At 33.4% G+C, this 102,500-nt stretch overlaps 2 protein-coding genes and 1 pseudogene across 4 annotated transcripts in view; 1 reads left to right on the top strand and 2 right to left on the bottom strand.

The window, feature by feature from the left end:
- Nucleotides 1-6,389: 6,389 nt before the first annotated feature.
- LOC145296119 (uncharacterized) lies at nt 6,390-67,598 on the top strand. Its single transcript, XM_080142266.1, has 13 exons — nt 6,390-6,527; nt 25,947-26,062; nt 29,624-29,771; nt 32,428-32,531; nt 34,019-34,125; nt 35,774-37,288; nt 50,875-50,981; nt 54,332-54,460; nt 57,741-57,832; nt 60,557-60,615; nt 64,446-64,506; nt 65,402-65,514; nt 67,397-67,598. The coding sequence occupies exons 1-13, from the start codon at nt 6,444-6,446 to the stop codon at nt 67,450-67,452; spliced, it is 2,691 nt and encodes an 896-aa protein (XP_079998392.1). The 5' UTR covers nt 6,390-6,443; the 3' UTR covers nt 67,453-67,598.
- A 2,611-nt stretch (nt 67,599-70,209) lies between these two features.
- Nucleotides 70,210-70,367, bottom strand: LOC145296434 (U2 spliceosomal RNA; annotated as a pseudogene).
- Nucleotides 70,368-88,511: 18,144 nt separating this feature from the next.
- Nucleotides 88,512-102,500, bottom strand: part of LOC145296120 (sorting nexin-30-like) — a 93,376-nt gene continuing 79,387 nt past the window's right edge. For 2 of the 3 annotated variants that reach the window (XM_080142267.1, XM_080142268.1), the window contains 5 exons: nt 100,066-100,134; nt 95,639-95,725; nt 91,992-92,096; nt 89,865-90,017; nt 88,512-89,012 (listed from right to left, as the gene is read on the bottom strand). In XM_080142267.1, the coding sequence (XP_079998393.1) occupies nt 88,635-89,012; nt 89,865-90,017; nt 91,992-92,096; nt 95,639-95,725; nt 100,066-100,134 (792 nt within the window). In that variant the 3' untranslated portion in view covers nt 88,512-88,634. The remainder of the gene's footprint in view (nt 89,013-89,864; nt 90,018-91,991; nt 92,097-95,638; nt 95,726-100,065; nt 100,135-102,500) is intronic. The other variant, XM_080142269.1, reaches the window with a different exon arrangement.

Here is a 102,500-nt window from a genome sequence, read left to right as displayed (position 1 = left end):
GATTTACCCTTGTATATGTTACCTACTTTTGATTACTATTTACCTTTTTATCTAATTCCTTCATTCTCAGTTTTTCTATATTTGCATTTTGTATAATTCTGGTCCTTCTCCTCTTCTGGTGAGAAGCATTTAGCCTTGAAATATTATGGCCTAAAGACCATTTTTAAAATATACCGCTCGATTGTCTCTCGACCACCCTCTCTATTCCACGTCGTCGCTAAGTTTTCTCATTGCTACACACGAACAATTGATTTTAGTAGTTGCAGCATTTTGAAAAAAAAAGGAATAAAGACATTATTTTTCTACAAGTTGTTTCGCGTCTGTTTTTGGCCAGAGAGCGTTGGGCAACGCATCACATTTAGCTTTGAAATATTATGGCCTAAAGAGGCTTTTTTTCTTAGATTTCCCCTTAACTTTTAAAATATACCGCTCGATTGTCTCTCGACCACCCTCTCTATTCAACGTCGTCGCTAAGTTTTCTCATTGCTACACGCGAACAATTGATTTTAGTAGTTGCAGCATTTTGAAAAAAAAAGGAATAAAGACATTATTTTTCTACAAGTTGTTTCGCGTCTGTTTTTGGCCAGAGAGCGTTGGGCAACGCATCACATTTAGCTTTGAAATATTATGGCCTAAAGAGGCTTTTTTTCTTAGATTTCTGCTTAACTTTTAAAATACACCGCTCGATTGTCTCTCGACCATCGTCAACCGCCACCCTCTCTATTCCATGTCGTCGCTAAGTTTTCTCATTGCTACATGCGAACAATTGATTTTAGTAGTTGCAGCATTTTGAAAAAAAAGGAATAAAGACATTTATTTTTCTACAAGTTGTTTCGCGTCTGTTTTTGGCCAGAGAGCGTTGGGCAACGCATCACATTTAGCTTTGAAATATTATGGCCTAAAGAGGCTTTTTTCTTAGATTTCTGCTTAACTTTTAAAATACACCGCTCGATTGTCTCTCGACCATCGTCAACCGCCACCCTCTCTCTTCCACGTCGTCGCTAAGTTTTCTCATTGCTACATGCGAACAATTGATTTTAGTAGTTGCAGCATTTTGAAAAAAAAGGAATAAAGACATTTATTTTTCTACAAGTTGTTTCGCATCTGTTTTTGGCCAGAGAGCGTTGGGCAACGCATCACATTTAGCTTTGAAATATTATGGCCTAAAGAGGCTTTTTTTCTTAGATTTCTGCTTAACTTTTAAAATACACCGCTCGATTGTCTCTCGACCATCGTCAACCGCCACCCTCTCTATTCCACGTCGTCGCTAAGTTTTCTCATTGCTACATGCGAACAATTGATTTTAGTAGTTGCAGCATTTTGAAAAAAAAGGAATAAAGACATTTATTTTTCTACAAGTTGTTTCGCGTCTGTTTTTGGCCAGAGAGCGTTGGGCAACGCATCACATTTAGCTTTGAAATATTATGGCCTAAAGAGGCTTTTTTTCTTAGATTTCTGCTTAACTTTTAAAATATGCTTAAATATTATATTTTAATTTGTCCAGATTTCGTATATATATCATTATAAAGAGTCGTGATTTCAAAAATAAAAACAAACAGTATTTGGGTGCCGTCAGCTAGAATCAAAACTGTAGCATTCAAAGCTGGTGACGTTACCACTGTACCAATATGACACGCATGTGAACTGATTTAAAATTAAAAATAAACTAAGATTAATGTACAAAATATTTAACGATTTTTTTTCAATTTTTACCCCTTAAAAGAACGGTCCATAAAAAATCCAATCATTTGAGGCCCCTAATGCCAATCTGTGATTTTTAGTTATGGCGAAAATAGAGTTTGTAAACATATATATATATTTATATGTATATTATAATTATAAGTCCACTCATGTTAGCCCACATGGTAAACAAGCACCCCCAAAATGCCCAGGTTTAGGGCAAGGGAATGAGTCGGATGTGGAAGGTGGTATTCATTGGTCATTTCTCATGAGTCCCTGTGATCGCACCTCTGTTCTTGGCTAATAGGCAAAGAAGGAATATAGACGAGCCTATCTACTCACTGAGCAGTTTAGATTTGCGAACTGATGATTTGATCGAGTAACCAGCTCTAGGGAGGTTGTCGACCAGGACTGAGGAGGCCTCCCTCCCCGTTTGGTGTCAAGACATGTGAGGTCAGGGGCACAGGTTTACATAATCTCTGAGATGGGTATATTTGCTGGCGAGGCACAAAGGGTAAAATGAATGAACACATGTCCAAGGCAATGGTGGAAACTCTAGAGGAAGACCTCCAGTCTGTAGTGAAATGGGGTCAAAAATGGATGGTAATGTTCAATGCTGCCAAGACTAAGCTCATTTTCTTTAATAATTACAAGAAACCTTCTCAACCACCAATAGCTATGGCTAAAGATATATTACCTGAAAATACTTCATTCAAATGCTTCAGCTTAACGTTCACAGGGAACATGAGTTGGAACAGATACATCGAGAGTATTGCAAAGCCTGCTGCTAAGAAAGTGGAGTCTCTTTACTGTGCTAGAAAGCTACTTATGCCTGAACGTATCCTGTCTCTACAAGGCCACCATTCGCCCATCTGTGCAGTATTGTTGTCACATTTAGGTTGGTGCATCTGCTACTAGTCTCTCACTCCTGGACATGGTTCAAATGAGAGTTGCTAACCTGATAGGTCCTGCTCTGTCATCTAAGCTTCAACCTCTGTCCCATCGACGAAAAGTTGCATACCTCTGGCTGTTCTACAAGTATGTTAATGGTGTATGCTCTGACGAACTACAAGCCCTTGTACCCCCTTTACATAAATACCTCCGAAAAATCCAACAAGCAGCAAAATCCCACCCCTACACAGTAGAGATCCTTAGATGTAAGAAAGCCTTCTACTCTAATAGTTTCTTCCCTAGAACTGCTAGATTTTAGAATTCCCTTATGGGTTCCTGCTTCCCCAACTGTACTGATATGCAGAAGTTCAAGTTTAATAGTGAACAGACATCTTGCTGCTCAACTCCCTACATAGTATCCCTGCAACTTAAGTCCCTGATAGAAGCCCCCTACATCAAAGTGGCACTGTGCCTTGTTTGGGTGAAAATGTAATAAAAAAAAAATTTTTTAATTATAAATTATATAGAATTATTTTAATACCTACAGACACCAATGTTTCATGCTTACGCAATCATCAGTGCAGGAGATGACAATCAACGTAGGTTGAGGCCACCTTTGACTTCATTAGCAAGAAACATACCCAAGAGCCACCGTTTACCGCCACAAAATTAAGGGAAATTTTAACATTAGTGAAGCTTAACATTTTGATAGACAATCTCAGAGTGATTAAACAACGGGAAGTTACAATCTGCGCGAGCCTTTCCTAGTCTCACACAAAAACACGCGTTCACATTTCAAGCTATATTACTTGCCGCATACATATGCGCACACAAACATACGCGCACACGTCCACACACGTACATATATTCACGTTCGCGTACATACACTCACATTCACATGTATATACACACACGCTAATGTACACACATGTACTCACATACACGCGCATAGGTACGCACACAAGTACGACGTCACTTCCCCTTTCAAAGGAAATCCACACATGCGCAAAAGACCACCGGAAACAAGTATAAAAGAAAGAGCAATAAGCGGCTTCTCCCTTTTCGGCCCAGCTTTCGAGCTGGTCGGTCTATGGACTGACCGCGTGCCTCACACCACTTGCTACTATGTAGGGCAAAAAGCTAACAGGCCGTACGTACACATTCTCACTCTTTCTCTCTCTACATATACAACTTTTCCCTGAGAATACCTTCGTGTAGCTGACTGCTAACATGGCGTACAACTTAACCACTATCTTTATCTTGGTCTACACGCTGGACTATCATCCCAATTTTCACTACGTTACTCACTTCTCTTCCCATGTGCGAACAAGCGATAGTGAGATGAACACACATTTCCTTTTCTTTCTACACCCCCAGTCCAGCAACAAACGATGGTTACACCCGCGCGGACATAAACACGTTATATCTAAAACATTCATTCTTTCAACAGTAAATAAACGACGTTTATCTTATCCATCAATTGAGTTTTTGTTTCCTTCAATTCCATTCGTTTCATTATTTTCTTGTAGCGAATTAGGCTACGATTATATCCTGGTTCGCAACAAATCTCACACACAAGGTCAGCTGACTGACTTTTTCAATTTGCTAAACAGTGCTCAACTCTAAGTATTTTTATTTTTTTAAAAGGGACAAAGGGACGCCAATAATTTCCCGTTATATAAAAGGAACTTTGTCTGTGTGTGTGTGTGTGTGTGTGTGTGTGTGTGTGTGTGTGTGTGTGTGTGTGTCCATATGTGTGTGTGTCCGTATGTGTGTGTGAGTTCACTCCCTATTAACTCGAAAACAGCCGGGCCAATTTTTATGAAATTTCACACGAAGGTACTTTATGTGCCTGGCAGTGTTCTTAGATAGGTTTTGTATCAGAATGTCTTCGATAAGTATCGATAACCGAAATAATTTGCTGGAAGAAAGAATAGGCAATTTTAACCAAAGTTAACACCTTACACAGCCTCACATCACAAATACATTTAAGAAGTTTTTGACTACTTTACACTCTATAACCCTTATCCTTGAGTGGCCGATCGGCCTTGATAAGTGGTGACGCCTATGTAAAAAAAAAAAAGAAAAAAAGTTTTATTACCACATAAGCTGTAAGGCCTGACATATAAAATCAACGATAGGTTCTTTGATATGACAGGGGCGCGTTCGAAATTAATGCTTCTATTTAATGCACAATTGCACCATAATACTTGACGTTTTCATTTTAAACTTAAATTCAAGCCATTATCACCACACAGGCAGTAAGGCCAGGGATTTAAAACCAACAATAGGTTCTTTGATATGACAGGGGCACGTCCGAAATGAATGTTTCTGTTTAGAGCACAATTGAAGCATGATACTTGACTTTTGCATTTTAAACTTTAATTCAAGCCATTATATATAAAAATAATTTTATAAAATCAGCAGTAGGTTCTCTACAGTGCAATGTAGACAACAATGTATTGTGGACTAATTTAATGTGGAGAGGCATGTGAAGCTTCTTCCAGGTGCATTGCGATGGGTCTCCATAGAGCAGGCAATCAATCAATTTGATTGAAAAATTGGCTATTTCATCGATTATCAGTGGTAATAACAATATGGGAGTGTGACACATCATTTGATCCCAGGCAACATCAGGTCTCCGTGAGATATATATATATATATATATATATATATAGCACTGTTTCGCTGTATCACAGCTCATCAATGCGGCTAGACAAGCACCTTTTCCTAGCCAGGGAACCTACAACCATCGAGTTGATAGTCGGCAGTTCTAACCTCTGGCCTATGGGATCGGTGCTCGCAAAATACCTCATTTAAATAGACACTCACCCACCGCTTTTACAGTGGTCAAGCTGCCTGTTTATTTTACAAATAACCAAACAGCGAGCCTAGCCTTGCATTAATGCCAATTAAGGAGCAGGTAAGGGGGTGAGATACATTTATGATAGTACTCTACTCAAGGAGGGAGGGAGCTTAAAATATAGTCAGCCACATACAGTAATGTTTCACTGTATCACAGCTCATCAGTGCAGCTAGACCAGCACTTTTCCCTAGCCAGGGATTGAACCTTCAACCATATGCAAGAGTTTAAAACGGATAGCCTTATTATACTCTCACAGATTTATTTATCAACAATGCTTCAAGCGGTCCTGGATATGACCTTAAACTATATCCAGTGGTGAGGCCCCAGCTTGCGGGCTTTGGAGAGTGTGAAGCCACCCATTAATTACCATTGCCCCCAGGTCCACTCTGACCCGGAGTGGTAGTACCTGTTAGGGTCCCAACTATGCGTTAAATAGAAACCGACTTGAAAACAACAAATATATTCTATTAAAAAAAATTTTCTTCAAAATCTTTGGATTCGGTATTAAATAACCCGAAAAGGGTTGATATGCCGTAAAACAAAACCAACCAATGCTTCAAGCAAATTACCTTTTCTTTTTCTATGCATATGTGTGTGTGTGTGTGTGTGTGTGTGTGTATAGCACGCCAGTCGAGGTTTCAGTCCGAGAACTGGACCATTTCAGTGCCCTGGAGGTTGCGGGGGGGGGGGTCCACCAACATCTCCCAGGCCTTGCCTCCCAGCTTTCGGATGGAGCAAGCCGCTTGAGGCGCCCTCACCGGGGAATGTCAACGGGGCTACTCAGGCTTATTTTTACAGGGCCAGAGTGTTCCCCCCCTCCTCTAAGGGCGCTGGCTCATTCATCTGACCTTGTGTCACATCTCCCCTCGCAGAGGGAAAGGGGTAAATACCGAGTGCGTGTGTGTTAGTTTTGCAACCAGCATGGTGTTCATAAGGGTAGCCAATACTGCTGCTGCTGCTTAACGCGCGCGTGTCCCTCTCGCGAGGAGCGACATCTGGCGGTCACATGATCAAACATTCAAAGCAAATGGCGGCTTTGTACAGTCGAATAAACGGCGGGAATATTGTCTCTAAACTCTTGTTCAGGGAGGTAAGAAGAGAGCATTTCTTTTTTGCTAATTATCGTTTCGATTCCTCCCTTCCTTCAGTTGGACGTGGATTATTGCCTTTCAAAAAACAAATGTCTCGTCGAAAAAAGTCGTTTGAAAAGATTTAAAAAAAAAAAACAACAACAAAAAAATGGCCAGACAGGAATTGACAAGAAGGAGTGAGAATATAGGAAAAGAAGAAAGATTGAAAAAAATGTGGCCGGCCGGGCCGACTTGAGTTATTTATTTATTTGTTTTATCATTTCGATTCCTTTCTGCTTTATTTTCTTAACCATTTTTTTAACTTGAATGACTTATTAAGAAAAAAATAAAGCTTATAACGTAGCTTGTATATTCGTGTAGATTTTAAATTAATCACTTGATTTGTGAAATAAAAATGTTATAACTTGACAGCTCGTATAAAAAATGCCTTTCTTTTAAAACAAAAATTATAATAATAAAAAAAAGAAACATCTACATACGTAAATGTTATCTTTACTTTTTATTATTAAATTATTCGTGTTTTTTTTTTATTAGAAAATCGTATAAAACCAACCGTAAGTCAGAATAACTTTGTTTTTAAATGACTTTTTTTCTTTTTTTTTTTTTTTGCAAATAAAAACAAATGTATATTATAAATAAATATGTATACGTATTCTATTTTGTATATTTAGTGTTTATAATTTTTTCTTTTAAAATAAACGAATTTAAAATTAAAAAAAGACACTTTAAAAATCTAAACTATCAAAATAAAAATGTCTTATTTTGCTTTTCTTTCTTCGTTTAAAACCATTTTTTTCTTTCGTAAATTTACATTTAAATTCGAATTAAACTCCATTAATTAATCTCTTGAAATATGTTTCCTTTTTTTGTTTTAATATTTCGCTAATTTGACACAAGTCTTCCAAAAATACTGAAAAAAATGTTTATTATTTTTCCTTTGTCGTTCAAGAATTTCCTGTAAAAAAAAAATGAAAACTCGAAATATTTTTATTTACAATTCAAATTTTAAACGTTTGTTTTGTTTTTGTTTTTTTTTTTTCAATATTTTTGTTTTTCTTTTCTAAAACAATTTTTTATTAAAAAGAAAATTAAAAGTCGTTTTAATTCTATCAAAAATAATGAAGGTCATTTATTTTCTGTTTACAAGTTTGTCTACTTTTTCCCTAAAAAAGAGTTTTTTTTTAAAAATATAGAAATTCTTGTAAAAAATATTTTGAATTAAATTTAAAAAAAAAAAAAAACTTGGATGAAAATATTTTTGATTTAAAAATTATTTAAAAAAAAAAAAAAAAAAAAAAATGGTGCTAATGCACGTATGTTACCGTGCTCTTTTCTTTTTATATAGTATTGTCAAGTTAAAATCTTTTTATTATATTGTTAGGTGAAAGTACAGTTACAAAACACCTTTATGTTAAGAACGGCTTTCCAAGTATTATTTCAGCATGGTAACATAAGTGCATAAGTACCATTTTTGTTGTTGTTGTTACTTGTTTTGTTTTTGTTAAAATGTATTTTGTAAACATTTTCATATTTAAACTAATGGGTTTTATATATATATATATATATATATATATATATATAATTTAACAAAATGAAAATATTTTTAGATAGTTAAATATTTTTGTTCATTTTGTTTTCTAAATAAAAAGTATTTATCTTATAAAAGACGAAAGTAAAAAAAACAAAAACATCTTCCATTTTTATCTTCCTATATTCGTTATTACAATTTTATCCAAATCTAAAAATCTGGTTTTTTTTTTTAATTTTTGATAAAAGTATTAAAATATTTCAATAAAAATTGTTCAGTTTTGATCAAATTTATTTTCTCAATCATTTTTTGTCCATTTTTTTCCTTGTTTTTCGCTAAAATTCCATCTTTGTGTCTTTTCTGCTCATAAAAATCGTTCACTTTTCAAATCAATTTGTCATCCGTGAAAATTAATTTTTTTTTTTTTTTTCATACAAAAATTTCCAATTTCAAAATATTTTCGTAATTTTTTATTCAAGTTCAGATTTTTAACTCTAGAAGTGAATAATTTTAATAAATATATTTTTCTAATAACTTTTATCAAAACCATATTAAAGAAATACAAGGAAATGCTTTTTTTCGATGGCGATATGTTCATTTTCAATAGTTCTGTAATATTTTAGTAATTTTAGAAATATATACAGATTAAAAAGTAGGTATTTATGCAGAATACGGACCGTACTGAAATAATAGCGTTATTATTTAGAAACCTATTCTTAACATGAGAAGGGAAGGCGTTTTGCAGCTATTTTGTACTTTCACCTAACAATTTAATAAACAAAGATACAGTAAAAATTTAATTTAAATTGAAAATCATATATCTAAAAAAAATATTTTTTTTAATAGCACGATCTTTAAACTGCATACAAGTTAAATTTAAAATCTAATTTCTGTGATTTTTATTTATTTTTTAAAAATATCTTAAGACGATGTCTGAAATTTTGTAAAAAAAAAACAAAAACAAAAAAACAAACAAAAAAAACTGCTTCTCCAAAATGAAAGTCGAAAAAATAAAATGTTTACTTAAAAATGAATTTTCAAATCTGCTAACTGAAAAACTAAAAAAAAAAACATTTTAAATTTATTCAATAACCTTAATAAAAAATATATTTTATTCTTATTCTAATTCAAATGTTATTTTGTTTTAAAAAATGTTTTTTTTTTCTAAATTGCACAACCGACATTCACATGTGTTGCCTTCTTTGTAATAAATTTGACATTAAAAATGTAGAGAAAAAAAAGGCGATCGTTAAGACGTGTTAAAAATACATTTTAAAATGTTTTTATATCTTTTTAAGTTTAGATTATATATATTTATTACTTAAAAATGTCGACTATCTTGAACTTTTCAGCTTTAAAATGGCTGCCATCTTTAAAAACCAAATTATAAGCAATCAATTCAATTACTTTAATGGCAAAACAATATCGTAAGAATTAAATTAACTTTCAAAAATTATCGCAGTATTGTTTGCTTAACATTGTTATAAAAAAAAAATAATTTCGTATAAATGTTTCGATGGCAGCCATCTTAAAGCTGAAAAGTTCAACATAACGAAAATGATTAATTTATTTATTTTGTTATATTTTTCTTGACTTCCTCATAAATGTCAAAATTATTTCAGGAAAAAAAGGGAATCTCTTTTGTAGTTTTTTTACTTCAATTTTTACTCCTACGATATTTTAGTAATTTCCCACTTTCCGACGACTACAATTCCTTTTCAATGGAATAAAAAAAAAAAAAAACTCATTCTATTTATTTATATATATATATATATATATATATATATATATATATATATATATATATATATATATATGTATGTATGTATATATATAATCTTATGTACGTTTTTAGAGTCACAAATTTTCTTTTTCTAAAAGAATCTCTTTATTTTCCCCCCTATACGATTTGTATTTTTTATTTACATTTTTTTCAATTTAAGATTTGACAAAAATATTCGTAAAAATTTAATCCAATATTAAAATGCTTTTAAGAGGATTTAATATTTTAACTTTTTTATCAGAAAATAAAAATGGACTCTTCAGTAACAACAGGGGAAGATGATAAAAAAAAATAAACTTAAGGCGTGTGTGTGTGATTTCGTGTTATAGGAGAAAAAACAGTGCTCGATTGTGCTAAATCATATTTCAATTGAGATTGTACATTGGTATGGTCTTCCATCGATACCTTCGGTTTGTCACAGAAAAAAGTGGAAAGCCCGCAGGTAGCTTTTGTTGTACCGGCGCGGCTGAGTGTCTAGTGTTTCTGAAATATATATATATATATATATATATATATATATATATATATATATATATATATATCGATAATAAATTTAATCTGGCACTTGTGCATTCTAGCTTTCTCGTTCAAATATAGAAAGCCATTCGTAGCATCTGGAGGGAGGTGGCCTTTGTTAATTATTCCCTTGATGCGGACGGAACTCTCGTAAAATGAACCCAAAACATGTTAAAATGCACAAGTGCCTTTAATTTTTATGCATAATCATTTGTATATTGCAGTGTATTTTTTTAAGCTACCAATCGATTGATTAATGTAGACACAGGGAGAAATGATGGAATCCTTCTAGACTGAGGCAATGTTAAATTTTTGGTCCCAATAGAGCTTCCTTTTATTTTTTTATTTTTTTTTTTATTTTTTTTTTAAGGGATTTTTATTTTGCCCGTATTAAAAACCAACCGGGGTGGGGTGGGGTGGGGGCTTAATTAGGGAAAACTATGTCTTTTTTGAAATGAGAATATAGGACGTTAAAAACGTACACAACAAACACGTTTTTTTTTTTTTTTTTTTTTTTTTTTTTGAAGACGTAATCCCATATTTTTTAGGAATCGAAAACAAGAAATCCTTATTTTTTTTTATTTATTTTATTTAATTTTCCTCCATCTCTGGAAGTTGCTCCATTTTATGGGGACGAAGGTGTTCTTTTCTAGCATCCCCTCTCCCGGGAATGGTTAAAATAGATGCCAACTTCCTCCTTTTTCTCTATCTACCGATAATTGCAAACTTTATATTGTTCGACACCCTCCCCCCTCCCTTATTTTTTGGCCCCTGTCCCCCAAATACTTACTCCCCCACCCCCACCCCCACCCTTCTTGTTGTTATTTTTTTTTCTCCCAGAGAGAAAGAAATTCTTCTAAGCACGCGTGTTGTTCGACATTTTTAACACATAATAAAAAAAAAACTTAGCATCGTTTTTTGTTAATACAATAACTAAAATTGAATCCGAAATATATTTTTTAAAAATATTTTCATTTCGTGTTTAAAATAAATTTTAAACAAAAATGAAGAGATTTTTTTTAAAAATGTCTTTTTTTTTTTTTACGAAAAATATTTTATCTCTGATAAAAATCGTCATAATGAAAAACAAAAACAAGATTAAAAACAAAAACATTTGAAGTTGGCATTTTTCAGCATCATCAATTTTGTCTATGAAATTTTCGTCAAAATAAATTAGTGACTTAATTTTATTAATTTTTTTAATTTTCATTTATTTCGATTACCTTTTCCACTAACGTTTTGTTTGTTTTTTTTTTCAACCATATTTTCAACTACATTGTCAAATTCTTTGAGATTATTAATAAAACTCCCCCATATTTTACTTAATTCCATTTCCTTCCTTAAATTCATCACACACGCACGCACACACTTATAAATTGTTTCATTCATAAATCGATCCGATTAAATAAAATTTTCATATTAAAATGAATTAAAAAAAAAATAAAACGCCTCATTTTTTTTTTTCTGGCAGTTTGAATTTTTATTGTGCAAATGTTTAAGAATTTATTTAAAAAAAAAAAAATCTAACTTATGAATTTTTACCCATTTCCTTTCCATCTGATTTTTTTCTATTTGCCTTTTCGATTTTAACACTTCCTCTTTTTTTTATTGCAGGCCACAAACCAAATCTGGGTCTCTCTCTCTCCCATTTAAAAATGTCCCCTAATCTCATCCAGTTTTGTTTTTGTTTTTTTTCTTGTCTCCATTTCAGTAATGTCCGACTTATCTCCCCTTGGCATAAACACGGAAAAATCACTTTTTTTTTTCTTTTTTTTTTTCCTTGCATTTTGACTCTTTTGTTCTTTCGTATTAAAACCGATGACATTTTTGGACCAGCTTTTTTAGATCTTAATTTTTATGCTTAATTTCCCATTTCAAGCTTTTTTTGTTTTAAATAATTCTTTTTGTTTTCTGTGTTGCGATTTTAGTAGGTCAAAAGAAAAAAAAAAACGTGCATGACAATCTTATATCTTGTGCTTTCAAGGGTAATTTTGAATGTGTGTGTGTGTTTTAAATCACTGTAATACTGGTACCAACCTATAATCTAGCACAGGGTCTGCTGGTCATTGGTAATTAAACCGTAACTGTAACCTCTCCAATCTAGTGTTGGGGTCTTACCTCAAGCTTGATTAGTGGAGAGGCTAGTTATCCATTTGTAGGATTTAAAAAAAGGGACTGTAAAAGAGTAAATGAAATTTCCTTCAGTCAACAACCAGCTATCATGTGTGCATATATATATATATATGTGTGTGTGTGTATGCATATATGTGTATGTGTGTGGTAGGGTGCCGTAAAATTACCGAGGGAGATATCCTTTACAGCCTTCATTAAGACAAGCATCTAGAAGAAATATTGATACCACACTTATGTTGACTGTTGCTTCCAATGATGTAGACTTGTTTTAGGTCAGGGCCAGTCAGAGTGGGATTGATTTTATGCAAAAGCTTCACATGCAGGTATTGCTTGGAAATGTGGTTTCATGGCACGATGACAAATAGTAAAGCAACAGCAATGCTCAAACACGAGTTTACGGACATTATGTATATCATCATCATGTTAGGTTAAACATCCATTTTACATGTTGCCATATGTTTGACAGCTTTTAGGAATCCCAAACTATTTCTGGACAGTTCTTTATTGATCCCTTAAAGCCATTGTTACATCATTCTGTATTTGACAACCCCTGCAGGCTGACCCAGCTATCTCAACTCTTCTACATCTACTAAGCTGGGAATTCTGTATGTTCTTTTCACGTAGCCATACCATCAATGCATATATTCCTACACTGTCTAGATTTAATCTTTTTCTCAGCTCATCAGATCTAATCCTGTTTTTAACACTAACCTTACACATCCATTGTATCATTTCTTGCCATGCAACACATGTCCTCACCCCTCACTAACCAGGTTTTACTTCCACACATCATCACATCACACTGCATACACATGCCTAATAGGTTCTTCTCTTGGTCGACAGTGGTAACACTTTAATTGTTAATAATAGCAAAAATTCTATAACTTCATGCACTTCGATTCTTGCTAGCACCCACTCCACTCTGTTGTTCCATTTGTATCACCAAGGTTACAACAGTTCTGAACAACCCCAATATTTTTGCCATCCAAATGTTTTCTCTTAATGTCTTGCACCTCTCGCACGCAAGCTGGACATCCTCTCGCAGCCTACCAGTAATTCCACTACATTTTTTTGTGTTGGAGTTACTTGGCCTTCGGGACAAGATCAAAGTGTAGTATTTGTTCTTCAGATGCTGCACTTCTATTTCTTGTTCTCTTTCGGTGGAGGAGAGATCCTTCACGACTGAGACAATTTTTATTTTTGTACCTTTTCTCCACGTTAAAAAACGACCCTGGTGTCTAACTCTGTCCCATGGGGAGGCATAGTAAATAGGTACCACAACCTGAGCATGGAACTTTTCTCTTGTCCTCTCCTGTTGGCAACAATAAATGACCGTCCAAATCGGATTGAATATTGGCAAACAAGATCGATTCTCTCCAAGTATGCTGCATCATGTGTCTGGTATCAAAACCACCCTCCTCCCATTCTAAACTATTTGCACTGCCATAAAAAGGCTTTAGTCTACTCTACTAGTTGACCCTCAATTTTCTACTGTAAATATTTTAAATAGTTATCTCTGAACGCATATACAGTAGAAACCTGGGATACATTTTTGTTTTGTTTTTTCAATTTATGATGTGGAATATGTTTATTTTCCGGCTCCTGGTTACAGTATTTGCCCCACCTTATGGTGTTATTTATAATGTTATTGGATTATATACATGTGTATTATATACTGTACTGTATTTTGTTACTAATTTTTTAATATGTACTGTATAAAATTTTGCTTAGACCCTGTCATATAGCAATTTCACTTTACGATCCCAACCCCAGAATGGATTAATGCCATATCCCGGGGTTCTACTATACCATGCACTGGATAAGGCAGTGTAACCTAGGGCAGTTGCCCTTGATATATCCAAAGCTTTCGATAAGATTTAGCATGACGGGCTTCTTCTGAAGATTAAATCATATATTACTGGACGAATACTTAATATAATTAGATCCTTCTTAGATAAGAGAAAAATCCAGGTCATTCTTGATGGCCATACATAGAAACAGGAGGATAAGAAGTGTGCTTCAGGGGTTGATCCTAGGATCTTTATTATTCCTAATATAAACCCTGATAAAATTGTCTCAGAGATGGGTATATTTGCTGATGACACCATGTTCTATAACAAACAGGACAGAAAAACAAATGTATACATATTCAAGGGAATGACATAAACATTAGGAAATGACCTCCAGTCTGTAGTGGAAGCAGTATGAAAATGGATGGTAACATTTAATTCTACTAAAAACTAAGCTTCTTTACTTTATTTAACAATTGCAAGAAATTTTCTCAACCTCCAATTGTTATGACAAATAGCACTCTAAGAACTCCTCATTCAAGTTTCTTAGCTTAATGTTCACAGGCAATATGAATTGGCACAAATTGAAGACATTGTCAAGGCTGCTGCAAAGAAGGTGGGTCCTCTTACTACCATGCTAAAAATCACTTACACTTGACAGTATCGTGTACTTATACAAAATCACCACTCACGCATGGAGTATTGTTACCATGTCTGGGCTGGTGCACGTACCACTAGTCTCTCTCTTTCTCATTGACAGGGTCCTGAAAAGAGTCTTCAATCTAATAGGTCATACACTGTCAATTAATCTTCAACCCCTGTCCTATCACCGCACTGTGGCATCTTTGTGCTTGGAATGTGCTATGACAAACTTGTAACACGTCATCTTGACATAAATGACCTAGACTAATCCGACAAGCAGTAAAATCCCACCCCTGCACTGTAGAGATCTGTGGGTGCTGGAAAATCTACTTTAATAGTTTCTTCTATTGAACTGCTAGACTTGAAAATTCCCTCCCTGTTTCCTTCTTTCCTGACTGTACTAACATGCAGTAGTTTTATTATAATGTGATCCCCCCCCCCCTCAACCAACCTATTTTAAAAAAGAAATTTCTGATTCAGCTATGCTGCACATCACAACCTAGGGGAGGTTATCAGACTAATAGCTCAAGAACCACTCCAAGGTTGGCAAAGTTGCGCCAGATCTACAGTGTTTGACACTGATCCCAGGATCTTTGCTGCCATGGATCATCATGCATGGTCTACATTCATCCAGAATGCTGGATGTTCTACAGAAGGAGCCAGCTCAACCCATCCTGAGTGAATGTCGCTTCAAGCCAAATGTTTGAAGGTTAAAATGTCCTCAAGTATAGCTTTCAAATTATTGTCGTTGTCACAATTATCTTCAGAGATGAGTTAAACCAGTTCCTATCGATTTGATGAGCTTGTATCACTGCAAACTAGATTTGGTAATTTTTATTTTTGATTTCCTCTGCCAAAATTGTAATACTTGAGATTCTACGTGCAAAGGTTGTACGTTAAGGTCTAACATTTCGAGATCCACTTTAACTCTAACGATTCACATCTTCAGTTATTTGATCAGTTATCAGGTGGAATTTTATGGTAAAAGAGCATGGCCAAACCATTAAATTTTTTTTTTTATGTGGTCTTCTGTGCTCAAAGGAAGTTTGCTCTTTTTTCCTGAGGTGGTCGATTGGTTGAACTTGGAGAACTCATAATAAGCAACAGAAAAAAAAAAAGGATAAGAGTAGTCGCTAATGTGCTGGATTCAATCCTCGGTTGCGTCAAACCAAAGACTTCAAAAAACATGGTACTTGTTGCCACTTTGTTAAACACCTAGTATTATAAGGTAAGGATCAAGAGTAAGTGGTGTAATCCTGGAAAGGAATGACATCTTTCCCTACACCTCAGCTTAGTAGCTAGTGAGAGAAGGGAACCTTCTGGTCATCCTTGATCTTGGTCAACCAATTTACTCGACTTCATACAAATCATGATACCAAACTTCCAAGAACATTTGGTTAACTTAACCAGGTGAATCCTTGGGAGTAATTTTTGCCCTCTCTCATGAACATACTCAGATCTCTCAAAAACCAGGTGATAAGCACAACATTGTTCTGTGACTTGTTAATCTAATCACATGATTATCACTGTACACACTGTGTCAGTTAGGTAAAAAGAGAAAAAAAAACAGGTGTTTGAACAGCTCAGGTTTCATACAGATACATAATGGAAAACTTGATCAGTAATGCAAACTTTAGTTTATCAACAGATCTTTTTGATCATATGGGGGACGTTGATGACAATAAAACGCATTATGTTTCTTGTTGATATGGCTGCTTATGCTCTTCATTTTGTTGAGCAGTTGGGTCTGGGTTAACTTGACCAACTTTCACACAAGTTGATGAATGCAGCATTAATTCACAGCTTGTCACGTGCAAAAAATAAAGATATCTAAAACTGTTATTGTTCCGGACTTGTAATGAACTAGATGTTTGAGAGCGGTAAATTGAAATTTCGGTCTAATGTTTTATGTTTGTTTCAGAATCCCATTTTAATTTCAAATGCTGCCTTTCCTTATAAAACAAAAGACAACTTTATATTATTTTCCATGTGTGTTCCATTTAACTTCAGTCAAAGTCACCAGAAATCAGGGGGCCCCTTTCCTGGGGCTGACCCTTGATCTCTAAATGAGATACATGGATATTCGAATATTCCATTAAAGTTCTACTTTACTTCTCAAACACTGAGTTAATAAAAAAAAGTTGAGAACATAAGTTTCCTCTCCCCAATTAACCATTGAAGTATGTTGTAGTATATCTTGTGATCTCTTGGTCTTAATAGATTCCAGGACAAGAATTCATCTAGTCTGGTGGAGTATCCAGCTTCGTGTTGTTACTTGAATTAACATCACTTGGAGAAGGTGCACCATTCATCGTAAAAGCCAATGTAGGTAGGTTATAGCAAGATCTTATTTGGGCTGCAAATATGTGATTTTAGTCAGGGTTTACTTGTAGGGAAAAATATCCTCATGCCAAGTTGTTCTGACAAACTCCTTACAGACTCGAGGATAGTGTCTAGTAAGCATTAAAGTTCTCTTTAGTAAGCAGTGTGTATGTATGTATATATATATATCTCGCGTGTCAGGAGGCGATGAACCAATAAAGTGCTCGATCGTGGATGTGAGAGCTGAAGATACAATATTTATTACAACATTACATATACACTTAACGTTCTTTTCTCTGTTTACTTTGCATTGTTTCAGTTTTTCAAAGTCGCTGATGAATTTGTACAGACTCTCTCCAACCTCTTATGGTTGATTCAGTGCAATGAAACCACTGGTACAGCCTTGAAATATGTATATATAGTGTCGTAATAAATATTGTGTGTGTGTGTGTGTATATATATATATATATATATATACACACACATAATTTTCTCTTGTAAGCATGTTTCATTAAATAGGAAAGCTGTTTTCTTCTTGTGATCTGTTTATCGAATTGTTCTAATGATCTGATTAATGCTTTGATTGCAGGTTCAAATAAATTAAATATCGGCAAAATCAAAGGCCTGTTTTATACTAACAGTATCATTTCTCTCTGATAGGTTTATAAGAGCTAATTGGTTGATGGGCGGAAATCGGGTTACAGTGTCACCCCCACTCTTTCACCAGTCGATTGAGGACGATCGTCAACCTCGGAACCCTTCCACTGCCGGTGATAATTCTTGGCCATCTAAAGTTACTGGTATGGGGAAGTGACCGAATTATCGGTTGATCGTCTAGTTATATATCCTGGACCAATTCGTTGTGTACCCTCTTAACGACGAACGTCGTCGAAAGAGAGCCGTGGATTTTTGTGTAGTAAAAGAAAAAAAAACAGAATAAAACGATTCTGCACCAAATATATATTAACAACAAACAAAAAAAACAGTACAGTTCTTATAATTCTTTCAGAGTCCTGAAGGAAGCGATGTGTTATTATGCTAAGAATATGGTCGAAGGCATCAGCTTGTAACCTTGTGGAGTGTCGGTCTTTGGGTATCTGAAGAAATGTGTCAAGTCAAGAGCCAACTCTGCTTTGACTGTGTTCCTCTCTGCGCATCTCTTCTCCAAGAAATGCCTGCGCATTCTCTCTTTTGTCCATCTGACTTGTTGATATATATGTAAACAATTATATCGCCCTCTGAACATCACGCGGATATTATTTCTTTTTTGTTTAGAAATTCAATTCTCAGTCCATAATCTAAAATATCATTTACAAAAATAACACAATGGCTCGCTTCAAAGATCTGATCGAACTCAAATAAACAGTTAGTAAATACAGTTTTTGTTAACCTTTAACACACAGAGTTCTCAGGTTTCTTAAATAACTTGATACCAAGTGGTTTTGCCTTTCTTCCTAACGGGGGAGGGGGATCAACCTACCCACACCCTTACTTTGTTACAACAGTATTAACACTCGCGTCTCTCAGGGTTCCATCCTGGGCCCAACTCTCTTCCTGATATACATCACTGATCTCTCAAATCACAGCCTAAGATCGTTTGTGGACATGTATGCTGACGACACTACCATCTATGGCAAGACTTTAAAGGCAGCAAATGACTAAGATCTCTCTCCTCTGATCTTGAGCATGTGGTGCAATGAAGAAAAGGGTGACTGGTTAATTTTAATGCATCTAAAACCAAGCTTCTATCTTTCCACCATCAACACTCTGACCCCCCTCTGGCATCAATTGAAATGAATGGCTCTCGTCTTGGAGAGGTCCATGTTTTGACCAGCTTCTTGGTCCGACCTCTACTCCTTATATGAAATGGAACACATATCAAATCCGTAGCCAAGATCACTGAAAAAATGGTTTGATCATTCTACCACTCCAGTAGATCTCACTACCGATGCAATTCTCTAACTCTATAAGAGCCAATTATGTCTTAGGATGGAGTACTGTTGCCACATCTGGAGAGGAGCTGCTAGAAGCATCTTATCCTACCTTGATAGAGTTCAAAATAATCTTCTTAACCTTGTAGGGGATGCCCTTTTCTCCTTCCTGCAACCTCTTTCCCACAGAAGAAACGTTGCGAGCCTATCCCTGCTCTATCGTTATTTTCATGGCAAGTGCTCATCTGAGCTCCAATCTATGGTCTCCCCCCCCCCCCGGTCTGACTTTCATGAAAAACACTTGTCTATCTGAAACCACTATCAAAAATTTCCCCCACTCTTAACTGTGCCTAAACCTAAGCGTAGATTCCATGAACAAAGTTTCTTTCTTCCGTTTGTCTGTTTTCTAGCTGACTACAGTATGGTCATCTTCAGGAGAGAGTGTTTGTTTAGGAATATTTAGTTTAACGCATGTTGGTGAGTTTGAGATATATTACAGAGTGCAAACAGTATTTGTTCACAAGATTACAATGTAGAAAAAAATAAGTTTCAATTTTCAATATTTATTCATTAAACTTCATAACTTGTCAATTTCATTTGATGAATCTGCCTTTGGCTTTTCTAGCACCCTTGGAATCAGTCACACACCACCCTCACAGTCTCACAACTTAAGCCCTCAAATGTTCCAATAAACCTGGCTTTTAAGCCCGTCCTTCATGTTGCAACTGGATCTTTTGGTGTCTCGTTTCCCAGCGTCACACAAGTCGAGGGGTGTTTCAGTCTGGTAAACTAGGAGGCCAGAAATCCAGTGACGTATGATCAACAAAGTTCTGTGATAACCATACTTGCACCTTCCAACTGGTATTGCTGGGCACCAAATCTTACTGCCACACATGGCCTATCTGGTCAATATAGCTATTGGTGTTCAGCCTTAGGTCCTCTGGGAAAACGTTTTGACAACACTGATTGTCATTGGAAACTTGGGTTGTGTGCTTCTGGGTCACCTGTTTTGGGAGTTGATCTTTCTTTTTCAGCAGATTTTCTTATCCAAGAAAAAAAAAAACTTCTTTGCATGCTTCAGTTGGTTTTCTTGAATCACTTTTGACAGAATTTGTCCTTTCTTTATATATTAAATAAATGGCAATGGTCTGTGTGTTTGTAAAGTCCAAAACTACAAAACAAACACCCACAAAGTTGTTATTTTCTTGCTCAGTGTTGCCTTTTATGAATATTTAAAATTTAGAAAAATAATTCTTTGACCATAAACTAGCGTACATTTTGGGAGGGGAGAAAGGGCTGTTTTCCATTTATTTAATGTAATAACTAAAGGGATGTAACTGTTTTTTAGGAGTTCTTTCTTCTATGCCAACATATTCCTTAAGTAATCCATAAAAGTGCGTATGTGTATGCATCCAAAGAGAGAAAGTTGGTGGGATGGATGTTACACTTTTATCTTGGGCAATGCCGGTTAACCCTGCTAGTCTTGTATAAAATGTACCGTGTGTTCTCGTGCACTACCAGTCTAATAAAGGTGACTGGTTTGCAGTAGACAGTCCTCGAGTTGGAATCCACAGAGCAAAAGATTCTTCCCGTGTTGACACGAAGAAAACATATGCGAAATTGTTACAGAAAGGTTTAATATTTATGGAGCAATTCTGGTTTCTGATTGGTTGGTAGCAGAACGTGAATTAATTCGATTCGTCAGTTCCTAGCAGCATCGTTTATAAATAGAATCTCCCAACTGTGCGAGATCATACCCAATTATAACCCAAAATATTGTAACAGTTTTCTTATCTGGGCTTGTGCATTTACCACTAGTCTCTCCCTTTTAGACCGAGTTGAAAACATTCTCCACTCTAATAGGTCCCTTACTATCAGCCCAGCTCCAACCTTTGTCTCATCATCACAATGTGGAATCCTTGTGCCTTTTTTACAAGTACTTTAATGGAATGTGCTCTCTGAACTTGTGTCCCCTCGACATACATACTCTTGATTAATCCGATTAGCAGAAAAATCAGCGGATCTGAATGAGAATCATCTCATCCTATATATTAGTAATCAATAATAATCCACTTAAAAAATTGCAAAAAATGGAACGCCATTTTTAACATGGGGAGGTTTGGGGGGGGGGGTATTCCAAAAGCCATTCTTGGAGGGATGATTCTCGTTCAGGTCCGCCTCAAAATCCACCCCCACTATTGAGATCCGTAGATGCCAGAAGGGTTTCTACTCTAATAATTTCTTCCCTCGAACTGCTACACTTTCAAATTCCCTCCCTGTTTCTTATTTCCATGATTGTACTAAAATGAAAAAATTCAGACATCTCTCGACTCAACTCCCCACATAGTCCCCTGTAGACATGATCTCAAATAGTATCCCATTGTGTCTAATTGACAATGTGCCTTGTTTGAGGTGAAAGAGTTTTAAACAAAAAGAAGAAAAATGATATATGAAAGTCAATCTGGCCAGTGAAGGTTGAGGATATGCGTTGCATGGAGAGAAATTATATGAAAATGATACAATGAATGTGTAATGTGTTGTTCAAAATCTGATGATCTCAGAAGATTAAATCTGGACAGTATAGGAAGATATGTGTGCAGCACAAGAGACTTTGATATTTTGACAGAATGAATGAATGTGCTTGCATTAGTAAATGTAGAACAGTAGAGGTGATGAAAAGAAATCTGTAGGGAAGATGAATTTGAGAGAAAGAGGGGTAAATAAAGACCTGGTCAGGAATAGATTAGTTAGAAAGTCAAATTCAAAAAGTTGTCCAACACATGCTAACATGCAAAATGAGCAATAAACCAAATATTATGATTATGATTTAGCATAATAGTCTCTCAGCTGTAACATTTGATTTTTTATTTTTTATTTAAGTGATTGTTTATGAGAAACGGCCTCTATTAAACTACTCTAGTCAATTTTTGGTCTACTGACTTGAAACTTGATATATGGACTATTTGGACCTGTGGAACAGTTTGGAGTTGGTTTTTAGCTGGAAAAAAGGTTACTAAGATATCAACAAAACATTAACTAAGATATTATTTTTAAGACATTAATGGAAATCCGTAGTCATTTAATAACTAAGATCACTAAGATATCAACAAAAAATTAAATTAATGCACATGCACAAATATACATTTATGCATTCACATCAGTTGTAAAGTTTTGAAATGTTCAGATGTTAGCAAATAACGCTGGAGATCTAAATGTTTTGGTTTCGATTCTAGCTGCATTGTGTGACTGTTGGCAAACTGAGAAAAGGGAGCACCAACTTAATATCTTGGAAGAGTTAATCAGGAACCATCTTCAAGCCTCAACCAAAACACACACCCCTGGAATGAAAACGCCAGAGATGTTGGGACAACCAAAATGCCCGATGGTCGTGACAAAACATTAAACCAACAAATAACAGAAATCAACTTCTCAATAAAACAGTTATTCATATTTGATGCCAAATCAAGAACAAAGATTTTATATACCAGCCATTCTCAACCTTTTTCTAAACAGTTCATTTCTTGTAAGTAAATAAAACAAATAAAAATACTCGAGCTGAGATTGAAACCAAAACCTAAAGACAATGTCTCAAGTACAATAAGCCAGCTTGATACAATCTTTAAAAAATGTTTTCAAACCTACTTATTCTTAACATAAGGAATCTGTCGTGTAAACCATTCACGCATGCACATTCGTAAAACAGTTGACAAACAGATAAAAATCTGATGATCCCCACCCCTCCCCACGTACCAATTTTTTTATTTTTTTATCCCTTAGCAGCCCTTTTTTCCTGATGAAAACTACTTAAAATGTTTTGCCCGTGTCTGAATACCCTAGATACCAAATTTCAAGTTTAGATAAAAAAATTTAATATATAGGTTGGGACGTGTCCTCTCACACTTTTATAGATATATATATATATATATATATATATATATATATATATCTATATATAATAATCAATTTAGCTTATGTGAACAAATTTATTGTTGCTAAAAAGAGATTCTTGTCAAGAATTCCTCCTATATTAAAAAGCAAAAATAAAGGAAGATTTTTACGTAGCCATAACAAAGCGAAAAGATCATGTTCCAAAAATCATATATCAATCAAGTAGTTTTTTTTTTCTAAATAAGAAAATTAAATTTTAGAAATAGCCAGAATGACTGTCTCGTCTGCCATTGCGAAAACGCATCAAGAAACAAAAGTAGATAACTGGACAATAATTCAAACTTTAAAGGATTTATTTTCTGATGACTACGAATTCCCATTAATTTCTTAAACATGATTTCCTTTATAAAAATTAAACAACTTGATCAATTTATGTGATTTTTCGAATATAATTTCGATTCGTTACGTGTACGTACATCATAAAGATTTTTTTTTTGTTTCTTTTGTATAGGGGGAATTCTGAGCAAGAACTCAAGAGGGGTATTTAGTACCACAAAGAAAAAAACGAGTGCTATAAGACCAGATAACTGATCTTATGTACTAGAATGCCACTGATTTGTTTGTTTTTGTTTTACGCCATATCAACCCTTTTCAGGTTATTTAATGTCGAATCCAGTGATTTTAAAGAACAATGTTTTAATAGAGTATATTTGTTTTTTGTTTTTTTAAGTCGGTTTCTATTTAACCCATAGTTGGGACCCTAACAGGTACTACCACTCTGGGTCAGAGTGGACCTGGGAGCAATGGCAATTAAAGGGTGGCTCCACACTCACCAAAAGCCTGCAAGCTGGGGCCTCACTATCGGATATAGTTTTAGGTCATATCCAGGACCAAAATGCAACTGATGAGAGAAAATCAAAAGATGAACAATAAATTTGGGAAAAAAAAATCAAAACTGAAATGAACAAAGTGCAGTAGAGAGGATGAGGATAGAGTTGTTCTTATTGCTGTGCCAATAGTTAGGTAAAAAATGCGGTTGAGGGAGATCAAAGATCTGGGTAACCCAGGGCTCTACATTGCGAATGAAACAAAGTGACAACTAGAAATAATGAAACGCTTATCTTTTGGCTATTGCATTTCTTTCACTGACAATCTTCCAAAGCTCACTTGCTGAGTAAAAAATATCTTTTCAACTTTTTTGTTTAAATAAAACGAACAAAGTTTAAATTATTTAAACAATAAAAGTTTAGAACAATATACTCTTTTAAAACATCTGAAGAAATTAGAATGTTTATAGCTTCAAGTATCAACATAAAGTTTGTATATTTACAATTACACTTATTAAAACAATACATAAAAATATGATGTACATACTCATCACAGAACGAAAATGTCATATTCTAAAAATCATGTGGGTTTGGCTAGTAAACGAAAATATTTTAGTTTTATTAAAAGGTCAACAAAAGATAAATTTGTCCATAGAGCCGTGTAACCAGAAGATTCACAAAAGGGGGGAGAGGGTGTACATTTTATATATAGCTTTGATATTTCAAAGAATAAATAATGTATATTCTATCATTCTAAAAAGAAACATCTAAATGTATCGAAGTGCCCATATTTAAAAAAAAATGTTTATGATCTTTAGTAATGCATGGAACATATTACCATTGACTGATTCTTGGATTTCAGATGGTAACAAAATATTCTGGCCGGCATTCTGTAGTAATAAGCTGTTTTTTTTTGTTTTTTTTATTGTTGACAGAAGTAGTCAGCTCTTGTTGTAAGGGTAGTTATAGTAGTGATGTTGCAGCAGAAGTTTCTTTATCTTTCCATTGTTATTAACGATTGTGATTATCTTTTTCCTGATATATTTATGTAATAATGAAAGCAATTAAAAAGAATAACAATAACTCTATTAATTACTCTGGCCTGCATATTATTTTCTTGGTTTTTATTTTATTTTTTTGTTCTACTAACTAGCTGATTGCATATCTTCCTGGCCATCCCCTCTGGAGGTGATAGAATACCCGAAACAGACGTCTTGATTGAGCTGTAACTGCAAATATCCAAGAGACAGGAACTATTTGGCTTCTTTGCCACATTGAATTCCTGCAATGACATAACTTCCTGTGCATGTAGCTCTAATCTTTAACATTGAAAATTCCTTCTTTTTTTTTTAAGTTAACTTTGTTTTTAACCTTATTTTTACACACGCTTATCCCTCCATCTGATCATGTTTCGGATTCGCATTATCTTTTTTTTAAAACTTGTGATGATTGGGTTTTTAATACAATTCTTTTTATGGCTTTCATTATTGATTATTACGGGTCTCCAAATTACGGCCCGTGATCTAGATCTGACTTGCCAAGGTCTTTAATCTGTCCCACTGAGCTCTTATGTAAAAATATTGAGGCAAAATTTTTTAAATGAAAATGTGTGAAAATAATGTGTTGGTTTTTCTTTTTGCCCAGAAAATGATTAAAAGAAGTTTTAAAAACCAGTTTCACTAAAAAGCAAAATTAACAAAACGGTATAAAACATGTCCAGGTCATTTTTTAAATTTTGGCCTGCATATCTCTAAAAAGTCAGCAATATGGCTCCCTGTTCAAAAACTTTTGAGACTAATGGATGATAACATTGCTTCTGAGACATTCTTGGTTAAAATAAATTATGTATCAGGTACATTTGGAAGCCAAATAACAACGCAATATTATGAAATATTTTGTAATATTGCGTTATGATTTGGTTTTCGAACGTACCTGATACATAATTTATTTTATTCAAATTAAATCATTGCTTCTATAACGGAACTTGCACCCATGACATTCTTGGTTATTTATTTTAAGCAAATCCTTTATGACATTTTTTTTTTTTTTTTTTAACAGGTGCGTGGATCATTACAAGCACATAGACAGAGAAAAGAAAAAATCTTCAAAAAAATTCCTGCGCGGCTTTGTTTCAAATTGACATCTCTGGTTCCTCCCATTCTATTAGATGAAGGGTGAGCATGTTTCAAAATGTTTTAGATGAGATGCGACAATTTGGATTATTCCAATTTTCATCTTGGTTGTTATTTTCACAACATTTTACTTGATATGACCTCTGATCTTCTTCAGGTACATCTTTTTGAACTTGGGAATAGAGAATTTTGAGCAGACCCCTTTATTTAATTCAAGATCATTAATTAACAATGACATTCTTCTAGAGGTTGAAGTTTCAATCCTTACAATAACAACTAATAACAGAATAATTAACACCTCTAGGGGGGGGGGGTTTAATTCCATATCAAAATAATCCAGGATTTAAAATTCGTATCCTTAGATTTTATATCTTGCACATGATGGACATTATATCATGTGCAAAAATTCCCAAATCTGATGAAATCACATAGAAAGTTTAATTTCTGAGCAAACTTGATGCCATTTTTGGATTCCATGGGTCAAAAAACTTGAGTAAATTTTCAGGGTCATGATGCCTACTTGGGAGAGAACAAATGCCTACTTGATACTATCCTTGAGTGTCTAAGGTCTCTCTGTGCAGGAGTTTGTCAGAACAACCTGGCATGAGGCTACTTTTCCCTAAAAGTAAACCCTGGCCAAATATTCAAAATCACATAGTATTCGCAGTCCAAATAAGATATCCTTTCTACCGCTAACCCATATTAGCTTTTACGAGGAATGGTGCACCTTCTCGAAGTGATGTTACCTCAAGTAGAAACATGAAGCTGGATACTCCACCAGACTAGATAAATTCTTGTCCTGGAATCCAGTAAGACCAAGAGACCAAAATGAAAGATATACTACAACATGAAAATTGTTAATTGGGGAGAGGAAAATTATGTTCTCAATTTCTTTACTAACTCGGTATTTGAGAGATAAAGAACATACGAATATCTCTGTATCTCATATAGATAGAGTAGCCTCTTGATTTCTAAGAGCTTCAACTGAACTAAAATAAAACAAAGCTATACAGTTAACCAAGTGCAAGAGAGATTCAAACAGTTGTACTAAAAGGGACAGTTAGAATCTTAAAAAAAGATCTCTCTTAATAATATGAAATAGTGGGTGAATATCTGGCATCTGGTAGGCTGTCCCATCCATAAATTCAACAAAATGATAAAATGACAAGAAAATTAAAAAAAATAAATAAAATTTAAAAAAATGTAATTATTAAAATGTTTCCCGGGCAACGTTGTGCCTGATTTATGCAAAACAGAAAACACTCTAAAGCGGCAACCACTTGCAGTAACAAACTCAAATTTTCAGGATGTCTTCGTTTTTATGATGTTCATCTGTGGTGCAAGTTACAATAAAATCTAAGGGTAAAAGTTTCAAAATCTGAAATTTCTCAATGATTTGACATGGCTAACTGAACGAGAACTATCTACTCCTTTGGATTAAAAATGATTTGACATGGCTGACTGAACGAGAACTATCTACTCCTTTGGATTAAAAAGGGTTCAGTTTGAAATTCTGTATAGGTTCTTGAGTAAAATGATGTGGTTGAAGAAGGTCAGAAGTTACATTGTCCAACATATTCTGAAAATAATCACCAAGATAAGAATAGCAGTCCATATATGTGAAGAATACGTAGTGTTGCAGTTGCTTTTTTGCAATTGTTAACTATTTTTTGTTAATTTCTCAATGAAGCCTATCCATATTTTGATGGTTTATTTATTTTTTTTTTTTATAAATTTCATTATATCTTAATATATTCTGTTTGCTCTGTTCTTCATATTGAAACTATGCCCCTTTCTTCCTCTGGTGCAATAAAAATAAAAGCCCTGTTTTCTAAATTGAATCTTAATTATATTATGTATTATCTAAATCTCAAATGTCTGTTAGTATGTTTCGCAAAAACTTTCAACACGCGCGACCAACACTGACAAAATTGGTATCATTTGAAAGCTCAGTCTCTCAGCCAACAAATATCCAAAAATTGGCCAAAAACATTAATTCTTTTGCCGTCAACTGGGCCATTTTTTACAAGGAGGGGTCACTTTCTCCGTCAACATTTTTGCAAAGTCATCATACGCCTTGCAATGACTAAGCTTAATTTGAATGGCGGCAACGTCATATGTCATGGTGGGCATGGTAACTAAACTGTTTGCTTTTTTTTTTTTTTTTTTTTTTCCCCCCACTTCCTTTTCTTCTTAGTGTTACAGGTTTGAGCCTGACTGCTACTTTTTTTTTTTTTTTTTTTTTTTTTTTTTTTTTTTGCACTCGCACGGGTACTCGCTGCTGTTTACGTTTTTACATTTTTTTAGGGCTCCATTGATTTAATACCCTTACCATAAAATCTCTTCACACCCGGACAACATTGGGTATCCCCGCTAGTTCTATATAAAGGTAATTTATAGAGGTCCATACACTGCCGAGGTGAAACGGATCAACACAAAAAAAATGTTATGGTGGAATAAGCTATGCACCTTTCATTAATACAATATTTATGTACATTTTTGTACATGTTTTATACTTGCACTGTGTTCTTACTTGCATCAATATGTATGTTAGAATTAAAATTGAACACTTATCTGAGGAAGGGATTTTCTGGAACATCATACAGTACTGAACTTCCATCTAACCACACTGATGCAAGTATTAAATATATTCAAAAAATGAATACATACTGTTAATAAAAAGTGAATTTGCATAGTTAAATCAACCGTTATATATCTTAATTGGTCCACCGACTTAGTCGGATTTGGACCTTAGAATTCACCCTCGTCCGTTCATTCCCAAAATTCTCAATAACTACTTATTACATTTTTCTAAAATTTTGCATGAAGTTACAACTATCCAAGGGAGGAAATGTAACATTCTCAGATTTTTGATAAAAATTCTGGTTGCGTCACAAGGGAGGTCAAAATAGTCAAAAATAGCACTTTTCAGGACATAGAATCTTTTCCAATCATTAGATTTTACTGAAAATTACCCAAAAGCACGATCACATGGATATATGTCTGGAAACGTAATCTTTGACCCTTCGAAAATTCTGGGGTTTGAGCCCTAGGGTGTTTCAGGGGTGAAAAACACACCTTTTTGGAGCTAATTTTTATTTTTCTTCTAAAATTCAAGTCATTAGTCGGAGGATCATATAATTTTTGGCTTGTTTGCTTTAGTGTCTATCTGTTAGACCTCTAGATTGTATTGCCTTTTTGGAGCTAATTTTTATTTTTCTTCTAAAATTCAAGTCATTAGTCGGAGGATCATATAATTTTTGGCTTGTTTGCTTTAGTGTCTATCTGTTAGACCTCTAGATTGTATTGCCTTTAATAAATTACCTTTATACACAATAGACAATGCGGTACCTATGCACGTTTGTTACCGTGCTGAAATAATGTTATTTAGAAAGCCATTCTTAACATGGGGAGGGGGGTTGTAATCTTTACTTTCGCCAAACAATTTAATAAAAAAGATATCGTAAAACTTGAATTTAACTTGAAAATACTATTTTTAAAAAAATAGCACAGTAACGAAAGCGCGTAAGTACCGACAATGCTTCAAGCAAACTATGTTAACCTCTTCTCTCCTTGTCTGTCTTGTTTTTCTTTCCTCCACAGATATGTGTTTCTGGGATTTACAAAGGATGGTCAGTTTATCATCTCCTATTCCCTCCAGGTTGATACGGATGAAAACACTGGGTTTCTGCCAGTCTATGTTTATAATCTACAATGGTGGTGGTTCATACCATGCAAACCTTTAAAAAAGGTAAAAAAAAATTTCATTTTTGTTCAGAAATTATCACAAATATCAGTTGTCGCTGATGAGTGAAAAGTCTCGATTTAATTAACAATTTGCTTTGGTACTGACATTCCATCAGATTAGAAATTTGGGAGCTAGATTACAATCCAAGTGTAGTATCTGTTCTTCAGATGTAGCACTTTTATTTCTCGTTCTCTTTCAGTGAAGGAGAAATCCTTCGCGACTGAGACAATGTTTATTTTCGTACCTTTTCTCCACGTTAAAAAATGACCCTGGTGTCTAACTGTCCCGTGGGGAGGCATTGTAACTAGGTACAATAAAAATAAATCCTCTAGCTGAACATGTGGTACTACAGAGTGCACTCCCCCTACACCCTCATAACTAGGACGATGAGGAGAGATTAACGAGAAAATGAATGATACTAAAGATATTAAAAGCGACTACAGGTTTTTAATATCCAGGTTGTATATAGCAAAAAATGATTTTGACAAGAATGAGTGCACCTGGTGACGATATGCAAGAAAAAAATAATTATTGGATGTACCAAAAGATCGTTTGAATAAAAATAATGAACCCAACACCAGGCACCTGCATGAAGATGCAACAACAAACATAATCAAGTGTCAAAAGTTGGATGTTTGAAAGCTCGTTTTTGGGTCAGTCCAGCCAATTTCAGTGAGGGCTTGGAATTGATGTTCTCCAAATCTCCTGAAACTTTCAGATTCTTTTAGTACCATTGAAAGGAGTAAATCCTGAAAATTTCAGCTCAAGTCCTTTTTCCGTTCAAATTTTATGGCCTTTTGAAAATTTTCATATCGCTGAAATTTTTTTGACACTGACGATTTTCTCAATTTTGGAAGCCAATTTTCAGAAATTGTTATATTTAAAAAGGTCTCGATGAACTGCTTTCAATTATGTCCATAGAATACTATAAGAATCAGTTTAATTCATGGTTTCTAACCAAATTGGAAAAAATTTACGGAGCTAACAAAAATGACAAAATTTGAAAAAATCACCCCAAAAAAGTCAAATTTTTAATTTTTTTGAATTTGTAAAGAGTAAGTTCTTGCTAACAATCAACCCAAAATCCTTTTAATGCTTTAAACCTCATAGTATGCTATGAATACTTCCTCAAAAAATAAAATTTAGGTGTTGAAAACAAATAAATTTGAAATTATGGGGTACCAAATATGGCAAAAAGTCCGCAAAACTTAAATTTTACGGACTTTTTTCCATTTTAGAATGGTAATAACTCAGTAATGGTTGCTCAGAACCATATAAAACTATATATTTTCTTGAAGAACATCTTGAGCTCTATTCAAAAATGTAAAATAAGCCAGTTTATAAACATCCTACTAAAATCTATGGGACATCAAAAATCACAAAATTTTAAAAATTTTAACTTTCGATGAAGTTCAGAGGCCTGGAACTAGTGGCCAAGAAAAAAAAATACAAGAACTTGACAAACTTGCTGTATCATTTTACCGATTTCGATCTCCAAGCAGAATGGAACTTCTTTGCCACATCACACGGAAAGAATGCTTGTGATGGCGTAGGTTGCACAATCAAGAGATTAGCAGCAGATGCTCTTTTGTTAGTAGAGATAAAAGATAAACTGAAGACAAAGAAAAGGTGAAAGGAAAGTAAAAGATGGGGTGGGGGGTAGAAAAAGGAAGCAGTCAAACTGAGGTAGGGAGAACTGTGATATTGCTTGATGGAGGATCGTGGCAAGAGATGTCAGGATCGGATTTAGCTGAGATTTAGAAGACGAGTTGGCTGGATTATAGAGACACTGACGACGATGTAGTCGCAATATATGCCACGGATGGGAAGATCTTGAAAAAAAAAACTGTTCGCTGTTGGACATACATAGGAAGAAAAAAAAGTTCTTTGCCAGTGTGGTAATTGATTTCAGTTCAAAATAAAAAAAAATTCTTTGCATGAGAAAATTAAAATTTCAATGCAAAGAAATCACAGTTCATAGTCATGGAAAAATGAGAATAATTTGATTTAAATATGATGCAATACATTTGAGCATTAAACAAAAACGTTTATTTAATTTGCACAGTTAATGAAAATGCTCTTTTAGACTGACGCTTGACAGACCAAGAACGGGTGCTTGCATTATAAATAATAAAATGAAAAGGTGCCCAAAAACAGATATACAGCAAATAAATTTTACCGAAGGCAAGATAAGTTACTCTTCTACCTATATGGATAAGTTTTGTAATTTTAACTTATTTTAAAGTGTTTATTTAATTTGAAACACAAATAGTGTTAAGTCTGACATTAGAACAAGAAAAAAATGACTGACATGAGATGGTCATCTGGTGAGTCTCGATAATCATTTAAAAATCAAAAACAAAATACTGATAGAAACTCACATCTGACAGACCAACAAAAATGCTATTTTAAAACTTAAATATGAAAGCTCTACCCACTGAGAAGACCTCCGAGAGAAATGTAAAATAAGATGTGGTCATTCAGTCTCTTTACTTGTGATGAACTATTTCAAATTGATGGTCTCTTAAAAATGTGGGGGTACATTTAAAAACATCAAATCTCGAGAAAAGTCGATGTTAGGATTTTATTTAATCTTAACTGATTTGTCGTAAATATAAATTTAGACATGGCTGACGTTAGAATTTCTTTTAATTTTCAGATTTCCGAGGTGCGCCTTTTTGAAGATGGAATCGAACCAGATATTTTCATTGCAGTATGTGAATGGCCAACCGACAGATCAAAAATTCTTGTCTATGGTCACTGGTAAGCTCTTTTCTATCAACTCTAGCCTGATTTTGACAAAGAATAAGAATGTTAGAATATGTATATGAAGAAATTACTTGTACGAGAGTGGCCACCCTTTAAAAATGCGTGTTTTATACATTTTTTTAACTTTTTTCAATGATTATCATAGATCACAGACTTAGTAGCCATATTAGAAAAAAAAAATTTGAAAAAAAGAAATGACTTAAGAAGGGGGTTCACTTTCTCATTATAACGTTCTACTTCATTGATACCTGACTTACTGTCCATTTCTTCACAGACGTGTCGTGATTAGAACATTATAATGAGAAAGTGAACGCCCTTCTTAAAAGTTTTTTTTTTTTTTTTTTTCAGAATTTTTTCTGCTAATATGATACTTAAATCTGTAATCTATGACAGTCGACGGGGAAAAAACTTAAAACAAAAACAAATGTGAAAAACACGCATGGGGGTGGGGGACCACTCTCGTACAGGTTTGTAATATTTTAAAACAATTTACAAAAGATACATGAATGTTTATCTATTTTACTTTTCTTCATGAAGACTTGTATATTGCAGGATAACACCATAATGGACAGGGTGTTGCCTTGAATTAAAGTTTAGGTGATGTAGAACATCTCCGCTGTCTCTTGGGGGTTCGTTTCTTAAAGCAACTAGCAGGGAAACCTGGCATTGCCCGTGATTGAATGAAGATCAACGAATATTCCACACCATATTTTATTGTCATCAAAATCAATGAAATTACCCATTTTTTCAATCAAATCAATTGATTGCCTGCTCTAGTTGAGGATCTCACCCACAGTGCACTGGGAGGAAACTTTAATACATTGTAGTCCACATTGCACTGTAGAGAACTAATGTTGATTTTGTAAAATTATTTTTATACATAATGGCTTGAATTAAAGTTTTAAACGCAAAAGTCAAGTATTATGGTTCAATTGTCTTCTAAACAGAAACATTCATTTCAAATGTGCCCCTGTCTTATCAAAGAACCTACTGTCGATTTTATATTGCTGGGCACTTCTGTTCGTGCATTGAAAAACTTTTCAAATGCAATTGTGGTGTCGGGCTGTGTACAGGTGTTAACTTTGTTTAAAATCGGACTGTTTCAACTTTAATCGGATTTTTCGATTCATGATTTTCACTACTTATCAGGGGCATTCCGATACAAAACCTATCTAAGAACACTGCCAGGCACATAAAGTGTATTTATGAAATTTCATAAAAAAAATTGGTAATAATCAATAGAAAATTGGCTCTATAATGATAAATATGAAATCTGCATGAATCTAATAATATGCATATTTTCCAACCGGGCAACACCAAGTAGTCTGCTGGTATTATATAATAATGAGGTGCCTTTCAAACAAATTTTTTTACATGTTTTTATTTATTTTTTTAAATTTTTTCAAAAACTTAAGTTTTACCGAGTTTCAATACTGTGGGATACCTTTTCATTTTAATTTTTCCAACTTTCTTTTGAACAGTGTACCAAGAAGTAGAGAAGAAGGAACGCAATGCTTTATCACAATAACTGCAGTACCACCTCTCAGTTCTTGCAAGGATTGTTATATTGCTGAAACCAATTTTCCATGTAAGTTGTTTTTTGAGTGGGGATGGGGGGGGGGGGGCTTTATTTTAAGTGTAATTGAATTTATAGATGACCTGTCTTGTTCCCTACCTTTCTCTCCGTCCTCTTTAATTTTTCCCTTCTTCCTCCTTTATTTTTTTTCCTTTCTTCTTCGCCCCCCCCCCCAAAAAAAAAAACTCTAGTCCTCTAATCCAGAGTTTCCCAAATTTCAGGACACCATCGATTGATCGATGCCTCCGTTCACTCTTGAAAGACAAAGGATACCTCTATATGGGCAGTTTTGCGTGTAATTGTGAGGCAAAGGTTGCGCAATCTGCAACCACACCTCCTGAATCGGCACTATTTGGGTCCAGTGGCAAGGAGAAGACCAGGACGACTGGAAACAATGCCGAGATAAGCGGAGAGCACATACAGCACCTGAAAGTCCCAAATGGTCACCCATTTAGTACTGACCAGGTTCAACGTTGCTTAACTTCGGTGATCCAGCGGGAACCGGTGTGTCAACATGATTATGCCGTATGGGCACCATCGAGCCTCTGAGCAAGGCGAAGGTTTTTCACAGATAATTTCCAAAATAAATACGAAAAACATTTTCACATTAACTAATGAAAATGTTTACAACCCTTTTTTGTTTTTGATTGATCAAAAATTGTTGCGTTTTTTGTTTTTTTTTAATTATTTTATTTTTCATAAATCATTCTGAAACTCTTTACACCTGTAGTTATTTATCATTTCTCTTTCCAGTGAAAAAGATCAATAATTAAATGTCTGCAGCCATTTAATTTTTCCATTATAAAACATTTGGTCCATTTTAAGAAAGGGCTTCTGGAGCCCACTTTGGGAAACCTTGCTCTAATCTATCCATACAGTTATGAAAATCTATTCATCATTTATGACATTTTCACATGATTTAACGCATAAACTTTGTTAGATTTTAAAAGTTGCACTTAAATAGCAAGCACAACAGAAGACATAGACCACAAAGGAAATTAGACTTGTAAAAGAATGTTGATATAAAGCAACTCAAGAGGTCTTAGCCTGTCTGTCTATTCCACTTTTCTCAAAAACTACTGAGCCGATATGGCTGAATTTTTTTTGTATAGGTCATTGCTATAATAAGGTGCAGCAAATCAAACGTATCTGTTTGGTGCACAGTTAGCGATTAATATGCATTCACATTAGACCCACTGCATAATCACATCAGTGTTTGGTCAGAGATGTACCCTTTTGCACTGTGTTCTGTAGTCCTGAATGTGCTGCTTCAGAACGATGTTAATAAACATGTATCACTATCACATTTTCCAAGTTTTATATTGTATAACTATCGTGACGTTTCTAAGTTTTATGCATTCCCAAATTAGCTAATCTATGTCTATTACTAGCAGTTTTTATGGCCATAAAGAAAAAAAAAATAATAGGGGTTAGTTGCCACAGTACCACATGTACTTGAGAGGTTTGACATAAAGCACTAATTTGAAGTTGACGGGCTACAACTTTTTCCCATTTGTCTAGTATAACAGAATCCTGCAGTTATGCTAACGATTTCCAAACATCCTCTGTGTGTAAAATCACATAGAAAATTAAATTGCTAATTCTTTTTTATTTCTATTATATGCTTGACATTAACACTTATTGCTGTTTCCCTTTTCAGGTGTGAAACACAAGAACAAAGTTATGTGCTTGAAGCACAGTTTCTGCATTTACTGCAAGTATGAACTGGCGCCACCATTTCCTTCTTTCATTCCTCAAATTCAGCTCAAAATGGATGGCGTGGTTGTCCTCAACACGGGAGATTCTCTTGTGGCCCTGGACTTCCGCATCAACCAACCTACGACCACTTGTGGCCAGACAGGTAGCCCTGCAGATGAAACCAAAAGACTTTTCAGCTGTGGTAGTACAAACCCTGCCAACAACAATCTCAATGGATATTACAATTTTAGAGGATCACCAGCAGGGTCCGACTCTGCCACAGAATCGGATGATGAGGGTTGGGGTGGTCGCATGGATACAAGACCCACCTCTACCCCTGTGACAAGCACCTCATCATCTTCGTCTTGTACGACAACAACAACAACCAGTAGCTTAACTGCCATAAGTAATGGCAGCAGCGTTGGCGGCAGTGGCAGTACGACAAGCCTGACCAGCAGTGTGTCCAGGTGTTGTCAAAGGACTAAATTCCACCCTGTCAATCCCTCCAACACTGACCAAATAGAACCGCCCCCACAACAACAATACCTGTGCTGTTCGACGTGTTGCAGCGAGTCTAGCGCCACGGCCTGCTGTCGACACAGCAAGGCCACTGGTCACTGCCGGAATTGTAACTGTGAGAACTCTTGTCCGCTCTCCTTGAACAACGGCCCCACAAGTGGCAATGGAGATGAGGCTCTCGGCAATCTAAGTTTGAAGCAACCGTGCTGTACTGTCTGTGATAAAGCTCTGACCGCTGCCTCGGCGCCATCTTGTCTTCATCATCATCACCATCCACACCATCACCATCATCACAACCACCCACACCATCATCATCATCACAACCACAGCCACCACCATCATGTCGGTACCAACTTCTCTCCGACTCCACCACCATCTTCTCCTACCAGCTGCTGTGATAACAACCATGCTAACAGACTGACAGACAATAACAGTCGCCGATGTCGTGCTGCGGTCAAGCAGCGCAACGGTTGCACCGGCTCTTCATGTTGCTGTTGTTGTTGCACATGTGTAGTCGAGACTGCCAAAACGGATCAGCCATCCTCCCTGCCGTCATCTCTTCCTCCTTCTGCTGTCTTTCAGCATAACACTAAGCTGAATGTCTTGGAGGAATGTCGGTGTCCAAAGCGGAATAACGGCACTGCTTCCCCTGCAGTTGGTTCTACTCATCACTCCAGCAAATGTTTCTGCACTGCTGTTGGGGATCCCGACACAAAGGAGAACATGGTGGAGTCAACCAGCCAGCAGCAGCAGCATTTAAATAACAACAACAACGGTCTGTCCGATCCTTCTTTCTTTTCTCCCAGCAACAGTAGTAGCGGAAGTCCGACAACAAACAGCAACGAAAACTTACCTGATTCTTTACATCCAAACAAGTCTCGCTCCATGTCTTTTTCGTTGAAGAAATTTACATATCTGACTGAGGAGACGAACGTTGACTCCATTTTTCGCAATGAAGGTAAACAAATTTTCTTGCCTTTTTTAACACTCTTTATTGTGTACATTTTATTTTTAACTAAATGGAATATAATACAGGGTGACCCAAAAAAACAGGACATTCCATTGTTTTTCTGAGCATTTTACAGTCAACAGAGAAAAAAAAAGGCCAAAGACCCTTGTGTTTTGATGTGATGTTTTGAATATAATAAACTAGTTATGACCAAAGTTTCATTTCATTCGGACAAAACCCTAAGAAACGGGGCCTAATTAAAGTTGGGGCCCGTTTTTTTGAGGGGGGGGTCACCCTGTATTTACACATTGGATGTCAATGTCCTATAAATAGGATACCATCATCATTGTCATCGTCGTGTCAGGCTTGCCCAAACCAAATTGACTTTCCCTCAACAGGTCTCTATCTTCCATGGCCTTAAGTAAGATCTTCAAGTTATAAGCCAGTGTCTTCTGTCAATAATTTTGTGTACGTCTTAATAGGTCTTCCTACTTTAGCGGTTTCAGTGTTTAGAATCCCACAGTAACACATCACTGATGGCCTCATCTTTTCTTCTGTAGCAATATCCGGCACATCGTGTTCTTCTTTATCTTATTACTGAAAAGATCTGGGTTAACCGACCATACAGACAACTAATGGTTGGGTATGTTTTCCAGTTTAAATTTAACACTGCCTGGAGCATTCTAGTGTAAGTTCCATCTAACTTACTTTTAAGTTTTTTTTACTGAAAGTCCATGCTGGTGACCCATAAAGCAGCACCGTCTCACCGTCTCCACTATGATTCTGAAAACGTTTTTCTTGATCTGTTCCGAGAAGGCAGATTTCCATACAACTTTTGCTTTCTATAAAAATTTATCTATAAGAGTCTCAAATTTAATCAATCCCACACTATTAATCTGGGTTATCATCATGCACTCAGTCTGACCCTTGCCAAAATTTACACTAGCTGACTTAATCACTATCAGCGTAAGGTTCGTAATATCCAACACCACTGTACAGTAAACTTCAATGACATGAATTAGGCAGACAGGGCTAAGGTTAGCGAAGAGGTTGCAACAAGCGGAGCTACAAATGGAAAATGGAATTGTTTGCACACAAAAGTCAAGATGTTTCGTTTTACCTGAGAGTTCATCCTTCAAAATCCTCAGCTTAACATTTGCAGGTAACATGAATTGGAACAAATACATTGAGGACATTGCCAAGGTTGCTGCAAAATATACCATGCTAGAATATTTCTCACAACTAAAAAGTATCCAAAGCTATAATTAACTCATGCATGGAGTATTGTTGCCACATCTGGTGCATCTACCACTAGTCTCTCACTCTTAAACAGGGTCCAAAAAATGAGTTTCCAATGTAATAGGTCCAAGATTATCAGCCTTCAACCTGTGTCCCATCGCCACAATGCTGCATCCTTATGGCTGTTTTACAAGTACTTTAATGGAATGTGCTCTGATTAACTCATAGCACTTGTGCCCCTCTCAACGTAAGCAGCAAAATTCCACCCCTTCACTGTTGAGATCCGTAGATGCAAGATTTTAGTTTATATTACATTTTGGCACAATCAGAAGCTGGAATGGAATTCCAAAGGCTAGCAATTCAATTTCCACAATGAAGGGGTGGGATTTAGCTGATTGTTTGGAGTACCAGAGCAGCAAGTTCATCAGGGTACATTCCATTGAAAATCCAATTATAGGAGACCAAACCAGACCTATTCTTCCTAAGCGAAACTGGCATTAGACCGCCTGTTTCCCTAGATGAGTTCATAAAGGATATTCTAATTTAACATCCAAATCTGACCCCCAAGATCACCATGAGCATAGAACATGTACCTATATTAGAGATCGCTTTCCATGTGGTAGGGACATGAGAAGACCCTAAATTATCCTATATGTGCTTCTGGGTTGCATTTGCTCACACTACTGCGTTTATATTTGCCCTCTATCGTCCCCATAACAGCAAAGTTGCTATTTTTAAGAGTATATCTGAGAAAATTGACCACATTCTGTCTGCTCATTCTTCGACTAACATTCACGTCTATGGAGACTTCAATGTTCACAATGTGGAATGGTTAACCCACTCAAACAAGACAGGTGATGAGAAGAAGTTCTGTCATGATTTCTCCATTACTGATAACCTAACTGAGATTGTTCACAAACCTACCCGTGTGCCCAACACTGATGTTCAGTATGCCATTCTCCTAGACCTTTTTCTCACAACTTGCTCCATTCTGTCCCCACTAGGATCTTCCAACCGCTTGGTTGTCTCAGTTAAGATAATAAAAAAATGTAATAAGTCCCCTGACATACCTTGCCATCGTACAGTGTATTGATACGCTATGGTTGACTGGATAGCTTTCATACATTTATATCAGATTTACTTCTGCATTCCATGTTTAAAAAGAACATGTCCTCCATAGTATCAGACCTGACGGAATGGTTAATTGTAGTTATAGACTGCTTCATACCTTCAAAAAAAATTCCAGCAAAAACCTAACAGCCAGCCGTAGTTCTCTTCAGAATGTGCTGCTGCCATTGTGCACAGAAATCACTATTTCCATTGCTTCCAACGTAATAGATGTACTGAGATTAAAATCGCCTTCAGGACTAACCCTAACCCTGCCCCCCCCCCCCCTGCAGAGGGTAAAAGTCCCTCAATGGGGGGTCATGGATATGACCTTAAACTATATCCAGTGGTGAGGCCCCAGCTTGTGGGCTTTGGGGAGTGTGGAGCCACCCTTTAATTACCATTGCTCCCAGGTTCACTCTGACCCGGAGTGATAGTACCTGTTAGGGTCCCAACTATGGGTCAAATAGAAACCGACGTGAAAACAACAAATATATTCTATTAAAAAAATTTTTCTTCAAAATTTTTGGATTCTGCATTAAATAACCTGAAAAGGGTTGATATGCCGTAAAACAACCAACCAACCAATTTTGGCAAATAACAAACAGGGTCCCTAATAAAAGTGTGTGCTCTATCTCAACCATCATCAATGCACCTGAGGTAATCTCGTCAGCATTGGACAAAGCTAATCTCTTTGCCAAAAACTTTGCAGCTAATTCTATGCTATGTGATCAGGGCCACCAACTCCCCGTATTTCCTCCTGCGTCTGAAAACATGCAACATACAAATATGTGTGTGCTGTTGCCAATCAAAAACCTTGATTTCAGTAAAGCAACTAGCCCTGACGGCATTCCTATGAAATAGTGCTCAAAAAGCGTCAATCAGAACTAGCGCCCATACTTACAAAGCTGTTTAAGCATTGTCTTGAGGAGAATTGCTTCCCAACACCCTGGAAAACCTCATCAGTATGTCCTGTATTTAAAAATTGAGATGATCTGTCATCTCCCACTCAATACTCAATACAGACCAATCAGTCTTCTGTGGGTCATAAGTAAGTTGCTGGAATCTATGTTAAATAGAGAAGTAATCAACCACCTCAGCAAAAATAACCTCCTCAGTGGCATGCAATTTGGTTTCCATTCTGCTAGATCTACAGCAGATGTGCTAACAGTTATATCTTATAGGATTAGCGAATCTCTCGATGGAGGCTTCCTTTCTAGGACAATTGCTCTTGACATACCAAAGGTCTTTGATAGGGTATGGCATAAAATCTCTAGCTATGGTATAGCTGAAAATCTCTTTTCAGTTATTAAATCATTTCTTTTTGATAGATTCATAAGAGTAGTGGTTGATGGACAGAAATCAGAAGTTCACAGTATTAATGCTGGAGTCCCTCAGGTGTCCATCCTGGGCCCAACTCTCTTCCTGACCTACACCAATAATCTCCCAAATGACATCCTAAGATCATTCGTAGACATTTATGCTGATGACACTACCATCTATGCCAACATGTCAAAGGCCATAAATGACCAAGTTCTCTCTGATTCTCTCTCCTCTGATCTTGAGCATGTGGTGCAATAGGGAAAGAGGTGGTCGGTTAATTTTAATGCATCCAAAACTAAGCTTCTATCTTTCCATCATCAACGCTCTGACCCCCGTCTGGCATCAGTTAAAATGAATGGCTCTCATCTTGGGGAGGCTCCATGTTTTAACAAGCTCCTGGTCTGACCTTTACTCCTGATCTGAGGTAGAACACATACATCAAATCCATTGCCAAAGCTGCTGGGAAAATGACGGGATGGTTCTACCACTCCAGTAGATATCTCACTGCTGATGCAATTCTCTACCTATATAAGAGCCAAGTACATCCAAGAATCGAGTACTGTTGCCACCACTGGGCAGGAGCTGTTAGAAGCAGCTTATCTTGCCTTGATAGAGTTCAAAATAAACTTTGTAGCTGAGTGGGAAATGCCCCTTTCTCTTCCTTGCAACCTCTTTCTCACAGAAGAGACGTTGTGAGCCTGTCTGCTTTATTATTTTCATGGCAAGTGCTCATCTGAGTTCCAATCTATGGTCCCCCCTGACCTGACTTTTATAAAAAACACTCTAGCTGAAATCTCTATCAATAATTTCACCCACTCTTTATCTGTGCCTAAACCTAAACATAGATACCATGAACAAAGCTTCTTTCTTAAAACTGCACATCTGTGTAACTCTGTTCCATTTTCTTGCTTTCTAATTGACTACAACATGGGTGTCTTCACGTCTAATGTGAACAAGTTTTTGATAAGCCATCCATTACCAAATTTCCATCCATAAGCCATCCATTACCAAATTTCCATCCATAAGCCATCCATTACCAAATTTCCATCCATAAGCCATCCCATTACCAAATTTCCATCCATAAGCCATCCATTACCAAATTTCCATTCATAAGCCATCCATTACCAAATTTCCATCCATAAGCCATCCATTACCAAATTTCCATTCATAAGCCATCCATTACCAAATTTCCATTCATAAGCCATCCATTACCAAATTTCCATTCATAAGCCATCCATTACCAAATTTCCATTCATAAACCATCCATTACCAAATTTCATCCATAAGCCATCCATTACCAAATTTCCATTCATAAACCATCCATTACCAAATTTCCATTCATAAACCATCCATTACCAAATTTCATCCATAAGCCATCCATTACCAAATTTCAATCCATAAGGCATCCATTACCAAATTTCTATCCATAAGCCATCCAATTTACCAAATTTCCACTACTAACATTTACTACAATATTTTTCTATTGACTACTGTACATTCATTAACTCTCATCCTCGAATGGCCTTCGGGTCTTGATAGATGATGGCTTTGTAAAATAAATAAATAAAAGCGCAGCAATGCGACATTGCAGTGATAGGGCTGGATTTTAATAGTAGATGCTTGCAATGGCCATTGCCCTGTTGATTGTAATGTATTGCTGGTGCTGGTCCTTTGCAATTCTAGGAGGTCCATTCTCCAAGGCTTTTCCTTCTCTTTTTGAGAAGGGATTACTTTATTGCTAATTGCCTGAGGCATCTCTACCAGGGAATGTCAACAGGGTTACCCAGGCATATTGTGTAGGTCAGTGCTCCTTCTCTTTAGCGCTGACTTTTCAATCCTAATTTCTGGCCCTGATATCACATTTGCTGTGGGAGAGAGATAAATACTTAGTAGATGGAGGTGAACCTGAGTAAAAAACTAAGAACATCGCCACTTGGACGTACTATTTGGGAACATGCCTAGGAAAGATTAACAAGATGTTGGTTTACATTACATTTAAACTTCTGTATATCAGTACAGTCAGGGAAGCAGGAAGGGAATTCCAAGTCTAGATGGTCGAGGAAAGAAACTATTAGAATAAAAAGCTTTCTGGCATTTGGAGATCTCAACAGTGAAGGGGTATGATTTTGTTGCTAAGTGGGTTTGTCAGGGATTCTTGTTCATATTGCCCGTGAATGTTAAGCCAAGCAGTTTGAAGGAAGAATTTATTTATCATGGATATCCGTGGTTGGCGAGGCATCTTGTAATTATAGCAGCTTAGTCATCAGTATTAAATGTTGCCATCCATTTACCACCCGTTCCACTATGGTCTGGAAGTCATTTTCTAATGATTAGATTTGTGAACATCAGTTCTTCCCGCATGCATGTTATAGAGTGTTGTATCATCAGTATCCTGATATTATACAACTGATGATAGAGCAGCAGGTGTAAGCGTTACCGAAGAGTTAGAGCTCCTGTACTGTCAGTCGGAAACAGCAGCCAGACAAATTGTCAATTATGTAACCTCAACCTCTCCGGCAAGACCGGCCCAGACTAGCTGAGTGAGCACAAGTGGCATGCAAGCAAACCCAATTTGCTCTGTTTGTGAGAGAAAGAAAAAAATTGATAATAGGAGAACAGTGTTCAATGTCCTTGTCAGGAAACAAGGCCAAGCACAAGGTGGCTCTGACAAGTCCCTGGTAGTATACCTCTGTGCCTGGCTAATAGACAAAGGAACATGAAAGCCGATGATAGGCAGTGCTTATTTACTCCTTAATCAATTTAGGTTTGCAAACCAGAGAATTTGAGTCACCAGCTCTACGAAGGTTGTCGGCCATGACTGAGAAGGCCTCCCTCCCCCAGTTTTAATATCAAAGTTTTCCTTCTAGATGGATGACCTGACACAATCTACTGGTGTCCATCACACTAAAAGGGGTAATCATGCTCCTGGTTTCTACACCAGGTATTTCTACGCCCCCTCATAGATGAAAATATTGAGTATCTTAGTTTAAAGTTTTGCTCTATTCTAAATAAATAAGCATGGGATTGGAGATAGATTCCCCTCTTGACATTAAAAAATCGTGTTTAGAGACTCTTTATTGGATCCTGTCTGAGAAAGATAAACTAATTGATGATGAACCAACAAAGATGTGACAATGCTTTATGCATGAATAGATGGTTGCCTTGTAAAGATATAAGATACTAGCAGAAGTAATATTTTTTAGTATGATAGCGGGAGCCCACTTTCTTTGCAGCAGTCATGGCAGTATCTTCTATGTATTTGTTTCAATTCATGTTAGGCTGAAGGGTTTGAATGTTTAACTCTCGGGTGAGGCTGCTATTTGCTATTGCAATTGGTGATTGGAGAGGTTTCTTATAATTGCTAAAAGAGCTTTGTTTTAGTAGCTTTAAATGTTACCATCCATTTGTCCCCCATTCATCTAGACTGGAGGTTCTTTCCTAAGGATTCAGCCATTGACTTGGATATGTGCACATTTGTTTTGCCCACATGTTAAGACTAGAGCGTGGTCATCAACAAATATACTCATCTCAGACACAATTTCATCCAGGGGAGGTGGGGGGGGGTTAATTTTAAAAAATCAGAAACCAGTGTCCAAAAATCAATCAGTGCGCAACCTCTATCTCACAGAAGAGATGTTGCGAGTTTGTCTCTGATGTATCGTTATTTTCATGGAAAGTGTTCGACTGAGCTTCAGTCTATGGTCCCTCCTCGCCTAACTTTCACAAGAAACACTTGTCTAGCTGTAAACACTATCAATAATTCCCCCCACTCTTTATCTGTGCCTAAACCTAAACGTAGATTCCATGAACAAAGCTTCTTTCTTAGAACTGCACGCCTGTGGAATTGTCTTCCGTTTTCCTGCTTTCCGGCTGACTACAATATGGTTGTGTTCAAGTCTAACGTAAATAAGTTCTTGATGAGCCGTTCCATATAAGTTATCAAATTTACCAAATTTTCATTACTAATGATTACTATATTGTCCAATTTCTACTGTACACTCTTTAACCCTTATTCTTGAGTGGCCTCTTGGCCTTGATAATGTGGTGATACCTATGTAAAAAAAAAAAAAAAAAAAAAAAAAAAAAACCATACAGCCATCAGAAACAACTTAGATCTTTTTATCAAGAAACGGTCTAATTATATAAAATATTTGTCCAGAAATACTATACGAATTAATTTTCATGAAGACCTTTTCAAAGGCAGCAGATATGTCCAGTGCTGCTGTCCTAACTTCTCCTGCTTCATCAAGTGTGTGGTATATATATTCAGGGATAATCGTTGTGATATCCACAATAGTACAGGCTTACCTACGAGTTGGTGGATTATCTGCCAGATTGATTAAATATTTTAGCAAAGAGCGAAAGTAGTCTAATGGAGGCGATAATTTTGAGAATCAGTTCGTTCGCAGAATTCTTGAACACTGGTACCACATAGGCAATTTTCCAGCTATCAAAGAAGCAGGCCAGAGCCAACTCAGCAGAGCAATTTTTGATACTGGAATAAGATCAGTTCCACATGTCTTGGAGTAGTTAATGTTTTTTTAATGATATCCTGAAGTTTAGAAGGGTGATAATCAGGTATGAGTTCAAGATTCACCTGAAGATCGGAAGTTGCATCAACCAAAATGTTGTGAAAATAACACTCAGGATGAGAATAGTAGTTCGAAAAATCCAAATAATACGACTTATTCTCTTGTCAATTTCTCTACATGATGGTCCTCTAACTGTGATCCGCCTATGCCTTTTGGTTAAGAGCAAAATGTAACATCCAGGTAGTACGCTTCATCTTTTCTGTCCTCAGACAGTGAAGAAGAAAATCATTCTAGACGGAGACAATTTTTATTTTTGCCCCAATCCAGTATCTGTTTTATGAGGAAACTGGATTTTCTCCACATTAAAAACTGACCTTGTGTCTAACCCTGCTCTCATGGAGACTGGTGTTACCAGATCATGCTGTCTGAAGATATCGACTTCCTGAGACGAAATGCACCTAACATTGATGATTTTTGTTTTCCTACTTCCTTTTGTAAAATTTAATTGGGTTCTGCAAAACCAAAAACAATCCACCTTTTCTCCCTTTTCCTTCTTCTCATTCCCTCTTTCTTTTTTTATCCCTTCCACTTCCTGACTTGTTTCATAACTTAAAATGTACCAAACATTAACGCTGTAACCCTTTTCCCTCTCTCTTGCAAAACTCATTCATGTTCTGCAGGGCAGGAAACAAAAACCGATAAAATCCACTATAAAACAACCCAACCAAACACTACAAACTAGCGATTGAAGATACAAAGAACTTGAAGAATAAAAACTTATACAAAAATAACTGGATGCAACATGAATATATTTTCCAAAATTACTGGATTCGGCATTAAATAACTTGAAAGGGTTGATATGCCGTAAAACAAAACAACCAAACTAAACCTCATGGTAAGGCAGATAAATAGGGGCAATGCATTCCTTACAAATATCCAAAAGAATAAAAGAATTCAATCGTTATTTACCTTTTCTCAAAGCTTTGAAAAATGGATATATTTAATTCTTTTTTAATTTTCTTTTAGTCTGATAAATTCAAACTCTGATTCAGACATGCCAACTTTCAATTGCACCATTTTATTTTTTATAGACTAACGTATTTGATTACAATAAAAAAAAAAATAATATCATGGATGTGAGTTCTCTACTTTTTTAATACAGAAAAACATAGATTTCTGCTTAAATCGCTCAAGCCTATCATATATATCAGCTCTAAGTGTCACTGTGCCCTTGTTTGGTCTGAGGAAAAATAAAATTTTTAAAAAAAAAGCTCATATATGATAGGCTTGAACAAATGGTTTTTTTTTTTTAATCTTGGGATCATATCTCTAGGCAGTTGAGTAGTACGCATCTGCATGTCAGTACAGTCAGGTAAGCAGGAAAGAATTTCAAAGTCTAGCAGTTTAAGGGGAGAAACTATTAAAGTAGAAATGTTTTCGAATCTCCGGATCTCTACAGTAAAAAGGTGGGATTTTGCTGCTTTCCTGGGGTGTTTACATTGAGGGGATAGAAGTGCTACAAGTTCGTCAAAGCATTTTCCATTAAAGTATTTGTAAAACGGGCAAAGGGATGCAGCATTGCAATGATGGGTTGGAGCTTTCTTGATACAGCAGAACCTCTTAGATTGGAGACTCGGTGCTTGTACAGTTTAATCAAGACATTAAAATATGAAAATATTGAGAAAAAGTTTATATTGTACGTATCCATTATGGAATGAAATTCTCCAAAAAAAAATTCACTTAATTTGATTGAGTAGTTTTTTTGTTTTTTTACAACAGAAAAGCATGTTTTTATGACAGCACGTTGAAGGCAGATATCTTGGATTTAAAAAAAATTTTGTTTGAATTTTAGAAACGCCACGGGGAGATAACTCAGTTTAAAGCGCCGACACTCCCTCCCTCATCTTTAATACTAGCTTTTCTTCCTAAAAATCAAACCTTTTGCTCGATATCATAAATTGTTTTTTCGCTGTAAAACAAAAACTAATTGATGAAATTAAGTGAAATTTTTTTTCGGAGAACTTCATTCCATAATGGATACATACAATATAAACTTTTTTTGATATTTTCATTTTTTAATATCTTGATTAAACTGTACAAGTACCAGAAACTCTTTTCTGGACCCTGTCTAGTGGTGGATACACCAGCCTAGATGCGGCAAGAATACTCCATGCGTGGGTGAATGGTGGTTTTGTAAAGATAAAGAATACTCTTAGGTACGAGTAATTTTTCTTGCATTGTAGAAGAGAGACCATGTTTTTTTTTTGTTTTTTTTTTCAGCAACATTCAAACAAGTCATGAGGATAGAGAAAAATGACTTTTGTCTCATAAAAAAATTTATCTCTTCATCCTCCTCCTCCCTCTCAGTATCATTCTCTTAATTTTGACTTTGTTTGAAACTGATTGGAGCTGTTCAGAGTCAGGGTGAAAAAAAAGTTGACTATTTTGTGCTACCCTCTTTCCACACACAGGATCATAATATATTCCCCCCCCCTTCCCCTCAGGTTGATTTTTTTTTTTTTTTTTTTTTTTTTGCCTAATCATGTCCTTCGTGTAGAAATTCTTAAATAGTCAGCTTAAAAGAAAAATCAGCTGAAAGCGATAACTTCTATTCTATTAGTATTTTTTACTTGTTTTATTATTATTAGTAGTAGTAGTAGTAGTAGTAGGCTTTACTTTGTTCTTAAAAAGTCAAAACCTGGTTAACTTTTTGCTTAGATAATGAACAAAAATGTGTGGTGGAATATACAAATAAACAAAAAGAAAAATATTGAATATAATGAATGCCAGGTCGGTATATCTAATAAAAAAAATATTTAACTCTCCTATAAAAAAAAAATTTTTTTTTAATAAGAGTCACCATTTATCAAAGTTTGAAAATCACTTGAGGATAATTAGTGTCACTAAGACAACTGTATAGTAATCGTTAGTGGTTGAAATTAAGTAAAATTTGATTATTTAAGGGGGACACTCTGCAAGAACTTTACATTGGACTTGAAAATGACCATGTTATAGTCAGCTGGAAGGCAGGTAGCCCTAGAAAAGAAATTTTGTATTTTTTGTTTGTTCGGACCATTATTCTCATTTTGGGTGTTATTAGCACAACGTTTCGGTCGATAAAACCTTCGTCAGGTGTAATCTCCATGTTTTTTGGGGGGTTTTTCAGCTAAGGAAAAGGGGATTAGCTCTGTATTGCAAGAAATTTGAAGGTGTATTTGTAAATTATTTATAAAAAAAAATGATTTTTTTTTTTTTTTTTTTTTTTTTTTTGTACGAAACCGTGGTTAGAAAACACAGTGTAAGGGAGGCGACTCTAAGAAAAGGGGTTTTAAGGGGGATTATCTCCCTAGGGTTGAGGTATTTTGTGGTAGAGTTCATATGATAGCTGTTTGATTTCATAAAAAAAAAATTTTTTTTACTAATATTGAAAATTAACAAAATGATTCAGTTAAAAATTGAAGCCTAGGAAAGTCTTAAAAAAGTACCTAGTGACCCCTGAAAATTTACCTTTTTTTTTTTTAATTTACAGACACACCCTCAAACCCAATGTCCGATTTCGTGCAAAACAGAGCTAACTCCCTTTTCCTTAGTTGAAAAAAAAAACATGGAGTTTACACCTGACGAAGATCGGAGGTTTCATCGATCAAAACGTTGGGCCAATAACACCCAGGATGAGAATAATTATCCGAACAATCAAAAAAATATAAACATTCATAGCTCATCTCCAAAATTCTCAACTAAAAGAAACTTTGTTTATGGAATTTACGTTTAGATTCAGGCACAGATAGAGAGTGGGGAAACTGTTGATAGTGGTTGTAGTTAGACAAGTGCTTTTTGTGAAAGTTTGGCAAGGTGGACCATAGATTGAAGCTCAGACGAGCACTTGCCGTGAAAATAATGATAGATCAGAGACAGACTCGCAACGTGTTTTCTGTGGGAAAGAGGTTGATTAGAATTGTAAAACCGTCCTCTAAATATGTACAAACATGTGGAGAATTGTCACAAATTCTGTCCTGTTAGTTGGGTCAACTGTATTGGTATCTTAAGACGTTTTTGTGACAATCCTTTGCTTCTCTTTTGGTTTCATTTTACTTCAGTTGAAGTTCTCAGAAATCAAAGGGCCCCTTCCTAGGAGCTAACACTTGATTTCTGTATGAGATACATAGATATTTGAATATTCCATGAAAGTTCTACTTTACCTCTCAAACACCAAGTTAGTAAAGAAGTTTCTCTCTCCTCAATATTCTTCTGGATCTCGGGATAAGAATTTATCTAGTCTGGTGGAGTATCCAATTTTGTGCTATTACTTGAGGTAACATCACTTTAAGAAGTTGCAACATTCCTCTAAAAGCCAATATGGGTTAGCCATATCAAGGAAATCTTATTTATAAGGTGAAAGTCTATTTGCAATAAATATTACTTTTAAAAAAAAAAAAAAAATAGCTCTAATTTGCTGTCTTAGGGAAATGCAGAATAATTTTTTTTTTCTTTTTCTGCAGTAAAAGCTGGATACATATGATAATTCGATAGGTGCAATCCAGAATCCCCCTCTATTAAAAACAAAAAAAAAAAAAAAAATACAAAAAATCTTTGTGACAGAACAAAAGATCATATTCCAAAAATCACTAAAATTGATCAAGTAGTTTTATCTTTATAAAGAAAATCATTTTTAAAAGATTTAAAGTGGAATAATGGGAAACCGTAAGCATTACAAGGCTGATCTTGCACATTTGAATAATTGAGTTATCTACCTTTTGTTTCTTGAATATAGCAACATGAGACAGTCCCTTCTCCCTCATAAATTTTTTTATTTTTTTAGTTAAAAATAAAACTATTTGATCAATTTATGTGATTTTTGAAAAGTGATATTTTTGTTCCATCACAAGTATGTACATCATACAGATATTTTTTTTAATTTTTTTTTGTTTTTTAGTATAGGGAGAATTCTGGACAAAAACAATTGGATATTCAGCATTTATACCAATCTTGGTATCATTATAATCATTAGATCTTTTGTCTAAATGGGGTATGGTTCAGCTCAGTCCTGGGTGATGTATCCTCCCAGGCATTATCTCCTCTTCCTCCTGGATGGGAGAGGAGAGTAATGCCGGTCACCTAAGCCAGGGGTTGTTGATAGAGCCGGCTATTTTGCACCTAACCAAAATCCTCCTTCGGGGAAGCTAGTCCCTATCCACCCACCGTCTAGCCTTGTGTCACATCTTGCCGCAGCGAGAATTGAATCCTGAGTGCTTTTTAATCATACTTTTTTGTAGTGTAAATAAGATTCTGATGTAAATTATTGCAATCTTTATTAAATCCCTCACCTTTGAGGTAAAGTTCACGATTAATTAGGAATTGTATTCATTCATATTTCCCCTTTATTTCCCCTTTCAGATGAGATTGATTTTGATTTAGCTTACCGCAGCATCTTACCTCTTGAAGTTCGTGGCACTGACCAGAAAATGATGAAAGCTACAAAATCCAATACAGATTCAAATCAAGTAAGTTTTCTCATTTTTTTTTATTAAAAAAAAAAAAAAATGTTCAAAGGATGTGAAATCATTATCACTAATTATCAAATCATAATTTTGAATATTTTGTTCAGCAGGTTTTATTTTTATGTATATGAAATAATGTTTTTCATTCATGACAAACCAAGTTTTTGTTCACTTCCAAACAAGGTATATTGCATTGAAGCAGAAAGGGCAACTATGATATGGGTCATATTTATAAGGAGTGCAATCTGGGTGGGGAGTTGGGTAGCAAAATATTTGTTTACGTTATAAATTCCTGTTGTCGACTATTTAGATAATGTTACCCTACCCAAATTCCCACTGTGACTGATATTGCCTCACCTACCTAACACGTAACCTTTATCCTTGAGTAGCCTCCAGGCCTTGGTAAGTGTTGACCTTCCAAGTAAGACAAATAAAACAAAAAATAAAATTTAATTTTTCATGTTGATACATCCAATCAGTTTGAGGAAAGAAGCTATTGGTTGAAGAAATCTTTTACCATTTATGTACCTTTACAGTGAATGATGGGGTGGGATTTTCCTGCTAGTCCTATGAGTCTATGGAATATTTATGAACATTTGTACATTCTCTTTTAGGATCTAAATTGTAAAATTTAGCAAGACAGTATTTATCTCCCTTTCATTGAAAAGGGAGGTAATCAAACTTGAAAAATGTTATTTCTCTTTCATTTTTTTTTTTTTTATAGATTGTCTCCCTTACATTACACAACTTCTTGTAAGGAGAAACAAAATTGTTTTTAAACCTGCCATTTTCTACAAAGGTTACAGTGTGTGCTTATTTATATATGGTAAAAATGGCCTGAAGTTCGATCCCTAGAAACAGTCGAGCTACGCTGATGAGAGTTAGTAAACTCGAAACACGCGTGTACGTAGATTACTGTTTTAAAAATAATAAATAAATAAAAATGTTATATATACGTCCAAACAAATTATGGGCGACTTTCTAAATAAATACGAGCTTCGAGGCGAAGCCAATATTAACCATATTCATCGTTTGAAAAACAGCAACTAATATATATATATATATATATTACCATTTTATCTGTTCAGTTACACATATTTCTGTTACCGAATCATATCAACAATATATATATATATATATATATATATATATATATATATATATATATGCATATGTGTATATATATGGTAGGATGGTTACGTCCAACAACATGTATTCGGTAAAATCAGGAATGGAATATACCGACCAACAGACATTTTGAGTAATACATATGGTTCTGCTATAACGGACCATTTGTTTAAAAAAACAAAACAATATCTAATGAATTTCAGCAGTGACTCATTTTCTATCCTAAGTCACGCTCACTCGTTATTTCATCTGAAGGTTTTGGAGGCTATTCACATCCGTTTAAAGAGACCTCTCTGTAAGCAAAGGAATTGTCTTTTTGGGTTTGGACATGATTAGTCTCTAAAGCGTTTCCTTTCCATCGTACAATTATCATAACGATAGATTTATTTTAGTTGTTCCCCCATTTTTTTTTTTTTTTTTTTTTTTTTTTTTTTTTTTCTGATAATTTTATTTTAGTCGTTTCCCCCATTTAAATTCGTTTCTCTATACAAAACAAACAAAAAAAAACCCCCCTTGATTTAGCTTTGAAAAGTGAGAATAAACCTGGTCGGCAGATTCTACCCCCTTATTTATCTAAATCTTTTCTCTTTTTCTCAATCTCCATCGAATGTTTTCCTTTCGTTCTTCTTTTTACCATGGATACAAAAAAAGCTGTCTATTAATAGCTATAATAAAGTTTTGTACCCTCCAAAAAATAATGATATATATATATATATATATATATATATATATATATATATACATATATATATATATATATATATATATATATATATATATATATATATACATATATATATATATATATATATATATATATATATATACATATATATATATAGTAAGTTATAAAATGTATATGGCGGTTAAGCTACACTGAATATTCCGCGTTTCATCCACTCTAGGACTCTTCAGGCTTAAGCGCATAAGCCTGAAGAGTTCTAGAGTGGATGAAACGCGGAATATTCAGTGTAGCTTAATCACCATATACATTTTATAACTTACTAACTAGCTCTATCTACGTATTGAGCACTTTTGAATAAATACTTAAAGTTTATGCATTAATCTATACTTTCGTATATTAATTTTATGTGATTAAATTAAGTAGTTTATATATATAAAATATATTTGTAATCATCGACGTACAGTCCTGTTTCGTTGTATCACAACTCATCAGTGCCGCTAGACTAGCACCTATCCTAAGCCGAGGATCGAACCTAGAACCGTCATGATGACAGTCGGCAGTTCTACCCCTTGATCACGGAAGCGGTGCCAGCAACTAATCTGTCCGAATGTCTATTTAAATAAACATCCGTCCGCCACTTGTAAAGTGCTCAAACGTTTGTTTGTAAACAAACCGCGAGCTTCGCATTTTTCAGCCTAATTAAGTAGCGAGTGAGATTATTTACGACAGTGCTCAACCCAAAGAGGGGGGGGCCTTTATAAAATATATTTGTAGTCATCGACATACAGTCCTGTTTCGTTGTATCACAACTCATCAGGGAGAGAGAGAGAGAGAGATATAGATATATACTTTTCTGTAGTCCTCATTCTTTTTGTTTATCTACAAAACTCCCACACATAATACAGCAATTTCTCATATTTCCTAACATCTTTGCTACATATTACCTTGTTCTATATTGGTCTTGAGTATCATTTTCAAAGGCAATGATGAGGCCCATTAGTTACCATTGCTTACATGTCCACTTTCACCCAAAGTCGTAATACATGTCTGAAGATACTGGCTTCCTGACCAAAATTGCATCAAATATTACAGTTGACTGGGATTGCCTGTGAATTTATATGTTCTTGATACTTCCTCTTTTAAAAGAAGCCAGTTCAACTCACTTAGGGTGAATGCTGTATTACAACAAAAAACAACAACTCCACTCCATAATAGATTAATACTAAATCAAAAATGATCGGAGGAGTCTTCAGATACTCCAATAATTTTCTAGTTCCATTAGATAATGAAATGATCAGCATTTTTTTCTTTTCTTTTTTAGCTATCAAATTGTTTTGTTTTTTTTTTTTTGTTTATAACTCTATTACCATAATTGAAAATGCTGTACAAAATAATATAAACACATCAATGTTTTAAGTTTTTATAAATTAAATAAATTTTTGTTAAAATTTTCTGTCTTTTTATTCTGGTTAGAAGAAAGTGGCATAATCTAATGCTTACAGATGAGGACTGTTTGTAATGCTTTCTCTCTCTTCCTCAGCCTGATCATATCACAGTCTGTCAGTTAATGTTGGACATCGAACATTTTTTGGAAGAAGTCATCCACAATTTGGCAGAATGGGGACACAGATATATTGCGTTTCTTAATTATGACCTGCAGCTTTTGGATGTAAGTAAAATCTTTATCGACAAAAATTCCTTGGCAAACTGGCTTTTTTTATTTTTATTATTATTGAAATAATAGCAAAATTACGTCTGTGTATTCATGGTTTTTGTAGTTGTTGTTTCGCCATGTTTCGATCGACTCGTTCTCTGGCCTTGGTTGCAGTTAGAAAGGCCAGAAGATGAGTTGAAACGTGAAGCAACAACTATGAAGATGAGGACAGCAGTTTGCAAAAGCGTGAACACACAAATTATGAAACCTTATCTCAAAGGTATTCAAAATATATAAAATTACTTTTCTTTTTTTTAAGCCTACGTGTTTTGTTGGTTGTGTAGTGTCTTTGGATATTTTGCGGTATAGGCAACAAAACGAAGAACGTGGTTAAAAAGCAAATATATAACCAATAAATTTTACTAAAGATAAAATGAGTTAATCTTCCACCTGGATAAATTTTTTGTGTTTTAACTTATTTGAAAGCATTTATTTACTTTGAAACACAGATAGTGTCGTGTCACAATGCCACATTTATTGGGTGGGTTGCTACTAATATTTTGTTAAATTTTCAATCTTTTAAACAATTACTGAGACTCCAAAGATGACTGTTTCATATTCGCTTTTTTTTTTTTTTTTTTTTTTTTTTTTTTCTAACTTAATAATATACACTACCGGTGTTTCAAAATAAATATACACTTTAAAATAAGTAAAGACCTGAAAGCTTACTCAGATATGTAGAAAAGTATCATATTTTACTTTTGATAACATTTATTTGTTTTTTGTTTTTTTATCACACTTTCATTTTGTTAACCTTATTGCAAAATGCCTATTGTTTTATTTTTGTGGCCTCATGTCGTTCCTGAAATTTCTAGTTGACAATTTCTGAATGATTCTCTGATTTTGACAGAAAATGGTAGTTTTGTCAAACTAGCCTGGGATTCTTTCAGAGAAGAGGGGCCAGAAATCACATGAACAGTATTTTGCTGTCAAACACATGGAATTGTGAGCGTTTCTGCTTATATAAATATTTTGAATTTTGCCACTTCACCCTGTCTGGAACACATTCACAAAAAAGTAAACCTTCACCTGAATGCTTCATTAGAAGGCGACTTTGTTGATTTAGCAACATGCGTCTTTGCTATAATTGTGAAACCATGTGCTTCTTTTGAAAACAATTGCTGACTCAAACGTAGTTTCCGTTTTTTTCGTCTTCCATTCTTATTCTGGCTATCATGTTGTCTTGCACATATTGGTGCCTGCCCAAGGTAAGCACTGGTTCACAAGTATAAAAAATAAACAAACAAAAGAAACAAAAAAAAAAACTCTGGCACACATTCTGTACATATGATTTGTACTCTGGGTGTGTGTCTGCCACCATCAGCACTCTAAATTCTAAGTTTTCTGTTGAAGGCATGTTCGTCAGTTAGTTGATGAATTCATCTACCCATTTTCTCAGAGACTTAACCTGCCTTCAATTGTGTACTGTCGAAAAACTCACTCCCTGTTGTGGGGGAACTACCCTCCAAATGGACTAATCCATCGTCCATATAAACTATAACTCATGGCGATTTCGGGGAGGGATCTAATTCCAGAGCAACCCTCACATGCTCGGTGGATTACCAACAATTTCCATCTGTAACCTTTCCGTTGTTTTCATGTAATACATGTTTTAAACTGTTATCCATTGTTCTGTTCTTCTTGTGGCTATTTGCGAGCCATAACACTCCCATTCCTAAAACTGTCTGTAAACTATAAATATATTGACCTCTATGTCTTTTCCTTTGTCCCAGTTACTGCCACACCTTGATTAACAAGTCTATTTCAGCTCCCCTTTGTGGTCTTTTGTGAACCACCTCTCTTTCTACTAATCTCACTTCCTATACTTTTGTTCTGCTGATCAACTTATCTCCTGTTTTTTTTTTTGTTTTGTTTTTTTTTCACTGCTAACACTTGGCGGGAGGCGGGGGTCATTGTATAACATAACCCTCGACATATGATACTTCCAAACCTGCTTGGCAAAAACATAGATGTGGATCACAATGATCGAACTCATTTATGTTGCTGAAATCAAGATTGGGTCACAGTTGCAAAAGTTGAAGAAGCCCAAAATGGCATATGTAGCAATATAAGACCTTATCAAACGGATAAGGGCTGTTACAACTCGTTAAATGATATTCATATTAAGAATTTGTCAAATTATTTTTTTTTATATAGAAATTGCTCCAGACAAGGCATGAAGCCATCTAATGTAAAGAGCTAATATATGTGTATGTTAGGATTGAAAAAAAAAAAAAATTAGCCAGCAATAAATGTTTAATATATAGATTCCGACTCAGAAAACAGAAATTCTTCGCCTTTTGTCAGAAACATTGCTTATGGCTAAGGCTATGACAACAGCATATTCTTTTCATTGTTTTTACTCTCGAGTCTATATATCTGATACAGACACATTTAATCGACCGAGAACCACATCACTGTAGATAAAAACATAAGATATAAATGGATATATACCTGAGAATCAAAACAAGGAAAAGAATATGCTGTTGTCATATCCCTAGTGATGACTTACTAAAGGACAAAATAAATGAAGTGAATTTCATACTGCCCTCCTTCAACTGTTGCTTAACTTTTAGATAATGTTTGTTGCTTTCATCTGGTCCTCTCTTGTTTAACTGTTTTAATTTCTATCAGATTTTTTTTTTCTTTCTTTCTTTTTCTTTCTTTCTTTTTCTTTCTTTCTTTTTCTTTCTTTCTTTTTCTTTCTTTCTTTTTCTTTCTTTTTTTTCTTTCTTTCTTTTTCTTTCTTTCTTTTTCTTTCTTTTTTTTTTCTTTCTTTCTTTTTCTTTCTTTTTTTTTTCTTTCTTTCTTTTTCTTTCTTTTTTTTTCTTTCTTTCTTTTTCTTTCTTTTTTTTTCTTTCTTTCTTTTCTTTCTTTCTTTTCTTTCTTTTTTTTTCTTTCTTTTTTTTTCTTTCTTTTTTTTTCTTTCTTTTTCTTTTTTTTTCTTTCTTTTTCTTTTTTTTTCTTTCTTTTTTTTTTCTTTCTTTCTTTTTCTTTTTTTTTCTTTCTTTCTTTTTTCTTTTTCTTTCTTTCTTTTTCTTTCTTTCTTTTTCTTTCTTTTTCTTTCTTTTTCTTTCTTTTTTTTTCTTTTTTTTCTTTTTTTTCTTCTTTTTTTTCTTCTTTTTTTTCTTCTTTTTTTCTTCTTTTTTTTCTTCTTTTTTTCTTTTTTTTTTTTTTTCTTTTTTTTTTCTTTTTTTTTTCTTTTTTTTTCTACCCAAACATTTTCTATTTCCAGGTGAATGCTGAAAGTGGTGAAGTTCTTGCCAAAGTTTTTGCTTTAGTCCAAGCAAGAAAAGAATTGAGTGAACGCAAGGATCTCAAGAGAAGGTGATGACATTTTCTCACTTCATATAAATTTTTAAGTACACGAATTGAAGTGTTATTTTATTAAATACTAGCAGGCTGCCCTGCATTGCCCGGTTGTAAGATACGCCTAAATATATTTTAATTTATGCAGAATACGCATTCATTATTATAGATCCCAATTCTCTATTGATTATTATATTGTACTCATCTATAGTAATGATATCAAAAATAAAAAAAATGACTTAGGTGCCATCAGCTAGAATTGAAACCAAAACATACAACTCTTCAGCCTCATTCCTTAGCCTCTGAGCTGCACCCCTATGCATATAAACAGTTTTAAAAATTTTGTTTAAACTATCAATGTAGATTTGTACATGTAAACATGTTTAATCGACTATTCCTGCAAAGGTCAACTGTTTTGTTTTCAATTTTTATCCCTTAGCGACAATTTTTGCCAACTATAAACCAAATCAAATGTGTTCTATAGGTCCAAATACCCTATATATTAAATTTCAACTCTGTAGACCAAATATTCAAAGATGAGTTTCATGGAGATTTTTTGAACACACACCAATAAGATCACATATACACACACACACACATATATATATATCTGTGCTTTTTCATCTTAAATTTTTCATAGTTATGCAGGACATAGAAACTTTGCATAAATAAAATGGAACCAATCATCTAATATGAAACCATGAAAAGTAAATAATTAATGAAAGATTATTTTTGCAAAAGAATATGCAAATTAGTTAACATTCATGTAGTCGCTCACATATTAATGACTGAATTCGTTTTAAAAAGATTTTGAATAACAAATACTATATATCAATGTCAGAACAAAAAGAAAACTTTATAGATCAGTGTGAAGCATTCTTTTTTTTATTTTAAGGGTGTATGCTTATGACATAATTTTCTTTCATTTTGTTTTTAATTAGTTATCTCCCTTAGATCATTGTTATGTTAACGTCGCTTAGGCGATAATGCGTGTGTTATTATACATTCACTGCACTCGATTGTCAAATGGTGTTTTTCAGTCTATACAATTTCTAATAAAAATCGACCTTTTCATTGTCTCAATATATATATATACTTGACAGCGTAATGAAAACACATATACAGCTGGTTATGAAAATATTTTGTTTATTCAAAATAACCTTTTCAGTTTTCAAATAACCGTTTTGACATTAGTGACTGAGTGTGGGGTGGGGTTGGTGTGTTCTTTTAGTGTGTCATGGTGTCTCTCTCTCTCTCTCTCTCTCTCTCTCTCTCTCTCCTGCTGTCTGCACTTTATTTTATTAAGACAGATGACATCAACATTCCAACATGCATTGTCCTGAAAAGTCAGTCGATCTTGATGACTCAATCTCCGGGGATTTTACGTCCCACATTTTTACTTTTTTGAAGTCATTCCCCTGCATCCAGGCTTCTGATCAACTTTCCTTTTAACGTTATTTTCAGGGATCTGGATTATTCAATACCTGTTTATTCAAGATAACCAATACCTGTTTAATCAAGATAATCAATCATTTGAATGTTTACGAAATGATGTTAATATGAACAAAAATCTAAGGGAGATAATTCCATTAATTTTTTATTTAAATCTCGGTACTTGTACAGTTTAGTAAAGACATTAAAAAATGAAAATATCAAAAAAGGTTTAAATTGTACGTATCTGTTATGGAATGAAGTTCTCCGAAAAAAAATTTCACTTAATTTCATCAAGTAGTTTTTGTTTTACAGCGAAAAAACAATTTGTTATGATACCGAGCAAAAGGTTCGATTTTTAGGATGAAAAGCTAATTATTAAAGATGGGGAGGAAGTGTCGCCGGTTTACATGGACTTATCTCCCGTGTCGTTTCTAAAATTCAAACAAAAATTTGAAACAAATCCAAGATGTCTGCCTTCAACGTGCTCTCATAAAAACGTGGTTTTCCGCTGTAAAAAAAAAAAAAAACTACTTGATCAAATTAAGTGAAATTTTATTTTTTTGAAGATCTTCGTCAAAACATACGTACAATATAACTTTTTTTTTTTCTTCAATATTTTCATTTTTTAATGTTTTGATTAAACTGTACAAGTACCTAAATTTCTGTTTAATTATTTTTGTTTTTCTTTTCTTGCAAAAACTGAAGATGTTTTAGGATTAAAATTGGATATTTGTCGGTACGAAAAAGTAATTGGATATTTGTCGGTACGAAAAAGTAATCGGATATTTGTCGGTACGAAAAAGTAATCGGATATTTGTCGGTACGAAAAAGTAATTGGATATTTGTCTGTACGAAAAAGTAATTGGATATTTGTCGGTACGAAAAAGTAATTGGATATTTGTCGGTACGAAAAAGTAATCGGATATTTGTCGGTACGAAAAAGTAATCGGATATTTGTCGGTACGAAAAAGTAATCGGATATTTGTCGGTACGAAAAAGTAATCGGATATTTGTCGGTACGAAAAAGTAATCGGATATTTGTCGGTACGAAAAAGTAATCGGATATTTGTCGGTACGAAAAAGTAATCGGATATTTGTCGGTACGAAAAAGTAATCGGATATTTGTCGGTACGAAAAAGTAATCGGATATTTGTCGGTACGAAAAAGTAATCGGATATTTGTCGGTACGAAAAAGTAATCGGATATTTGTCGGTACAAAAAAGTAATCGGATATTTGTTGGTACAAAAAAAAAATCCTTTTCTTTTTGAACACTGATTCTGATTCTAATTTTTTTTCTTATGTTTTAGTCATCGGCCAAAGCAGTACTATCAAACAAGCATCACTTTTAGCTGGAGTTTATTGACAGGTGAGTGCCTTGAATTGCGTCCAGCGTTTTATTGATGGCAGGATTGTTTCCACCGCCACTTTTTCATGTTGGAGGGAGTTTGATTGGATCAAAATAAACGAGAAAAATTAATTTGATTCTTGTCTAGAATTACCCTTATATAAAAAAACAAAAATAAAGAAAAATCAATATGTACATAGCCGTAATGAAACAAAAATATCATATTCCAAAAAGTACATAAAATGATCAAGTGGTTTTATTTTTAAACTAGCAGATGTACCTGGCGTTGTTTGGTATTAAACGTTACGTTAAATTCCTTTCTCCCAAAAAAAAAAAAAAAAAAACAGACATGTGCATGCGAGTATTATGTTTTTTCTAAAGAGTTTACTTCTTATAAGCAAAAAATAATAATACTCAAACTCAGACCGAAACCAAAATCTAAAAACAGTGAGTCAAGTACGATAATCATTAGGCTAGCTTACCACAATCTTTAAAAAGTGTTTTCAAACCTACTTATTCTTAACATTAGGAATCTATCATGTGAACAATTTGCGCATGTGCAGTCGTGAAACAGTTGACAAACAGATAAAATCCGATCCATCCCACCCTCCATACCACTTTTTTAATTTTTGCCCCTTAGCAGTCCATTTTTCCAGATGAAAACCCATTAAAAAATTTTTCCACATATCTGAATACCCTATATACCAACTTTCAAGTCTGTAAGTCAAAAATTTGTTCAGTACATAGATGGAGAGCTGCCCTCACACACACACATTCGCGCTTTTATAGATATATAGATGAGAAAATCAAATTTTGAGTATCCGAGGAGTGACAGTCTCACCTGCCATTTTGAAAAATATCTTTTTAAAAAAAACAAGGGAGATAACTATAATTCAAAACTTACTAAATTTATGTTGGTAATGCCTACGAATTCTTATTAATTGCTTAAAAATTATTTTCTTTATAAAAATAAAACTACTTGTTACAGATGTGTATGTTATACAGCTTTTCTTCAGTTTTAATATAAGAAGAATTATGGACAAGAACGATTTCTTTCTGTTTTGATTATTTTTTTTTTTTTAATCAAGTTTGGCCCTGTCAGTGGGGCATTAAGGGACTTTTACTCTCTGCCCCCCTCCCCTGCAGATAGTAAAAGTCCCTCAATGGGGTCACCTGTTGACTATGCCTAAGGATGGGATCCTGGTGGTTGAGCAAATCATGTTCAATGTCCTATTAGGACACGAGATGTAACATGCCACTTTGGCCCTTGAGCTATGTCAAGCGGTTGGATAGGCCCAATCCAATCAATCTGTTGGTTCTGACTAGCACTAAATCAGACAAGCACAACAAGAAAATATGTTTATACTCCCTGCATTAGGCAATAAACTGATTTAGTAAACGGTGGCTGAAGGGTCAATCAACTTGCTGAAGAATGGATAAAACACGGCTGAAAAACTAACATCTTTTCTAGAAATGAGGCCATTAGAAAACACGAAGAAAACACAGGTGCTTGAGTCCATTAGTAGGATGAGTATACTTCTCCTGTATCCTTGTTGCGTTGGGGCGAATGCCCCCCCCCCCCTCTCCACAAACACGCACACACTTACCACACACACACACACTTCCGACACAGGGCTCCAATGCGGGTAGGGAGCAGGAGAAATAAAAAATCTAAAATATTTAAATGTCAAATGAAAAGACTCAAAAAAGAAACCACTGAAACTTCAGATAAATCAAGTTCAGATTCAGAAACAGAATCCCAAAATCTAAATCAAGATCTTATTTCATAATTATTGAAGCAATCAAAGGAGAACCGATAACAAAAGTGTCTCCCTTCAAAATAGAGAAAATATTTTCAAACATCAAACCTGAAATTGTCAAGAAACTAAATAACAGTACATTACTAGTAGAAGTAGAAAGCTAAAAAACCTAATAGAAATTTCTAAATGGAGACTTTTCAACAACCAAACAGTAAAAATCTACCCCCCCCCCCCACAAAATGTTGAATACCAGTAAAGGAGTGATCAGAAATCAGAATGTTATTGATTTAAAAATTAAAAGATATGGTGAAGCTACCAATACAAACTCCCACATCCTAACTTTTAACACCAATCAAATCCAAAGTAACATCAAAATAGGGTATGAAAAAATAGACATTGAACCATACATACCAAACCCACTCAGATGCTACAACTGCCAAGGTTACAGATACCATTGAGACTGGTGGACTGACCGACATAAATTTCTGGGGCTTATTTTTGACAAAGTACTCTCCTTCATCCCTCATTTAAAATATTTAAAACAAAAATGCTTCAAAACCCTACAACTATTAAGGGTTATAGCAAATATGATATAAAATTGTATAGAACCCTGATAAAAGGCAAACTAGACTGTGGAAGCTTTATGTATGGTTTAACCCTAACCCTAACCCTAACCCTAACCAGAAAAATTTATCTTGAAACTGTGGACCCCATCAATCACACAGGATTAAGACTTGCCTTGGGCGCATTCAAAACCTCCCAGATAGAAAGCTTATATGCCGAAGCCTATGAACCTCCACGTAAAAAATTAGGCTTACGATATTAAACTCAAATCAAACCCAAAAAATTCTGCTTGTCAATGCACTTTCAATCCCAATTACGCACATCTATGCATAAAAAAAAGAAAATGCAATTAAACCCTTTGGTTTTTTTTTTTTTTACAAGGAAGAAATGATAAAAACCACTTAGAGACAACTCAATAGATCAAACCAGCATTCACGAGGAAAATTTCACAGAACTCCCATCTTGGCTATTAAATCAACCTAGTCATACTAGACCTGACAATATATACTATATCCAATACGCACCCCTCAGACTATAGAGAAAAACTAAACGTTTTGGATTCTTACCCAAATTGGATGCACCTTTACGCGGATGGTTCCAAAGATCAAAACAAAGTGGGATGTACCGCTATTTCAGAAAACACTGTTAAACAAAAAAGGTTACCAAATAACTCCTCAATCTATAGTTCAGAAATTACAGCCATAAACTTGGCTCTAGATATTATCACCAACCAAAGAAGAAATTCATACTATTTTGTAGACTCATTATCAGTTCTTGAATCATTAAAAAATCAAAAACTAAACAATCCCTTACTAATCAAACTGTTACGAAGGATCCATTCTATCATACAACACCAAACTTTCTTCTGTTGGATTCCTAGTCACTATGGTCTGTGTGAAAATGAAAAAGCTGATATGGCAGCCAATAATTCCCTAAAAACTCCAAATAAGTGACATAAAAGTCCCATATATGGACTACAAACCTTCAATAAACAATTTTATTACAAGGGAATGGCAAGAAAACTGAAACAATTACCAAAACAACAAACTCTTCCAAATTATGCCTATACTTAAAAAAAATGCCTACTAGATCCCAGAAAATCACATAAAGAAGTAGTCTTAATCACGTATCCATAATAGGACACACATACTAAAAAGTGAAGAACCTTGCAAATGTATACCATGTTACGAACCTTACAGGGTAAAACAGTTTTTTACTTGATTGCTATGACCTCGCACAAATTCGTCAACACTACTACGAAGCCACAAATTTGAAAGAACCCCTTAAAAAAGAAAACCCTAAAACTATTCTAAATTTCCTAAAAAGAGCAAATCTTTACCATCTATAATATAAATGCCATCAAATAACAAACTATATCAAAACATAACTCGAATGTACCCAGCAAAAATCAACCCCAAAAACATCTAAAAATTAAAATTTTATACACAGCATTAAATGACCCAAAGAAGGTCGATGTGCTGGTTAAGCGAACAAACAATTTTTATCAAGTTTTCTTTTTCTTTTCAGGAAATTATGAGACTTTTCATATTGAAGATCTTTCTGCTGTTGATGAATCAGATCTCTTAAAGTAAGACGGAATTTTCATTTTTATTTCCTACTGGGGGGAGGGGGTTTACGCTTAAATATATTTTAATGCATGCAAATTTTGTATTTATTATTACACAACCAATTCTCTATTGATTATTATATTGTACCTAATATATAGTACTGATTTAAAAAATTAAAAGCAAAAAAAAAAAAAAAAAAAGAGTTGGATGCCATCAGCTAGAATCGAAACCAAATGAGCTAACCCAGCGGATAGATCAGAAAGATTTAAAATTCAATCACTTCAAACCATGAATGAATTTGCGCATGTGGAAAAGTAATAGAAATATTTTGGCAAGTTGAAATGAACATTTTGCCGACATGTTCATGTATTCATCCATCCAAACAAAGATTTTACTCGTCATAAACCATCCTTGGTGTATGATTATTATTAATTACTGTTAATTTCAATGTTATGTAATCATTAGTTTCACACTTACAGTAGAACCCCGGAATACAGCATTAATCCATTCCGGGGTTGGTGAAATCGCCGTATGGTGGGGCCTAAGCGAAATTTTATACGGTACATATTAAAAATTAGTAACAAAATACATAATATGCACAGCTTTAGCCAATAAATTTTTGTGTTGTCGTTCATCACTGTCTTTCGTTCCTCAATTGTCGATCATGCAACTTTTTTGATTTTTAATAAAATAATGCCTTTGTAAAAACAAGGATATTCTTAAATAAAAAAAAAAAAATTAATAATACCATAAGATGGGGCAAATACTGTAACCCGGACCAGAAAAATATTGTATTCCACATCATAACCTGAAAAAAAAAAACGTATCCTGGTATTCTACTATACATTTACATTTTTACTTACATAGAAAATGAAAAGTCATGCCAGAATCTTGACATTTTTTTTTTGCTTTCAGAAAAGAATGGAATCCTGGAAATGGTGAAGTGACCAAACTTCAACAAAGTTTGGCAATTCCTCAGTCATCTTATAATAGAGTTTGTACTTTAACCAATGAGCCTGTTCTCAAAGGTAAGTGTGCATGTTATAAGCAATTTCATTTTAATTATAACTCTATCGTCAGAGCCACAAATTTGTTGACTGCAATGTTTGATGCCAATTGTATTAATTTATTTGTTTTTATTTTTCAAATTAAATTTTGAAATCTTTTTTTTTTTTTTTTTTTTTTTTTTTTAAGAATATTTTGAACTAAATGAAATGTACAATGTACAAGACGTGTTTGTGACCCAACCCAACAACTGAAGTGTTTGAATGCAAAACACAATAAACACACCATTTTCCAATTTATGAACCTATCACTAAAAAGTGTTGCATAATGTAATACCAATGTTATTTCTGTTTCCTTTCAATTAAAATCAGCTTTTCATCAGTTTTATATAATCATCCTTTTATTGTCTAAAGTCTCAGTGGTGCAATGGGGTTAACTTCAAAAAGCAAGTTTCTATCTTTTCACCACAAACACTCTGTTCCCCACTCTATATAAATGGCTCATCTTAAAGGAACTCCCTGCTTTGCCAAATTTCTGAGTCTGACCTTCACTTCTAACTTGAGATGGAAGACTTGTATCAAATCTGTTGTCAGGGTCGTCTACCTGTATAAGAGCCAGATATGTCCTAAAATGAGGTACTGTTGCCATATCTAGATAGGAGCTGCTCAAAGTACCCTATCCTGCCTTGATAATTCAAAACTGGCTTTGAAACCTAGTGGATGATGTCCTTTTCTCTTCCCTGCAACCTCTTTGCCAAAGGAGAGATGTTGCAAGTCTATTGTTATTTTCATGGCAAGTGCTCATCAGAGCTTCAATGTGTAGTCTTCCCTTGCCAAACCTTCATGAAAAACACTGGCCTAGCTACAACTAATATAAAAAAGATTTCCCCCACTCTTTATCTGTGCCTAAATCTAAATGCAAATTCCATGAACAGAGCTTTTTTTCTGGAACTGCCTGCCTGTGGAACTCTGTACCGTTGGCCTGCTTTCCAGCTGACTACATTATGGTTATCTTCAAGTTCAATCTAAACAGGTTCTTGTTAAGCTGTCTCCTTGAATAATCAAATTATATCCAATTTCGATCACTAATGATTACTATGCTGTTGTCCTGGTAACCACTACACTTATTGACCATTATTCTGCCTTTGTACAAAAAAAAAAAAAAAAAAAAATTTATTGCATTCAAATTATACAACTTTTAATAACAATAGTTGTTGCTGTTGTGACCAGTTTAAACCTTGATATTTCATTACAAATTGATTTTATTACTCATATTCATTGGGAACAAATTTTATAAATGACAATTTTTCGAGTTTCAGCATTACCAATATTGAAGAGGGCAGGTATTCTATTCTGTAATACAATAGAATGCAATGGTTTCTAAATAATTTTTGCAGTTAATTTGTTTTGTTTTTTTTTGTTTTTTACTTACATAAAGTTATTACGCTCATTAATGACTTTCGATAATTACTGCAGTTTTTGTCCTTAAATTCCCCTATATTTAAAAATAAAAATCTGTATGTACAATTGATTTATCATTGTCACAAAATGAAAATATTATATTCCAACAATCATGTAAAGTTAATAAAGTGGATTTATTTTTAAATGAGCAAATCATTTTTAAGCAATCAATGAGAATCCATAGGCATTACAAGGAAATATAAATCTAGTATGAAATAGAAATATTATCTTTTGAGATTTTGTCAAAATAGCAGGCAAGACAATCATGTCTTGGATACTAAATAAATTTGATTTTCTCTTCTAAAAATAAGACTGATCAATTTACGTGATTTTTTGGAATATGATTATTTTCGTTTTGTCACGAGTATGTAGATCAGATTTTTCTTTTTGTTTATAGACAAAACTTTTTTTTTTTTTTTAATTATAACTTTTTATTTGATTTCAGGTCATTCTTTGACTACAATTGTGGCGCCACACCATTTTGTTGCAATAAGCCGATGAATCTTTTGTGTTGTTGTTCATCACTGTGTCTTTCATTCCTCAATTGTCGACCATGCAACTTTTTTTAATTTTTAATAAAATAGTGCCTTTGTGAAAACAAGGATATTCTTAAATAAATAAAAAAAAAAAAATTAAAAAAAAAAAAATTAATTATTTCCGTTGTCAAGAAGTAGTTTTATTTTTGTTTGGGGATTCCCAGATTTATTAAGCCTTTTACATTTTTTTTTTTTTTTTAATACCCCTCCCCCTCCTTCTCTTCAATTCAGATCAAATTAACCACTTTAACTGAAAGATTTGGACAAAAACTGCTGCCATTTTAAGTTTTTTTTTTTTTTTTCTATATGAAATTCTTTTCTTATTCAAACCATTTTTTACATTTTGCAGGGGAGGGGGTAGGATTGTTTCTATTTTTTAAGATGAGGGTTAATTATTCTTATTGGATTTTTCGGATTACAGTTCTCATCTTAAATGGTATTTTCATCATTTTCCTGTGAAAATCACACCCAAGACAAAAACATTACAAATGATACTAGAATTGTTTTTGTATATTACGGATTTTTTTTTTTTCTTGCAAAAACAAATTTCTAAGTGGTTAAATATCTGAATGTCTTTTCTCATTTTTTTTCGTTTCTGTAAAAAAAAAAAAAAAAAAAAAAAAATTCTAAAAGAATTCATTAGTTTTGTACAATGAAGCTTTTTTTTTTATCTGATCATTTTGTAAATAAAAAAAAAATGAAAAGAAAAATTAATTTAATTCTCAAGTCCATTGTCATAATTACCTCCCTTTCTGCTGCATGCTGTTTTTGTGTTCTGTTGTTTAATGCCATCCTCCTTCAGCACAACAAGAAAACAGAAGTCATTAATAACTGTTCATTTCATCCAATTCATTTTCACTAATAAACATCTGTTAATTTTTACTAACTTAATTGCTTAATCCTATTTGGTTTAGCATTCACTTTACATGCTGGCATGTGTTGGACAGCTTTTAAACTTTGCAACCTTTCTCCAGCCCTATCTGTATTTATCCTCTTTCTCTCAAATGCATTATCACCTCCTCCCATATTTTCTTTGCTCTTCCCCCTCATACCTCAACTCTTCTACATCCAACCTGAACTCGCGTCTATTATTCCAATGTAGCCAAACCAAGTCTCCTGTTCTGCGCACGTCCAATATTGTCCAGCTCGTCAGATCTAAGTTCTTCTTTAAGACTCGCATTAAACATCCATCGTGTCATTCTTATATAATTTCTCTCCATGCAACGCATGTCTTCAACCCTTAATAGCAACGTTTCACTTTCATATATCATCACACTGAATAACAAATTCTTGACACTCTTCTAGTGGTAGTGGTAACACTATGCTGGTTAGTAATGGTTGAAATCGGTCTTTAAAATAATTGAACGATTTAGCAGTCATTAAAAGCTGTTTATGGTCAAGCATAATTGAAATGGACAAACTGGCCATTGCCACCTTTTTTTTTTTTTTTTTTTTTTTTTTAAAGAATATTTGTTGAGAAACAGATTTGCAAGTTAATTAGGTTTTTTTTTTTTTTTTTAAACTGAGGTTAAACTTTACTGGCTAAAAACAAAAACCCTCAGAAAAAAAAGGCACAGACAGCATATCTGCACTTGATGTGTGCTAGGTAGTCTGATGCTAATGGGGTGCAGGTCGATCAAATAGTTCGGCAGAGTCATACACAGAGGTTGGTAGCTTTTCTGGGATCTCATAACATTACCCCACACTGTTTGAACCCTGCCTTGATTTTAACTGCCATAAAAACTTGAAGCTTGAAAAAGTATATATATATATAGGGTGAACCAATAAAAATTTAAAAAAAAAAACGACTTTCAATTATTATTCTAATCATTTTACAGTCAACGGAAAAAAAAAGGCCAACGACCCTAGTGTTTTGATGTGATGTTTTGAATATAATAAACTAGTTATGACCAAAGTTTCATTTCATTCGGACAAAACACTAAGAAACGAGGCCTAATTACGGTTGGGGGGGGGGGTCACCATGTGTGTGTGTGTGTGTGTGTGTGTATATTAGCAAAAGTACCCGTCGTTGACTGGGTTCAAAAACAGCCTACAGAAAATGGACTGATTTATGAAAAGTTATAAAGAGATAGCTTCGAATTTGGGGATATCAAAACCAAAGCAAAATATGATGAAAGCAAAAATAAAATAGATAAACCCCATAATTTATACCATACCTGTTCACACTGAAACACTTATCACAATATTCTGTGGATCTATATTAAAAAAACCTTGTTAAACTTTGTGGCATATTTCCATTCTATGGAGGTCAGGTGCGAACAAACCCCCCATAATTTTATACCATATTTCTTCAAACTGAAACATAATTATCAAAGTATACTTACGCAGATAGATATGAAATGTCTTTATTAAAGTTTGTGCCTATTTCCATTCTATGGAGGCCATGCGCGAATGCAGACCCCACAATTTTATTATACCATCCTTATTTAAGTTAAAACATACTTATCAAAGTATTATTATGTACATCTATATCAACAAGGCTGGTAGCCATTAGTCGCGTGCTCTCGTGTAATGAATGAATGCGTGAATGTAGGATTGACGTGAAATTCTTAAAGATAAACTAAAATAACCGAAAAATGGGCTGAAATGATTTAAATAAAAAGTAAATGACTTTAATGAACTTAAGGATGAAAAATGCTTAAAAAATAACTGGAATCTTTCAAAAACAACTTGAATGATCTGGAGAATGACTTGAATGGCTTTGAGATTGACTGGTTGTAAAGTTAGTGATCATTTTACATTAAATTAATACAGAAACGTAATTCCCCACTTTATATCACAAAGTTACAAACATAAGTACAGCATGTAGTAAAAACAGATACTACACTTTGATCTTGGCCAAAAGGCCAAGAAAAGGGTATTTATTTGCTCCCTCACCAAGCAAATAGGGCACACGGCCGATTTTTAAAGTGAGGAGTGAAGGGGAAATGGGAACCAACTCCCCGGGGAGTAGGGGAGCTGGATAGTGACAATTGGTATGAAGGGTTGCCCCTACATTGACCAAGGTCTTATGTGGGTTTACCCCCACATATGGTCTTTGCTTGCAGTATCTGCCAGAACAGATACTACACTTTGAGATATTAAATCTTTTATTCATGTTAAAAATACAGTAAAAATCAACGATGAACAAAAAACTTAGGCACATGCACTTTGATCTTGGCCAAAAGGCCAAAAAAAAGCTAAGAACAGCATCTATTAACAACAGACCTTTGATCTTAACCAAAAAGGCCAAGCACAAAAGTGTTACGGACAGACAGAGTGACTTATAGAGTCGCTTGCACGCGATTAAAAACACTTGTAAACGTTTTTTTTTTTTTTTTAATTTATTTCCATACTTTGTGGACCAGGCGCGTACGCAGACCCCACAATTTTAATGAATCATTATGCCAGATCAAACCTACCCATTCCTGTGTCTCAATACATCTATCATTATATGTGATCAGTTTTCTATAATAGTCAACCTTATAGGAGCCTATTTGTGACCAGACACACAGAGACGTTCAGTTTTATATATATAGCTGCAATTTTAGTCACTTGTTTCCCTGATTCAAAGACTTTTCTTTTTAATCATACAGTTAAATGAATTTCTAAAACAAATGTTGCTGATGAGATCAAATAATGAAAAATTTTTAAAGCAAAATTTTCTGAGAGTTGAGGGACATGTGTTGCATGGAGAAAAATTATGAGAATGATATGATGGAAGTGTAATGTAAGTCCTAAAGACAGGCTTAGATCTGATGACCTCAGAGGAAGATTAAATCTGGACAGTATCAGAAAATGTGTGCAAAACAAGAAACTTGTCGGTATGTTCACATTGGAATAATAAATGAGAGTTCTTGGGTTGGTGGATAGAGAACAGTTTAAATCACAGACTCAGGGGAAGAAGCCAAGGAAAACAGAAAGAAGAATAAATAAGAGACCCAGCCATAGGTGCGTTTGAAAGTCAATTTCTAAAAAGCCGTCCATGTAAAATTAAGGTAAGCAGATGATTAATAAAATATTTTGTACGTAAAGATTGACTCGTAGAATTGGGCAGTTCTTATGTAAACGTGCTGTGCAACATGTTTTGCATGCAAGTCAATGGTGAACGTTGCAATGACAGATGTTGGCCAGAGGGAGAGGGGGGGGGTGCTAAAAAAAAAAAACACTAAGTGACTAAACTGAGAAATTGTTACATGAAATGTAATTTGGTTTAAACCCCCTTCATATGTTCAGCAATTGAACGTCAATGGGTTTTCTTGAAACTAATAGATATAAGCATTTAAGAGAAACACAAATGGGTAACAGTAAATGCAAATAACCACAACATCGCAAAATGAAACGTGGGTAATACAATAAATGCACATAACCACGTTTCATTTTGCGATGTTGTGGTTGACACAAATTTGCATAACCACAATATCGCAAAATGAATAGTTATGTATAGTTCATGCAAATGGTAGACTTTGCAATGATGGGGTGGGTTCAGAGAGCTGAAATATCTCTGACCATTAACCCACCCACCCCCAAAAATATTTTCTTTATTTACAAATTAATTATAAGTCCCACTGGGGTCGTCTTTATAAGAAAAACGATATCCAAGGTTATTTGTAGTTAAGCCTCAGGAATGGAGACAATCTTAGATTTTATCCTTAGTAGATGTCTAGAGCAGCTAACGTTAGGGGAAAATAAACAGTGATTACTAACAAAGCGGAAGGATCAGTCAACGATGAAGACATCTCGAGAGAATAGAAGAGGTAGGCATAGCCAGTCTCTTAAACATTGGAGAGAAAACAGTTGATTTCTGGAAGAGCTATCGAGCAGTTCAACCACTGCCTCTTCGACAAGGTTGGGTCCCTTTAAGATTCTCAGCAAAGAGACTTTATCAATGGCGTTTGTGTGTTGGTCTGATCAAGTAAAAATGCATTGCTATTCATCTAAATAGCCGGATACCTTTGTAAACTAAAAAAAAAAAATAAATAAAATAAAAAAAAACGAATTTAGTCAGTCACAGCTTTTAACTGAGTTATTTTTTGGCAAATTAAAATTTTACAGGGGACCTTTTTCTTTAAAATTTGAATTTTGTAACACTAGAAGATCTTTGTAAAAAGTAGAAGAAATCCTTAAAGACTGAGGCAATGTTTCTTTTGAGGGAACTAGTTTTATTTTTCTTCTTGTGGACCTGTGCATCCCCATCGACAGTCGCCAGTGTGAAAAAGATGACAACATGGCCAGAACAAGAATGATGAAAAATGAAGAACAAAGCCACAACACACAATGTCTAGGGTTGGTGGTGGGGGGGGGGGCATATGGTGTCATATGTCGATTAAAAGTCACAGTTTATGGACAGTTGACGATGGTTGGCAGCTTGGATGTCCCCCAAGAGAGATTGGAATTTGGAGTCAAAGGTGAGTGAGAGAAAATTACTATCAATGGATATTTCATTTTTTTTTATTTTATTTTATTTTTATTTTAGGTGATGGTATAACTCAATTGAGTTGTGGGTGTGATACCAACAACTCGTCTTGCGTTGGTTTTATTGTAACGTGACCATCAGACATTTTTTTCTTACAATTAATCAGCAGTGACTTTTCCAGGGCATTCATAGTTTAAGCTGAAATATCAGCTTTTTTGTTATATTAAATTTTAGCATCCTAAATTCTCTTCTGGAAAAAAAAAAAAAGGCATAGATCTATTAGTGAAACAGAGTTATCTCCCTCAGACTAGTGATGAATTAAAAAAAAAAAAAAAAACACACCTGATAGGGCAAGAGGAGAACGTGATGGATATGCATTGTTTTATCATATTTTCACATTCAAATGGGCTGTATTCTTTTTCCAAAACATGTGACGTCATATGCGTTTCTATTCATTCCTATAGACTAAATCCGGATCTTTGTGCTTATTGCGATCTACAGACGGGGTTGTAGGTGACTAAAAACATGCTGGGCGTCAATGTCATCATACCCTAGGTGTATCAGAATTTTTGACATCCCTAACACGAAACTGCGAATAAAATATAAAAAAACTCGTAATTTCTCCTTTAAAAGTGGGTTGTTTATTTTCTTTATGGATTATACTTCCAAAATAAACTATTAAAGTTGTATAAAAGTAATAGAAATATTATTTTTTATTTTTTTAAAAACAGTAATGAAATTGAATTTTACGAGCTCAGTATTTTTCAATTTTTAAACTTTAAAAATCTATCAAAATTTTTCTATTGATTCTATTTTTACGATATTTTCAGGGTCAATGTGAAATTTTATGCTCCTTCCAATAAACCGAATATAATATTTTAGACAAACATTTTTTTTAAATTCACGCCCCCCCCATTTTCAAGTGTCTATTAAAAAGTAAATAATTTATTTACTCACCAACATCAAATTGAAGATAAAAGATCAATAAATAATATATTCAAATTTAAAACAAAAATAGTTTGTTTTTTTTTTTTTTTTTTTTTAGATATTTACCTGTAAAGTCCGAAGTTTAAAACCTTTTTTTTTAACCACGTTTATTTTTATTGTTTTTTTTTTTAAATGAAACCTTGGTCCTTTAATTGAAAAAAAAAAAAAATTAGGGTTTGAATTACATTTTTCGAGTAGTTATAAGCTTGAAAAGACAGGGGGGGGGTCGAATTATTCAATATTTTTCACACAGTTTCTGACACACCTATCGTACCCCTGACAATGAACATTATATAACACACAAAGAAAAAAATGATTTTGTGTGAAAAACTATCTTTTGAATTTAAAAAAGAAAAGCTTAAAACTTTTTTAAAAATGAATAAGCAAATCTTGTGAACCTTCCAATCTTTTATTGATCCCATTGTTTTATGAAAAAAAAAATAAAAATAAAAAAAAGGTTGATAACAAAAACAAATTGCATTGTTGAGAAAAGGCAGAGTTTATTTTATAGCAATTCACTGCTTCCAGAATTTAAAAAAAATTTTTTTTTTTTTTTTTTTTTTTTTAATTTAAAAAATCTTAAGTTTGGAATTTAGCATTCAGGATTTGTTCTAAACATATTCTATGTTATATATAAAAAAAAAATAATAATTTTGTTTTTGTAGAAACTTTGAATAGATTTAAACCTGTTTCTTTCTCCCCCCCCCCTATTTATTACTGGAGACATTGGAAAATCTATTAATTATAAATACAAAACGTTTTAATAAAACAATTTTTTTTTTTTTTTTCATCTTAAAATCCGGTGCTTGTCCAAAATTCCCTCTACATTAAAAACACACATAAAAGAGAAAATCTGATGTACGTAGTCGTGATGGAAAATATCATATTCCAAAAATTACGTTAATTGATCAGTAGTTTTACTTTTTATACAGAAAATCATTTTTAAGCAAATTTAAGTTTTTCCAATGTCTCCATGTTAAAAAATGGTTCTCTAAAATTTCACACGTTTTAATTTTTGGAGTTATTTCCCTTGATTTCAATATGGCGTCAGTTAGTTTAGCCACAAAAATTTTATTTTTTTCATTTAAACAATTCTACTTGATCAATTTACATGGTTTTTGATGTATGATATTTTTTGTTCGTACATCATACAGATTTTTCTTTATTTTTATAATTTTGAAGGAATTCTAGACAAGCACCAAAAATTCCATTCTCAGAAAGTTGAGACATTGACAGATGCATTATTGATGACCACAAAAAAAGGTTCCATTTCTTTAAAACATTATTTACAAGGTTTTCATTAAAATAATTAAATTTTTTTTGTTTTTGGTGATATGAAAATTTTTAAGTGTTTCTTTTTATTATTATCTTAGAAAAGTAGGTGAAATTCAATGGTCAGTCAGCTGACATACTTTCTAACTTCCGGTGTGGTTGCTACCTAAAGCGGTGACAGGGCAAATCAGTTCCTTCATTTTCTTCTCTCACGCCTGTACTCTTTTTTTATTTCATTTATTTTCAATCACTTTTTTCTTTTTTCTAAATAATCACTGAAAAGTTGTTTTTTTTTTGTCTTATTTTAAATCAAGAATTATTGAAATTATTTATTTATTTTTTTTTAAACTATTGAAAACACATTTGGAGCTCTTTTTATAATTTCATAAACACTTTTTTCTATAAAATTTCAAATAAAATAAAAAACTTATTTTTTAAAATTGTAATTACAAGTGCAAATCAAGGCTGTTATTTTTATGTTTTTTTAATTTTGTTAATTTTTATTGTATACTTTTTAATACTGTCATTTTCTTATATTTTATTTCAATAAATCACTTCACAACAGAAATACTGAAGAACAATAAAAGTGAAGGGAACTGATTTGCCTTATCACTGCTTCCGGTAGCAGACACACACGAAGTTAGGAAGTATGTTAGTTGACTAACCCAACTTTGTTTTTGAAGATTTAAAAAAAAATTTTTTTTTTTTTTTTTTACCTGATCCATTTCAAAAGATGAGTATGGTTTCTATGACAAAAAAAAAAAAAAATTAATTTAGTGACATTTTTACAAATTCTTCAGAATTATGAAACAGTTAAATTTTTCTCTCAGAAAATTTGCCAATGAGTAAGACAATCTGGAAATAGTTTTTGGAAGTTCTTTTTTTTTTTGATTGGATAAAAATACCTTTTTAATATTACAAACTGACAATCGTGATAACCTTGGAACATTTTAGAAAACTAAATAATGTCGTAAAATAATTTATTAAAGATTAAGATTTTTTTTTTTATAGAGACTTTTGGTGTAAGACTTCATTTTTATTTTCATTTTGCTGATGGTATTAACTTTGTAGGGTCAGTTTCTTGTGGAAAGAGAAAAATATACGTCCAGTGTTGTTGACAGTAGTTATGTCTGAAGTCGAAGTATATGGATGGAGAAAAAGAAAAGGGTATGTCCAATAACAGTTTCCTTTGAAAAGGAGGTTTTACACCGAAAGTTTCAGAGGAAAAAAGAAAATATTTTAATCATTTAATAAAAAATTTTACATTATTTGGTTTTTCAATATTTCCAAATTAACCTAACAAAATAATTTTTTCAAAAGATATGTTCGAAACTCCTAAAATTTGAAAAAATTGAAGATGGATTTAGGGGCAAAGGGAGTCGAGAAAAAAAAATATATTAGTTTTGCTGATAAGAAACTTTTTTTTTCTTCTTTTTTTAACTTCATCTCATAACCATTTTAAATATTTAAAAAAAAAAAAAAAAAAAAAACAAAAGTAATTTTGAGCTAATTTTATGTTCAAGTTGAAATTACTGGGGTGGGAGGTAGTTTGAGTATTTCTTTAGAATTAAAACTATTTTCAAAACAAATGCAGAAAACTCAAAAAAAAAAAAAAAAAAAAAATTGATGTATGTAATCATAGAATGAAGACAGATTTTATTTTATTTTTTTTTTTATTAAAATCGAATTTTATGATGAAGTGATGTTTTGATCCGCCATTTTAATAAGAGGGAGACAACTCAATTCAAACTATAGAGATCAAAATCAGCCTTGTAATGGTTATAATTTCCTATTTCAAAATTGCATAAAAGTTATTTTTTATATAAAAAAAACTACTTGATCAATTAATGATTTTTGGAATATGACATCTTCATTCTGCGATGGATATGTACATCAAAGATTTTTCTGCAATTATTTATTTGTTGTTTAGTGTAAAATGGTTGCCCATTTCCACATCAGCAAGTGAAATTATTAGTAGCTTTGATTTGGAACAATCGTGCAGGAGAGAATAGAGGGAGAAGCTACCAAGGTATGGATATGAAACTGCCATAGATCTTCGTAGGAAGAAGAATATCAACAAGCTAAAAGAATGATATTCCCTTAAAAGGCCATCTATTAAGCTGCTTCCTGGTGGATAGAATCACCCAACTCCGTTAACTCTCCATCGTGTATGCATGAAAAAAAAAAAAAAAAAAAAAAATTAAACTTTTCCACTTTGCGAATAATAATCAATAACGCTCCCAATTCATTCAATCCGAGGAGAAACCACTTAAAATCCTATCTTGCCTTGAGTTCGAAATCTGATAAGTAATGCCCTTTTCTCCTCTCTGCATCCTCTTTCCCACAGAAGAGATGTTGCAAGCGTGGTTCTGTTCCGTTGTAATTTTCATGGCAGGCGCTCATCAGAGTTTCAATCTATGCCCCCCCCTCCCACCAAACTTTCACAAATAGCACTCGCCTAGCTACAACCATTATAAACGATTTCCCCCACTATCTGTGCGTAAATCTAAACGCAAGTTCCATGAACAAAGTTTCTTCCTTAAAACTGCCTGCCTGTGGAACTGTACCACTGGCCTGCTTTCCAGACGACTACATAGTTGTTTTCAAGTCTAATGTAAACAAATTCTTCCTGCGTCACCTCCTTAAACAGTCAACTCCTACCCAATTTCTATTACCATAAATGCATTTACCCTTATCCTCAAATGGCCTTCAAGCCTTGATAAGTAGTGACTCATGTTAAAAAAATAATCTAGATGTCAAAAAAAAAAAAAAAAAAAAGATGAGAATGCTAGTCCAAATAACACTAACTATCAATCCTCATATCAAATTCCAAAATAGAATTTCTGACCGAAATGAAAGAAAGATTTGTTGAAATCTATATATTTGTCTGTCTGTGTCTGTTCACTCACTTCTCAGAAATTACTGAGCTGATTCAGCTAAATTTTTACGTGGACCTTTGTTATGACAAGGTGCAGCAAACTAAGTATTATGGTATCTGTTCAATGCACAGGTAGCTTAATAGGGATTAGTATTTAATGCAAAAAAAATGAACAAATTTACCATATTCAACCATCAATTTGGCATAAAGCATTCATTCTAATTCAACGGGCTCTAACTTTTTCACATTTTTATGGACTAGAAAGTTTTGTTAACAAATAATGCTACAAAAATCCATTTTTTCCCCCCATCTGAAATGACCACAAATAAAAATGGTAAATAAATACCAATAAAAATGATTAAATAGATCTTAACATATATTTGATTTTGAAATTATTTAAAAATGTGGTGAGGATTTTGAAAACTTTCTCTGACAGGGCAAAATTTTGTGGCTGACTATTCAAGTCAAATCGAAGGATGTGTAAATATTGATAAAATAAAGGAAAGATAGGGGTATTTTTCTTTTTTTTTTTTTGTATGGAAGCACTGAATTGCTATAATTGTGAAATCATAAATACACAAAAAAAAAAAAAAAAAAAAAAAAAAAAAAGATAAAAACAATTCATTCTTAGAAATTTCCACTCCAAAATCGCATTTCCTTTTTTGGTGGTCAGAGTGTAAATTTAAATATTTTTTTTTTTTTTTACAATTTATTAAAATAAAGATCGGGGTGGGATACAATGTTTATTTTGGAGACCTTAACGTCCCCCCAACCACCAGACAAAAAAAAAAAAAAAAAAAAAAAAAAAACTTCACTATTTGTGTGAAGATAAAAAGATATCTTACTGGAATCTTGGTTCTTGTCCAGAATTCCCCCATATTAGAAAAATAAAAAATAAAAAATCTGTATGATGTACATATCCGTGATGATACAAAAATATCATATTCTAAAAATCATGTAACTTGATCAAGTAGTATAATTTTTATTAATCAAATCATTTTTAAGTGATTAATGCAATTTCATAGACATTACAATATAAATATAGTATGAATTGTTGAGTTATCTTCCTTTGTTTTTTAAAATTGTTTTCAAAATCAAAATGGCATACAAGGTGGTCGCTCTTCGGTTACTCATAAAATTTGATTTTCTTATTTAAAAAATAAAACTACTTGATCAAATTATGTGATTTTTGGAATATGATATTTTTGTTTTGTCACAGATATATACATCATACAGACTTTTTTTTTTTTTTTAATATAGTGGGAATTCTGAACAAGGACTGGAATCTTTAATTCGAATTCCATTTTGTTTGGTCAAGAAATGGATCTGGACTCTTGCACTCACAAGCATAAACATCAACCATCATACGACAAACAAGAGGACAGAGGAGCAAATTATATACAGACTCTCCCCCACCCCTCTCTCTTAAAAAAAAAAAAAATTTAGAGTCAACACAATTGCAAACTTACAATTGCAGTCACAATTTTTAAATAACAATTCAGGATATTTCATGATTTACATATGACAATTGAAATTTGGTCATTTTATTTATTTTTTTATTAAATAAACCTCTACCCTAAAGATACATGCGCACATATGTATGATACATGCAGCCACAACCTGGACTGCGGTTTATGAACAACTAATCAGGCTTTTTATTATTTTATTCACAAAACACGATAAAATGTGACCCTTTCAACTTGCATACTTCATAGGACCCTTTTTACATCAAGGTGGAAACTTAAATCAAGGGAGATAACTTTTCTTTACCTCAAATTAGGGTCAACGTTTTTTTGTTTTTTTATCTCAACTTATGTTGTTTTTTTTTTCAACAATTTTTTTTTATTATTATTTACAAAAAAAAAAAAAAAAAATTTAACATTTTTTATTTGTTCATTTTATTTGGATTTTTCAGATGACAATCCACATCTTTAGTGTTATTTTCACGTTTCCAGTATACCTTACCATTTGCAATTGTATTTTTTTTTTTTAGTGTCGCCTGCACTGAGGATTAAGCCTTCGGTCTCCAGAGGCGTGTAACTTAGAACTAATTTTCACCAAGTACTTTATTAACTCTGCATAAGATTCTTGGGGAAAATTCTAGTATAAATTTTATGCTCCTGGAAGTTGAAGGTAAAACTCAAAAATACAATTGGGAATTACTTAGGACTTCTACCCAGTTATGGCTTACAGAACGAGATCATGCTATCCCTGTGAATAAAATTCCACGCGGATTGCCAAGACAAGAGCCATTCATTTCAATTTATGCCAGATGGGGATCAGAATGTTGATGATATAAAGATAGAAGCTTGGTTTTAGATACATTAAAATTGATCAGCCACCTCTTTCCCCATTGTACCACATGCTCAAGATCAGAGGAGAGAGAATCAGAGAGAACTGGGTCATTTACAGCTTTTAAAGTGTTGCCAAAGATGGTAGTGTCATCAGCATAAATGTCTACGAATGATCTTAGGATGTCATTTGGGAGATTATTGGTGTAGGTCAGGAAGAGAGTTAGGCCCAGGATGGACACCTGAGGGAATCCAGCATTAATACTGTAAACTTCTGATTTCTGCCCATCAACCACTACTCTTATGAAGCAATCATAATTCGACAGAATGATTCCCGAGTTTGACAAGATACACCTGAAGACAGTCGGAGGTTATTAAATTTTTTTTTATTAATATCAACTGTTGAAAAAGAAAAATTAAAAATCTAAAAATAAATTTAGACAAAATCTTAAACTGCAATTTGAGGTAAGAAAAATTATATCCCTTAGTAAAGTTGCCACCTTAAAGTAAAAAAGAGCCACTTTATGTACATTTGCTGTTTTATGTTTATCAGGATTTGAAGGAGAGGGAAGAAGGGACAAAAATCTTTCAAGTATTTGATAGAATTGGTGAAGAGTGATAAAAAAAAAAAAAAAAAGATTTTTCTCAGATAATGAACTTTTTCTTTCAATTTAAAAAAAAAATTTTTTTTTTCTTAGCTCATTTAGGAAATTTTTTCTCCATTTTTTTTTTTTTTTTTTTTTTTTTTTTGCTAATTTAGGCCTTTTCCAATTATTTTTAACTAATTTAGGATTTTTATTTTCAGTTTTTTTTGTTGTTTTTTTTTGTTGTTTTTTTTTGCTAATTTGCGATTTTTACATCCAGTTTTTTTTTTTTGTTTGTTTGTTTTATTTTTCTCCAGTTTTTGGCTCAATATGGATGGGTTTTTTTTCCCCAGTTTCTTAATTAAGTTAAAATTTTTTGTATGTGATTCATTTGAAGATTTGAAAATCAAAAGCTAAACTTTGAGGTTTGATAAAAAAAAAAAAAAAAAAAAAAAAAATTAAGAACCTTTTCATCAGCCAAAGTACATATGGCCATATGTATGACACTTATAACGGGGGGGGGGGGGGACATTTATTCACATCTGTCACGAGAAAACTACCATTTTAATTACGACAAAATGAGAAGAAAATATTTTCTTGAACACAAAATCTAAAACGACAAATTGTATCAAGAGGATGGACCTGGGATGCTTTAAATTTCAGTTTTTGTTTTAAAAAGGTGAACTTTCTGTGAAAGACAAACAGAAACGAATTTTCCGCTTCTATCAATTTTTTTTATCAATTATTCAATCAGAAAAAAAAATATCAAACAAATTGAGAAAATGAAAAAATATTTCTGAAATCGGAAACGAAGAAGATAATTGTGCTTTTCTTTTAAGTTTTTTTTTTAAACTAAAAATAAAAAAATGTGCTTGTGCACTACAAGTGGATATCTGAAAATATGTATTTTAAGTAAAAACATGCTTACATAATTACGTGTCATGTTGAAATTAGTAAAAATTATGAAAAAAGATTGAATGGAAAAATAATTTGAAGAAAAATATAATTTATTGAATAATTTTCAGTTTTCAGCGGTTTAATCTATTGCGGTCAATTCCAATTTTTTTTTATTTAACTTTATTTCAAACTAGCGGCTGTGCCGCGTCGGAACACACAATGCCAAGTCAAACACAAAATTGAGTACACTCAACATCAAGTACACTCAACATCGTCTTACCATCAACGCTTACCTTGTGAATTTTTTTTTTTTTTTCCATCAAGGCCCAAAGTCCACTCAGGCAGCAGTACTCCATCCTTGGACATACTTGGCTTTTATACAAATAGAGAATTGCATCAGTAGTGAGATATCTTCTGGAGCAGTAGAAGGATCCCACCATTTTCCCAGTGTCCTTGGCAACAGATTTGATGTACGTGTTCCATTTCAGATCAGGAGTATAGGTCAAACCCAGAAGCTTGTCAAAACATGGAGCCTCCCCAAGACGAGAGCCATCCATTTCAATTGATGCATGATGGGGATCAAAGCGTTGATGATGTAAAGATAGAAGCTTGGTTTTGGATGCATTAAAAGTGACCAGCCACCTCTTCCCCCAATGGACCACGCGCTCAAGATCAGAGGAGAGAGACTTAGAGAGAACTTTGTCATTTACGGCCTTTGATGTGTTGCCATAGATGGTCGTGTCATCAGCATAGATGTCAACGAATGATTTAAGTATGTGTTTTGGAAGATCATTGATGTAGATCAGGAAGAGAGTTGGGCTCAGGATGGACCCCTGGGGACTCCAGCATTAATACTAAGGGTAAGGACAATGAGTAAACGTTGGATAAAATGATGGTTAAAATTATTACGAACTTGCCTGGAATCTTCCGATCTGTATCCTTTATGCCACAAGTCCTGTCTGTATGCCAAAAGATGTTACCACAACTGTATACAGACAGTGCTAAATTCTGTTGACATGGGCAGGTAACTTTTGCGACAACAACTTTTGACACAAAACATCCCCAAAACACTTATTTCGGGCTTTTTGTGTGACTTGGCGTTGTTCGTTAGGAACTATATATAGATAAGGAGAATCTAGGGACTCATACCCTTCAGGAAAAAAAACAAAACTTTTTCAATTCAGTGCATCTGTTCGAAAGTTTTAATGGGATATATGCACACACATAAATAAACATTTAGAATTTTATTAAGAGTATAGATTAGAAAACTGCAGATAAGTTTTTTTTTTATATAAAAAAAAAATAATAATAGTGCTTTTTTTTTATGTAAAAAGAGTTCTAGTAGATCTACTGGATCATTTTTCATCATTTTTGGAATCTATATATTTATACCAGATAAGCTTTTTTTTTTGTCATTCAACTTATTTTAAAGTGTTTATTTACTTCAAAACACAAGTCGCGTCAAGTAAGTTAGAACAAGAACAAAACAGCTGACATGAGATGGTCATCTGGGAGTTTCTATAATCACCAAAAAATAAAAAATACTGATAAAAACCCAGCAAATAGATATCACTGTGGCATTAAAAGCAAAGGTAGTGTAAAGTCTGACAGGGTATTTTGTTTCATTTTCGATTTTTGAGCGATTATTGAGCCCCAAGATGACTGTCAGTTAGCCATTTTATTGCTGTTCCAACTAAAGCACTCGGCATTACTTTGTATTTCAAAATAAATAAGTTCTTTAAAATAAATTACAACACACTAAAAAACAATTATCCAAGTAGGTAGAAGAGTAATATATCTTGCCTTTGGTAACAATTATTTGTTGCATATTTGAATTTTTTAACCACTTCAGTTTGTTGCGTATGCAATTATTATTATTATCTATATATTAATACCATAGTACCTTTAACGTACGTACGTACGTACGTACGTACGTACGTACGTACATGTGTCACAGTTTCCAGATTATAAATTATTTGATCGGGAAATCCTATTTTTTAATATAAATATGCTAATTTAATGTTCGTGGTATTTTATCACCTATCCTTTTTTGATAAAAAAGATCTCATGATCATTGAAAGCCGCAATGCAAAAAAAAAAAAAAAAAAAAATTAAAATAAAAAAAATGTCACTTTTGAACTGTACGTGAAACTAAAATATACCTTCTTGGTCTTCTGGTTAGAATATAAGCGTAGTATCTGTTCTGTCTAAAGATGGTATAATGATGTGATGGGATTTCCGTTCGCACCGGGTATCCATACAATGGAAATATGTCACAGACTCCTATAAGGATATTAGAGATAAACTGTAATAACATATATTCTGACACTACATTAACCAGATTACAGTAGAACCCAGGATATGGCATTAAAAATTACTAACAAAATACAGTACAGTATATAATACACATGTATATAATCAAATAACATTATAAATAACACCATAAGGCGGGGTGAATACCATAACCAGGGGTCGGAAAAACATTGTATTTCACATTGTAAAAAAAAACAAAAAAAAAAAACCTAACGTTTATATTGATAGGAGCCGCTAGAGGGAGTTTATCCTGCCTTGACAGAGTTCAAAATATACCTAAACTTAAATATATATTTCATGAACAAAGCTTCTTTCTTAGAACTGCATGCCTGTGGAAAAATCCCTTCCGTTGGCCTGCTTTCCAGCTGACTACAATCTGATTGTCTTCAAGTCCCATGTAAACAAGTTCTTGATTAACCATCCCCTTAAGTAATTCAATTAACAAAATTTTCACTACTTATCTTTACTAAGCTATAATCACATTGACTAGTGTATACCCAGTAACCCTTATCCTCGAGTGGCTCCTGGGCCTTGATAAGTGGCAATTCCTGTGTATAAAAAAAAAAAAAAAAAAAAAAAACAATCGTAAGGCCACTACATCCTGGGGCTCTACTATACTTTGATAAATACTTTTACAGTTTTAACAAAAGGGCTACAATAATATCGCGGGGTCTCGATATATGCTGAACGTCCACAGATTGCCCAGCAGCAGTATATTAGATATGAAAACTGCAGCTGTAGAATTTCCACAGGTCTTGCTAGTTTTTATTAATTTCGACACAAGACATAATCTCATAATCATGTTTTTATTTAAAATGCATTTTTTAAAAAAAATTGTTTATTCATCTTATTTATAATGTACAAGCACCAAATAAAATTCTGCTTCCGATTTGAAATTCTTCAAATTAACTTTTTTCTTATTCTTACAACTGATCGTCGCAACTGATGAATCACGTCATCTGAACTCTGAAATACACAACTAAAACTTTATAAAAACCCAAGATATTTTTTTTTTTCATTTAAGGACACGCATAAGGAGGGGGTGGGGAAGTTATATTTTCTTCCTTTCAAACCAGTTTTTTTTTTTTCTGCGTCTTTATATTTCATGTTAATAAATATATCGATATTCCTCTTATATTAAAAAAAATCTGCATGATGTACACATCTGTGACGAAACAAAATCATATTCCAAAAATCACATAAATTTATCAAATAGTTTTATTTATATAAAGAAAATCACTTTTAAGCAATTAATGGGAATCCGTAGGCATTACAGCATGAATCTATTATGATTACTGTTGTTTTATCTCCCTTGTGTTTTGAGATTTTTTTTTTTTCAAAATGGCAGGTGAAACAGTCACTACTCGGATACTCATAGAACCCGATTTTCTTATCTCTATATCTAGAAAAGTGAGAATCTGTAAGGACACCTCTAAACCTATATCAGGGCTCTATGGACAAATTTATCTTTAGTTGATTTTTTACAACTAAATTTTTTCGTTTACTAGCCAAATAGAAAAGTTACTAGCCAAACCTACATGATTTTTGGAATATGACCTCTTCATTCTGTGACGAGTATGTACATTTTTTTTTTTTTTTTTTTTTTACATAGGCATCACCACTTATCAAGGCCAAGAGGCCACTCAAGGATAGGGGTTAAAGAGTGTACAGTAGACATTGGACAACATAGTAATCATTAGTAATGAAAATTTGGTAAATTTGATAACTTATATAGTACATCATAAAGATTTTTCTGTTTTTTTTAAATAAGTGTAATTCTAAATATACAACAAATTTTATGTTGATGCTTGAAGCTAACATTTGAATTCCCTCAGATATTTTTTTAAACAGCCTTCGTTAAAAAATAAGTATATTGTTCTATTAAACTTTTATTGTTTAAATAATTAAACTTTGTTCGTTTTATTAAAAAAAAAAAAAAAATTTGAAAAGATATTCTTTACTCAGTAGTGAGCTTTGGAAGATTGTCGGTGAACGAAATACAATCGCCAAAAGATAAGCGTTTCATTATTTCTAGTCGCCAGTTTGAAAAATCACTCACAAATGCAACTGTTCCACTAGCAATGTAGAGCCCTGTATATACTCAATGAATTTTTGATCTACAGACGTAAAATTTGATATATAGGGTATTCAGACATGTGGAAAACTTTAATCGGTTTTCATCCAGAAGAAAGGAATACTAAGTGGTCAAATTTGTTATCAGATTTTTATGTTTGTCAATTTTTTATTTTTTTTTTTTTTTTTATTTTTTTTTTTTTTTTTTTTTTTACAAGAAAGAAGTAAACTGTTTAAAAAAAAAAAAAAAAAAAAAAAACATAATACTCGTATGAACGTGTCTCTGTTTCCGGGGTTTTTTTTGTTTGTTTTTTTAAAGAATTTAACGTTATATTTAATACCGGGCAACGCCAGGTATATCTAATTTAAAGATAAAACTACTTTATCAGTCTATATGATCTTTGGAATATGATATTTTCATTTCGTCACAGATGCATATATCATACAGATTTGTCTTTACTTTTTATTTTATTTTTTTTTTTAATATATAGAGTAAATTCTGGGCACGAACCAAATTTGAAACTGAAGAACCATGTCGTTCAACATTTTGAACTCCGAAGTATACCAGTAAAACTTGAACAAAATTAAAAAATATGAAATCTTACTTTAAAAGTGCGGTTAAGGAAGGTGGGGTATTTTTTTTTTTTTTTTTTTTTAGGCGCAAAATGTTGCCCAACCAGTTTTTTTTTTGTGTGTGTCTTGGTATTTCATGATAATAAATACACCAAGATCAATTAGGTTTTAAGGACCACAGAAAAAAAAAAAAAAAATCTTTTCCTCTTGTTAACAAGTAGACCTTGCGAGGAAAAAAAAAACAAATAATTTGGGTTCATTATCTGTTTATTTGGAGGTGCCACGTGTACCGGGTGTAAACCCAAAGTTGTCTCTTTCATTTTGTTTAATTTCTGGGGTCCTTGAAACCTATTCAATCCATACATTGATATTATGTAAAACAATGTTTTATGATGAGGATGACGATGAAAATGTTGAAATATTTATTCAGATTAATCTAAGTCTGGATGATAATCGATTACAATTTTTTTTTCATCAGTTGATGTGCACACCACTCGTTATATGCACATGCAACCGTGCACCCTTCCTCCACAGTGATTGGGAAGGAGGAAAAGACAGAGACAAGGACATTTAATTTGAGATCAACAAGCCGAACGGCATATTAAACAGACTACTGAAAGAGAAACAACATTGAGGGGAAGGAGGGAGCTTTGCCTTTCTCAGCTAAGCACAAAATTTGGGGGGGGGGGGGGGGAGATTAGATTCTCAGTGGAAAGATGCCCCCCCCCTCACACACATTTTATCCCTCAATGGAACAAAAAAAAAAAAAAAAAAAAAAAAAAAAAGAGAGAGAAAAGGTGGTTGCTAAAATTCCTTCTATATTAAAAAGTAAATACATAAAAATCTTTAGGAGGTACATATTTATAATAGAACGAGAAAGTCATGTTCCAAAAGTTATGTAAAATTGATTAAGTTTTTTGTTTGTTTTTTTTTTTTTTGATAGAAATGATTCACGATTTTTAGAGTAAATTGATCAAGTATTTTTTTTTTGTTTGTTTCTGTGAAGAAAATCATTTTTAAATTTCTTCAAGATTGAGACACGAGACAGTTCCTGCTCGCTTACTCATAAAATTTGATTTTCTTAATGTAAAAGGAGTTGTGTTTGAAGGCTATATCAATGCGGTTTATGGGAAAAACCGTGGACACGAGTTTGTAGATAAAAGATTAATGACAATATTAGAAAAAAAAATTTCAATAATTTTCAATTATATTACATTAATTTACCAACATAGTGTGTCGTACAGGATGGTAGGTGTTGATGTCTGCGACACCGACTTCCGTAAATAAATAAAAAATAAAACAGACAAAGGAAAACCTCGCCAGACAGTTGTATAAATTTCTCCCCCCCCCCTCCATTGAAGAAAAGATAATAGTCTAAAAAATTAGGGACATCAAAACCTACCATTTTGTATAACACATTATGTTGGCAAATAAACATAATTGAAAATTATTAAAAATTTTTTCTAATATCATCATTATTCTTTTATATACTAACTTGTGTCCACTAGGTTTCCCACAAACCGCATTGATATAGCCTTCAAACAACTCCTTTCACACTACGCACAATGTTTTAAGCAAACTACAACATCCTTCTGATTTTCTTACTTAAAAATAGAACTACTTGATCAATCTACATGATTTTTGGAATATGCTATTTTCGTTCAGTTACGAGCACATACATCATACATATAATTTTTATTCTTATTTTTTAATATAGAGGGAATTCTCGATATGACCCCCCACCCCCACCCAAAAGAAAGTTAAAAATAAATATATATATATATATATATATGTATAAGGAAGAACAAAAAAAAAAAAAACTGAACCCTCTCCTATCCGCCGTTGATCAGGCGATGTACCAGTTCAAGTATTCCCAGCAGCAAACAGTGGATGAACGTTGGAAGTGTCTGTGCTTGTATCTGCATCCCCATCACCTTTCTCACTTCCGTTTGAAGTGTCCTCCTCCTCCTCTTTGGACACAGATGCAGGCGGACTGGTTGGAGACGGCGGACTAACAGGCGGTAATGGGTGAAGCGAAGGTGGGGCTTTTGGATGGTCACCATCCGCATCAGCATCGTCCGCGTCAGCTTCAACATCGACCTTCATGATATGCGAGGGCGTCAATTGCGGGGAGATGGAGTCGCTCACTTCTGGGATTGTTTGAATTTCATCGTCGGGAGCTTTCATGATTTCCGGCTTCGCTTGGAGATTCCTAATGGCATCTTCCCACGCATGGAGACACTTGTAAAATAAAAAATAAAAAAAAATGGCGAATCAGAAGATTTATATATTTTTTTTTTGTTTGACATAAATTTCAACGTGTCACAATGGTAAACCATGTCAGCCATTTTTAAAATTCTGTTAAGGTCTTAAAAATGACTGCATTTTGTTTACTACTGCAACCCATCAAAAATTAATTTTTAAAGGCAAAACTGAAACGTTTATAGTTCGAATTACGCCCAGTAACTTATTTTTTTACTTAAAATGTTTTAGTAATTTATATTACATATATAAGGCAGCACTGTGTGTGAATTTGTTTCCCAAGGACTCCGAAATGGCTAGGCTGATGTTTTGTTTAGAGTTTACTTTATATATCTGGAAGTCTGAAAGAGGGAGAGAGATGAAAGATATAGAAGCATATGCATATATATATATATATATATATATATATATATATATATATATATATATATATAGAGAGAGAGAGAGAGAGAGAGAGAATTGCAATAACAATTTTTTTTTTCTCATCAATTAGTTTTGTTTCAACGATTTCAAGTAGTAAAGGGTAATTTAACTGCAAATAGCAAGCTGCCAAAATCAGTTTAAAATGATTTTGTTTAATTGACATATAAAGTCAGCTAGAAAATTTTGTATCCCAGAACAAAAAAAGGTAAAAAAGAAAGTTAAGTAAAAAACAAGTAAAAAAAAAAGAAACAAGTAACAAAAAAAAAAAGAAACAACAAAATAGGTACAAAAAATAATAATAGGTACAAAAATAATAATAGGTACAAAAAATAGGTAAAAAAAAATAGGTACAAAAAAAAAAAAAAAATTGGGAAAAAATAAGAGTGGAGTTCTTTCTTTTTTAATTACCTTTTCATAACGTTCAATTTGTTTGTCAGCGAGTGCGACGAAAATCTCCCTCAAATCCCTATGTTTGGTCTTATGCCATCGTTCCATGTCCGCCTTGAGATCCGCATTTGCACAAACTGACTTGTCGTTCAGGACTTCAACATTATGAGTCAACTGAAATGGGGGGAAGGAATAGAAGGGAAAATAAAATATTACATTTTTTTAAAAAAATATTTTGCATCGTTTTAACATAATTTTATTTTAATGGATTTAATTATATTTATTTTAACAGGGAGAGAAGGATAAAGAAGGGATATGACCGAGTCTATTTTTGTAGTATATATATATACGCCTATACCCCTTGGAAACACTTCAAATTAACTACGAAAATGCCATTTTTACATCTCCAACACATTTGAAAGTAATTTCTGACGAGGACGCTTCACAGAACGTCTGAAACGCATAAAAACGATTCTCAATGAAAAACCAAGACACGGAATAATAAAATAATGTTAAAAAATACACATTGTTGGTGACTACTCCCTTATTTAAATATACATCTTTCTTTCGTTGGAATTTCTTAACCCATTTTAAATAAATATATATATATATATATATACACACACACATACATACATATATATATATATGCATACTAGCAGGCTGCCTGGCATTGCCTGGTCATAAAATATGTTTAAATATGATATCTTGATTAATGCAGATTTCGTATTCATTATTATATTGGACCCAATATATTATAATGATTTAAAAAGTTTTTAAAAAAAATGACTCGTGCGCCACCATCGAGAATCGAAACCAAAACATTTAGCTTAGGATTTACTTTTTCCTTTGACGTTAATGCCTGAGCTATGAAGACATGTTTGCTGCAAGGCTAAAAATTAAAATGTGAACCAATAGCTATTATCTTACGCATGCATATTCGTAATGCTCTTGTTCAACCTTCACCTGGCAAATTCATTTTTTTTTAAATTTTCACACTGATTTTCCTTGGCTAAAACCCAAATATAAAGTTTTGCATGGGTTCGAATACCCTATATATTAAGTTTCATGTCTATAGACCAAAAACTGACAGAAGAGTTTCGTAGGCAAAACTTTTTAAACAAACACATATGTGCATACATAAATACATATAGAAAGAGGTTTGTGTTTACTATAAGCTTTTAACGCAAATATTACGCAAGTATAAATCATGTAGAATATCTGCATGAATATAATTACACGTAATAGTTAACTAAAGATGATCATTCCATAAGAAAACAAAAAAAATAATTGTAGGGAATTAATTAAAATGAATGTTTAAAAGAATATGCAAATTAGCTAGATTTTTTGTAGATGAATGCAATACCACGACTCATATATAACAAAGTTGTATTTTCTTTTTAAATAAATAGAAAAAAGGGTTTTTAATATGAATATCGATACAAAAAAAAAAATTTATAGTAGCATAGAGTTTTAGAAATTTCATAAAGAATCAGAATCAGTATTTGTATCGGAATCGGAAAAAATTTATAACTTAAAATATTTCAGCATTAAGAATTGATTATATAATGTTATAAATTGAATTTTTAAAAAATTCTTAATGCTGCAATATTTTAAGTTATAATTTATTTTATTTTTTACTAGAATATCTTGTCCTTTACTTTTCATGCTCAAATTTTTCTATTGTAATATGTATGTGTGTGTGTTTATGTGCTATAATATTAAAAAAGTTGTTTCATATAGTTGAGATCAATTCTTATGAGGATCACTTCTCAAAACAAAATGAAGCTCAATATTCAACAGTTAAACATTCGACAATATATATACACTGAATTTTTCTCCAGAATCCAGAAACACGTAGAAGACATCTTTTGCTCTGGGTACATCTGTTAACATATATATATGGCAATTAAGCTACACAGAATATTCCGCGTTTCATCCACGCTAGGATTCGTCAGGCTTATGCAAAGAGTTGTGGTTGTCTCATGTTTTTATATATGCACATTCTATTGAGTTTTTAGTTAGCCAATCAGCTTTCTAGTTTCCACCGCATCCTTCCTAATCAGCCAATGGGCAGGCACTTACAGGACATATATATATATATATATATATATATATGTAAAAACAGAAAAGGTTCCAGTGAAATACCTCTTCGATCGTTTTTTCCAACTTTTCTTTCTTCTGTTGTTTAACATCATCCGGGTCTTTGCCAAGAAATGCTCCGAGAGAAAAGGATTGATCAGACACCATCACCTGCGGCAGAAAAAAAAAAAAAAAAAAAATTGCTAGAAAAGTCATCCCAGTTTTTATACTTTTTCTGTGCTTCTGCATTTACTGGCCCGTTTTTCCTTGAATGTTGCTTATGCAGACTGCTGAAATCTAGAGAAAAACACTCAACCAATGAAAACTATTGATCATATGACATCATAAACCTCATGTGTGTGTGTTTAGCCAATGAAAACCTCAGCAGACGACAGTTAATCAATTGGAAGAAAATATTAGTTTTAATCGTACAAAAAATGTAAATCATTAAATTTGTAGATGTTATCATAAATCTAGAACAACTGGGTCTTCGGAGGATATGACATCACTGAGAACCAGGGTTTCCTGGTGAAAGTACCAAACCATAATGCTGAAACCCTAACCATATATATTAGTATATTTAACCAGCATGACAATGGAAAAAAGAGGAATTCAAATAATATTATTAAAAGAAAGCTAAAGAAGCTAAGAAGAAATGGAGAGATTTTAAAACACGGCTGATTTAAGAAAAATGAGTAAAGAAGAAAAAATAATAATTGAATGATGATAGAGTTATTTTTAGAATAGAAAAGGCAATGTCAAAATGACCCAGACAAGATGTTGAAGTGGTGCCAAATTTAAAGCAAATACAGAGGTCAACTGAAATAGACAAGTTATTACTTTAGAATTAAATTATCAGCAGGAGTCATTAAAAGAAGCAAATAAATTGTGAGGAATGATAAGTTAAATGATGATTGCAACGTGTTGTCAGACGAGTGCCACTCCCTGAGACACTTAAAGTCCATGAGCCCAAATGCCTAAAGGGAGTATCTATACAAAGATGATGTTACAGAGTCTTAGCTATGTACGACAGCTAAGTCTCTCTCTCTCTCTCTCAGTTCAAAATGTTGAGATCCAGCACCAACAATATATATATATATATATATATATATATATACACAAGCAAAAGTACCAGTCGTTGACTGGGTTCAAAAACAGCCTACAGAAAATGGACTTTGATTTATGAACGTATGATAAGTTATGAAAAGGAAGGATTGTAAAGAGATAGCTTCGAATTTGGGGGTATCAAAACCAAAGCCAAATATGAAAATAAAAATAAAATAGATAAATCCCATAATTTATTATACCATACCTGTTCACACTGAAACACTTATCACAATATTCTGTGGGTCTATATTAAAAATCTTGTTAAACTTTGTCACATATTTCCATTCTATGGAGGTCAGGAGCGAACAAACACCCCATAATTTTATTATACCACATTTCTTCAAACTGAAACATAATTATCAAAGTATAGTTATGCAGATAGATATGAAAAGTCTTTATTAAAGTTTGTGCCTATTTCCATTCTACGGAGGCCAGGCGTTAAAACATACTTATCAAAGTATTATAATGTACATCTATATTAAAAACACTTGTAAACGTTTTTTTTTTTAATTTTTAATTTTTTTTATTTCCATACTTTGTGGACCAGGTGCATACGCAGATGCCACAATTTTAATGAATCATCATTATGCCAGATCAAACATACCCATTCCTGTGTCTCGATACATCTTCTATCATTATATGTGATCAGTTTTCCATAAGAGTCAACCATATAGGATCCTATTCATGACCAGACACACACACACACACAGACGTTCAGCTTTATATTATAGATTTATATTATATATATATATATATATATATATATATATATATATATGTATGTGTATATATATATATATATATATATATATATTTAGGCAGCATTTTTTACCTCTTATGCATATTTCATTGAACTGAAGGGATTTTAATCGACTTTTTCAATAAATTCACTAAACGCATTTTTTTTTTTTTAATTCATCACTCGTCTGAAGACGATTTATGAAAGTCAAAAAACACTCACAGCTTTCTTAAAAACTGTTAGTGATATATTTTAATATTGTTTTTCTTAATTTCTTTTTTAAAAAAGTTATAAAAATTTTATAAAAATGTGACTGGCACGGTCGACGCCGAATGGTCCATCTGCTGAATTGGCCATGTTGTCGAATTGGTTAAGTGCTTTTAATGATTTTAACCAACTTTTTCAATAAATTCAGTAAATGCAATTAATTCATCACTTGCCTGAAGACGATTTACGGAAATCAAAAACATTTGTGACAATGGCAAATTGTTTTTTTACACTAACAGAACATTCAAATATTGGCCTGTCAAATGGAAAAGATGGATCGAAAGAGAAACAGGAATTATCCCTACTGTTCAATGGAACATGAATGAATATATATATATATATATATATATATATATATATATATAGTGAATAAATGACAAAAAACTATATTCCAAAATTCATGATGTTGACCATAATTTATTCCTTTAATTCAGTTGACATTTACAATTCTTGACAGTATCCGCTTCGTAGCGCAAAATCAATCACTTAATTATTATACCAATCATTGAATCTATTTTGCCCTTAACTTATCAGAAGATAGTTTTTTGTCATTTATTCTCTATATTGCTCTGTAATTACATTGAGCTTCTTAAATAAGGATTGGTATATATTATAAGAAAATATATTTCTAAAGAGATATATACATATATATAATTATTATTATTTCATGTATCCGTATAAAATTGTAATAAAGTACATATATTTTAGGTATCTGTTTTCAGTATTTACTTCAGTAGTTCTCAGTACATGAGTAGATAGTCGATTATGAAAACATATATGGAATTAAGCTACACAGTATCATACGCATCTTTTTAGATTGAAACAGTAATTTTATTGTAGCGACAAATCCTAAGCCAGTTTACATAAATGGAATAAATATTTTTTAATTTACTTGAAATGTTGATCAATTAATATATACCAATCACAATGGATAAGAAAAATCTTATTTTAAAAAAAGATTTTTTAATTTTTATAAAAGGTCAAAATTCAAAATGTTGTAAATAGGGATACAGAATCACAATCTTTGAATTTTTCGAACAACTTTATAACATTATAATCTTGGAAGTTTTATTTTATCTTTGAAAACTATATAAAAAATAAATTAAAAAAATTTTTTTTAGTCGAAAATTTATTTTGTCAGTGAATCATTTAATATTCTGCAATCGCTGAATCAACTTGCTTTTTCAGACTCGCAATGTTTTGCAGGGATCAAATGTTTACCAGGAAACTTTTTCAGGGATATATATATATACAGGGTGACCCAGAAAAAGAAAAAAAAAAAAAAAAAAAAGAGGCCATCTAGAACATATGCTGTAGAATGGAGAAAAAAAAGAAAAAAGGCCAAAGACCCTAGTGCTTTGATGTGATGTTTTGAATATAATAAACTAGTTATGACCAAAGTTTCATTTCATTCGGACAAAACACTAAGAAACGGGGCCTAATTAGAACTTGGGCCCGTTTTTATGGGTCACCCTGTGTGTGTATATATATATATATATATATATATATATATATATAAAATGCAATTAGTAATATATCTACAATGCAAATAATAAAAATTTGGAAAAACAGGAAAAGAAAAAAGAGGTCGACCCCTCACCTGTTCTCTTTCGTCTTTCTTTTTGTTTAGTTCATCAACCGTCCAATCGTATTCAGCCTGAATTGCATCGCGACGACGAAGCACAATCTGACAAAAAAAAAAGAAAAAGGAACAAAATAAAACAAGATCTGTGTGTTTCTCGCATCCAACTTTGATAAATCCATTTTTGTTTTTAATCAGACATGCAAAAATTAAAACAAATTTTTATAAATCCTAAAAAAATTCAAAAATAAAATAAAAAAATTTGTAAACATTTTGGGAGCTAATCGCTTCAACATAACTATAGGATATATTCAACATCATTATATTTTGATTATTGTTATTTCCACGTTTCAGTCAACATAACGTCCAACCTTTTTTGTGTGCATCTTTTCGAACACAAGAATTTTTTCTGTTAAACTTATGAATCTATACGAAATTTCAAACTGAACTGTTTATTTAATCCATGGGAGTAGACTCTTGTGTTCCATCACCCGTGATTGGTTAGTTAAATCATTTTTAACTATTTTAATGTTGTTCTAATTTATTATTAATAAATGTTGATTCCCAAATTGTATTTAATTCTATCCTAGGTCAACTTAGCTGGTCATCTTCATGAAGGAGATAGCCATTCATTTTGACCCCAGCAAAAAAAAAAAAAAAAGAAAAAAAAAAAAAAATTGAGCCTATAAAAATTTTTTTTTTTTTTCTTTTAAGTAAAATCTTTATAATGTATGTACCTGTCACTGCACAAAGATGTCATATTCCAAAAAGCACGTAAATCAATCAAGTAGGTTTTTTTTTTTTTTTTTTGATTGATACGCTACTAGCAACACCTTGGGAATCACGGGAATGTAGGATCAACAAGAGCAGACAATCGACTTTTTTCCCTCTAGAAAAAAATCCTTTAAATTTAACACATTTATAGCTTTTCGGGGATGCTGGAAACGAAAATAACGTTTACAATTCCAGCAAACGAGTAGTATCCAAGATATGAAGAAATGTTACTTTTAAAAAAGTGGGGGATTACTTTTCTATAATAATTTAACGTATAATGAGAACCCACTTTATGGCCACCTGTTTTCGTGCGGAGGTGGGGGGGCAACGTATAATGAGCACAATTTTACATAAAACGAGCACCCACACATTGACCACACCCCCTTCCCCACAATAAGTCTGTGTTTACATTTGTTAGGGGGGGGGGCGACATCCTCGACTTTGGAAAAAAAAAAAAAAAAAAAGCAAAACACCCTTTTTTTTCCTTTCTTAAACAAACATGTGGCCATAAAGTGGGTGCTCATTATATGTCAAATTATAGAAAAGTGATTCCCAAAAAGATGTGTTAAATTTAAAGGATTTTTTTTCTAGAGGGTAAAAAGTCGATTGTCTACTCTTGTTGATCCTACATTCCCGTGATTCCCAAGAGGTGTCGCTAGCTGCGTATTATTCAAAATAAACATGGTGTCAAGTTTTTCTCCGATAAAATGTGCCATATTTTTTGATTTTCTAAAATAAAAAAATAAAAACTACTTGATCGATTTACGTGATTTTTGAAATATGACATCTTTGTGCAGTGACAGGTACAAAGATTTTTAAAGATTTTACTTGAGAAAAAAAAAAAAAAAATTTATAAGCCGATTCTAGACAAGCACTAAAAAAGGATCCAGGTGATTGATGGAAAGAGGGTTTAGAAGGGTTGAAAGTAACAAGACCACGTGCTCCAAATCAGAAGAGAGAGAATCAGTGAGAACTTGATCACCAGTGTTCTTCAAAGTGTTGCCATAAACAGTTGTTTAAGTGAATTTTCTCAACTTGCAATGAAAATGCTCAACTAAAAAGAAAATCAGACAAAATTGAAAAAGCCCAGAGACTAAATTATCCTGTTACGCATTTGTTCCGGTGTTTTATTGAATTTATTTTTTCCATCTATTTTTCATATTGCAACTGAACTTAGAGTTGATGGTGGGTTTTCCGGAATAACCAACAAAGCAAAAAAAGAGGTGAAAGAATACTAATAGAAACCCACCCAATAAATGTTGCCAATTGTGTAAAAATGTAATGTTCAATGTTAAATTCTTGATTTTCAAACTATTATCAAGGTTCCACTATCGCTCGATTGAGACCATTTTGTTCTGCATTCTAACAGGCTTTACACTCCCTTTATTAAAAAAAAAAAAAAAAAAAAAAACACTTTAAAATAAGTGAAAACACAAAACAACTCCTCCAGGTAGGTAGAAGAGTAACTTATTTTGCTTTTGGTAACATTTATTTGTTGTGTATTTATTTCTTTTTTGACCCTGTTTATTTTTGTTAGCTATTTTGAAAATTAACCGGGTTGGTGATTGTGTTAAGGAAGGGCACATATTCTTTTTATTTTATTTTTTAAAAGTTAAAATTTAATTCATGTTTTACTCTTGTTTAAATCAATTTCATAATAGGATTTCAACCCATCCTGTTGATCAACAATGTTAATATCGATAACAATGATACTAATGATAGAAAAACGCAACGTTCCTTAATCCTACCACTAACCCTAAGTTTGAATGGTGACATAAAATATTTTCTGGTGCTCATGTAATATTGATAATATTGTGCAGTGAAGATGGCATTTCAAGTAAAAACTCTTTCATTACTTATCAGTCAAAAATAAATATCCTCACCAAAAATTATCGAATAGAATTTAAATCTATAATATAAATCTCACCTGCCTGTTTAAATGTATGTATGTCTGTCTTGAACTTTCAACAGAGGCGACGAATTTTCACAAGATCGGCATCATTTTGAAGCTCGACCCTTCGGAGAACAAATATTGAAAAATTGGCAAAAAACATTAATTCTTTCACCCTCAACTGGGCACTTTTCTACAGAATGGGGTCGCTTTTTTTTTTTTAGCCAATATTTTTGAAAGTCATCCCCTCTTTTTGATTGACTAGCCTTAATTTAAACCTATGTCACTTCTGTTTTGGCAATGGGCACAACAGCAAAGATGTCACTTTTTTTTCATGTTCTTTTCCTCCTTTGCAGTATGGGTTTGAGCCTGCCTGCCCACTACCACTTATTTTTTTTTTTTTTGCTCAACACACACCTCCAAACACCCGGGGAACACCGGGCACCTAGGCTAGTTAAAAAATTAAAAAAAAAAAAAAAAAAAAAAAAAAATCAGTTGTATTTTGCCAATCTGCTATTCATTATTATTTGCTTAAATGATAAACTGACATATCTCCCCCTGATTTACGGGATTACCACACTTATGAATAACAGATTGGCAAAATATGATGAAGCTGTTTTTTTTTTTTTTATTTTATTATTATAAGCTAGCAGGGCTACCCGGCGTTTCCCAGGGCCATAAAAAAAAAAAAACAGAATATTTTTAAAAGTATGTGTCATATCTTTATATCAAAACTTGTATCTTTTGACCTCTCTCAATCAGCAGCTGGAAAAGAAAAAAAAAAAAATAGAAAACGACTCCTCTGACAAAACCTGACACTCAAAAGAAGTATAAGTTTGTGTCTTTTTGGGTGGGTGGAGATTTTATACATTCAGAGCAATGCTGATCAAGAAAATATGAACTTTGCAGGTTTTTGGTTAGAAGTCTATGTTCTTTTAGCTGGACATACACACATACAACTGTCCTTTTAATAGACTAGCGGGGGGTACCCGGCGTTGCCCGGGTGTTTGGAGGTGTAAAAAAAAAGTTTTAGTAGGAAGGTAGGCTTGAACCCCGAACCCTTGACGCGAAGGTGGAAACAAAATGGAAAAAAAGCCTGAGACCTAAACATCTCGGTCACAAGAGGAGAGGAAGTGGTAAGTGTTATAAGTTAATGTCTATAAAGTGAAATTGACAGGTGCGAGAAAGTTAAGTCATGTGATGTTTGACTTCGTTTTGCGCTGCAAGCCAGTTTCTGTTTTCCCTGCCCCATCATTCGCATTTTTTATCCTGAAAAGTGTAACTAAGACGAAAATAGCGCATAAAAGTCAGGCAAATTAAAGATAGACGTGACCCCCATTCTTAAGTTGTAGATATCATGATTTAGATAGCATATAAGTTGTAAGGAGGAGTCGACCGAGAAGCCTGGCGATAAAAACCTTTGGCGGACAGACACAAAAATGCACACACACACTTTCGCTTTTATATAATAGATTAAATTCTACTTGATAAATTTTCCTAATTTTTGGTGTAGATACCTAATTCTACTGGATTCATATATCAGACAGCTTATAAGATTCACTTGTGCCCCTGTCAGATTTATGTTTTCTTTTTGTGTTGTGGATCGACCATTTTGTTTGGGAATGTTCAACTTTTAGGCACTCTTAGCTAAAATATTATAACAAATACTTTTTTTTTTTTTTTTAAATACAATTGTTTGTTTTTTGTCAGAAAAAAAATTGTCCGGATTTTGATGTTTCAACTAAAATTTAAAACAAACAAAATGGAACTAAAGCCTCACCTTCACAGCCTCTGTGTACAACATGTATTCTTTGAGGGGTTGGCAAAATGCATCCTCAATTTCTTCAATCTAAAACATAAAAAAAAAAACTTATAGAAAACAAAATGGAAATAAAACAAAACTGACAAAAAATTAAAATTAAATTAGAATTGTTGTGACCTTGCAGGCTGGTAATAATCAAGACAGAGTGATATAATTAACAAAATGCCTATTAGCAAAAGTATGTTACAGGAAGTAAATTTAAGGCAGTTATGGCCCCAGAATCATGATGTGTACTTCTGTATGTTAAGTCCAAAAATTCAGTACACAAAGTTAAGACGCCAGAAGTGGACTCAGTTTAGATATGGTATGGAAATTACTCACTATGAAACAAAAAACGCAACCATATGGAAATAATTTATTTCAAAACATTATTTTAGTGCTAACACTTCTTGTGCTATCATGAAATAATAAAAACTAATAAATTTTCATTTTTTTACATTTCTATAAATATATTGGGGGGGGGGGGCAGGAAGGGGGGGGTTAACACATGTGTTATCACAAATAAAAAAACAAAAAGAAACTAATGAAATCATTGCCATAAAAATCATGTACAATACGTTTTATATGCATTCCACAAGACATTGCTTATTGTTTCCTAAAACGTACCGTTGAAAGTTTTTAGTGGAATAACAAAGGAAGTTTTGGTTTCGTAATTCAATTGAAGCTATTTTGTTTTATGACACCTTATTTATGAAAAAATTATGTGATAAAATTTGTGAAAATCTTAAATTATTTTCATATGAATATATTTTAAATATTTAGAAAATTATTTATAAAAATGTAAACTATGAAAATTTAAATTACTTTTTTGAAATAAAATATTTTTGTACAAATATATTTTAAATATTAAAAAAAATATTTATAGAAATGTAAAAAATAAGTGAAGCATGCATGGTCCCCCGTGAGTGCACAGTGATCCAGGCATAAAAAAATGGCCAAGTTCAGCATTTACCCTCCCCCCCCCCTCCCATTTAGCTCCAAAAGTCCCCAAGGCCTTAACATATTTAAATTTGAGTTCAGCACCATGCAAAACTGCTAAATAGACATACATAGAAAATTTTTGGACAAATATGGTAAAATAGTCCCAAAAATGGAGTGTTTTTATTAGTCCTAAAAGAACCCCTGGGGCACACCCAAGAGTTATCGCGAAGTATAGACAAACAAAATTATATAGAAATCAGTTAGTTACAACTTTTCAGAAAGTTTTATAAAAATCCAAGGTATCAATTTTTTTTTTTTTTTTTAATAAACACAAAAGTGTCAATTTTAGCCATTTTAATCCAAAAGGCACCTCTAGGGGGCAACTGGAGTTTTCCGGAAAATCCATTGTTACTTTTTTACTCATATCATGTTTAATGTTTGTGCAAAATTTCAAAAAATTCCAAAGTGTAGTTATTGAGAAAAGTGTGGACAGACGAACGGACGAGGGTGAATTTACAGGTCCACCCTCCTTTTGTTATAATCTATAATCGTATAAATTTTATTTTTTTCGTGTATTGATATTCATATTAACTCTTTTTTCCGATATATTTCAAAAGAAAATACAACTTTGTTATATATGGGTTGTATAATTGCATTCACTAGCAAAAAATCTAGCTAATTTGCATATTCTTTATAACAATCATTTTAATTAAAAGAATGTAAAAATTTCAATTAAATAAAAGCTTATTAATTTTTTTTTTTTTTTTTATAGTTCCACGATAAAACTAAAAGTGTTTCCACATGGTTTCGTTTTTCATTTCGTGTTTAGTCACTTCCATTCCATATTTAGATAAACCGAGTCCACTTCCAGCATCTTAACTTTAAGTGCTGAATACACATGATTCCGGGGTCATAACTGCCATTAATTGTGGTATTTACTTCCTTTCCATATCAGGAAGAGAGTGACAGAAAGTAAGGAGAGTCAAGCCAGTGCCCCTAAAGGAGAAGCACTCTGGCTTTTTAGAAATTGCCTGGGCAACCTATAGGCATTCCCCGGTCTGGGTAGCCTCAGAACGAAGGCAGGAATGAATGCTACATCCCAATATAGAAAAGGTCACTGAAATGGCCAAGTTTCTGCTAGACTGATCGCCAAAATTGAAAATTCAATTGGCATGTGTCTGTAATTTTGACCTAACATCAAATTAATGACACAAATTGCTGGTACTTACTTCCTGCAGGAAGATGTGACACAAGGTTGAAAGATGGGAAGAGTTGAGCCAGCATTCCTAAAGTGGAGCACTCTGGACTTTTTAAAATTGCTCCAGTCAAAAGACGGGAGGCAACAGTGGATCTCCTAGGACTACCTTGTACGAATGCCTCAATCCAACAAAATAAAAGGTCATGGAAATGATCCAGTTTCTGACAGACCAATTAGTGAGGTTAGAACCTCAACTGCAAGCGCAGCCCGACAC

The sequence above is a fragment of the Euprymna scolopes genome, chromosome 16 (genome assembly GCF_053919585.1).
Source record: "Euprymna scolopes isolate OS-2025 chromosome 16, ASM5391958v1, whole genome shotgun sequence".
NCBI classification, from domain to species: Eukaryota; Metazoa; Mollusca; class Cephalopoda; order Sepiida; family Sepiolidae; genus Euprymna; species Euprymna scolopes.
This window is presented reverse-complemented; position numbering and strand designations above follow the sequence as displayed.

Bases quoted from the DNA above. Each gene is read 5' to 3' on its own strand.
- LOC145296119 (XM_080142266.1), top strand. From the start codon at position 6,444: ATGATCAAACATTCAAAGCAAATGGCGGCTTTGTACAGTCGAATAAAC. The intron at 32,532-34,018 runs GTAAGCTCTTTT...TCTTTTGAACAG, and splicing joins ATTCTTGTCTATGGTCACTG to TGTACCAAGAAGTAGAGAAG. The intron at 65,515-67,396 runs GTAAGTGTGCAT...ATTTGATTTCAG, and splicing joins CAATGAGCCTGTTCTCAAAG to GTCATTCTTTGACTACAATT.